At 41.9% G+C, this 144,179-nt stretch overlaps 3 protein-coding genes across 3 annotated transcripts; 2 read left to right on the forward strand and 1 right to left on the reverse strand.

Moving 5' to 3' along the window:
• Positions 1-5,197: 5,197 nt before the first annotated feature.
• nxt2 (nuclear transport factor 2-like export factor 2) lies at positions 5,198-13,184 on the reverse strand. The gene is made up of 4 exons (XM_063061423.1): positions 13,054-13,184; positions 9,661-9,747; positions 7,886-8,030; positions 5,198-5,664 (listed from the first exon to the last, which is right to left on the reverse strand). The coding sequence occupies exons 1-4, from the start codon at positions 13,066-13,068 to the stop codon at positions 5,498-5,500; spliced, it is 414 nt and encodes a 137-aa protein (XP_062917493.1). The 5' UTR covers positions 13,069-13,184; the 3' UTR covers positions 5,198-5,497.
• A 24,807-nt stretch (positions 13,185-37,991) lies between these two features.
• On the forward strand, positions 37,992-77,197 carry LOC134353398 (retinal guanylyl cyclase 2-like). The gene is made up of 18 exons (XM_063061425.1): positions 37,992-38,830; positions 42,397-42,698; positions 45,966-46,320; positions 50,577-50,661; positions 52,867-52,963; positions 53,116-53,244; positions 54,442-54,522; positions 57,694-57,870; positions 60,184-60,340; positions 62,754-62,903; positions 64,290-64,438; positions 64,602-64,765; positions 66,437-66,629; positions 68,574-68,748; positions 73,130-73,228; positions 73,932-74,026; positions 74,132-74,217; positions 76,664-77,197. Exons 1-18 carry the CDS (start codon positions 38,041-38,043, stop codon positions 76,851-76,853), a joined length of 3,474 nt encoding a protein of 1,157 aa, XP_062917495.1. The 5' UTR covers positions 37,992-38,040; the 3' UTR covers positions 76,854-77,197.
• Positions 77,198-108,317: 31,120 nt separating this feature from the next.
• LOC134353399 (transforming growth factor beta activator LRRC32-like) lies at positions 108,318-115,490 on the forward strand. Its single transcript, XM_063061426.1, has 2 exons — positions 108,318-108,429; positions 110,400-115,490. The coding sequence occupies exons 1-2, from the start codon at positions 108,334-108,336 to the stop codon at positions 112,422-112,424; spliced, it is 2,121 nt and encodes a 706-aa protein (XP_062917496.1). The 5' UTR covers positions 108,318-108,333; the 3' UTR covers positions 112,425-115,490.
• Positions 115,491-144,179: the final 28,689 nt, after the last annotated feature.

The raw sequence follows: 144,179 nt of genomic DNA on the forward strand, positions 1-144,179 counted from the left end.
GTTGCAAGCTGCGCGATTTGCTTTGTTTTTTTATGGGAGGGGGTGTTGCTGATTTTCTTTGAACAGGTTCTACAGTTTTCTTTGTTTTGCGGCTGTCTGTGGGGAAGACGAATCTCAGGGTTTCTTTGGTTCTTTGGCTGGTAAATAATGGCTTTGGCTACTTTACTGGGATTCCTGTTACAAAATTCTGTGATGCATAAAACCACGCTTCCCCTCTCCAAATGAAAAGGTTTAATAAAAGGTGTTCTTAAAGAAGTTAAAGGAACATATTCAAAGCCAAAAAAAAAGTACAAGGTTAAGTGTATAGTTGAACAGATATGAATCAGCCCAACATTTATTGCTTTCATATGGTATATTTTCCATTTTCCTCTTAAAGACGTCCAGCCACCCCCATTCTACTGCATAAACTCCTTTCTCTAGCATATGCAACTACCTGATATGACCATGTTTCCTAGGCCACATATATAAACCATGACACATGAAGGAAGTTGCACTACTCTGCCACCATCAGCCTTATTTAGATTACGCTGTATTTCTTTCAACTCAGCCAGATTGGGAGAATTCCCAAATATATCTATTTTTTAAAAAATAACACCTTATGGGTACGGCCTGACACTGGAACTTTTAAATAAAAGAAATCTGCAGCAAATACTTAGCAGATCAGGCAGTTGCGATGCAGAAAGAAGAATGAGACCTAACATTTCAAATAAATTACCGTTCACCTTTACTTTTGTTTAAACATCTAAAGAATCTGAATCAGGTTTAATATCACGGGCATATGTCAAACAATTTGTTGTTTTGCTGCAGCAGTACATTGTAATAAAAACTACGAATTACAAGTATATACAAAAAAATTAAATAAACAGTGCAAAAATAGGGAAAAATACTGAGTAAGTGTTCATGGGTTCAATGTCCATTCAGAATAATGTCTTGCTAAGCTTAGTACACAATGTTTTTAACAGATGAGGGAAGAAAAATATCGGCCTTGATCTTTTGAGCTAAACACGTTGAAAAGGAAGAAAATGCTAAAATAAACGTTACGTATTGTTCAAAGAATGTACAGAAAGGTAAGTTACACTTAAAAGGGTAAGCGGAGAATGTGTTCGGATCTGGGTACTGCTCTTTAGGAAAAATATGAAGGCTTGGGAAAAGATTGCAAAGGTTGTTACAAAAATGATTCTGAAACCCCCCCCCCCACTCTCTAAATGTATGGGCCATCTCTGCCTTGGAGCCATTTCTGATTTGTAAAGTCAAATAGTGAAAATGGCAAAATGCCCTCGACTCAGAATTCACCTGGAAGCTGTTAAGTTTTGTAGATTCCCAGGAAACAATAAGGCTGAGTGGGAGCTCAAAGTAACAGCTGGCCACAGTTCAAACAATGATGCAGGGAATAGGCAGGTTTCGCAAAGAATTTAAAGCCTCCACACCAATGAGCTATGCAGCCACATCATTAGCACATAGCAAGAAAATACAGTAATGTTCTAGCTGTGATAAAATAATGATACGGGAATAAAACAAGGAGCAAGCAGAGTGCAAGAATTTTAATACTTAATAAATACATGGTTATAGTGATTGAAAGTCTACCTTACAGGAAAAGAAACAAGTTTAATGCATCTCATGGATGTGTAACTCTCCGTTTACTCATCACTGGCACATTGCCCATCATCTCTTGAATAAAAAAACTAACTGCTGGAGGAAAGCAATGGGTCAAGCAGCACCTGTGAAGGCAGAGGGATAGCTGTTGCTCTGGGTCTTCCTGATGAGAGACTGAACCAGAAAAGTTGACCATCCTTCTGCCTGCAGTGATGCTAACTAACTCCAGCAGTGTGTTTTTTTTTGGTTCCAGGTGTCAGCATCTGCAATCTTACATGCGTCCATTGTTTATTTCCTTTAATAGTCAGCGGTGAATGCAACCTCAGAGAACTCGAGGCATATCTGCTCCCCAAAGAATAGTTTTTATTGTTAGAAACAACAATATGGTTTCAAGTATTTTGATGAAATTTGGAATTTTGCCAGTCCAAACAGTTTGGCTGCCTTACCAACCTTGTTCTCAATGCTTTTGTATAAACAGTGCCTTTTGACAATGTCACCAATTGTCCTTGGCAGCATCAGTTTACCCTCCTCTCTCCAGCAACCTTCAAATAAAATGATTTTTGAAGTAATCGTTTTAGCAGTCATTACTATAACAGGGCAAACAATTCACACGTCCTATGTAACTACTCAGAATCCATCTGGGTACAGAACTAGTGTATGATCATACATGCTCGCTGGCCACTTTATTAGGTACGACTACTTGTCATTACAAACATCTCATCAGCCAATCGTGTGGCAGCAACTTAATGCATAAAAGCAGGCAGACATCGTCAAAAGGTTCATTGTTGCTCAGATCAAAAAAGGGAAGAAATGTGATCTAAGTGACTATGACTGTGCAATGATTGTTGGTGTCAGATAGGGTGTAATGAGTATTTCAGAAGCTGCTGGTATTCTGGGATTTTCAATCTCAACAGTCTCTAGATTTTATACAGAATGGAGCAAGAAACAAAAAAAAAAATCCAGTGAGCTGCAGTTCTGTGGATAAAAGATGCCTTGTTAATGAGAGTGGGCAGAGGAAAATGGCCAGACTGGTTCAGGCTGACAGGAAGGAGACAGTAACTCAAGTAACCACGTGCTACAACAGTGGTGTGCAGAAGAGCATCTCAATGCACAGCACATCAAACCTTAAAGTGGATGGGCTACAGCAGCAGAAGACCACAAACATACTCCCAGTGGCCACTTTGTTATGTATGGGAGGTTCCTAATAAAGTAGCCACTGCATGTGAAGACAGACTCCGGCGGATTGAGCGGACGAGACCAGCGGAAGGTCCAACGGTCAAGAAGGCGGTCTCTGCAAGCGTTGTGGAACGTGTAGAGCAGGACAAGACACAGAAGACGTCCTGGTCATCCACTGCGCCTAGTCCCATCTCCAGCCTTCTAGACTCTGTCTCGCCACTGGATCCAGATGGGAATTGGGAAGAGAGAGTGAGGCTGACGCTGCGCAACTCTCCCTCGTTTAAATCCAAATCACGCGCTAGTCTCGACACCATCATTATGGTGTCGAGGTCCTCTTCCACGTCAACGATGGACAAACAACAGTCACTGAATGTAGTTGAAGCATATTAGTGCAGCGTTAAGTACCAGGCACAATATAGCTATGCAATAAAACGAGATAACGTTCATGTTCAGGTTTAGTTATCATTCAGCCATACATGAATATAGCTAAATAAACAGTGTTCTTCCAGGGCTAAAGTAAGAAACACATTAACAATAGCACATTGCACATGTGGTTATGATTTCAGAAAATAGTCACAAAGAGAAAAAATAATATTATAGCCAAAGTGGCACAACTGGAAATTTACGGTAAGTTGTCCTGGTCCAGTTTGTTCTTCCACCGAGCAAACACTGGAGGGCAGCACTGATGGGAGGGGCTGGCCTCCAATCCAGTATGGATTCCAGCAGAGGCTCTCCCACACTGCTTCTGTGTTTTCCTCCTCTCCCAGCACGTAGCGAGGGCTTAGTCCTTGCCACGACCAAGGCTATGCAGCTCCCCCAACCCCCATCATCGGTCTCACCAATGAACCAATGAACAGTACATGCAGTATTCTACCTTACCAGTGTCTAACAGGGTCCTGCGATGCCAATAAATACATCCAGCACCATTACTCATACCTTTTATTGGATCGTGCACCATCTCAGCACAACGTTACTCAACGTGTCCAGGCAACAACACAATGGTACTCAATAGGCCAAGCTCCATGGCTATCGAGCACCTCGCTGATGCGATGGTCCTGCAGTATTATGCAGCGACTTGCGACCATGAAAAGAAAAAACAGGATAAAAGAATACTCCTTTGATTGGATCTGGAGTAGCCACTGCATCTGGGCGCGCCATCATCTTACAGGAAGAGATCATTTTGCAGCCACCTAATACAACAAACTGTTCTGTGGTTTCCAGATTAGAGCGAGATCAACAGAATGGTATAACGGAATAAAATGAAACCATCCAAAAATAACTATCACCAAATTAAACCTTGTTTATTTTGTATGTTGTTGTTTTTAAGTGACGAGTTATTTTCCATATTTTCACTTTTGTTATTTGATCATACGTATTTCTCCCATTTCAGAACAATTCCCAAATTCTACCAGTGTTCCTCACCCACTTTCTCCCTTCTCCCATAGAGCAGAATAAAAACTTGAAAGCATGTACCACTAGACTAGACTCAAGGGCAGCTTATATTCAACTGTTATTAAAACTATTGTTTGGTCCCCTAGAATCAGAATCAGGTTTATAATCACTGATATACTGTATGCTGTGTATTTTGTGGTTTTGTGGCACCAGTATAGTGCAATGCTTAAAAATTATTATCAGATAAAATAAGAACTATAATAAAAGTAAGTAGAGCAAAAAGAGAATAGTGAAGTGGTTTGTAGGCTTGCGTTCCTTAATAACTCAGAGGGCTATGTTGGTCAGTCAGGGCTTTATGCTTTGGCTCTTGGTAGGATCACCCATGCCAAACAGATCAACGGGTAGAGGCCGGACAAACAGTGGTCCACTGGTCCAGATTTAGGGGTTCAGCTTAGGGCTAACAACCCAGACTGGTAAAACTACATTGTTACAGAAACACCAATGAAGAATCCTTCTACATCGGAGTGCAATGGTATTCCTGAATCTCTACCTGGAACTTGCATGACTGACAGAAATGAAAACTGACCTACTTACATGATCAAGGAAGCCCAGAACACAGCCAGAGATGGACGACTTTCTTTGCTGCCCTAAACACCAGGGGTGTAATGGGCAGGAGGGAGTTCTGTCATTGACACTATTGGGTTTTTTTTTCTACTGTGAATGCCTGCAAGAAAATTAATCTTAGGGTAGTAAATGGTACTTTCATAATAAATGCACTTTGAACTTCGAAGGTTTGAAGTTTAACTTTGAACTTTAATTCTGTGCTTTGAATTCAAGGGGTATCAACACTCCCTTTCTAAGCAGGCACACGAACACAAAATGTCCATTGAGATTAGGAAATTTAATCATGAAAACAAGGTTCAAGATGCTGAATGTTTTGTTCCTATCTTTCTGTCACAGGAGATGGGGTGGGGGGAGGGGCAAGAGTGGAAATTGCTCTAACTATAAGAAAATGCCATACAGAAACCACACAAAAATGGTTTAACTAAATTGTTTATTGAAATCCATTTATAAAGCACAATATGCAATTGAAAATATGAATACAAAATGACAGATTTCAAATTAAAACCAGACCATACAGACTTCAAAGTATCTATTATAAACCAAACTCAAACCCTGAATATCAGTATAGATGTGGAGGCATTTTGCTTTCCCAAATAAAGGATCTTTGTTTCCCCTCCTATGTTGTTTACTCTTTCAACTTTTCCACTATTTGCTTCCAGAATTAAATCCAAAATAGTGAAATGCAACAGTCTCCTTCCATTAAAGCAGCGAGTTAATTGGCCCAGTCCTGAAAGCGGAAGCAATCACTTGCGATTTTCCACACTGTATCTTGTGCAGTAAGTAAGAAGTTTTGATTGAAGTATCGCTGTTTGTTTCCATCAAATTTCACTGTGCCACAGGTGACTACAAGAACGGTGGTCTGCCCCTGAGTAGCAAGCTCTATTTGGGAATAAAAAGATCAACAACTTCATGAGAAAATGAATAAATCCCAAATTACTTTCAGTAACATATCTAATAATGGAGCAAGCAGAAGCTAACAAGACATAGTGTCCTAACATACAATTTCCCAATACTGTATATGGATGGAATATAAAGTACCAGGTAGAATTCAAAATAACAACGCATAATATAAATAGTGACTAGAGTTGCTACACTTTCCATTTATAGAACATTACAGCACAGTACAGGCTCTTCAGCCCATGATGTTATACCGACCTTAACCTGCTCTAACCCTTCCCTCCTATAAGGCTATTTTTCTATCATCCACGTGTCTATCTAAGAGTTTCTTAAATTACCCTAATTTACTTCCCAGTAAGAAATGTATCTTCTATTTTAATGTGGCATGAACATGATACGAGCAGGAGATCATTTTAGCTTGCTCTGCCACTCAGTATAATCTTGGCTGACCAGAGCCAGGACCTATCACCTCTTTGGCACCGGATCCCATAGTCTTCAATCCCCTGACTTCTCAAAACTCTAACTACTTTCCCTATAAATATCCCCCAATGCTCCAGCCTTCCCCATTCTCAGGGGCAGAGAATTCTTGAGAACCTCCCTTTGAAGACTAGTCAATAAACTCAAGACATCAAAATAGACATGTGAACTTGAACAGAAATGGCTTCAGAACAAATGTGATCATTTCTGTAGCATTAGACGAGCACAGTGCAAAACAAGATGAACAAAATCCATCCGCCATTCCACACCTTACACAGCTCACACCCACTGCTGACCTACGAAAAGGGTTTGGACATTCTGGTGGGAAACTGCTGAGGCCAAGAAAATAGTTGGGGTGGGGAGGGGGTGTACAAGTAGGGTTAAACTCACCTCAACATTTCTTTTACAGTTAGGGTTGCCAACTTTCTCACTCCCAAATAAGGGACAAAAGTAGCGGTCAAATCCCAGGACACTTGTGTTTACCCCAGGAAAGACTACCATGACCACGAAGCCTTGCACCTGTGTGCGCATGCACGTACGTGCCGATCTTTTCCCCCCACAAATCGGTTTTGGCTTAATTTTCCTGACTATACGGTACATATATTATTTCTACTTTATACGGGCTGTGTATTTATCATATCATTCCTGCTTTTACTAATATGTTAGTGTTATTTTAGGTTTTATGTGTTATTTGGTATGATTTGGTAGGTTATTTTTTGGGTCTGGGAACGCTCAAAACTTTTTCCCATATAAATTAATGGTAATTGCTTCTTTGCTTTACGCCATTTCGGCACGAAAGGTTTCATAGAAACGCTCTACCTTAGCAGGGGAAATATAGGACAAGGGCGGTCCCGTATGGGACAAACCAATTTAGCCCAATATACGGGATGTCAATACGGGACAGTTGGCAACCCTATGTTCAAGTTCAACAGTGAGTGACAGGGAATGAGGAAAGATGCAGCTGACTCATATCGTTTCCTTGCGGCCCAGTGGTTGGGGACCACTGCTCTAGATTCCTGGGGGTGTCCAGCATCTAGGTGTATTTGACACATGTCCAGCTTAACACAACTTGTGGCTTTCATGTTCATACCGAAATCTTGAAGTTGCTGTTATTTGTTTAGATAAATGCTGGCAGTTTTGCAAGTATGGAGAAGAAAAATTCAGATAAAGCAGAGCAGGGGTAAATATTCTTTCATTCTTTGTCACCAGCTTAAAATTTAACAAAAAATAAAGCTCTGTCATTTGTAAAATTATAAAAATGAAGGTCCCAGCGAGGACAACTATTGCTCCCTTGCACAAAACATGATAGAATGACTCAGACATTTTAAATTGATTGCAATATTTCTTTAACCAAGTCCATATTTTGCCAACAATATTTTGGAAGACTGCTGCAGTCTGTAATAGTCCTGCTATAGCAAGCAGATGTTTATAAAAGGTAAATCGTAAGCAAGCCTGAAAATAAATTAAGTAATAACAAGATTATTGATAAAATTATTTGTGCCAATGACTTGTTCGATTAAAGGGAGAAATGTTTAACAAGTGGAAACCATCTTGTTTCATAGACAATTCATGGAATCACTTTGATTTGCTCAGATTTTTCTATTTCATCAAGTTCAGATTCCTAACAAACAAGTAATCGAAGTTAGAAAAGTACTCAGACCCACTGAAAGACAAGAAACACACAGACAATTAGAAATATAAAATACCAAGTATGAATGAAGCCTACCGTGAACTGGCTGACAGTCCAGCATGTTTACTTGGAAGTCACTAGAGGGTAACATTTCAAAAAATTCAGTAAGTGCTTGATGGCCTGAAATTGTGTTGCCATTCCACACTAAGGTTGCAGTATCCAGATACAATTTGGTTAACCCCTATGTAAAAGAATAAAATGAGTTTAAAGTAACAAAATGGAAGAGCTGAAAACGTAATGCATAGCCATTTTGCTCAACAATAATACATTAAGGTCAGACACAAGAGGGACTGCAGACACTGGAAATCTAGAGAAATACACACAACGTGCTAAAGAAGCTCAGCAGATCAGGCAGCATCTGTAGATAGGGATAAACAGTCACAGTTTGGGCCGAAGCCCTTCGAGGATCCTGACGAAGGGTCTCAGCCTGCAACACGATTGTTTATTCCCATCCAAAGATGCTGCCTGGCCTGCTGAGCTCCTCCAGCACATTGTGTGCATTGCACATTATTAAAGTGTTGCACTTCAGACTTTTATCTTAAGCAACCCCAGTTTCTCAAACTTTATTAGAAACTGAGAGCTAGTGCAAATGAATTAAAATTAAACTGAACATTTCAGTGATAGGACTCGAAAAGTGTGTAGTGTACCAAATAATAAAAAATGTCCTTTGAAGCCCATTTTCAGCCATTAAAGTATTTGATTTTAATGTACAATATGAACGATGAACACCCTGACCTGGAAGTTCTTTTGCACAATTTAGAACATATAGTTGAAAGCAGGCTTAATCTATAGCAAAGCATTCTAGCACACACTTGTCTTTTAGTACTCTGAATAAAGTGGGGTGGAAATATACATCTACAACAAGAATTTTGTTTGTGCTAGAAACTTTATACTGGCATATATTCCCCAAAATTGCTCAATGTTGAAAATTTGCCTGAGGTAGTAAAATTATTTAATAACAAAGCAAACAGTTTTATTGACAAGTTCCCTTTTAAATGGAAAGGACTACACTCAAAATGTCTTCTTTGCCCTGGCATTGCTGCCCTCCCATAATCAGAGATGCAGTCTCACTTATCTCCCGAACTTCCTTGCCTCATGATAATTTCAGACTTCTGCCACAATTTGGTTTGCTGGCCTTTGCTGCCTTCAAGAGGTCACCCAAGGACCATACTTGAAAGAGAAAAAGGTTTTGTAACACACACAAAACGCTGGAGGAACTCAAGTCAACAGCATCTACGGAGGGGAATAAACAGTTGTCGTTTCGGGCCAAGAGCCCTCACCAGGACAGAAAAGGCTTAATTGTTTTTACTTAAGTTCACAGGTGAATCTCAGGGATTTGCTAATATATTTTATAATCCCAACAACATGTTTTGCTTAAGCATGTTGCTTTGACAAGGTACATATTGTGTATAGACTACTGTCCAAAGGTACATAATGGAATACATTGCTGGTGACTTGACTGGATAACTCAGTGCAAAAGGTTCAGAATATTAAAGTAGCTGACAGCAAAGTACATCTTTGAGATACAGACTAATATTACAGTCCTTACCAATTTAGATCAAATTTGTTATGGAAATTAGAAATTAAAATAACAGAAAATAGCTCATGATGCCAATAATAACTGGGAAAATATTAAAACTACTTATTTAACATAAATGAAGAATTCAAGCAGTGGAGCCATTGGTACCCTTCACATCTATCTTTTTCCACAGGTTTTTTGGTCTCTCTCCCCTTGATCTGGGAGAATTCAACATTGCATAATCAAGAAGTGATAGTGAAGAAAACTATGTGCAGCTATGAATGACACTTACTCTTCTTCTTTTGTCCATTGTTTCATAATAAATGTTGACAAATTTGTCTGCTGCTCTGCATGCCTGGTCTGCAAGAGTCTTGAAATCCTTAAAATTAGAAATTACTGCTTAATATAATTTATAAGGAAGCAGTTGCACATTGATATAAGACTTGTAAAAGTCTCAAATTCACAACTTTACCAGTAAATTCAGTTCTGACAGCGTCTTCAACCTGATATATTGTTATTCCCCGCCCCCGCCCCCCACAGATGTGGTCTGACCTGGTGCGAATTTCCAAAATATTCTGTTTCTATTTTAGCTTGGCAGCATCTGGGAGATTTCCAATATTTAGTTTTCAATAAGTTCAATTTGTTTTTTTGATAAAGCTTTGCCCTCGAGTACCCTTCTGGAGACTTAAACACAAAATCTAGGTGAAAATATCAATGTAAAACTGAGGCAGGGCTGCACTATCAGAGATGATACATTAAATTAATACCTAGGGACCCAAGGAATACTGATGCTGGAATTTGGAGCAAGAACAATCTGCTAGAAAAACTGGTGGCATGCTGGCCTTCATAGGGCAAGGTATTGAGCATAGAAGTGGGTGCGCATGGTGTGGTTGCACAGGATGTGGGTGAGGATAAACAGATGCCCCGTATTTTGCTTGCCCTGCTTATAGGAAAGATGTTATTAAACCAGAGGGAGCATAGGAAAGACTTACAAGGATGTTGCCAGAACTGGAGGGACTAGGTTAAGTGGGAGGCTGGACAGGTCTGTACTTTATTCCTTAGAGCATAGGAGGCTGGAGGTGATCTTATAGAGGTGTATAAAATCATGAGGGACATAGACAGGATGAATGCATTGAGTCTGGCCATGGTATGCATTATCTCCAGCATCCCAGACCGCCTCAACTCACTGCATTTCCCCTACTCCAAAATCAGATACCATTTCCCTGGCTCAACACTCGTCTCTAAAGCATCTACTACCCAGGGGCTCCCAACCTGGGATCCACGTCAGTTAATGGTAGAAATCCATGGCATAAAGAAAAGTTGGGAACCCCTGATCTAGACAGTAAAGCTCCTGGACACCTACGCTGAGACTGTTGCCTATCGGCTACGATTCTGCTTTCAATACCATAATTCAAAGCAAACCATCACTAAACTCTGAGACCTGCGAGTCCACACCTTCCTCTGCAACTAGAATGTTAACTTCCTGACCACAATCAGTAAGGATAGGCAGCAACCACCATGATCATTGTAAACATTGATGCATCGTCAGCCCTCTACTCCACAAATTCTGCTCTAACTCCAACAAGTTTGCAGATGACATCACTGCGACGCAGTGAGCTGCATCTCAAATAACGATGAATCAGAATACGCCAAGGAAGGAGGTTGAGAGCCTAGCAACATGGTGTCATGACAACTCTTTCCTGAAGCTCAGCAAAGCAGGTTGGTCATTGACTTAAGTTATGGGGCAGTGCACGTGGCTCCTGTCTTCATCACTGCTGCTGTGATTGAAAGCTTCAAGTTCCTAGGAGTGAACATCACTAATATCTGTCCTGGTGAAACCACATACACCTGGGCCAAGAAAGCTCACCAACGCCGCTACTTCCTCAGGAGATTAAAGAAATCTGGTATGCTTCCATTGACCCTTATCATTTTTTTAAAATCAATGCACCATAGAAGGCATCCTATCCTGATGTATCATGACTTAGTATGGTAACTGCTCTGCATGTGACCACACAAAAAAAAGTTGTGAACACAGCTCAGCACATCACAGACTCCATCTACACTTCTTGCTGCCTCAATAAAGCAGGTATTCATTCCTCTCCCACCAACGAAAGACAAAAGCCTGAAAGCACATTTCACCAGGCTCAAGAACATCTTTTATCCTGCTGTTATAAGACAATTGAATGATTCCTCAGTACAACGAAAATGCACTCTTGACCTCACAATCTACCTCATTATGATCTTGCACCTTATTGTCTATAATGCACTTTCTCGGTAGCAGTTGCACTTTATACTACCTCCGTGCATTGTATAATGATTTATACATTTCTGCAGCGCAGTATGCAAGACAGGTTTTTCACTATACCTCAGTACATGTGACAGTAATAAACCAATTCCAAATCTATTGCAGTTTGTGGAGTACAGGTTTTACTGTACACATTAAACAAATCAGGGGAGAAAACACACCCTTGTCTAACGCCTCTCTTGATTTTCATAAATGGACTTACTTCTCCATCTATTCAGATATGCAGATGACACTGTGTTAATTGCAAGTATGGAGGAAGAACTACAAAACTTAATTGATATAATTGTTGAAGAAAGTGCAAAAATGGGTCTATCAATTGCAAGAAGCCAGAATGTACGGTGATATCCAACAAGGAGAATCCTATCTGCAGGCTGAGAATAAACAGGGAAGACATAAAACAACTAGAGAACTTTTGCTACTTAGGAAGCTGGGTGACTTCAGAGGGCAGGTGCGACATGGATATCAAAAGAAGAATAGGGATGCCAAAAGACACCTTTACGAGAATGAAGAGTATACTGACCAATACTAAACTAGGGATGACAACCCACCTCAGAGCACTGAAATGTTATGTTTATCCAGTTATGTTATACGGCTCAGAATGTCGGACAATATCTAGTAACATGAGGAAATGAACTGAAGCAGAGATGTGGTTTTTGAGGAGGATGCAAGGAATATCATGGACGAAATGAATATCTAATGTGGATATCATGAACAGTGCAAGCACAAAAAGAGAAATAATGTACAGTATAAGGTCATGAAAATGCAACGCGACTTCACTGGACATGTGATTAGGAAAGAGGAGTTAGAATGCACGGTAATTATGGGAAAGATTGAAGGGAAGAAAGCAAGAGGTAGACAAAGACAAATGATGATGGAGACAGCAGCCAGAGAACTGGAAATGAATACCAATGAATTGATCCACTTGACCCTAAACAGGAGTGTGTGGGCCATGGCAGTCAAAGCTCAAACTGGGCATGATACCTGATGATAATGGTGAAGTACAGGTTGACCAGGTGCACTCTGTATATTAAAATTAAGAAACAATTCCTCATTCGCCAACTAGGTTTCCCTGCCCCACTGTCGCACTTTCTAATCGCTCATTATTTACAGTGGGGATGTGGAAACATGGACCCGGGGGAAGCCAATGTGGTCAAAGAGAGAAAATGCCCGAGGTGGTTGGAGATCGAACCAGATTCTCAGCTTTACTCGCCGCGCCACCTTGCCCACCCTTCTCCGGCCACCTACACGATGAAACACAGCCCCGCTCGTGGGACCGAGGCAAGGGCCTCAGCAAGGCTCGCGGCCCGTCGGCACCGGGTTCACTCCCGGTGTTTAGCCCTCCCCGGGCGGAAGCCCAACCACAGCCCTCTGTGCTCTCACCAGGGAACCGGCCATCAGCCGCTCGCCCCGTCCGCACGACGCTTTACCCCGCCGCCAGCAACAACACCAACACTTCCGCTGTGCAGCGCTGGTAAACCGTTCCGGAAACCCTGGCTTCGAACTCCCGTTCCGACCTGACCAGACGGTGATAGGCAATTACCTTTTGGATTCAGTTTGTGGGAGGGCTCTAACATGCTCATTAACAGCATATGTTGATAAATTCAACATCCACAAATTACAGATTTGCCTTAAGTAATCAAATGAAGGCTTCAAATGCCTGCATACTTATGGTGTTAGTGTGAATACAGATGCAAGATAGGCCATTTGATTCCTCTTGGTTCCTTTTGACATTCATTAAGATCATAGCTGACTTCTTAACCTTATCACCATCCTCTAGCACTAATCCACTTAAAATCCATCAATCTTGATACTGACATTTAAACAAACCCTTGAGCAGGGAGACCCATAGATGCCCTATCTCTCTGCTAAAGAAATGCCGACGGTCCTGACGAAGGGTTCCGGCCCGAAACGTTGATTCATCGTTTCCACGGATGCTGCCTGACCTGCCGAGTTCCTTCAGCGTGTTGTGAGTGTTGCTTTGACTCTAAGCATCTGCAGATTATTTTGTGTTAAAGACATGCTGTCTTGTTTCTGTACTTAATGGCCAACCTTTGACGTCGAGCCAGTGAAATCTCGTTCCAGATACTTGAAAAACTTCTTTCCCATAAGTATGTAAAACTTCATTAAAAAAAAAACAAGGAGAACTTTTCTCACACTTCCAAACTTAAAAGACCCTGCCTATTTAATCATCCTTGTACAACAAACTTGCTATTCAAAGAATCAGTCTGGTGAACACTCACTGCATTCCCTCAAATGCAAGTATATCTTCCTTAGATAAGCAGACCAGATAAGTAACCATATTCCAGATGTGGTCTCACTAACGCCCTATAAAATAGGAGAAAAACATCTATTATAATCAAATCCTTTGCATTTTAATTACTTGCTGCACCTGTGTGTTATCTCTCAGGATTAATGTACAAAGACACAGGGATACTTCTGATTCCCATCCCTTTTCAGTAATTTACCATTTAAACATACACCGCACTTTCATCTTCCAAACAAAAATGAATGATCTCGAATTTTTCCACTTCATATCTTATCTGCCATGTATCTCCTCATCCATTCAGGTGTCTGTAAACCCTTAGGTCAATTTATAGCAATGCTTGCAGCCCATGTTGCCACCCATCCTTTTAATAACAACAAAGTTGGAAATATTATCCTTAATTCTCACATTCAAATCCGAATAATCTGTGGATAGCTGGGACCCACCACAGTAGCCCCGCAATAATAGCAGCCTCCCAATCTAAAATTTACAGTACCTGTCTAATGCTACCCTTTGCTTTCTGTGTGTTAGACAACTCTCAAACTATTTCTCAAATGCCTGCAATTTCATTTTATGATATTTTGTATGTTATCATATCAAAAGCCATCTGAAGATTCAAATGTGCATAAACTTATAACTGTTAGCTTATAGCTCGTTAGGGATGGTGCTACCTGGCTGATGCTCAGTACGAGATACATACCTCTTAAGTTTATTCAGACTTATCCAAAAAGACTACTGACTGTAATAGCTGCGAGAGGTGGTTCAACTAAGAAGTGAGCAAAGGGGGTGAATACTTTTGAACTGCTAACATTTCTGGTTTTGAATTTTTAGTTTGTCATGCTTTACAATTTTCCCTGGTTTTTTTGGGCTCTACTGTGAAAAAAATGGAGCAAGTGTTTCCAAATAAAAGTTCTCAGTTAAATTGATCAATATTCCTGGTTGTAATGCTCATTTATGAAAGCAAAGGGTTGAGGGCTGAATTCTTTTTCAAGGTACAGTATGTCGATGTTGCAAAACATAACAGTGGCAACGGGTAAGTATTAAAACAAACCTGAGCCGATCACCTACCTGTTGAAGTGCAGCAAGGCATCCAAAATTTAAAAAAAGTACAATGCTCCCTCAGCATCAACCCTTCCCTTCCTCCCTCTCCCCACCCCCCTCCAGTTCAACAAGTGGGTGCACAACACGGGCTAGCACTGTCAGCATCCCCTCCTTGGCACATCCACACCTCCACAAACCAACTGCTATCGTCCCGATCTTCACCCCCCGCCCCCCAGACCCCACCTTCCACCAACCCCCCCAGTCAACATGGACTCACCTTCACTACTGAGCAGGCGAGAAGGGCTCTGGGGAAACTCCGACACGGCAAAGCACTGGGGCCGGATGGTATGACCCCCAAAGTCCTGAAGGAGTGTGCTGAACAGCTGTGTGGAGTTCTCTCGCTCTTTTTCAGTCTGAGTCTCAGCCCAGAAAGGGTCCCAACTGGGAAAACATCGTGTGGTCACAGTACCCAAGGAAGGCCAACCAAAGTCTTGAATGACTACCATCCAGTGGCTCTGACCTCACACATCATGAAGACCCTAGAGAGGCTGGTCCTGGCTCACCTCCGACCTCTGGTCAGGTCAGGCCTCGATCCCCCGCAGTTTGCCTACCAGGAGCACACTGGAGTCGCTGATGCTGTCATCTGCCTGCTGAACAGAGCCTACTCCCATTTGGATAAGCAGGATCATGTTTTTTGATTTATCAAGTGCTTTCAATACCATACAGCCCTCATTGCTGAGGGGAAAGCTCCATTCAATGCAGGATGGCACTTCCATTGTATCCTGTGTAATGGAATACCTGACTGGCAGAGCACAGTATGTGCAGCTCCACAGCTGTGTGTCAGACATAACTATGGGCAGCACTGGGACCCCAAAGGGGACTGTATTGGCTCCCTTACTGTTTACCCTGGACACCTCGGACTTTAGGTACAACACTGATGTTACAAGAATCACTCCCTGTAATAATGATCAATGAGTTATAGAGAATCTATATTTACCAACAAGTACCTTTATTGTCTCAACAGAAGAACATGTGAACTGTGTGCTCACCTACTAAGTTTTCCCAGACTTCCATGAACTGTCAAAGAACAGAAAAGATAGCAGTTAAAAAGGAGTTTCTGCTGCTAGCCACATGTTCCTCATCATCCTGTTTCAAATCTCCATGTGTCTGTGGGGCACCTCACATCCAGCAAGTGGCAATCAGTAATTAATGGCTCTTTGTTCTCAGTCAGCTTGAATCACACGGACCAGACATAAACCTGTGTGTTATATCCAACCAAAGAACACCTCACAAATAACTTCTTATTTGGAAATGATCCCTAGTTCAGCAGATTACCCGAGGCATCATTGTGTCTTCTTTAAAACACTGATCGAGTCAAGCAACAAACACACAAAATGGAGGACGCAAAACAGTTCCACAAAGTGGTAGCCTCCATCTCCAAGCACATGGCAGGAACAAAGACAATTGTTTCATCTGCTTCCAATGTCCTTGATTCATTCGAATTCACTGATTTTCAAGCCGTAGTTCCTTCTGGCCAATACTGAGCCATGTCATCTGCAGAAATTTTCTGATGACTCAGCAACAGGTGAGTGTATAAAGGGAGGACAGGAGGATGAATATAGGGCCCTGGTGGAGGACCTTGTCGAATGGCACAAGCTGAATCATCTGCAGCTAGGGTTGCCAACTGTCCCATATTAGCCGGGACATCCCGCATATTGGACTAAATTTGTTTGTCCCATATGGGACTGCCCTTGTCCCGTATTTCCCCCGCTATCCAAAGGTACAGCGTTCCTATGAAACCATTCATAAGCCGAAATGGCGTAAAGCGCAGAAGCAATTACTATTAATTTATATGGGAAAAATTTTTGAGCATTCCCAGACCCAAAAAATAACCTACCAAATCATACCAATAACACATAAAACCTAAAATAACACTAACATATAGTAAAAGCAGGAATGATATGATAAATACACAGCCTATATAAAGTAGAAATAATGTATGCACAGTGTATCAGAATCAGGAAGATTAAGCCAAAACCGATTTATAGAAAAAAAAATCGGCATGTACATGCATGCGCACGTCATGTATGCGCACACAGGTGCCCACGCAAGGCTTCATGGTCATGGTAGTCTTTCTCGGGGTAAACACAAGTGTCCTGTATTTGACTGCTACTTTTGTCCCTTATTTGGGAGTGAGAAAGTTGGCAACCCTATCTGCAGCTCAACATCAGTAAGATAAAGGAGATGGTGATGGACTTTAGGAAGACCAAGCCTGCACTGTGCCCTGTTACTTTTGATGGTGAGGGCATGGATGTGGTGAGGACCTACAAGTACCTGGGGATTCACCTGAATGACAGACTTGAGTGGGACACCAACACAGAGGCTGCGTACAAGAAGGGCCAGAGTTGCTTCTACTTCTTGAAGAGTGAGTTTCTTTGGAGTATGCAGGCCTCTCCTTCACATGTTCCATTAGTCTGTTGTCACCAGTACAAGTTTCCATGTGGTGATGTGCTGGGGCAATGGCATCAACACGGGTGATGCCAACAGGCTCAATAAACTGATTAGAAAGGCTGGCTCTGTTACAGGAGTCAAACTGGACTCACTGGAGTTGGTGGAGGAATAAAGGACCCTCTGGAAAATCCTGGCAATACTGGACAATGTTTCTCACCCTCTGTATGGCATCTTGGCTGAACAGAGGAGCACTTTCAGTTATAGACTAAGACGACTGCACTATATGACATTTTCAGTACTGTATTTCTCACCCTTTTCGATTTTGTCCCCCTTTTACATTGCAAATCATCCTGTTGACTGCTGTTTTGTCCTATCATCAGCCTGTCCTTGCTAGCAGTCTCACTGAACGCTACCTCTGTTTGTAAACCAAATACCCCATTCTCAGCCGAATTAGCTTAAACCCTCCTGAACATCTCCAGCAAACCTGCCCACGAGGATATTGGTCCCGTTGGGTTCGGGTGTAACCCACCCCTTTTGAACAGGTCATACCTTCCTGCAGAAGGGGTCTCAATGATCCAGAAATCTGAACCACTGCCCCTTGCATCAGTTCCATAGCCATGTATTTATCTGCCAAATGCCCCTAATCTTACCCTCACTGTTGCGTGAGACAGTAAGCAATCCAGAGGATACTACCATGGAGGTCCTGGTTTACAGCTTTCTACCTGGCTCCCTAAAATCTCGCTTCAGGACCTCCTCACCTTTCTTACCTACGTCATTGGTGCCAATATAGACCAGGTCTTCTGACTGCTCGCCCTCCCATTTCAGAATGCCATGGACCTGACCTGAGACGACCCTGACCCCGGCACCTGAGAAGCAACATACCATCCGGGTCTCGCTGTTCCTCTAACTATAGAATCTCCTGTCACTGCTGCAGTTCTTCCAACTTCTCTTCTCTTCTGAGCCGCAGCTCCAGACTGGGTGCCAGAGACCCGGTCACTACAGCTCCCCGCGGTAGGTCATCCCTCTCAAGAGTATCCAGAGCATATCTATTATTGAGGGGAGCAGCCACAGGGGTACTCTGTACTGGCTGTGTATTCCCCTTTCTCTCCTGACAGCCACCCTGTTATTTGCCTTCTGAAACTCAGACTACCTCCCTGTAGCTCCTATCTAGCCTCCCATATGAGCCGAAGGTCATCGAGCTGCAGCTCCAGTTCCTCACCACCTCCCTGAGGAGCTGAGTATAGTGAGGTGGTAAAGTGATTTAGGAATGCATAAGATAATGTTTCATCACGCAGGCAGACGATAAGGTTTCAAAGGTGTCAAAGGTACATTTAATGTCAGAGAAATGTATACAATATACATCCTGGAATGGATTTTTCTTCGCAACCATCCACGAAAACAGAGGAGTGCCCCAAAGAATGAATGTAGTTAGATGTTTAAACCCCGAAATCCCCCTCCCTCCCGTGCGTAAACGGCAGCAAGCAACGACCCCCCCTCCCCCCACCGGCAAAAAAAGGTATCAGCACTGCCACTGAGTAGCAAAAGCAACAACAAAGACACAGACTTGCGGTACTCCAAAGGCTACGTGCTCACCCAGTTTTTGACATACCACAGGCTCTCTCTCTCTCCCTATTAAGGGAGAAGGAGGTGTCTCCGTTTCACAGTGAGAGGGGAGACATAACAAACATCTCGCTGGTTTATGCTGTTAAAAGTCCATAGCATCGCTTTTTCTGAACTCTGTGCCCAAAGATCTCGGGTCTCTGGGCACACGGCCAAAGGTCTTTCGGCAAGATGCAAGGTTCTGACAAGGTTAATTGTAAGGTCAAGAATACACTTTATTGTTAAAGGGGTTCGTTTGCTGGTCTTATGACAGTGGGATAGAAGCTGCTACTGACGCAGGCCTCCTGACTTTAGTGTCTTCTGCTCAATAGAAGAGGGAAGAAATGAGAATGTCTAGGGTGGAAGGTGTCTTTGATTATTCTGGCTGCTTAATATATTAAATATTTAAACACATGCCATTTCACAAATCCTGTCGTTATTGACCATTCACCAGAGAATTTCAAAGGCCAAAATAGCCTTTCCCTTCTACCCCACTTGATCATGCCAACCAAGGTGCCTACAAAAGTTAGTCCAATTGGCCCACATTCCTTCTAAACCTTTCGTACCTATCTACCAGCTCAAATGTCTTTTACATGTTGTAAATACGTGCCTCTATCAGTTCTTCTGTCAGCTCATTCCATTGACCCACCAGGCTCTGTGTGAAAAAACCTTCCCTTCAGATCCCTTTAAAAAATTTCCTTCTAATTTGAGCTTTCACTATCCTGGGAAGAAAGACTGTAGCAATGTGCATTGTCTTGACCATTAATGGAGATGTTCAAGTTCTCTAAAGCACAATTTAATTTTGCTGTGGTCTATGGTGCAGTATTATATTTGAGCTTCAATAATTCCCAGCTATTAATATACAGTATATTCATGCTGTTTCCTCTAGATGTGATCCTGGGTCAGTTCTGACAAAAGAGTCTGTGACCTGAAGCGTTAGCACTGTTTACCTTATCACAGACACTTCCATACTTGCCGAGCGTTCCAGCAACTTCTGTTTCAAAATCCAAACAGCGCCGTGACTCATTCCTAGTTATGTTAGCCCGTACTGGTTCTCAGCTCTCCCAATACCGAGAAATTACATAAACTCCAGTCTCTCCGCATCTCTGTGGCTTGCAACCCTCTTATCGTAACTGTTTCCACACTCTAATTCTAGTGTTTGTTCCACGACCAACATCTGCCCCTTCAACAATCAAATGCTACATTCTAGACGTCCATCGCTTGACTCTCTTTTAACTCTCTTTTTGCTAAGCCATTCATCTTGTTTAGGGAACCTCACAGAAACTTGCTGTTTTACCATTTTAGCCAAGCATTTGGTCACAACTGAAATTCCTTTCTTCTTATCTGAGTGTCTATCATTGACTTCAGGAAAGGAGGGGGGCAGCAGTGGTTCACACTGTCCTACTTACACCAGTGTTGCCGACGTTGAGAGAGTTGAGAATTTCAAGTTCCTACGAGTGAACATCATCAATAGCTGTCCTGGTCTGACCACATAGAAGCCGCAGCCAAGAAAGCACAACAGCTCTACTTCCTGAGTGAGCTAAAGAAACTTGGCATATCGCCTTTGACCCTTCACAGTTTTTATAAATGCACCACAGAGAGACTCAGTCTGAATGCTTAACAGCTTGAAATTGCATCACCCGCCCTGCTCATGGACTATTTGTTCCAACCCCATCAGGGAGGAGGCTACATAGCATCCACGCCAGGATCACCAGACTCAAAAACAGTTACTTTCACCAAGCAGTAAGGCTAGTCAACCCCACCACACCCCCCCCCCACCCACCACTACTTTATCATTTTCTGTTAGTGTCACCTTATATACAGACACTACTGTACCTAGAATCTCTTTGGCAGTGGTGAATCTTAGTGACTTCTGGCTAACGGCTAACTAAATAAGGAAAACAACTAAATACTTTGTTAATCACATTTTTTTCTGGCAATCAATCATCACAAGTAACTTTGTAACTTCCCTCTGGACTTCGAGGCAATCCGGCGTGGCAGAACCAACGAAAGGTGAGGCAGCAGGCCCATCGCTGAGAGTGAGGAAGGCCTGAGTTTCAATCGATTTGAGTGCTGTGCCAAATTGGAAAGGTTAGGTGCAGGCCAAATCGAGGCAGTGGGGTCCAGGCCCCAAAGCCAATCGAGGCAACTGAACTCGATGTTTGGGCATTGATTTAGGCGCTGTACCAAATTGGAAAGGTACAGGCCAAACTAAGGTGGCAGGATCCAGACTCCAGCATGTATCCCGGCGACTGAACCTGATGCTTGGGCTTCGATTTAGGTGCCGGGTCAGATAGAAAGGTTCAGGGTGTCAGGGCCCAAGGCCAGGGACAGGCCAGTTCAGCTCGCTGCTCTGCAATGTTTGCTCAGCCCTGCGCTGAACTATGGGTCCCAGACTCTCTTTGTAGACTAAGGTTCAGAAAGCTATTTGCTTGCAGTTATTGTTTGCATATCTGTTTTTTTCTCTCTCTGCACGTTGGGTGCTCGATAGTCTTTTTTTAATGGATTCTTTTGGGCTTCCTTGTTTTGTGGCTGCCTATTAGAAGACAAATCTCAAGGTTGTATAATGTAAACATACTTCAATAATACATGTACTTTGAATTAAGGACATATAATCAACCTATGTATAAAGACTATCTTAATTATTTTTTTTATTTTTGTGTTCTTTATCTTAATTATGTTTTTTGTGCTGCATCAGATCCAGAGTAACAATAATTTTGTTCTCCTTTACACTTGTGTACTGGAAATGACATTAAACAATCTTGAATCTTGGATCTCGAACTGCTCTGTCCAAGACCGTAAGAAGCTGCAGAGGGTTGTGGACACAGCTCCGCGCATCCCAGGAAAGCAGACAACATAATCAAAGACGCCACCTACCCAGACTTCCTCTGTTCTCACCCCTCCCATTGAACAAAAGCCAGAAGTAAAGAAATACAATTGAATTTCCAAAAAAACTACACATAAACAAAGATTGATAACCAATGTGCAAAGGAAGGCAAATTGTGCAAATAAAAAAAAAATTGAGAATATGAGTTGCAGAGCCCTTGAGAGTGAGTCCAGAGGTTGTGGAATCAGTTCAGAGTTGAGGTGAGTGAAGTTATCCACGCTGGTTCAGGAGCCTGATTGTTGTAGGGTGATAACTGTTCCTGAACCTGGTGGTGTGGGACCTGAGGCCTTCCAGCCATTCGTTTCTTGAACCAACTAGCACAACCCTAATTGCTGCAGTTTAACAATACTATGAACACTTCCATCGTCTTGCACTAAAATTGACTTTTTTGTTCCAATTGTGTCTTTTATTTCTCAAATTGTGCATAGTTTATGTTTAGTTTATGTCTTTCATATGAATGCCGCTAATCATAGTCATAATCATTGTCATAGTCATACTTTATTGATCCCAGGGGAAATTAGTTTTCATTACAGTTGCACCATAAATAATTAAATAGTAACAAAACATAGAAACATAGAAACATAGAAAATAGGTGCAGGAGTAGGCCATTCGGCCCTTCGAGCCTGCACCGCCATTTATTATGATCATGGCTGATCATCCAACTCAGAACCCCGCCCCAGCCTTCCCTCCATACCCCCTGACCCCCGTAGCCACAAGGGCCATATCTAACTCCCTCTTAAACATAGCCAATGAACTGGCCTCAACAGTTTCCTGTGGCAGAGAATTCCACAGATTCACCACTCTCTGCGTGAAGAAGTTTTTCCTAATCTCGGTCCTAAAAGGCTTCCCCTCTATCCTCAAACTGTGACCCCTCGTTCTGGACTTCCCCAACATCGGGAACAATCTTCCTGCATCTAGCCTGTCCAATCCCTTTAGGATCTTATACGTTTCAATCAGATCCCCCCTCAATCTTCTAAATTCTAATGAGTACAAGCCCAGTTCATCCAGTCTTTCTTCATATGAAAGTCCTGCCATCCCAGGAATCAATCTGGTGAACCTTCTTTGTACTCCCTCTATGGCAAAGATGTCTTTCCTCAGATTAGGGGACCAAAACTGCACACAATACTCCAGGTGTGGTCTCACCAAGGCCTTGTACAACTGCAGTAGTACCTCCCTGCTCCTGTACTCGAATCCTCTCGCTATAAATGCCAGCATACCATTCGCCTTTTTCACCGCCTCCTGTACCTGCATGCCCACTTTCAATGACTGGTGTATAATGACACCCAGGTCTCGTTGCACCTCCCCTTTTCCTAATCGGCCACCATTCAGATAATAACCTGTTTTCCTATTTTTGCCACCAAAGTGGATAACTTCACATTTATCCACATTAAATTGCATCTGCCATGAGTTTGCCCACTCACCCAACCTATCCAAGTCACCCTGCATCCTCTTAGCATCCTCCTCACTGCTAACACTGCCACCCAGCTTCGTGTCATCCGCAAACTTGGAGATGCTGCATTTAATTCCCTCATCCAAGTCATTAATATATATTGTAAACAACTGGGGTCCCAGCACTGAGCCTTGCGGTACTCCACTAGTCACCGCCTGCCATTCTGAAAAGGTCCCGTTTATTCCCACTCTTTGCTTCCTGTCTGCTAACCAATTCTCCACCCACACCAATACCTTACCCCCAATACCGTGTGCTTTAAGTTTGCACACTAATCTCCTGTGTAGGACCTTGTCAAAAGCCTTCTGAAAATCCAAATATACTACATCCACTGGTTCTCCCCTATCCACTCTACTAGTTACATCCTCAAAAAATTCTATGAGATTCGTCAGACATGATTTTCCTTTCACAAATCCATGCTGACTTTGTCCGATCATTTCACCGCTTTCCAAATGTGCTGTTATCACATCCTTGATAACTGACTCCAGCAGTTTCCCCACCACCGACGTTAGGCTAACCGGTCTATAATTCCCCGGTTTCTCTCTCCCTCCTTTTTTAAAAAGTGGGGTTACATTAGCCACCCTCCAATCCTCAGGAACTAGTCCAGAATCTAACGAGTTTTGAAAAATTATCACTAATGCATCCACTATTTCTTGGGCTACTTCCTTAAGCACTCTAGGATGCAGATCATCTGGCCCTGGGGATTTATCTGCCTTCAATCCCTTCAATTTACCTAACACCACTTCCCTACTAACATGTATTTCACTCAGTTCCTCCATCTCACTGGACCCTCTGTCCCGTACTATTTCTGGAAGATTATTTATGTCCTCCTTAGTGAAGACAGAACCAAAGTAATTATTCAATTGGTCTGCCATGTCCTTGCTCCCCATAATCAATTCACCTGTTTCTGTCATAAATAGTTAAATAGTAATATGTAAATTATGCCAGGAAATAAGTCCAGGACCAGCCTATTCGCTCAGAGTGTCTGACCGCCCAAGGGAGGAGTTGTAAAGTTTGATGGCCACAGGCAGGAATGACTCCCTATGACGCTCTGTGTTGCATCTCGGTGGAATGAGTCTCTGGCTGAATGTACTCCTGTGCCCATCTGGTACATTATGTCGTGGATGGGAGACATTGTCCAAGATGGCATGCGATTTAGACAGCATCCTCTTTTCAGACACCACAGTCAGAGAGTCCAGTTCCATCCCCACAACATCACTGGCCTTATGAATGAGTTTGTTGATTCTGTTGGTGTCTGCTACCCTCAGCCTGCTGCCCCAGCACACAACAGCAAACGTGATAGCGCTGGCCACCACAGACTCGTAGAACATCCTCAGCATCATCTGACAGATGTTAAAGAACCTCAGTCTCCTCAGGAAATAGAGACGGCTCTGACCCTTCTTGTAGACAGCCTTCAGTGTTCTTTGACCAGTCCAGTTTATTGTCAATTCGTATCTCCAGGTATTTGTAATCCTCCACCACGTCCACACTGACCCCCTGGATGGAAACAGCCCAACCCTAGCACAACCCTAATTGCTGCAGTTTAACAATACTATGAACACTTCCATCACCTTGCACTAAAATTGACATTTTTGTTCCAATTGTGTCTTTTATTGCTCAAATTGTGCTTAGTTTATGTTTAGTTTATGTCTTCTGTATGAATGCCGCTAATATGATACTTAAGTGCCTATGATGCTGGTGCAGGTACGTTTTTCATTGCGCCTGGGCAAGTATGAGACGGTGCACATGACAATAAACTTGACTTCGGCTTTCAACTTTGATTATACATAAATAACTTACTCAGTAGTTTAGTTTGCAATAAATCAGCTTAGATGATATGAAATTCATGAGTTTTTTTTATATTTTCAGAATTTACTTTTTATCATAATCTCAGAATCAGAATTAGGCATAATTTGTTGTTTGTACATAATAATAATAAACTATAAGTTACAAAAAGAAAAACAAATACATATATTAAATTAATTTAGTAGAAAAAGAGAGCAAAAATAAAAAAAAAGTTGTGAGGTAGTGCACATGGGTTCCTTGACCATTTGGAAAACTGATGGCAGAGGGGAGGAAGCTGTCCGTAAAATGTAGCGTGTGTGTAGTTAGGCTTCTGTACCTCCTCCTTGATAGTAGCAATGAGAAGAGGGCATGTCCTGGGTGATGGAGATCCTCAATCATGGAGGCCACCTTTTTGAGATATTGCCTTTTGAAGATCTCCTCGATGCTGGGGAGGCTAGTGCCCATGGTGGAGATGGCAGAGTTTGCAACTTCCTGCAGCTTTTGCCAGTCCGGTGCAGTGCCCCCCGCCCCCCGACCCCAGATGAGATGCAACCAGTTAGGATGCTCTCCATGGTATATCTGTAGAAATTTGTGAGCGTCTTTGGTGACAAACCAAGTCTCCTTAAACTCTAATGAATATAGCTGCTGTTGTGCCTTCTTTGTAATTGTATCCATATGTTGGGCCCAGGATGGATCTTCAGAGATGTTGGCACTTAGGAACTTGGAAACTGCTCACTTTTTCCACAGCTGATCTCTCGATGAGGACTGGTGTGTGTTTCCTCAACTTCCCCTTCCTGAATCCCACATTCAGTTCATTGGTCTTCCTGACTTTGAGTGCAAGGTTATCGTCATGTCACCACTCAACAGGAGTTGAGTGTCAACAGCTATCCTGCTCCTGTACATCTCCTCATCGCCAACTGAAATTTTGCCAACAAAAGGTATGTCATCAGCAAATGTATGGACGGTGTATGAGCTGTGCTTAGCCACACTGTTGTGGGTGTAGAGAGAGTAGAGTAGTGGACTAAGAACGCATCCTTGTGGAGCTCCGGTGTTGATTGTCAGTGAGGAGGAGATATTCTTTCCAACTGACACTGACTGTGGTCTCCCGATGAGAAGTCAAGGACCCATTTGCAGAGCGAAGTACGGAGGCCCAGATTTTGGAGCTTGCTGATTTGTATGATGGTGTTGAATGCTGAGCTGTAATCAATAAGCAGCAGTCTGACGTAGGTATTGCTGTTGTCCAGGTGATTCAAGACTAAGTGGAGAGCCAGTGAGTTTACATCTGCTGTAGACTTCATTTGGCAATAGGCAAATTGCAGAGGATTGAGGTCCTTGCTTAGGCACGAGTTGATTCTGTCCATGATCTTAAAGCACTTCATCACAGTAGATGCGAGTACAACTAGGTGATAGTCAATGAGGCAGCTCGCCCCGCTGTTCTTGGGCACTAGTATGATTGTTGCCCTTTTGAAGCAGGTGGGAACTTTTAGTTGCAGCAGTGAAAGATTGAAGATGTCCTTGAACACTTTGGCCAGTTGGTTGGCACAGTGCCCTACCCGGAACACCACCAGGGCCTGATGCTTTGAAAGGGTTTACCCTCTTGAAAGATGCTCTGACTTCGGGCTCTGAGACAGAGATCACAGGGTCACTGGATACTGCAGGGAACTCATTGGCCACTGAATATAAATTTGACTGATTGTACATTAACCCAGTGGGAAAATAGATATATTAGCATTTACTGGCAGACATTGGAACTACAAATCTATGATTCTTGAAGAATACTGTAATATCTTCCATGGAATTGTTTGTTGAATTACCCACTCATATACTATTCTGGGAATTGTATGTTTCATTCACTGCTACATGGCTACACCACAGCTCCTGGCCCTATATTGCACTGCCTGTTCTCGATCTCCATACTATCTAACAGAAAGCCAGTTCTTTTTCCTCCAAGAAGACCCCATGTTTAATTGTTTAAGCCTCCTTTCACCTCAAGGTACAATATTACTCAAATATTACTGGAACATTAAATACACTACATTTTTTAGCTATAAACTCCAACTCAATATAGAATGCAATTCAACTCAAACATGTAATGCGTTGGTCTCTAGTCATCTATATAGATATATATTTTAAAGTATTTTTCTCATCCCTTATGGGTGGTGTGTATGTATATTTTTCCCCTCAATCTCGGGTCCTCTATCAGAGGCCTGGGAGCTCGAGGGGTTCGGCACAGTGTCCTTGCTGTTCCTGGTAGTGCGCTCTTCAGGGCCAAGATCTCAGATGTTGTTCCCAGGATTTGTTGGAGCCACTCTCCCAGTCCAGGTGTCACAGTTCCAAGTGCTCCTATCACCACCAGGGTTACTCTGGCTTTAACCTTCTACATCCTTTCTATCTGCTCTTTCAAACCCTGGTATTTCTCCGGCTTCTCATACTCTTTCTTCCTGATGTTACTGTCACCCGGGATTGCCACATCTATTACTATTGCTTTCTTCTGTTCCTTGTCCAGTAGTACTATTTCTGATTGGTTGGCCAGTACCCGCTTATCAATCTGTATTTGGAAGTCCCACAGGATCTTAGCTCTGTCAATCTCCACTATCTTCTCGGGTGTTTCAACCCATACTCAGCGCAGATGTTCCTGTACACAATTCCTGCAACTTGGTTTTGTCTTTCAGCGTGTGCTGTCCCTGCCTGCATCTTGCAGCCTGCTACTATGTGCTCAATGGATTCAGTGGATTCCTTGCACAGTCTGCACCTTGGGTCTTGTCTGGTGTGACAGACCCCTGCTTTTATTGTTCTTGTGCTGTTACGAGCAGTGCCTCTGTGCTGTCCCTCAGCTCTGCCATTTCCAGCCATTGGTAGGACTTTCTTACGTCAGCCACCTCTGATATCTGGCGATGGTACATCCTGTGCAGTCACTTGGTCTGCCATGGCCTCTGGTCCTCTGGCTCGGCTTCACCTACTTCCATTTCCATGTCCCCTGCCTGCTGTCTGAGGTATTCTCCTAGCAGGTCGTCCTTAGGCCTGTCTTCCTGACATACTCAGGAATGGTCCAGCAAAATCCACATGAATCCTCTGCCAGGCAATGCTGGCCATTCCCAGGGATGGAGAGTCTCTTTTCTTGGCATCTTCTGGATATGTTGGCTTCTCAAACAGTTCATGGCAAGCTGCTCAATCTGCTAATCCATTCCAAGCTTCGAGCCAATGCTTTCATTTTGACCATGCCTGGAGGACTGGCATTTAGCTACTCCAACACTTTAGCTCTCAGCTTGGATGGTACAACATCACGCAATCTGCGTATAAGGCAATCCCCTTCAAGGACAATTTCATCCTGGTGTTGGTAATGATGGGGGAGCTGGAACTTCTGCTTCACATTGCAGCCATTTTGGGTTGCCATATAAACCTAGGACAGTGCAGGGTCTTTTCAGGTTTCCCTGAAGACATGAGAGCAGAATTTGGCCCATCGAGTCTGCTCCAACATTTCAACATGGCTGATCCAAATTTCCTCTCAGCCCCAATCTTTGCAACAAAGCTACCAATTCCATCATCTAAATCATTGACATTTAACTTAACAAGAATTGATCCCAACCTGGACCCCTGTGGAACACCGCTAGTCACCGGCAGCCAACCAGAAAGGGCTCCCTTTATTCCTACCCTTTGCCTCCCGCCAGTCAGTCACTGCTTTATCCATGCTAGAATCTTTCCTGTCATACCATGGGATTGTAGCCTGTAAAGCAGCCTCTTTTGTGGCACCCTGTCAAAAGCCTTCTGAAAATCCAAGTACACAACATCAACTGATTCTCCTTTGTTTAAATTGCTTGTTGTTTCTTCAAAGAATTCTGACAGATTTGTCAGGCAAGATTTTCCCTTGAGGCAAGCACGATGACTGCGGCCTATTTTGTCGTGTGGCTTCAAGTACCCTAAGACCTCATCCTTAACAATCAAGTCCAACATCTTCCCAACTACTGAGGTCAGACTAACTGGCCTATAGTTTCCTTTCTTCCCTCTCTCTCCTTGAAGAGTGGAGTGACATTTGAAATTTCCCAGTTTTCCAGAACCATTCCAGAATCTAGTGATTCTTGAAATATCATTACTAATGCCTCCACAATCTCTTCAGCTACCCCTTTCAGAAACCTGGGGTATAGAGCATCTGGTCCAGGTGACTTATCTACCTTCAGACCTTTCAATTCCTAAGAATCTTCTTTCTAGTAATGGTAGCTTCACACACTTCATGACCCCCGACACCTGGAACTTCCATTATATCGCTCTTGTCTTCCAAAGTGAAGTCTGATGCAGAATACATTCAGTTTGTCCACCATTTCTCTTTCCCCATTACTACCTCTCCAGCATCATTTTCCAGCAGTCTGATATGCACTCTCGCTTCTCTTTTACACTTTATGCCTCTGAAGGAACTTTTGCTATCCTCTTTACTATTACTTGATTTAGCTTAGGGAGAATGAGTCAAGTGGAGTGTTTTTCTGATGGGACAATCCATCAGCATTTCTAAGGGTAGTCGTCCTCTTGGATTCAATCTCGTAATTGTGTCCTCCAAGAAAGAGGGCCCGTCTCTGAATTCCTGCCACTGCTGTTAGCGGAACTCCCTTCAATGGATTGAAAACGGACACCAGTGGTTGATCATCAGTAATGAGGGTAAATTCTGTCCCATACTGACTGAAACATTTTACACCCCAAACCTAACCAGACTCAAGGCCTCTGTCAATTTGTGCCTAATTTTTCTCTGGAGCGGTAAGGGAATGTGATGCACAGGCTATGAGCCATTCATTTCTATCACACGTACCGTGGAACATGACTGCACCTATGCCTTAAGGTGAAACATCACAGACAAGCTTCGCTGGACGCTGTGGATCATAATATATGAGTAGAGTGCTTGGTGTCACCATTTCCCTTGTGTTTTGGAAAGCCACCTCACACTGCTTTGTCCATTGGCATTTCTTCCCGATCTGTTGTAATAAGTTCAAAGGGTGGAGCACAGTAACCAGGTTTGCCAGGCTACTGAACTAAACTGTTCCCAAAATCAATAGGCTCACTTTCAAGGACTCTTCTTCCATGTTCTCGATATTTATTTCTTACTTATTTATTATTATTAATATTATTAAGTATTATTATTATTAAAGGCGTGCGCAGCTCTCCGGTGAAAAATGATATCGTATCTGTTAAATAGGAGCCGTGGACAATTTCTGATTTGATGGGGAATGGACGTGAAAGCACAGAGGAACATCTGGAGAAATTTCAGAAACGCCCGTCCGCTGCTGTCATTACTGTGTGGTCGGGAATCTTCCGGAGGGTAGGCCTCAAAATCCCCGGCCTTGCCTGCTTTTGGCAACAGAGAAAGAGGTCGAATCGCTCGGACAGAGATGGCGCTCAGTACTCGGTGTCGGAGAGCTGATCAGAGCTCGAAGTTTTCGGATGACTCAGAATCGGATTGTGGTCGGCATGGCAGGGAGAGTCTTTCTTCCCTCTCCCGTCTGCGTGAGATGTGGGACATTTGAGAAACTTTGAACTTTACTGTGCTCACGGACTTTCTTCATCAAATTATGGTATTGTGCACTGTTGTAACTATATGTATAATTATGTGGTTTTGTCAGTTTTTTCAGTCTTGGTTTGTCCTGTGTTTTTGTGATATCACACCGGAGGAAATAATGTATCATTTCTTAGTGCATGCATTACTAAATGACAGTAAAAGGGGACTACGTGTCTTCATAATCTAAAGTTTTTCTAGTTTGCATTTGCAGTTTGTTGACTTTTACACATTGGTTGTTTGTCCAGCCGTCTTTCATTAATTCTACTATAGTTCTTGGATTTACTGAGTATGCCTGCAAGAAAATGAATCCCAGGGTTGTATATGATGACATATATGTACATTAATAACAAATTTACTTTTACCTTTCAACCTGTTATAATAATTGGTAAATCATAAAAAGGATGACAACTGTGACACGTCATTTGGCCATGGGGCATCCACACTGCTGAGATTTTCTCTGCACACTTGTGTAAATATTTGTGCATCAATGGTGCGACCACACTAAATGATGTTTGGTTTAAAGAATTCACATTTGTTGCATCGTGCTCTGAACCCATAAATTTCTAACCTTTATAACACTGCCTTGAGATTCTGGAGATGTTCCTTGCCATCCTCATTGGTAACAGTGATGTCATCCAGGTAAACACTGAGTGCCTGGACAGCCTTGCAGGACCTGTTCCATAGTTTTCTGCCAGAGTGCAGGTGCAGATTCTACTAAAAACAAGCCTATTATTGCGATAAATCACGTTGTCAGTGTTTATGGTGAGAAACATGCTGGAATCTTCTTCCTTCTCTGTCTGTAGGTAGGTGTTAGCTAAGCCCACTTTGCTGCATGTTTCCCTCCGAAAAGGTTTGCAAAGGTATCCTCTATCCTGGGCAGAGGGTGTTGATCTAATTTCAGTTCTGGGTTGATGGTAACCTTAACATCACCACAGATCCTGACAGATCCATTCTTCTTGGCTATTGGGACCACTGTCGTTGCCCACGGGTTCCACTCAACCTTGGTAAGAATTCCCTCAGCCTCCATGCGATCCAGCTCATTGACCACGTTATCATGGATGGTATAAGGAACTGAACAGGCTTTGTAAAACTTGGATGTGGCATTTTCATTTAACACTGTTTTACCTTTGATATTTTTGGGTCTTCCAGTGCCATCCTTGAACACTGCTGTGACATTATCCAGTGCCTTTCATAATTCACTTTCAATGGACTCTCTTTCAGGGGATATGACATGCAAAAAATGTGGCTGCATCTCCAATCAAGTTGTAGTTGGCTCAGCCAATCATGGGCCCACAATGCGGGCCCTCCTGTTTCAACCACATACAAGTCCAATGTGGCTTGTTGGTTGTTGTATTTCACCGTTATGAATGTCATTCCCACTGGAGCTTTCTTTTCTCCGGTATGAGTTCTTAGTTGGATATCAGCAGGCTTCAGTTCAGAATCTTTGAAATGCCATTCAAACTCATTTTGTGAAATAACTGAAACAGCTGAGCCAGTGTCCAATTTCATTTTAATTTCTTTACCATTCACTTCTGGTATAAGTCACATTGCTCGTCTCTCATTAGTTTTCTCATGGTATATCTCAAGATTACTCAGTTCTGTGTCACTCTCATCATTATCAGATTTTTCATCGACAGCATGCAGATTTGTGCTCTTTTTGAAACTGCAACTTGACTTCTTATCTTTTTCTCTTCCCTGTGCAGTCCTTTTATTTTTGTCTGTCTAGCATTCTGTTTGTACGTGTCCTACTTTGTTGCATTTTCTGCAGATTTCACCTTTAAAATTGCATTGGTCTGCTGTATGTGAGCCTCTGCCACAGTGGTAACACAATTTGTTCAGCCAGGCAGTTTTCTGTTTAGATGTTGCAATTTTGTCCACGCTCACTTACATTACTGGCAGCAACCTATTTGTGTTTCTGGCTAATGTTTCCATTGATTCAGTAATTTCAACCGCTTTTTTAAAATCTGCTTCATTTAGAAGCCATTTTTGAATGACTTCCTGTAAGATTCCACGAACCAAATGATCTCTCAGTGCATCCTTAAACCCATTACTGAACTGAAAAGGCTCGGGCAATTTCTTCATTTCAGCCATGTAAGCTTATGAAACCTAAAGTATTCTGCAATCAACAATGGTTTTGTTTCTATATATTTCTGCATTACTCTCATGATATTTGCAAAGCTCATTCCAGGTAGTTTAGTTGGAGCAGTCAAATATCTAAGCAAGCTGTATGCTTTTCCATCTATTACTTGCAGAAAAACAGACACTTGCTTTTCATTGGCTACTTCATTTGCTTCAAAATATTGCTCAATTCATTAGTATACATCAACCAGTTACCTGTTCTGCAATCAAATGTATTTATTTTTCCAATGTAGCCAGCTATTTCTGCTTATATTCTTATTATCATTATCATCCTGGACTTATTGCTTATGAGGCTGTGAATTTCATTCACTTTCTGCCCTTTTTTTAACTCATCTTTCTCCCTGGCAAAAAAACACGTACTGTGCTTTTTTTTAAAAAACTCAAATGTCTCTCTCTCTTTCTGTCTGTCTCTCTGTCTCTCTCTCTCTCTCTCTCCCTCTCTCCCTCCCTCTCTCCCTCTCTCCCTCCCTCCCTCTATGCCTCCCTCCCTCTCTCTCTCTCTCTCCCTCCCTCCCTCCCTTCCTCTATGCCTCCCTCCCTCTCTCTCTCTCTCCCTCCCTCCCTCTCTCCCTCGCTCCCTCTCTCTGTCTGTCCCTTCCAAAGAATGAAATGTGCTGCACTTCAACATGTAGGTAGTTGTCTCAGATTCATTTCAAACCTACTTCATCACCACTATTATGTTTTATAATTCAGAAACTAATCAAAAGAAAAAACATGGAAGCCCAGAATACTTGTGTAATTAGTCTTTTCTTTAGTGAGGCACACACATATGACATGGTGGCATAATAATGTATGCCATTCGCATACTTTTACATATAACCCATAATGAATTATGTAAACAAACAAAGAATGTTTAATCAAACAATATATTTACAATATTACTGAAATATTAAATACACTACATTATCAACATACATCTCCGGCCTTATCATGAGTAACAATGTTAACTTTATGGTCATATCAGGCCACAATTCCCTCTGCCTAGAACTTTGGCAACTTTTTCCCACTTGCACTGTATTTGGTTGAGGCTACTTATATTTCTTCAGCTCACCATGTCCATTGCCTGCCATTAGCACGACTCTGTTTAGTGAATTCCTCTCTTGAATTTCCTTTGTACTGAATTACGCCCTGCTACTCGCTCATGTAATAATATTCCATCTTTGTTGTTAAGTGTTGTTGATTGCAAAGTGCAAGGAGCATTGGTAGAGCTATGTACAGAATATCCTTCATTAAAATCAACCAACAGAGGTATCCAGTCCAACAAGGTAACAAGTCATGCCACACAACACTTCTAGCTGCCAAGGGTACATTTGCATACACTAGTGGCACAATGGTGCAATAGTCGGTGTCTCATGGCTCCAACAACTTGGGATATTTTCTGAACTCCAGTGCGTCCTGTGTAGAGCTTGAACTTCTTCCTCCCTGTGATCCCATCCTGTTGCTCTGGTATCTACCCCTATATCTCAAGATACAATGACAAGTTTCATTAGCTTTATTAAATTACTCCTGGTATAGGTAAGGTGGTAGTAGTATCTATTTAATGGGCATGTAGAAGGAGAGTGATTGCTGGAGGAGAAATAAGGACTGATAGGATTGTTCTGCATGGACCTGGCAAGGACCCAATGGTGAATGGCATTTGGTTTTACATTTTTGGTGTCCTTAGCAATTACTCTGCAAGTTGAAAATCTGGATGGCTGTTTTATAAAACAACAGCTGTGGCATTTGACACGGTTAATAGTTATTTGGACACTCAAGATTGAAATAGATTTAGGAAACTTATTTGATAGACCCATCTAGTGGACACAAGCTGCAACTGTGATCTGGGAAACACACATCAAATTTGCTGGTGAACGCAGCAGGCCAGGCAGCATCTCTAGGAAGAGGTACAGTCGAGGTTTCGGGCCGAGACCCTTCGTCAGGACTTTCCATCATCTGAAGAATTCCTCGTGTTTACTGTGATCTAAGAGTTGATGCAGCGCCTTTAATTACCTGGAGTAAATTCACTGATCCATCATGTTTATTAATTATATTTATCCTGTTCTCTTGCTCAGAGACTTAGCATTGCTATGCAACTGAACTTAATCTTAAGGTCATTGACTTACACAGCTTTGGTACACATTCATGTAAAGTATTTGCTAATTTATATTCAGAACAGAGACTGCCATCTGTGATAACTAATGAGGTTTCCTTTTCTCTTTGCAATTGCATTTTATGGATATATGTTTTAGATAGGTATAAGAAAGATAACACGAATGAGGAATCTATTTTAGTATTGTTGAATGGCTGAAGGTGTTAGGAAATCTAATGTAATAGAATTTAATCAGATCATCATCTGAGGTGTTAGACCTTGTTAAACTGAGAATGAGGAGAAACAGCAGACTCACTTCATCGCCTTAGAATAGGTAAGTTTGATTTTATATTCAATATTTTAAAAGCCACTGAAAACAATATTAATAAATAACAAAAAGAAATATGTTGTAGATTATTGAATTGGTTGATTAATCCAGCTTTGTTATTGTTACAAGAGGCTGTGCAGTTAATTGTGGATATGGGTTTTAGTTTATTTGGAATTACAATTAGAATATAAATAAACAGAATGACAATGTTTCAATTTGATATTTAATTTCAGCCTGGCACTTCTAAGTTTCGGCATTTTCATTTTGCTGCAGATCGTTTCCTCTGTGTATTCAGTTATACAGTGTGTAAGGCATCTTCAATATACAGTGTTTTCGCAATGTCAGTTGGACAGCATAATTGGTGTATCCAGCTGCAAAATATGTGGATAATCTGGCACATGGATTTTGCACAGATCTTTACATAGATTTAGTTTTGCCATTTCCTTGTATTGGAGACTATCTTTATAATTTCATCGATTTAACCAAATTTAGGTTTACTAATCCAATTGAATGAATAGAAATGATCAAAGATTGCAAGAGAATCATTTGTGGTACCAATGCAATACTTTGCACTGAGCTTGAGTAATAAATTTTGGAGTGTAATCATGTGCAGGAGACAAGTCAAAAAATGTAGGAAACAGACAGAGATAAATTGAAGAAACGGTCATTGGGTGACGCTTGAATTAGAATTTTAAGAGCCTAAATGGTTAGAAGAGGAACATAAAGAGAAGGAAGTATGGATCATATTAGTTTTGAGATGTTAAAAAATGAATTGAAAAGGTGTTTCAATGAAAGCTGGGTTCCTATTTCTACTTCATTAAAAAGTTTAGGCATATTTATTTAGCTAGGGTGCCTAAGACTTTTGCACAGTACTGCACTTGTCAACGTGGAGTGGACAGTGGGATTGTAAATCCAGTGGGAGCAAAGGATGTTGGGAAAGGTGAGGGTGGAGTGTCACAGGAGGGATGTAGGACAGATGGCAGAGAAGAAGTGCCAGGTGTGGGGGCTGGTGTGGTTGTAGATACACCCAGCCCTAAGATACCAGGAAAGGCCACTTAATTCCAAATAATTGGTTTATCAATCATTACAGAATGTCTCTCTGATGCTTCCCGCTCTAAATAATGATTCCCTTCTCCCTGCCCCCTTCCCACTTTCAGTCCACAATAGAGACCTATTTCAGAATCACGTTTATCATGTCTCAGAAAGGCAGCGTCCATTATTAAGGGCCTCCAGCGCCCAGGGCATGCCCTTTTCTCACTGTTACCATCAGGTAGGAGATACAGAAGCCTGAAGGCACACACTCAGTGATTCAGGTCCAGCTTCTTCTCTGCCATCTGATTCCGAAATGGACATTGAAGCTTTGGACACTACCTCGATTTTTTAATATACAGTATTTCTGTTTTTGCACATTTTTAAAAAATCTATCCAATATACGTAATTGATATACTTGTTTATTTATTATGTTGTATTTTATTTTTTTTTTTCTCTCTCTGCTAGATTATGTATTGCACTGAACTGCTGCTGCTAAGTTAACAAATTTCATGTCACATGCCGGTGATAAAAAATCTGATTCTGATTCGGATTCTGATTCACGTAGGTCATGAAATTTGTCTTCTTTTGCAGCGGCAGTACAGTGCAATACATTAAATTGCTATACTCTTAGGCTCCCTAGCTATATATATGTGCCTAAGACTTTTTGCACAGTGCTGTATAAGCCAAAAATGCAATCACAGTACTTAAACAAAGACATTTTCTTCTTTATAAATGAGCAAAGTTACCACAATGTGCTCCCTCCAGTGTGCCTCTTCATCAGTGATTTAGCTGCCTAGATCAAGTCACTGATCTGAGCAGAGCGAAGAGGTAAGATTTAGTGAAGACATGTTGGGAAGTGTATTTAAACAGAGAAGAGCAATGACATCGTAATGTCAAAATGTACATTCAAGGATAAATGAAAATGAACGAATGTTCATGGGAAGAATAAGCTGCCTCAAGTTGGTAGCCTCCAATCTGATGGCATGAACACTGTTGTGTATTTAATATTTCAGTAATATTTGAATAATCTTGTATGTATATTATTTGATTAAGCATTCTTATGCATTTAAGTAATTCATCGCAGGTTATATGTAAAAATATGTGAATTGCATATGTCATCACACTACCATGTGATTATGCACGCACCTAGCTTAAAGTAAACATGAACCGAGACCCACATTCCCATGTCTTCCTTTGAATTAGTTTAATGTTTTGTAGTTACACCATCGATTTCTCTAACTTTTGGTAACTTCTCTTCCTTCCTCTTCTCCCTTTTAACTTTCTCCATTCTGGCTGCACTCTAACTTCTTTTCTTGTTCTAACCTGTCCATCATCTTCTCTGGTGCTCCTCCTCCTTCCCTTTCGCCCATGGTCCACTGACTTCTCCTATCAGATTTCTTATTCTTCAACCTCTTCCCTTTTTCACCTATCAGCACCCAGCTTTATTTTAGTCCCCCCTCCACCTACCCCCTCACCTGGCTTCACCTATCAACTGCCAGCTCCCCTTCCCCACCTTCTTATTCTGGCTTCCTCCCCCTTTCTCTCCAGTCCTGATGAAGGGTCGTGGCCCAAAATGTTGACTGTGTATTCTTCTCCATAGATGCTGTCTGACCTGCTGAGTTCCTCCAGCATTTTGTGTGTGTTGCTCTAGATTTCCAGCATCTGCAGAATCTCTTGTGTTTAGAATAAAACCTGTGTCTATTTTTCTTTTGCAGGACACTGCAAGTATTTCTAAAAGAATTTGGACTAAGTGCAAGTATTTCTGAAAGAGTTTGGGCTAAGCTTTGAATGCACCTTCCTACTGGTAGTCTGGACTGCTGTAAGATAACCATGTTTCAGTGTTCCTCCTATTTCTATAGTGTCACGTTGAAGTTATCAAGCCACCCCTTTTGGATTAACAAGGAAAAGCTCCAAAAGTTCGCATCCTATACTTTGCCCCCATTTCAATTTTATTGGACCGTTCTGGTTGCACTAACTTTTCCTTGTTCTGTGCACTGTTTGACATACAAGGTGGGGGTCATTGGGCCCTGGGCATGTGACCCTATTTTTGCCAAAGCTCTTCCAGATGTTGCTGCTAAATTGGCTGTTGATCAAATCAACAAGGATTCTTCCTTAAGTCTCGGCAACCACTTAGATTATGTGATATTAAATGAAGACTGTCAAACCTCCAAAGCATTAGTTACTTTTGTTGACTATTCATATATGGCATCTGGATTCATTGGCCCAGTGAATCCAGGCTACTGTGATGCAGCTTCCCTTCTGGGGAAAAACTGGAATAGAATTATATTTTCATGGGCTTGTGTTAATTACGAATTGGATGATGCCATAAATTACCCAACGTTTGTGCGAACTTTGCCATCTCCAGCACACGTTCTCTTCAAGGTGATGAAATACTTCAGGTGGGCACATGTGGCCATCGTCTCATCAGCTGAAGACATCTGGGTGGATACCGCTGTGAACCTGGCTAGTGCTCTCAGGAAACAAGGCTTGCCTGTGCGAATTGTGTTGCCAGTGGCCAAAGAACCGGCAGCGATCAGAAAAGCTCTGGAGAAAATAAAATCTCTTGACAAACTTTGCAGTACGTATGGATTTTTGTCTGGAGTTGAACTAGTCAGTGTAGGTTTACAATGCGTACTCTACTGATTAGGACAGTGCTGATCCCTGACAGCGAAGGATTGTGCAAATTTACAGCACTGCTCAGTTCTTCAATGTACCTTTTCCTGGTTGTTGGATGAGGTGGCACAGGTCAGCGTAGTGCCTTACCGTGCCAGCTGTAAGACTGGGGTTCTCTTTCCACAGCTGTCTATAAAGAGTTTGTATGCTCTCTCCGTGATTGCGAGGTTTCCTCCAGGTGCTCCAGATTCCACCCACATCCCAAAGACACACAGGTTAGGGTTAGTGGCTGGTGGGTATGGTATGTTGGCTCTGGAAGCATGGTGCCCAGCACAACCCACGCTAACTTGATTTGATGCAAATGGCGCACCTCACTCTATGTTCCGATGTACATGCGATAAATAAAGTTAAGCTCTCTCCTTGAAGAATGAAACAATTCGTATCACTTCCATTTTATTGTTCTTCCAAGCTCACATTGTGACGTTCAAAGTCTTGTCAGGGGGAAATGATAGATGGACAATCAATGCAGATCAGCCTGTGTGTGACACACACCATCAATTTAATTAATTCATTAACTAACTTAGCGATACAGTGTGGGGCAGGCCCTTCTGGCCCTTTGAGTGGTGCTGCCCGCCAACCCCGACTTAACCCAAGCCTAATCACGGGACAAATTGCAATGAACAATTAACCCACGAACAGGTACATGTTTGGTCTGTGGAGGAACACCGGAACACCCGGAGGAAACGAGGGAGCCCATGCATTCCATGGGGAGGACGTACAAGCTCCTTACAGAGAATGCTGGGATTGGGCTCAGAACTCTGGCGCCCCAAGCTGTAATAGCATCGCGTTAACCGCTACGCTACCGTGACACCCGTATCCAATATGTAGAATGCACCAGAGTATAGAGAAAGAACTGTATGACTGAATAAGGTGGAAACCACCTCTTTCTCCAGAAAAGGTTAAATCAAGAAATGTAACACAGAATCATGGAAATCAGCTCAAGGAATATATGCTGACAAAAGAAGCGTTAGCCAGTATTAGCCAGAATTCGTTAGTCCTGACGAAGGGTCTCGGCCTGAAACGTCGACTGCACCTCTTCCTACAGATGCTGCTTGGCCTGCTGCGTTCACCAGCAACTTTGATGTGTGTTAGCCAGTATTATCCCACTCCTTAACTCCGTACTACAGCCCCCTGGTTAAGTATTTATCTATTATGTACTTATTGATTTATTGAGGCACAGTATGAAACAGGCCATTCTGTCCCATCGAGACACACCACCCAGCAACCCCCGATATAAGCCTAGCCTAATCACAGGACAATTCACAATGACCACTTAACCTACTGACCAAGACTGTGGGAGGAAACCAGGGCACCAGGAGGAAACCCATGCGGTCACGTGTCGAAAGTACAAACTCCTTACAGACAGCAGCGAGAAATGAACCAGTGTCGCTGATACTGCGAAGTGTTGTTCAAACCACTACGTTACCCTGCCACCCCAATGTGAATAGTTACTTTCTATCCTTTCTTTTAAACTAAATCTCACTATTCAAAGTTCAAAGTAAATTTTTATCAAAGTACATAATGTCACCAGAAGCTACCCTGAGATTCATTTTCTTGCAGGCATTCACAGTAGAACAAAGAATAATGAAAAAATTATATACAAAGACTGACAAGCAATCAATGTGCAAAAGAAGACAAACTGTACCAACACAAAAATAAATAAATAATGATAACATAAGTTGTAGAATCGTTGAGAGTGAGTTCAAAGGTTATCAGTTCAGTGTCAAGGTGAGTGAAGTTACCCATGCTGGTTCAAAGGCCTGATGGTTGAAGGGTAATGACAGTTCCTGAACCTGGTGGTGTGGGACTTTCGTCCCAATGGCAGCAGTGAAAAGAGACCATAGCCAGGATGGAAATCTCCTCTCAGCCTTTAAAAGAAAAAGTGTCCAGTCTGACTAAACTTTCCCCAGACCTAAAATTCTCCAGTTGTGGCATCATCTTCATACAACTTCATAAAACTTCTTTATACTTCCTCTTGGGAATCACATCCTTCCCATATTGTGGTGAACGGAACAGTACACATAACTTCAGCTGATGCTGTTTATTTATTTTTAACTAACAGAAACTCCCTAATCTCATACTTGATACCTCAATCAATGAAAGAAAGTTCCCTCTTTGTGTTCTTAAGTTCCAGATCTTGTTAATGCACAATATCATACACAGTGAAATGAAAGTAGAAATGAAAAAGGAAGTGAGAGATTTTAAGAAGACAGAAAAATAAAATAAAATCAGCCACTTAAAAAATTCAGTAATGATTAATCCCAAAGGTCTGAAACATCATGCCTGTAGAGCTAATTTTTAGTGCTAGGTGGTTGTTTGGTAGTAACAACGATTGTGGCACTGGCCTATTGCAAGGCATCAACAGTTCCCTTGTAATTAAATGAACAAGTCTCATCATTTTCTACCTGAACTGGCCATCACCCAGTTAAGTAGTGATAAAGCTAAAACTTGTTCTCTTTTCTTCCACTTTTTCTCTTTTTGCTTCCTATAAACCCTCCTAGAAGCTCTGATTCTTTGTGCATGTTCACTGAATTATACTTAAAAAATCCCCCCAACTTCTGCTTCAATACATCCTATCGCAGACCCCCAGTGTACTTGGTTTGGTAGCAAGATGCAATAATTCATTCTTTGAAACATCCCTTTTTTATATTCATCCCAACAATGTGGGCTTCGCAGGCTGAGCCAACCTTTAATGCCTATTCCTGGTTGCCCATGAGAAGGTGGTGGTGAGCAGCCTTCTTCAATTTCTGCAGTCCTTGAGGTGTGGGTACACACTGAGGAGAGCTTCCCTAATTCTCCTTTCTCAAGAGGAAATTAAGCATTTCTATTGCCACTTTTCAATGCATCACTTTAGCACAACCAGTGAAAAGGTTATGTATTGTAGGAAATTCAGTTACTGGTTTATGGATGCAAGTAGTGTAAGATAATCACATAAACAGTTCTAGAAAATTTGATTGAGACATAAATATCATTGAGTTATCAAAGAAGCCTTCTCTACTCTTCCATAAATCAGTCCTATGGCATCCTTTGCAGCTACCTGAGAAAGCACATTTAATGGAATGCTGGTCACTTAATAGACAACTCTGCATTAATACTTTACCAGAGTACTTGCCTAGCAATTTATGCACTCATGTCTCTGAGTCAGAATTAAACTGGAACTGTTTTATTTGAAGCAAAGAGTGATCTAACTAAGCCACAGGTGACAACATATTCTTGATAGTTTTAGAAGTGTTTCTACCCTGGACATTCAGCCTTTCACAATACGAGGAAAGTTGGATGCAATTGGCTAACTATATCAGTCTTATATTGAGAGTGAACCAAACATTTCATAGAACTGTATAAGATGATCAAACTTGAGTAATAAATATGTGGTGTTTGAAAGATAAAATACCTTTTGTGACAATAAAATAAATCACAAATCTGTAACCTACGATAATACTTTCATAATACTATTTTTCTGTGTGTTTTCAGTGATCATCATGTGCATGCATTCAGTTCTCATTGGAGGCAGGGTTCAGGAACAGATTTTGGAAGTTGCCCATGACATGCAGATGACCGATGGCAGTTATATCTTTGTACCATACGACACTCTTCTATACAGCCTCCCGTACGAAAGGACTCCCTACCCAGTGCTGGTGAATAACTCCAAGCTGCAGAAGGCTTATGACTCAGTGCTGACCATCACGATGGATTCTACAAGAATGTCATTTCATCAGGCATTTCAGGAACGTGTGAAAAAGCAGGAAATTTCAACTCACTTGAACCCTGAACAGGTACTGTTGAAATTCAAGTTTTATATTTCTTTAAATTTTATAGCCATCTCCCCTGTTTTATTAATGACCATGAAGTGTGATGGGGGTTTAATTAATTCAGGTGCCTTGCCCAAACGTTTTTTCATGGTTTAGTGGAACCACACATTTCAGAAAATTATTTAATCATTCCTACTGATTCAAAACCCTGAAGTCAATCCTGCTTTCTTACTGACAATGAAAATTAAATATTTGGAGGAATTTTCTTTGCTTCCTGAGTTGAAAGTTGAGACATCCTTTAGAACTACATCTGAGATTACTACGTTTCTGGACTCAAAAACCACAATGTCTGCTTCATTTAACTGTTAAATCGTATTTCCTTTGTACAGTCGTATCATTCTGTTTGATCATCTGTGACCTGAACGTTAAAACCAAGAATGTGCAGAGAAAAAGTTATCACATTCTACCACAATTAAAAAATGACACAGTAATAGGTTGGTCAACCCAACATTAATGGTGGGTAAACTAATAGAGAAAAATATCTGAGGGAACTTTTCATTTTGAAAGACAGGGATTCATTAATGATACTATGGGTTTGTTGCAGGAAAGTTATCTTTGTGGTTTTTGAGAACGAAGGCAGTGCATACAACATGGTCAAATTAGTGGAAAATCTAAACTGGGTTTGAAGAGCTGCCATACTGCACACTGACGCATCACACCCATGTTGGGTCTAAATCCGAGTCATTCACAGGAAGCAAAGAGTATTAATGGGCACTGCTTCAAACAACTGAAAGGTTGTTTGCAGAGGGGTCCTGCAGGGCTCAGTGCTAGGTTGTTTGCTTTTTGAAGTATTTGTCAATGATTGTTCAATGTATTTATCGATGATTCTTTAGCCAGAGGGTGGTGAATCTGTAAAATTCATTGCCACAGATGGCTGTGAAGGCCAATTCATTGGGTGTATTGAAAGCATATTAGTAATAGTTTCAAAGGTTATGGGGACAAGGCAGGAGAATGGGGTTGAGGGGGATTGTAAGCCAACAGTGATGAAATGGGGAGCAGGCTGAGTGATGGACTGAATGACCAAATTCTACTTCTGCCTTATGATCTTATTTGGAATCAGTCCTGGACCATGAAATATGCTGATGATAAAAAAATTAAGTTATGTAGCAGATGGTGAGGAAAGGATCCAGAAAAATGGAAAATTAAATCTAGAGCAAAACACACAAAATGCTGGAGGAACTCCTGGAGGAATAAACTCTAAACTAGAGAAGAATGTGGCTATGGAAGCAGCCAAGTCAAAGGAAAAACAAACTTGGAGAATAGATGCACAGATCAGCAAATAAGATGTACTGCAAATTAAGAAGACGTACAGTGTATTTTCTTATATTGGACAAAACATATGTCGTGAGATCAATGAGTACTTATAGATCTACTTAAGTATCTATTTAGCCATTGCTAGTTTGTTTCTACAGTTCTGCTCACCACAGTCCAAGATGTGTTGGCATCAGGATATGGTTTAGAGGAACTATGAAGAAGTTGCTCAGGCTGAAAGCGGTTAACTATGAAGAGTGATTGGCTCAACTGGGTTATTTTCTTCATAACAGAGGATACTAACAGAAGATTTAATAAGGGTGCATAAAATTGGAATGCATGATAAACCAGAAATTTCCCATAGCAGAGAGTTAGGAACTAAAAGTACTAATTTAAAGCAAGTTGCATTCATTCAAGGAGCAGTTTTAGGACCACTTACCTGAAAGTACAGCGGAAATAAAAACCCTGGGCATACTTCTTCTCCAGCCCTTTATCTTTCCAATCAACCTGGCTTCACCTATCACCGTCTAGCTATCTTCCTTCTCCTCCCCTTACCTTTTCATTCTGGTGTCTTCCCCCGTCCTTTCCAGTCCTGCTGAAGGGTCTCAACCCTAAAGGTCGACTGTTTATTAATTTCCATAGAAGCTGCCTAACCTGCTGAGTTCCTCCAGCATTTTGTGTGTGATTCATACTTAAGAGAGCCTGAGTGCATGTTTTATGTGCGGTAGACTGAGAACTGAGAAGAAAGATTAGTCTGAAATTCTGAATAGCTCTTTTTGAGCCTGTGGCCTTCTTCTATGTTATAAATTCCATATTTCTATATTATATAACTGCATCCTGGCATGTACATATAATTCATGAATTATTTTCAAAGTTCAGAGTTCAAAGTAAATTTATTTTCAAAGTATGTAAATGTGTCACTAATATACTACCTTGAGATTCATTTTCTTGAATGCTTTCACAGTAGAACGTAGAAATACAATAGAATTGATGAAACCCTCCACATATACAAAGACTGACATACAGCTGTAATGCTCAGTTATATTGGCTCGTATATGTCTAGGGGAAATCCCACCCAGCACCTGCCTGAATGCTTCCCACTGAGTCGGTTGCCGCCCGAATCAATCCCAAACATCGATCATCAGCCAGCACACCCAGTACGTTTTACCAAGTACACTTTATAGACATTACTAATTCTATGACATTAATATAAATTCGATACAGAAAAGGAAGTAATGAAAAAAAGGCGCCAGACTTATCAAAGTCCAAGTTCTTCGCGCGCAACCGTTGGAGCTCAATCGATTCCTGACGACCACCTGGATCCTGTCGACTCACGGCTCGGGACCACCCGAAGTGATCAACCGGAGCCTCTCCGCACGTCCACCGTCCTCCTCGTCTCTCCTCCGACTCCCCGTCTCTCCTCCGACTCCCTGCCAAAAACCCCCGTCCGCCGTCCTCCTCGTCTCTCCTCCGACTCCTCGTCTCTCCCCCGACTCCCCGTCTCTCCTCTGACTCCCCGTCTCTCCTCTGACTCCCCGCCAAAAACCCCGTCCCCAGTCATATGATACAGCATGGTGTCCGAAAACAAAACGATACATGACCACCCATTGGTTAATAGCACCCTGCTGTCTGTATTAACCCAAGCAACTGTCTAGCTAGAGACTTTCTCAGCACTCCCCAGTATAACATAACAAAGAAGCCATTTAAAATTTAACATAAAAATAAGAAAGACCCCATACACAGCCAAAGTTCAAAAGAAGACAATCTGTGCAAACAGAATAATAAGTAAATAAAAAGAACTCAGAATATGAGTTGTACAATGATGTGTTCAATCCACATTTCTAACCTTTATAAATCCCTGTGGCCACATTCTCAATGGAAATTGGGAATGCAAACTTATCATCATTTAATTGCAACCCACTACTAACAGAGGATTTGAAAATAGGAACGTCTTTCAAGCAGTTTATTCTTGCTCAGCAGGTGTCACCTCTGTTTGGAACAATCTACAATGCAATCTACTTTCTTGCCAAAGCTATGCACAACAATAAAAAGCACGGAGCTTGGATCTCCGGCAGCAACATAGCAAAGTTTTCCAAAAACATCAGGTTTGAAGGCTTTAACCAAAGAATCTGGACCAATGAAAACGGAGAAAGCTTTGCTGATTATGTAATCCTGGACACTGATGGTGAAGGAGATGAACTGCATCACACTTACCTTGTAGATATGGAAACGGATATACTACGGTTAACAGGGAAAGTAATTCACTTTCCCAATGGAGTCCTCCCAAAAACAGATGCGGCATGCTGGTTCACCCATGGGAAAGTCTGTACAGCAGGTGAGAGGACTTATTCATCCGATTCTTTAATTTCAGTTCAGAATTTATCTTCCATCAACAATGACAAATCTAAAATTTCACAGATGTTTTATACATACAATATATTTCAAATTTTAATTCTAAAGCTTCCAGAGTTATCATCTGTTTTAAGGAGCAGACTAGAATTATTATGGTAGGCCTTTATTTTTTTGATGGTGTTATGTACTCCATAACTGGGTTGCCAAACCAGCAGAAATGGAATGCTCGTTGGAGTCTGGATTACTAGGAACTAATAAAGTTTTATTAAAGAAATAAATAATACAGTACACTAATCGTAAGGATATAAATGTAACAGGTTAGCAATGATAATGCACACATATACACAGAACTAAGGTAATAGCAATCAACCAAGCTCTATCGCAGTCTGGGGGTAAAATGATCAGTCTTAAGTGAAGCAGAGTTCAGTTCAGTTTAGTGCAGTTCGCAGTAGTCGCTGTTGTTGTACCGTTGGGGAGAGAGAGAGAGAGAGAGATGCAATTTGGTTTCGGGCAGACCTTTTGGATGTCTTCGCAGTTGGTTTCGGGCAGACCTTTTGATGTCTTCTATCCCGCTGTGGTCACCAACTGTGACCCGTCCGTTCCAGATACGATCATTCTTCCACAGTGAACCCGGCACCCAGGCAAGGGCGGACACACACCCCAGGTTCCCACCGATCGTACCTTTACACCCTGTGAGCTTCTGATCGGTTCCCGTGAACCGCTCCTCCAAACTTCCACCAACTTGTGGGGGCACACTGCTCTTCCCAGGGTCTCGTGGTGTGTCTCGTGCCTTAGCAAACCTGCTCCTTTTATCCCCCCGCTGGGGTATCACCTGTCCATCAAACTTCAAACAGTTCAGGTTCAAAGCAACCGGTCTGTCAATATCTGAATTGTGTTTCTTTCTCGTTAATCTCTTCCTTCTCTCTCATCAGCATTTTGAATGTTTCTCCATTGTCTTCCGTTACCTCTCTCATTAACATCATTGTCCGGTAACTCTGCTTGGCGTCACACATGATAATGGAATGAAAATAATTTTGTTTTTTGCTTATGGTTTTAAAATTCTTATAGTGATTGAGGTCTCCAAATCTCACTCTGCACATCCTTGTAACAGTTTCCAAGTGAAGCAGACTAGTATGATCACATCCCAACTATGTGCCCCTTTATATGAACGTAATACCCATCAACATTTAGATTATGGTTTTGGACAAGCACAAGTGAATGTTAAAACATCAAATACAATTAAGATCTTCCAAAATTCATCTTAAGGTTTGTTGCTTTTAGGTTCTATAAAACCTTGAGACCATAAGAAATAGGAACAAGAGTACACCATTTGGTCCTTCGAACCTGCTCTGTCATTCAGTATCTCGGCTGAACGAACTTTCCTTAATTCACTCTCTGCCTCTCCTTACGATCTTTGATTCCTGATATGCATCTATCTCAGTATTTATCGCTTAAAGTTTCAGCTGCCATGGCTTTTTAGGGTATCCTTGCCCCAGAAAGGGTGGCGAGGTAGTCTAGTGATTAGTGTAACACCTTACTGCAGCAGCTAAGAGATCAGCATTCAATTCCTGCCACTGTCTGGAAAGAGTTTGTTCGTTCTTCTTGTGACCACGTGGGTTCCTCCGGGTGCTCCAGTTTTCCTGCACATTCCAAATATGGATGGGATGGTAAGTGTTAATTAAGTTGTGGGCATGCTACCAATGACGCTTGAAGGCTCAACCCTCGAACTGTGTTGGTTGTTGATGCAAACGATGCATTTCACTGTATGTTTCGATGTTTCAATGTACATGTGACAAATAAGGCTAATCTGAAAAACCTCCAACGACATCCTTGTGACAGGAAGTTCTTCCTCGTCTGAGTATTTATCAATGCGTCCCTATTCTCACATTGTATCTTCTGATCCTAAACTTTCTCATGAGGTAAACATCCTCCAGCATTTACATTTTTAAATCTTCTAAGTATTTTATTTGTTTCAAAAGGTTGCATCTCATTCTTCTAAACTCCAGTAGTACAAATCCAACCTGTTCAACCTTTCTCCATTAAGATATTCCCTCCACACCCAGGATTATCATTGTGAACTTTCTCTGAAGTGCCTCTAAATATACCTTCCTTAAGTAAGGCAACAAAAACCAAAACAGTACATTAAATATGGTCTCAATTGTGCTTATAAATTAATAGTAAGACCGTCCTATCTTTATACACCAGCCTCCTTCAAATGAAAACCAGCCTTTCATTAGTCCTCCTGATTACCTTTAACATCACTATGCTAGCTTTGTGTTTCATGTTTAGAACTCCCAAATCCATTCGTGCTGCAACCCTCCAGTTAAATAATAATCTGTCGCCTTCCAAGGTCAGCAACTTCACATTTTACATTATTCCATTTGTCAAATTTTCATCCACTCACTTAACCTATGAAAACATCTCTGTAAACTGTTCACATCCTCCATATAGCTTGCCTCCCATCTGTTTCTACATACTATGCACTTTTGGTTACAATTCAAAAGAACATAAGAAATAGGACAGGAATATGCCATCTTGCCCATCGAACCTGCTCCGCCATTCGATAAGGTCTTGGTAGATCTGGCCATGGACTAACCGCCATCTCCCTATCCTTTCCCCGTAACCCTTAATTCCCCTGCTATGCAAAAATCTATTTAACTGTGTCTTAAATATATTTAGTGAACTATCCTCTACTACTTCCCTATACAGTAAGTTCCACAAATTCACTATTTTCTGAGAAAAACAGTTCCCCCTCATCTCCATCCTAAATCTACTCCCTGAATCTTGAGGCTATGTCCACTAGTTCTAGTTTCAGCTATCAGTAGGAACAACTTCCCTGTCTATCTTATCTACTTCTTTCATAATCTTACATGTTTCAAAATCTGTTCCCCTTTCATTCTTCTGAATTCCAGTGACTCAGTCTCTCCTCATAGGCTATCGCAGGAATTGGCCTGCCAAATCTCTGCACCATCTCCAAAGCCGGTATATCCTTTCTTAAGTAAGCAGACCAAATGCAGAATTCCAAATGCAGCCTCACAAGTACTCTGTGCAGTTGCAGCATAACCTCCTTGCTCTTAAGTCCTATCCCTCGAACAATGAAGCCCTACATTCCAATTGCCTCATGATAACTTGTTGCTCCTGCAAACCAACTTTTTATGATTTATGCACAAGCACTCCCAAGTCCCTCTGCACAGCGGCATGCTACAATCTTTCTATATTTAAATAATAACGTGACTTTTTAAACTCTAAGTACTGGTCACTGTGGTGCCAACTAGTTACAGATTAGCATCTTGAAAATGTCCCTCTTATAACCCATTATCTTTATCCTTTAGTCATGCAAATATATTATTTCCAACTCTATGAGCTCTTGTGAAATTTTGTGTGACGTGTTGCTTAATTCCTTTTGAAAATCCAAATATTATTTTTGGGGGTTCTCCCCAATCTGTTTTGGCTGACAAAGAACTTGAATAAATTTGCTAGGCATGGTTAGGCTTCCATTGCCTCTGTTGCAATATAAGACCAAGTGCACATATGCATTTCATTAGTGTTTCTGTAGATCAAGAGTTTCCCAACCTTTTTTAAAGCCATGGACCAATACAATTAAGCAAGGGGGTCCATGGACACCAGATTGGGAACCCCTGCTGTAGATGATTAAAACCAAGATGGATTGAAGGCAAACAACAGGAATTCTGCAGATGCTGGAAATTCAAGCAACACACATCAAAGTTGCTGGTGAACGCAGCAGGCCAAGCAGCATCTATAGGAAGAGGCGCAGTCGACGTTTCAGGCCGAGACCCTTCGTCAGGACTAACTGAAGGAAGAGTGCTCACTCTTCCTTCAGTTAGTCCTGACGAAGGGTCTCGGCCTGAAACGTCGACTGCGCCTCTTCCTATGGATTGAAGGGTTGGGGACCAAGCTCATCTCCTGTCAGGGGCTTCTGATCATCTCTGTCCCAAAGTCTACCTATTTGATAAAGACAAATCTGATGGGGAAATAGACAATGATCACCTTTACTTTGGAACTTCGATTCACACAGATTATAATGAATTGAGAAAAGCTATTTTATCCAATCACAGGTTAGAAACAATGTTTTAAGCCATCCACTTGTAGGATAATGGAATAAGATTATGTTAAAATAAATCTCCATATATTTCCAGTATTCATCACCAGAAAACTTTTATATCACTTTAATTTTATTGTTATATCATTTGATTTACATTTCCATATTTTTGTTTTTAGGTATTGATCCATTCTTTGCTATCACGGTGCCACTGTTGATTATGTTCGCCGTGCTTTTCGGTGCAGGTCTTGTTTGTTTTATAAGGTACAGTTATTGGCAAATTATCCTTAATATGAAAGGTTAATGAAAGTTATGGTCCACTGGTTAAAAATTATTCACTAGTCCTCACTCAAATGTGCTGTTGCCATCATATGAATGTAAATTAACAAGATTGAGAGATTTGAACCCTACCTGTCAGGCAGAAACTTGTTAAAATTAGAACATAGAACATTAGAGCATGGTATAGGCCCTTTCAGACCACGATGTTGTGCCAACATTTTAACCTAGTCTAAGATCAATCTAACCCTTCCTTCCCACATGACCTTCATCTATCTAAGAGTTTCTTAACTGTCCTTAATGTATCTGCCTCTAACACCACCTCTGGCAGGCCATTCCATACACTCACCACTCTTGGTGTGTAATAAAAACTTTCTTCTGACATCTCACCTGTATTTTCCTCCAATAACCTTCATATTGGTCAATTAATGGCTCCGTCTGTCTAAGTCGACAATGGATGTGCCCAGACCTGGGCGATGAATATGGAGATCCTGGGCTGCCCAGACATCAAGATCCCCCTCTCGGCCTCGCGGATGTGGTCCAAAGGAATGCAAAGCAGTACATTTGGCATCAGCTTGGCTGCGGGAGCTGCCGGGAGGTGACATGATACGTCATCCAACCACCTTAGGGGCTCCACTCTGGATTTGTGTAGGGTTTACTCCTTAGCCTTCTCTTCTCCTGAAGATACCCACAAGGCAGTGGGATCGGTAACCCTTGATAGGGGCCCATACCAGGTACTGTCAGCCGGAGCCAGCTGAGCCCGGGACTCGTGTAAGGCAGGGTCATCACGCCCTGTTGTAGTGACATATGGAGCGACTACCCATTACCCACTAATATTGGTCAATATTAGCCAATTCTTTCAGCCCTATCAACTGCCGATCCTTCCTCACAGACATGCTATCTACCTGTACACCAACCGCCCCATCCTCTGACCCAACAGAATGAATCCTGGAGTTCCCACTTAAGTAGGTTGTAGTCTGTGTCGATCCCAATACTAATCTGCAGGCATGAGGAGCAGGATGGATCTTTGTAAGCTTATTTGAATTTGTGTCTTTTTAAACCACAGGACTCAGCTGCTGCTTCAGTAAAGAAGGAGACTGCTGCAGCATTCCCATGTGAAGGGCTGACTGCCTATTTGGCTCAGTCTTGGGGGCAAGTTATTTTGTACAGAGGACACAGGACGTAGTCCAAACATTCAAATCAAACTCCAAATCAGCGCCAGCTTTATCTGGATGTAGTGTGCTGCTCCAACAGCACTTTTTGGAAATTGACTTTATAACCCAACCCTGTGCAATGCTGCGCCAACTCTGAAACATGTCCTGACTTCTCTATTCTAATATCTTATGTCCTTACATACTGGTGATGTTGAAAATGCAACAGAATGAAACCAATAATGAAATACAACAATTTTAATGAAATGAAAAAAGTGTCACAAGTTTGGAATTAACAATGAAACATAATTGAAAAATGTAAAATACGTAGAGTTATGACTAACCATTGGTTTTAATGGTGATTGAGAAATAAGTACTGGGCAAATTGCCAGGATACAACTCTTTGTGGAACAAGACCATTGGAATATTCGTATGTACTTGCGAAGACAACCCAGACCTCGGCCCAACGTCCAAATGACAGCACGTCTGATTGTGTAGCACTGTGTCTGCTCTGTGCCAAAACACCAGCCTGAATTGTGTGCTCGTGTCTCTGGACTGGAACTCGATCCAGCAAAATATTGACATAGAGGCAATGTGGGCAGAGTTGGCACCGAGCGATGCTGGCACCATGAGAGCAGGTTACAACAAGAAGCAGAACGCTGGAAGAGCTACATGTGTGAAGCAGTATTTACGGAGGCAAGAAGTTTCAGTCAATGTTGCAGATCAGGACTCTGATTAGGTCTGAGAGGAAACAGGAAAGATAACCAGTGTATAGCAGTACGAAGCAGTAGGATAGATGCTACTATACAGAAGCACTCACTCACACCATAGATGCTGCCTGACCTGCTCAATTCTTCCAGCATTCTGTTGTTTTCTCTATTATTCCAGATTCAGTCTATTTTGTCTTCAGGTTACAACAGGGTTGTGTACAATTAAAAATGAGACAGGGTGGAGGTGTCGGAGCTGAAGAGTATGACTGTTTTGCTGGCTGTAACTTTACACTCATTTTGGATCTGATTTCTGTTTTTCTTTGTATTTTCAGGCGGCATATAATTCAAATAAAATTATTGAAAGGACCCGATAAGATTCTACTGACACTTGATGACGTGACATTTATAAATCCGCAGTTCAGTAAAAAGGTTTGTGGTTGGACTGCCAATCAGTTCGATTACTGATTATATGTCTTTATATTATAGCTTACCAATTTGTAAATTGTATCTCGAATAAAATCAGTATCCTCCCTGATCGTCCATTCTGTCTCATGCCTCATTTTAAGAAAGTCAGCACTGAGGACAGTCAACTCAGCGAAGGAGCACAAAGTTGTTATGAGTCACGGAGCAGAAGATCTCCCATACGATCTTACTCAATCAGAAGCCTGACACCTGCCACCTATGAAAACTCAAATGTAGCAGTTTATGAGGTAATCTGTATATGATTTGTACATGTGTGGCATTCCAATTATAATATACACAGTTTTAATACTCTATAATACAAAATTACTGGTATCTGCAAAATTGCTATTGAAGCTCCAACTCCACAAAATTTCTATAAGAAACTTATAACTATGCATCTGCATCCATTATTGACTTTGGCTATTGAATCGATGTTGGCTCAGCTTGTTTGTTTTTTTTCTCCCTTTTTTTAACCTCTGACCAACTTGGCATGTCCTCCTGCCCTGCATTTCACAACTCCTACGATCTTTTGTCTGGGCTCTTTTTGTCTACATTCACCCTTTCTAACTGTTCCCATTCATTCCTTTGCAAAATAATCTTGTTTACGGCTTCTCCCCGTGGTCAATTGAGTTTTATCCTCTCAGAGACATTCCTTCTCCCCCACTCTCCCTGTAATGTAACAAACTTCTTTGATAAACATGAAAAATTGTGCAGATGCTGGAAATCCAGAACAGCACACGCAAAATGCTGGCGGAACTCAGCAGGTCAGGCAGCATCTGTGGAAATGAATAAGCAGTCGATGTTTTGGGCTGAGACCCTACTTCAGCACTTTGGCTCCTCACAGTTCCGACAAAGGTACTTTGACTTGAAAAATTACTTTGTTTTCTGTTCTCATACTGACTAGCTGAGTACTTCCAGCATTTTCTGTTTTTATGATGATTATTGAGACTGTGGCCCCGTCTCAGAGAGGCACATGGAGAATGCTTTAGGCAGCACTGCTTGAGGTTTAGAAGCAGGAGTGTGCACAGCTATACACTGCACCATTAATCTACAGCAGCAAACATACACACATGACATTAATGTCCACTGAAGAGGGATTGCTGATGAAATTACTAAGCTTTGTAAATGTCAACATGTAAAAGCCATTACGTTCACAATGTAAAAGGTATACAGGAGTTACACAGTTTTAAGTTCCCAAGAAAAAAAACATCAAGTGAGAATCAGCAGGTACATAAATGCAGAAATCTGCCAAGCCCTGTCAGATCTGCCAACATGAAAACAACATATGTCGGGTTATCACATTACAAGTAAATGGACATGAAAGGTTTTCTCAATTATAATATCATTTTAGCGTATCTTTTTTGCTAAATGCAATTATTGTTCTAAATACACCCACCCTGAATGGAAAAGCATGCATCCTAACCCAGGCAGTTTAATCTTTCCAGGGTGACTGGGTTTGGCTGAAGAAGTTCCCTTGCGAAGAATTTGGTGATATAAAATCAAGCACAAAAGCTGTGTTTGAAATGGTAAGTTTAAGACCGGAAGTTATTTTAAGTTGTGCAATTATTTGCAAAGTCAAATCTCAAATTTATTATCAAAATACATATGCAGTACATCACCATATGTTACCCTGAGATTCATTCACTTCCAGGCATTTACGGGAAAATAAAGAAATACAATAGAATTTGAGAAAATCTATACACAAACAAAGACTGTCAAAAGGAAAATAAATTGAGCAAATAAATAAATAGACAGATAATTAGAGAAATAAATAATCCTGAGAATATTAGTTTTATAGTTCTTTGATAGTCCTTTACATTGTCAACAACTCCACTAATCTTGCTGTCTTCTGCAAACCTGTTAATCTACAGTAAATTTTCATTCTAATCATTGACATAAATCATAAGCAACAGCACCAATCCTACAGAATACCACTAGTCACAGACCTCTAGCCAGAATAACAAACTTCCACCCCTATTCTTTATCTTCCATGAGCAAGCCAGTTCCAAACCAAATTTGCAATTCATCCTAGATACCATGCATCTTTATTTTCTGAATCAACCTACCGTAAGAAACCATATTAAACGCCTTGCTAAAGACCATGTAGTTGCCATCCACTGCCTTACTCTCATCAAGCTCCTTTCAAGTTCAAGCTGTTATGTCATCAGCAACAATGAATATAGAATTGAGTCAGGTTTTATAAACAAACATAAACATTTATTAAACTCTGCTCAACACTAGTGAAAAGTAAACAAGCGACTAACTTAACCAGAAGTTAACTGCTATATGGCAATTTAACAAACAGCCAAACTCAGAAACAGTTCTTAAAGTGGTAAATTCGAACACAGTCTTAAAGTGGTAAATTCAAAAGTCCAAGTGATTTACACAGTCAGTAAGGAGAGACTTCCCTGAAAACTGATTTCTTCAAAGATGTGACGTTACTGCTGATCCCAGCCGAGAGATGCCTTGTCCAAAGAATTTATGACAAAGGGAATAAAACGGCTTAAAGGAACTGACCTTTTTCCTGGAGGGTGAACACTGCACAAACCTTCCTGATCTTGCAGGGGTTATCTCTGATGCAGGCCACTATTCCTGAATGAAGATTCAATAAGGTCGATCCTTTATAAAACCGCCGAATGACACCAACTTTTCTCAATCCTTCGGGTTCCCGTACTTTAGTAGCGTGTGCACTCTCCAATACTTGACTGTAAAGGTAAATCAAAGATACAACAAACAAAAACTGGCAATAATTGGCGAAACTGCCTGCACAACATTTTTGTACCTTACAATAGAAAGTAAAAACTCCACTTTAAAACGAAACTGCGTCATGAGACAAATACGCAGCATAACAAAGTAACTAAGGAATTAACTGACGAATTAACTCTGTGACAACAGGGGTTTCCCTTTATATACCTGTTGGGAACATGCCATCACATGACCTCACACTGGTGGGGAAATTACATTATATGACCTCACACTGGCAAGAAAATTAAGTCACCCCACCATCACAAGACAGTTATATCATGCTCACAAGATACTCAATTACATCTTGGTCATAAGACAGTCACAAGATACCCATGAGGTATGTAACAAAGCTCATTGTCATTCAACCATATACATGTATATCGTCAAATGAAACAAAGTCCCTCCAGACCAAGATACAAACACAGTACATGTATCTCACAGACATAATACAGGAAGTAATATCACCACAAAATAAACTAACAACTAATAAAGTGCATTCACAGCACAAGTTTAAAAAAACAGTATAATGCTACTGGTGCTTCATACGTGAGGAGGCCTGGGTGGTGGCAGGGAGATCAGTGGTCAGATGGCCTGAGGAAGAAGCTGTTTTTGTCCTAATGCTATGGTACCTTCTGCCCAATGGTAGAGGATCAGAGAGGTTGTTTGTTTATTTTGTTCAGTGACACAGCTCAGAGGAGGCCCTTCCAGCCATTTGGGCCACAAACCCACCACCCCGATTCACCCTAACCTATTTATGGGACAATTTTAAACGACCAGTACGTCTTTGGACTGTGGGAGGAAACCGGAACACCTGGGGGAAACCCATGGGGAGGATTACAGAGACTCCTTAAAGAGCCGTACCGGAATTGAACTCCAAACTCTGGAATACCCTGAGCTGTAATACTGTCGCACTTACCGCTACATTACCGTGGTGCTGGACGGATGGGAGGGATCTTTTACAATGCTAAAGGTCCCTCCTCAAAAAACCCGATCAAGTTTACAAGGCATGAGCTGCCTCACACAAAGCCATGCTGACTAAACAGGACATGCATTTCCAACTGTATATACAGCAAATCCTACCCTTCCGTTTTCTCTCCAGTACCACTGAGGTGGGGCTCACTGGTCTATGGTTACCCAGATTATCCCTTTTGGCCTTCTTAACCACCTGCTCGGGCACTTTCCTGCCAAGAGCCACAAGGAGCCAGTCTGAGTATAACTTCCTTATTCCATTTGTTTCCTTTTTCTTCCTGACTAAATTTAGGAGTCCTGTTATTGAAAAATATTTGGCATACTTTGTTTAAATAGAAATGAAATCCCATTCATAGCAGGACAATTTATGTCACTCGGTCAAGAGGTTCTAAATGACAGACTTGACAAATGTTTACAGGAAGATAGTTGAGAACTCATTATGATACCTTAACTAAATTACTTGACTCAAATTAATAGCAAAGTTAAGTAGACAACATCGAATGCAATCAACAAAAAACACTTTGACCTATATGACATATGCCAGTCCAGCAATTTCCAGAACTGATAATTCCCCACCTTGTTTCAGCTCACTGATGTGGAAGTGAGATCCATCCATACACGGAAGAAAGACAACACGAAAGTCAGCTGATGAGACCATTGTACAATAGAAAATCCTTAGAAAGCACTGTCAATAGCTGCATTACATTTCAATCTGTTGAGAGTTGATGGGCAGATCAGGAGTAGGGTTTCAATAAGCACAGCCAACAACGATGGACTAAAGAATATGCTTGTTTCTCCTTTTTTTTGTGGTGAAACTAGTTTTCATGAGCTACAGCGACGATTCATACATATCCAGACAGCATTCTCATTTGGCAAGTTTATGTTTAACAGCATACACTGCAAAGACTATTTCATTTTAATTTTATTTCTTGTAATCTATCTTTGCTGTTGATATACTGACAGAGAGATTTTTATTGCCTTAGATGAAAGATTTACGACATGAAAACATAAACCTTTTCCTTGGCTTCTTCCATGACTGCGGGTTGCTTGCTATCGTGACAGAGTTCTGCACTCGTGGGAGCCTGCTCGACCTACTGAGAAACGAAGATGTCAAATTGGACTGGATGTTCAAATCGTCACTCCTGCTGGATCTGATCAAGGTGGATGATAAATGAATAGTCTCTTTCTTCTTGGTGTAGAGGAGATACAGAGCCAGTAATAACAGCTGGACTTTGAAAGAGATTTATCGTCAATAAAATATTGTAATGTAAGAAGTATTGTTACCAATTTGCATACAGCAAGCTCCCCGCAAACTAATTTATACATTATAATGACAAGATAAACAATTTTTGTAATATTGACTGATGGATAAATAAATGTTAGATTAAATTAGGAACAAGAGAAAATCTTCAGATTTTGGAAATCCAAGCAACACACACAAATTATACTGGAGGAACTCAGCAGACCGGGCAGCATCTATGGAAGAAAGTACAGTTGATGTATCGGGCTGGGTCCCTTCAGCAGGACTGGAGAAAAAAAAGATGAGGAGTAGATTTAAAAGGTGGGGGAGGGGAGAGAGAAACACAAGGTGATAGGTGAAATCTGGAGGGGGAGGAATGAAGTAAAGAGCTGGGAAGTTGGTTAATGGCTGGAGAAAGGGGAGTCTGAAAGGTGAGGATAGAAGGCCATGACAGAAAAGGGGGCAGAATCACCAGAGAGAGGCTATGAGCAGGCAAGGATTTCAGGTGAGAGAGGGAAAAGGGATGGGGACTGGTGAAGGAGAGAGTGGGGGTTTACCAGAAGTTGGAGAAATTGATGTTCATACCATCAGGTTGGAGCTACCCAGATGGAATATAAGGTGTTGTTCCTCCAGCCTGAGTGTGGCCTCATCATGACAGTAGGGGAGGCCATGGATAGACATATCGGAATGGGAATGGGAATGGGAAGTGGAATTAAAATGTGTGGCGGCAAGGAGATCCCACTTCTGGTGTTCAGCATTCAACTTCCCAGCTCTTTACCTCATACCTCCTCCTTCCGGTTTCACCTGTCATGTTGTGTTTCTCTTTCCCCTATCCCCACCTTTTACATCTACTCCTCTTCTTCTTTTTCTCCAATCCTGCCAAAGGGTCTCGGCCCGAAATATCAACTATACTTTTTTCCATAGATGCTGCCTGGCCTGCTGAGTTCCTCCAGCATATTTTGTGTGTGTTGCTTGGATTAAATTGGATTAGCTTCATACAAGGACATCCCTTTAGAACAGAGATGAGGACAAATTTCTTTTGCCAGAGGGTGGTAAATCTGTGGAATTAATTGCCACAGACAACTTTGGAGGCCAAGTTGTTGGGTATGTTTAAAGTGGAGATTGATAGGTTCTTGATTAGTCAGGGTGTCGGAGGTTAAAGGGAGAAGGGAGGAGAATGGGGTTGAGAGGGAAAATAGTCAGTCATAATGGAATGGCAAAGCAGACTCAATGGGTCAAATGGTCTAATTCTGCTCATATGTCTTATGGTCTAAATGCTTCGCTGGTGTCAATGACCAACACAGCCTGAAGATGTGCTAAGGGCAGCCCGCAAGTGGTGCCATGCATCAACATAGTATGTCCTCAACTTACTAACACTAACCCATGTCTTTTAGAATTTGGGAGAAAACCGGGGCATGCATAGGAGAACAATATGGTCGCAGGGAGATCATTCAAACTCCTTACTACAGTGCTGGACTTTGAGCCCTGATCTCCCGATCACTGGTGCTGTAAAGTACTGCACTAACTGCTACATCATCGTGCCACACTAAATGCATATTAAATGTAAAAATTACTCATGGAAAGTGATAATTCTTACTTTGTCCAAGAGTATTATGACATTACCACATATGAAAACTAAAATAATTCAGTATAATTCATGAATTCTCTTTGAAATTTCCCAATGTCCACCTTCAATTTTACATGGTCAGAAATCTACCACACAACTTCAATATAAACTGTACAAATGTGAGATGTGTAGGTTGGGAATTTAAAATTTCCCTTCTGTTTTGAGATGAGTGTGCTGCCAACCATATTAGTTAAAATGAAAGTTGTTGAATAGTCAGCATGAAGTAAACTTGAGGGAAGAGAGAAGAGGAGTTAGGACTAATAGTAGAGATGAGCTCAGAGGTCACGAGGGGGGGGATAGGAGACAAACTAGAGATCAGTGCAAGTTGGTATTTGTGGTTTGTAAAATGACTTTATATACACGATACAAATTAGTACCAAAACAAAGTTTTTAGAAGTTGAATGTCTTGGGCAATGCCATCACATTCAGATACAGTTCAACATAACAACCATTGCCCACCAAACAAACTTAACGAAGCACTCATTTGTATGATGTCATGCACTTTAGAACACAACATGCTGAGGAGCAAGAAGGCTCTAATTCTTACTCAGTTTGCAAAATGGTTAAACTTGCAGTTAAACAGTGTTATCATTTTTCATACCATAGGGTATGAGGTACTTGCACCATCGAGATTACATACATGGAAACTTAAAGTCACGCAACTGTGTGGTGGATGGCCGTTTTGTGCTTAAAGTGACGGACTATGGCTATGTTGAGGTGGCAGTAACCCAGAACATTCCATTGATGGAGCCTCCAGCAGAAGGTAAAGCAAGCAAACATTTCTCACAGCATGCTTCCCAGTTTTTCACCTTGGTAGGCTTTCCTCCATAAGCAACCTATCCAATGAGTTATGCCTCTAGGAATTTGGATGTGTAGTGTTTCTGTGCTATATCCACCAATGACTCCATGTTATACACATTCTATCTTTCACTATTTTAGCACTCATCTTAAATAGGTTAATACCTCTGTTGAATAAATACCGTTGGGCAAATGCACTGGACTGGATTGTGCTAACTAATGGTTGGCAGTTTTGAAGACAACCACTGCCCTTCTCATTCTCATGGGTAAGCCAAGGTTTGGCATTGGTGAAACTGGCCTCCTACCTTACCTGTAGATTTGTAACTAGCATACTAGGCTGAATGGTTGGCTGCTTTTCAAACGCAGCTCATCAACTTTGTACCAACCATGAATGGGTCACTGACCTTGAGCATGAAGGTCACTGCAGAATAGTGTTGTATTTTTCTGTTTTCGATTTGACATGCATAATTATGTAATCAATTGACTTCCTTCGATTTGATTTCTGAAATAACTGTAAAGATGCTTTGTATATCCTGGGAATGATTCAATGGCTTACCCAAGGAGCTATTATTCATATATGAGAATCCCTATTTTAGGAAGTCAAGATGATGAGAGAATCGCCATCACTATTCTTGTCCAAATTCTGTACGCTCCCACATTGCTCCATTTACCACAACTGTTGCTCTCTCCAATGTGCCTCTTACAACAGTATTGTCTTCATTTTAAACTTGTACTGTTGGTAAAATCATTGATTTCACTCTAATAAAGCTCAAAGTAAATTTATTATGAATGTACATATGTCAACATGTACAACCATGAGATTCGTTTTCTTGCAGGCATACTCAATAAATCCAATAACCATAACATGAAAAACTGCACCAACAGGGTGGGCAACCAGTGTACAAAAGTCAAGAAACTGTAAATACAAAAGAATTAATAATAAATAAATAAATAAATATTGAGAATATGAGATAAAGAATCCTTGAAAGTGAGTCCATAACGCTCTGGGAACAGTTCAGTGATGGGGCGAGTGAAGCTGAGTGAAGTTATCCCCTCTGGTTCAGGGGCCTGATGGCTGAGGGGTAACAACTATCACTGAACCTGAGGTCCTGAGGCTCCCGTATCTTCTTCCTGATGGCAGCAGTAAGAAGGGAGCATGTCCTGGATGGTGGGGGTCCCTGATGATGGATTCTGCTTTTCTGTAACAACGCTCCATGTATATGTGCTCAGTGATGGGTAGGGCTTTACTCGTGATGGACTGGGCTGTATCCACTACTTTTTCAAAGGTTTAAAGGTTCAAAGGTACACTTTTTATCAAAGTATGAATGTAGTATACAACTCTGAGATTCGTCTTCTCCAGACATCCATGAAACAAAGAAAAACCATGAAAGCTGCTCAAAGAAAAACATCAAACCACCACCCCCCACCACGCACAATAAAATCACGCGAATGACAAAACAAAGATCAACCGTTCCCACACGAAAAGAAAACAAGTTGAGCAAACGGCAACAAAAGAGAATGGGCGAAAACACAGAATATAAAAACATAAAACCTGACAGACTCCAATTTGTCCACAGTCCGCTGTTCGATCCATAAATCACAGAACTTCGGTAACATCCTCCAACAGCATTGAGGGGGAGAGAGACCGTATGAATACAGAGGCCTTCCCAGAGACTGACACACACAGACACCTTCTCCGGCAGAAGTGAGCGAGATGCAAGCAGTCAGCGCTGAACAGTTGCTCGCCTTCCGCATTCGCCTTGATGTTTCAATCTTCATCGACGCTTTCATCGTTGAGAAATGGAGTCGATCATGGGCTCACACCCCATCTCTAAGCTTCATCTCCTCTAGGATGCTCACCTCCTGGAATTTTCTCAGTGACAACAAAGCACCTGATCACTCAATCGATCTTCAATCTGTAAATTGCAAAACTCTAACAGTACCTGAAACATATTTAAAATAAAATAAAGACGTAGAAGAATTGAAATAAACAGTGCTGTGGACCATCTGGAAGATTTCGCCCGAGGAAGTGTTATTTGTTGGCACCATCTTGACCAGAAATAGGATAAATTGAAGAAGATAAGTAACACTGCAAAATATGAACTCGGTGAAAGAAATGAATGATAGCATAATCATAAATAATAATAGACTGTACCTAATTCTTCTTCACAATGTTATTTGGTTTCACCTAGTTCTCCTGCCTTTATATTTTCAGTAGAAATCACAGTCTTCTTTTATCCAAGAAGAAAAAGCCTTGTAACTTAGATGATCAGAGCAGTATCAACTAACATTTAAGCCTCTTTTGATTTGTTTAAATCTACAGTACACTTGATGTCTTGATTGTACTTCCCGAATAATAGACTTTTGTCTTGTTTCAGAATATTTTTGGACTGCTCCTGAGATATTACGAAAACCCAACCCTTTAATGAATGGCACCTTTAAAGGTGATATTTATAGTTTCTCTATAATAATGCAGGAGGTGGTTGTACGAGGTCCACCATTTTGCATGTTTGAAATGTCTGCAGAGGGTAAGTATTTCCTATGTGTGATTTGATGCAAAGATCACCACCTGCAAACCCAACCCCCAGGGCTTAAATATTAAGTGCATTGTCTAGAATAGAAATGTGATTTGCAAGGGCTTGTCTCACTCCTTGGTCCCTTTTGAGTTACATGCTCGTAATCTGTTATCAGTTATATTTAACAGGCCTTGATATCTTTGGGTAAGGGAGGATTAAAACAGAAAATGCTGGAAATACGCAACTGGTCAGGCAGCATCTGCAGACAGAGAGGTGACACTTCAGACCTTCAGGGAAATGGACCTGAGGGACCTGAATGCTAGGCAAATTTATCTTTGGTTGAATCATAAAATCAGAATCAATACCATAAGATATAAAATACAACACAGAAGGTGACCTTTCAGCCCATCATGACTCTGATGGCTCTTGGAAGACCATCATTCCTACTGCCCCAATCTTTCACCATAGCCCTCCAAGATGATTTCTCTCAATGAGTTATTCATTTCCCATTTTTGTTACTGATCGTTTTCACAAACTCAATGAAGCATTGGACTGCTCCTTAAAATGATTTTCCTCATTTGTTCCCTAATCCATGAACAGATGTAAAATATTACAAGAATATTGAGAATACTGAGAATATTTTCACTGACTACACTCCAGTAATGGTATGTAGGAGAAAAGCACAAAGAGTCTGTGAATTCCCCACCACAGTCAGTGGGGGGAGTATTTAAACAATCCCCACTCCCCGCTCAGACTACCAGTCATCTCTGGTCCCTATCTCATCATTCACCACCTCTCCTCTTCATCCTGGCTGTCTCCCCAGCCCCCACCCTGATGTTGGCTTTTGACTCAAAAGGTTATCAATTCCTTTCCCTCCACGGATGCTCCTCAACCCATCGTGTTCCACCAGCAGAATGTCTGTTGCTCCAGATTTCAGCATCTCCTGTGACTTTAAACAGGGGCTGTGAGTAATTGCATTGCTAGTATTTTTGTAATTTAAAATTTTATCATTGTCATCTTTGTAGCTTCCTACAATATTTGAAAAGGGGCTTAATTAACTGCACATTGGACAATTTGGAAATCTGCAATGTGTTATTTAAAAATGTACAATTTGGAATTACCCAATTAACATTTTAGACCAAGAAGAAGCTATATTTCCTATTTTCCAAATTACCTTATTATCTTGCAGTTCTGACTGAAATATACTTGAATTTTAACCTGGTCTTTTCCCTTTGTAGATGTTAAAGGATCTGTTTGGGGTCTCCTGTTCTTTTAACATGGTCCCAATATTTGTATTTTTTTGCTTTTCTTTGTCTGGCAGTCAACGACTTGAGAAGAAAACACAAACAAAAAAAAATCAATAAAACTTAGTTAAATTACATTAATTCCATTCTACAGAAATTATCCAGAATATAAAAAAGCCTCCTCCTCTGCTCAGGCCCATTATTACCTCGGATCAGGCTCCCATGGAATGCATTGAGCTAATGAAACAGTGTTGGAATGAATTACCGGAAAAAAGACCATCCTTTGATGAAATCTTTGATATCGTAAGATTGTAATAATTTCCCTTGCTGCGAGATCTGGCTTAGACTGCCTTCAGTTGCAGAAACCCTGTCCCCTTCTCTTCCTCTGCTTTTAGATGCTGATCTCTTTGGGTGACTTCTGAGTGAATAATCTATCGGTATGCATCTCATTCTTTTGCTTCTGCAGTTCAATAACATTAACAAAGGTAGAAAGACCAACATCATTGACTCTATGCTGAGAATGCTTGAACAGTATTCCAGTAATTTGGAAGATTTGATAAGAGAGCGAACTGAGGAACTAGAAATAGAGAAGCAGAAGACAGAGAAGCTTCTGACGCAGATGTTGCCTCCGTGAGTATCGCCTTTCGCCATGCTTCCTTTCAAACCGCTAAGCGTTCGTTGAAAATATTGATGGAACTTATTTCATCCTTCCCATTTTCTTTTTAAAACTTCTAGAAATAGTTCAGGATTTCACTACAGAAAATGATGCCCGATTTTCATTTACCAAACCCGCCTTAGATTGGGCGCCATACATCATTTTTAGTATATCTAAGTTAGGTGGTGGGGTGGGGGGGAGAAAATTATCCAAGGTTCTCGCTTTGTTAATCCTGCTGAAGGTTGCTGGCTAAGTCCCAGAATAGTAGTGGGTGCTTTGCCTGTCATGTTTGATTAACTGGGTTAATTTTCACTGCCGTGACACCCACAAACCCACACAGCAGGTAGGACATACCAGGATACACACTGGAGTAGTGCAGGATGCCTCTGACTGTGGAACTTATGGGCACAGCTGGGAGAAAATTCCTGGGATGTCCGGACTGTCTTACGCAGAGAGGTTAGAGAGACTGGGCTTGTACACGCTGGAATTAAGGAGATTGAGGGGGGATCTGATTGAGACATATAAGATTATTAAGGGATTGGACAAGATAGAGACAGGAAATATGTTCCAGATGCTGGGAGAGTCCAGTACCAGAGGGCATGGTTTAAGAATAAGGGGTAGGTCATTTAGGACAGAGTTGAGGAGGAACTTCTTCTCCCAGAGAGCTGTGGAGGTGTGGAACGCGCTGCCTCAGAAGGCAGTGGAGACCAATTCTCTGGATGCCTTCAAGAAGGAGCTAGATAGGTATCTTATGGATAGGGGAATCAAGGGTTATGGGGACAAGGCAGGAACCGGGTATTGATAGTAGATGATCAGCCGTGATCTCAGAATGGTGGTGCAGGCTCGAAGGGCCGAATGATCTACTTCTGCACCTATTGTCTATTGTCTATTGTCTATAAAATATAGGAAGTGTCACTCTGCAGATCACTATATCCTGGGGAAGGTTGGTACTATTATTTGGTGCCTAAATTTGGGTCATATTGCATTGGTGAACATCAAAGTTCACCCAGATAAGCATAAGTTAGTATACAAACTCCTGCTTTTGTATTCACCTTTTCTATTTAAAAGCCCATCAATATAATGCTGTATCCGCTGACATAAGGTTATTTATGGTGCTACAGGGAGCCAAGACGTGTTTTGTTTTATTCCCCCACTGGGGCCTTGTTGTTTGCTTATAATGCTGTCATGAAATTTGTCAGAGGAAGCCAATAATCTTCAAATGCACTATCTTAAATTATTAAGGGTTTTTTTTTGCAAGCATAAGAAATCCATCGCATGACCAATCCTAGTAAATCCAGAGTAACACAAACAAAATGCTGGAGGAACTGAGCAGTCAGGCAGCATCTGTGGAAAGGAACAGAAAGTGGATGCTTTGGGCTGAGACACTTCATGGAGACTGGTGACTATTGAATCCTCAGCCGAAAACATCCACTCTTTACTTCTCTCCATGGATGCTGCTTTACCTGCCCAGTTCCTTCAGCATTTTTTGTATGCCGCTGTTGATTTCCAGTAGAACCTCTTGTGTTTCTCACATCCGGGTTCCCAGTGTGGTAGGTCAGTAACATACCAACGATCAAGAGTGTTCAAAATTTGTCACTGCTTTGTATTTTTGGAAGATTTATGACAAGATGGTACTTCAATTTTAGGTCAGTTTCGGAGTCCCTGAAGACTGGCTGTACTGTTGAGCCTGAGTACTTTGACCAGGTGACCCTCTATTTCAGCGACATCGTAGGTTTTACTACAATATCAGCGATGAGTGAGCCCATCGAAGTGGTCGACCTATTAAATGACCTCTATACCCTTTTTGATGCAGTGTTAGAAAATCACGACGTCTACAAGGCAAGTAAATGGGAACAGCCATTATCAATTAATATGATTGTTCTGTTGGCAGTGGACAAGCCTTCAATGGTTGCATTCATACTGTCAATTTCTCTGTCAGGAATGGAGGGGTTCTCAAGATTATGAATTTATAAATTAATGGGAGGAAAAGTTTTATGAATCTCTAACAAGAATACAATAGGGTCTTTTAAGAGACTGTGAGATGGGTACATGGAGCTTAGTAAAATAGAGGGCTATGCGGTAGGGAAATTCTAGGCAATTTCTAGAGTAGGTTACATGGTTGGCACAACATTGTGGGCCGAAGGGCCTGTAATGTGCTGTAGATTTCTATGTTTCTATGTTTCTAATGGATGTTGTCACACCAGAAGTGAAGACTCCCTAATGTAGATTTGCTTAGAGCCATGAACTGTAAAGGTTTACTTAATTTACCAGTTTTCTCTGCCTGACTATGAAAGTACATCTTGGATTGATTCATGTCTGCCACCTTCCTTAAGGATGGTGTGTTACAGATGCCCATGACAAAGCTATGTCATATTTAATATTCTAACCTGTGTACTAAATCTTAATAAAAAACAGACTATGCTCAATTCTATTGCATAAATCTAGTCCTCTGCAAGGAGGTCAGGCAAATTTAATGTGTTGTGCACACATAAATAAGAGAAATATAAAGTAAGAAGATATTGAGAGTGTGATGCACACTTATTGTTACATACCATCATAAAGGCACAACAATGAAGTGAACTCATTGCCAAAAGATATAGTATTAGTGTTCAGCTGAAAGACACAACTGCCTCTGATTTTATCTCTTTTACCAAAATATACCTTGATCTCTACTGTTAACGGCCATAACAATACAATTAACAACCATAAACTTGAACTACTCTGTTCCAATCTGCTCCTAACCTTAATGTACAAACGTTTGTAGATGAAAAGACCCTTCAATTCTGTGACATTTCCTTAAACTAATACTCCAAATTCTTGGTTTATCTTAGGGAGTCTACGTAATGAATCAATTTTACATTCTCCCTTTGCCCTTGACACTTACAACGATCAAAGCAATAGTGATCTTTTGCCTTCTTTCAATGTATCACCATTGTGTTTAGCAAACCCACAACAAAGGGTTAAGTTCCAGTGTATTCACTGGAGCACTACAGTTAACATTCCTCTGTCAGAGAGGTTTTTTACATAAACACATTTAAACCAGTTTCCATTGCTACCAAAGGGTTTGCTTTAATATTATAATGTATGGCTCTCCACTTTATAAATGATGAAGTGCGACCCTTCTCTATTTGAAATCTGGCTATTTCAGATTAATATACAATAGAAGTAAATTCCTATTTTCTCTGAACACATCTCTCCCAATCAAAGGAAGTTATATAAGATAGAAAGTATTAACAATTTTTAAAGAAAGGTGAATAACTCCAGATAACATTGGTTACATCACAAATAGAGAGTTTAAACTTATGTGTAATCTCATCTCTCTGCATTATTAAGTTTTATTTTTTTTCCTATGCTTCATCTAATCAATAATAGAATAACTCCTCCCAGGTAGAAGGGATAAAGGTAACCCCATTCTCAGAAGCAGATGAATTCAAAGAGCGGATTTTCTATCCAAGACATTTATTGCCCTCTTCCAAAGAGCCAACAGTGGTAGAGTGAATTTTTTATTATATATTGGCCAGGCATCAACCAAAATATTCCAAAGGGAAGGAAAATCACCCATGCTTTCACTGACGGCCTTTTTTGGAGAAGTTTCAGCAAAGTTAAGGATCAGGAAGCAGGCTTCCATCAACATGGGAAATTAAGCGAAGTTGGATGAAGGTGTTGGGAGACTAACCAAACACCTGTTCAATGTTGATAATGCTTCCAGATTGTAAAGGACAAGTTAGGAAGATTTCAGTGACGAATATGGAAAATGCTAAAATCTTTGTGTTTTCTCCGCAGGTGGAAACAATTGGGGATGCTTACATGGTTGCCTCTGGCCTTCCAAAGCGGAACGGGAACAGACATGCAGCTGAAATTGCAAATATGTCTCTGGATATCCTGAGCTCAGTGGGCACCTTTAAAATGAGGCATATGCCAGATGTGCCAGTCAGAATAAGGATAGGGCTGCACTCCGGTAAGCCGCCACTGTAGGGTCACATCGTGACTGGGGAAGGACCTGATGCAAATACTGCATAGTGTTAATGTAGATGCTACACATCCATTTTTGCATGCAGTGGGAATCAGTTCATGTCAGTTGGAAGATCAAGATTGCTTATTATCATTCCTCAGGGCACAAGTGTAAAGGAGAAGAAAGTGATTGTTACTCTGGATCTGATGCAGTGTAACAAAAACAAAGTATAAAGAACACAGTAATATAAATATAAAAGCATTTCTGTAAACCTCAATGTACAATAAACCAGTTGGCTGTATATATGTAAGATTAACTTAGATACATAGACCAACTGTATGTACATAAAGTCAGAATCAGGTTTATTATCACTGGCATATGTCACAAAATTTGTTGTTTTGCAGCAGCAGTCCATTGCCATACATAATATAAACTGTAAATTACAATACGAAGTATATATAAAAAAGAAAATTAAATTAAATAAGTGGTGCAAAAAGATAGAAATAAAATACTCAGGTAGCGTTAGTGGGTTCATTGTTCATTCAGAGACCTGATGGCAGAGGGAAAGAAGCTGTTCCTGAGACATTGAGTGTGTGTCTTCAGGATCCTGTACCTCCTCCTCGATGGTAGCAATGAGAAGAGGGCATGTCCTGGGTGATGGGGCTCCTTAATGATGGATGCTGCCTTTTTGAGGCATTGGCTTTTGAAGGTGTCCTGGATGCTCAGGAGGCTGGTGCCCATGATGGAGCTGGCAGGCTTTCAACTTCCTGCAGCTTTTTCCGATACCAGATGGTGATGCAACCAGTCGGAACACTCTCCACGGTATGTCTGCAGAAATCTGTGTGTCTTTGGTGACATAGCAGTTCTCCTCAAAATCCTAATGAAATATAGCTGCTGTCATGTCTTCGTTGTAATTGCATCGATATGTTGGGCCCAGGATAGATCCCTAAAGATGCTGACTCCCAGGAACTTGAAACTGCTCACCCTTTCTACTGCTGATCCCTCGATGAGGACTGATGTGTGTTACCTCCACGTCCCCTTCCTGAAGTCCACAATCAATTTGTTGGTCTTACTGACATTGAGTGCAAGGTTGCTGCTACGACACCACTGAACCAACTGATCTATCTCACTTCTGTATGCCCCCTTGTCACCATTTGCAATTCTGCCAACAATGGTTGTGTCATCGGCAAATGTATAGATGCCGTTCGGGTTGTGACTAGCCACGTAATCATGGGTGCAGAGAGAGTAGAGCAGTGGACTAAATAAACATCCTTAATGTGCACCAGTGCTGATTGTCAGTAAGGTTATTTCCGATCTGCACAGACAGTGTTTTCTGGGTGAGGAAGTCACGGATCTAGTTGCCGAGGGTGGTACAGAGACCCAGGTTTTGGAGCTTGCTGGTTATAACTGAGAGTATGATTGTGCTGAACGCTGAGCTACAGTCAATGAACAGCAGTCTGATATAGGTATTACTGCTGTCCAGGTGAGGCAAGGCCAAGTGAAAAGCCACTGAGATTGCATTTGCTGTAGGCCGATTGTGGCGATAGGCAAATTGCAGAGGGTTCAGTTCCTTGCTTAGGCAGCTGTTGATTCTGGTCATGACCAATCTCACAAAGCACTTCATCACATTAGATCTGAGTGCCACTGGGTGATAGTTGTTGAGGCAGCTCACCCTTTTCTTCCTGGGCTCTAGCACAGGAGTATCTAAACATAAAGTGACTAGCAGGAAACGACGAAGTGACAGACTGACTCTTGGCAAGGGGAATTCTTTTAGGTAGCTGCAGGGCAAATGAAAACAGGGTAGGTCAGTGACTGTGTCAGTGTAGGTATAGTAGTCATAGTAGTCATAGTCATACTTTATTGATCCCGGGGGAAATTGGTTTTCGTTACAGTTGCACCATAAATAATAAATCCATAAATAGTTAAATAGTAATATGTAAATTATGCCAGTAAATTATGAAATAAGTCCTGGACCAGCCTATTGGCTCAGGGTGTCTGACCCTCCAAGGGAGGAATTGTAAAGTTTGATGGCCACAGGCAGGAATGACTTTCTATGACGCTCTGTGTTGCATCTCGGTGGAATGAGTCTCTGGCTGAATGTACTCCTGTGCCCAACCAGTACATTATGTAGTGGATGGGAGACATTGACCAAGATGGCATGCAACTTAGACAGTATCCTCTTTTCAGACACCACCGTGAGAGAGTCCAGTTCCATCCCCACAACATCACTGGCCTTACGAATGAGTTTGTTGATTCTGTTGGTGTCTGCTACCCTCAGCCTGCTGCCCCAGCACACAACAGCAAACATGATCGCACTGGCCACCACAGACTCGTAGAACATCCTCAGCATCGTCCGGCAGATGTTAAAGGACCTCAGTCTCCTCAGGAAATAGAGACGGCTCTGACCCTTCTTGTAGACAGCCTCAGTGTTCTTTGACCAGTCCAGTTTATTGTCAATTCGTATCCCCAGGTATTTGTAATCCTCCACCATGTCCACCCTGACCCCCTGGATGGAAACAGGGGTCGCCGGTACCTTAGCTCTCCTCAGGTCTACCACCAGCTCCTTAGTCTTTTTCACATTAAGCTGCAGATAATTCTGCTCACACCATGTGACAAAGTTTCCGATCATAGCCCTGTACTCAGCCTCATGTAGGTAAAGCAGTAGTGCATGGGGGGAGATGAAGGGTGCTGAGGGAGGAGAGGAGAGGAGTGGCTGATGTATATATAGTGGTGGTGGGGTGGGTTCATAGGTGGAGGTGTTTGATCAGCCCGATGTCTTGCGGGAAGTAACTATTTTTGAATCTAGTGATTTTGGTGTGGATGCTGCATAGTCTCTTCCCTGATGAGAATGGGACAAACAGCAAAATAGCAAAAAAATATTAAAAATATGGCAAGAATGACTGGTCAAGAGGAAGGCTTATAGTTTTGGGATGAAATGCTGGGGATAACCTTGCCAGACTCGAGACATACAGATGGAGATACAGAACCCTAATATCATTGCTCTGATGTCCCAGCCTATGTCGTCTGCTAGTGAGGCCCTACGCCTTGTCAAATTGTCCCTGATATGCAGCATAATCAAAAGTGACAACGTAAAATTGAAATTTTTTTTAAACTACCTCGTAATTTTATATCAGGCTTCATGTCCCTTATATGGTGAATAAATCCAGCAGCCAGTCTGGGAACAGTTAACTGGCAAATGTGACAGTGACCAGATGGGTAATGAAGGGTAAACATCGGTCAGGACACCAACAATAAATTCCCTGCATGACGAGCATGTGATAGCATTTTGCATGTGAGTGAGTGACAGAGAATGGGTTACAGGAAAATGAGTGGAGAATGGGCTTATTTTCCACCACCACTGACATTGCCCTTACTCTCATCTCCTCCATATCCTGGACATCCGTATTTACCCCAGGGACAGAGTTCCTCTTGTCCTCACCTACCATTCCACAGAGATTGCTCCCCCTGTGATTCCTTTGTCCATTCGTCTCTCCCCACCAATCTCCCTCCTAGCACATATACCCCTGCAAGCGACTGAAATACTATACCTGCCCAGTCACCTCCTCCCTCGCCTCCATTCAGAACCCCAAACAGTCCTTCTAGATTAGGTAACACTTCACCTGTGAATCTGTTGGGGCCATCTATTGTATCCGGTGCTCCCAACACCGCCTGTTCCACATTGGTGAGACTTGATGTAAATTGGGTGACCGCTTTGCCGGGCACCGCCACTCCATCCGCCAGAAGCGGAGTTTCCCGGAGGCCAACCATTTTAATTTCTATCCCATTCCCATTCTGGTGTATCACTCCATGGCCTATTCTTCTGCATTGATGAGGCCACTCTCAGGATAAACTTCTCATATTGTGTCTAGATAGCCTCCAACCTAATGGCATGACCATCGATTTTTCCTTCTTTTTGGTTCTTCCCTCTTCTTCCATTCTCATCTTTAGCCTCTCACCTCCTCACCTGCCTATCACCTCCCCCTGGAGCCCCTCCTTCTTCCCTTTCTCCAATGATCCACTCTGCTTTTCTATCAAATTCCTTCTTCTCCATCCCTTTACCTTTCCCACCCACCTGGCTTCACCTATCACATTTTTTTTTGATATAGGAGCAGAATTAGGCCATTTGGCCCATCACGTCTGCTCCACCATTTCATCATGGCTGATCCAATTTTCCTCTCCACCCCAATCTCCTATCTTCTCCATGTAATCCTTCCTGACCTGCTCAATCAAGAATCTACCAACCTCTGTCTTAAATATACCAGATACAGAACATCGGGAGAAGTCGCAGTGTAGTCTCAAGATCTTGCTATTGCCTATTCACTTTCAAAGAAGAAATTTCACCTTCACTGTTTTTGCTGTAGATTTGAAAATATGTTGACTTTTGTAGGACCATCAGTTGCCGGAGTTGTGGGTCTGACTATGCCACGCTATTGTCTTTTCGGAGATACTGTCACTACAGCCTCTCGTATGGAATCTACAGGGCAACGTGAGTGACCCACTTCAGTTGACTAATTAGCATGACAAGAAGTCTCTGATTTCCTGTGTAGTTTATATCATATCACTTGTTTGAGAATGGGCATTTATAGAATACTAGAATGTAGAACCTGCTTTGACTTCTAGGTTGGCAATTACTTTTCAGGTTTCAGAAAGTGCAGATGAAGGGAGAATCTTGAGATTGTCAGAAGGTCACTTCTGCCTTCAGTAATGATAACTTGTTTGAACAGCATGTAGACTCATCTTTGACTCAGTGAGAGCCAGTACATGACTAAGCTGTAAGAACCTTCTAGGCTCACACTCCAGTACACCCTGTTTCAGTGGTCAATCTTTCGATTCTGTCATGCGGTTTAATTCAGTTAATGTTGGGAATTATCATCAACTGTTATCCAATGCCTTCTGCTGGAGAGAGGGTACTTGGTGAGGATTGCTGGTGATGCCTTAGCTATTTGTCTACCCTTATAGTAGTAAATAGTTCACCCATGAACAACAGAAAACAAGCCATCAGGCACAATACAGTCTTCATGAGAGAGAAAATTAAAAAATTAAAAAAGACACGGTCTTGCTTTCTGTTTGCTGATTGAATGTAGTTCCACTAGAGGGGTACTGAGGGGAATGGGGTGGTCATGGTGATGTAAGTTAATTGAAATGAAGTAACATCAAAAAAGGTCACACACCTTTCAATTATTTTGTAGCCTATCGCATACATGTCAATCACACGACTGTTAAAATTCTTATAAGCCTGGATGAAGGTTATAACGTGGAGCCAAGAGAGAAGGCTGAACTGAAGGTATGCACCAGCTCATTTCCGCTGTTTCCTGATAAGATTCCCTCACTTTGGATTCAATGGTGCTGAAAATGTAACTGATACTGTATCACTGTCCTTTGCTGAAAGGGTACAGACTTTGATGAGACCTACTGGCTGGTGGGGAAAGTTGGTTTTACCAAGCCTTTGCCAAAGCCTCCAGAACTGAAGCCCGGGTAAGTAAAGTAACAATGTCAAGTCTACATGGCGGTACCTTAACAAGAGTAATGTAAGGAATATTGTAGGTTCCGATCACCATTTTTTAGCTCCTCTTTAAATACCATCATGTTGTCAAAGGACAGGAAGGTTAATGATGTGGCCCCATTATTTAAAAAGTGAAAAGGGAATAGACTGATTAATTAAAGATCTAGTAGCAGGTGAATAACTGGAAAAAATCTGAAATGCCCTTTAAGTGATTGTTTAAAGATGCATGGTCAAGGACTTATATAGGAAAATTGTGTCTGGGCAACAACGAGAGTTGATGAAGGTAGCCTATTTGATATTTTAGGATCAGTTTCTTCTCCTCCGCCATACGATTTCTGAATGGACAATAAACCCATGTATGCTACCTCACTATTTTTTTTCCAGGAACAAGAGAAAATCTGCAGATGCTGGAAATCCAAGCAATACCCACAAAATGCTGGAGGAACGCAGCAGGCCAGGCAGCATCTATTGAGAAGAGTAAACAGTCAACATTTTGGAATGGGACCCTGCATCATGAAGGGTTTCAGCCCGAAACGTCAACTGTTTACTCTTTTCCATAGATGCTGCCTGGCCTGCTGAGTTCCTCCAGCTTTTTGTGCGTGTCACTATTTTCTCTTTTCTTTGCCCTCTTTTTGCACTACATATTTAATTTATAGTTTTTTTATTATGTACTGTAACGTACTGCTGCCACAAAACAACATATTTCACAACATATCGCAGTGATTTTAAACCTGATTCTGATGCACTTTATAAATATTTTAACAAAGTCATATGTGACAGGCTAATTAAGGAAATAAAATCATAAAATTATAGTCAGCATGGCTTTGTCAAAGGCAGGTCATGCGTTATGAGCCTGATTGAATTTTTTGAGGATGTGACTAAAGACATTGATGAAGATAGAGCAGTAGATGTAGTGTATATGGATTTCAGCAAGGCATTTGATAAGGTACCCCATGCAAGGCTTATTGAGAAAGTAAGGAGGCATGGGATCCAAGGGAACATTGCTTTGTGGATCCAGAACTGGCTTGCCCACAGAAGGTAAAGAGTGGTTGTAGATAAGTCATATTCTGCATGGAGGTCGGTGACCAGTGGTGTGCCTCAGGGATCTGTTCTGGGACCCCTACTCTTTGTGATTTTTATAAATGACCTGGATGAGGAAGTGGAGGGTTAGTAAATTTGCTGATGACACAATGGTTGGGGGTGTTGTGGATAGTCTGGAGGGCTGTCAGAGGTTACAGTGGGACATTGATAGGATGCAAAACTGGGCTGAGAAGTGGCAGGTGGAGTTCAACCTGGATAAGTGTAAGATGGTTCATTTTGGTAGGTCAAATATGATGGCATAATATACTATTGATGGTGGTGTGGAGGATCAGAGGGATCTTGGGGTCCGAGTCCATAGGACGCTCAAAGCTGCTGCGCAGGTTGACTCTATGGTTAAGAAGGCATGTGGTGCATTGGCCTTCATCAACCATGGGATTGAGTTTAGGAGCTGAGAGGTAATGTTACAGCCATACAGGACCCTGGTCAGACCCCAATTGGAGTACTGTGCTCAGTTCTGGTCAACTCACTACAGGAAGGATGTGGAAACTATATAAAGGGTGCAGAGGAGATTTACAAGGATGTTGCCTGGATTGGGGAGCATGCCTTATGAGAATAGGTTGAGTGAACTCGGCCTTTTCTTCTTGGAGCAATAGAGGATGAGAGGTGGCCTAATAGAGATGTACAAACGTATAAGACGAGGTGAGGCATTGATTGTGTGGATAGTCAGAGGCTTTTTCCCAGGGCTGAAATGGCTAACACGAGAGGGCACAGTTCCAAGGTGCTGGGGAGTAGGTATAGAGGAGATGTCAGGGGCAAGTTTTTTGCTCAGAGAGTGGTGAGCATGTGGAATGGGCTGCTGGCGAGGTGGTGGAGGCGGATACGATAAGGTTTTTTTAAGAGACTCCCAGATAGGTGCATGGAGCTTAGAAAAATAGAGGGCTATGGGTAACCCTAGGTAATTTCTAAAGTAAGTACATGTTCGGTACAGCATTGTGGACTGAAGGGCCTGTATTGTGCTTCTATAGTTTTTCTGTGTATCTATGATGCAAAGAAGAGTAGTGAGTTGAATCCCTAGTTGACTCCGAGTTGGTGTTTCTGTGGACTGGTAGGCTGTTTGAATGGGGGTTCCTCAGAATTCATGCTGTCCCACTTGCGTTTTGTGATGTATATCAAAGATTTGAACTTAATTATGTGAACATTACAGAGTTACTTTCAGATGATATTAAGATATAACTGAGTGGATGACAGTGAAGAAGGAAGGAACTGTTCTGTTCCAAGTGGACATGGTGGGCCACTTGGCGTCCACCTGTACTAGAAATTGCACAATAACTCCAGGACCAGCAACAACTCATCTCAACTAAACATGCTTTTATTTAGGCAAAGTACTCACGGTCTGCAGATGGAAGAAATGGCAAGATACAAAAAAATGAAAGCATTAAAACTGCAAAAAAAGACTGCCCAGGTAATTTATTTCTACAAATGCATAAGCTTCTACATTTTGTGTATTTTCCCATATAAATCTTCTGACAGAAGAGCTATCCCAACCATTTTCATTGCTTACATTTAGGTACATTGCTTACATTTAGGTACATTGTTAGGTGGATTTAAACAGGTAAATTGTTTTAGGGTTGAAGAGTTCGGATTCCCTTATCAATGGCTTATGTTCGTATGCAGTTTTGGAATGCTGAAATCAGAGCCAATTATAGCATTTATTATCCATCCCTATTTGAGCTTAGTCAGGATCAATTCAAGAATCCTGAGCAGAGAAACCCAGCCTTGGCTCTATTATAACAATGTCTGTATGACAGAGGGCGAAGCAGGCGTTGTGTGTAAAGGAAATTATAAAATCTGTGGATGTTAGAAAACTGAAGCAAAATCGGAAAATATTGGAAACATTCAGCAGGTCAGACAGCATCTGTGAGGAAGGAGAAACAGAGTTAACTTAGCAGGATGAAGGCACTGATAAAATCTGTCAACCAGATAACTACGTCTATGCCTTACCTCCCTTGCAACCCTGGCTTCACAATATCAACGATCTTCCCCGTACCTTATCTATCCCTCTCTCTCACTCTCTCTCCAATTTGCTTTCTTCTTGTCCTGTTCTGCTGAAGGGCCTTTGATGTAAAATGGTAAATCTCATTCTCTTTCCTTAGATACTGCCTGAGTATGCCAAAAAAATTCTGGTTTTATTATGTGTGAGGGGTCCAGTGACAACTTCAGGGAAGATTCAGGTTCAATGGAACATTTATTTTTAGATCAGACAGATTCATTGGTTGTATAATATCTGTCCACAAAGCTAATCCTCAATATTAGACATAAGACCATAAGACACAGGAGCAGAATTAGGCTATTCAGCCCATTGAGTCTGCCCTGCCATTTATTATGCGTCTCATGATGATTTATTATGCTTCTCAACCCCATTGTAATGCCATCTCCCCATAAAACAGAAAGGTCCATTTTCAATCTCAATACTTGCTTATCCTTTGGTTCCACTAAGTTTTGCTTTGGTTATGAATGTTTCAGACCCCACTTGAAAACATAATCCCAGCTGGTGCTGTGGAGCAGTGCAGGGGAGTGTTGCCTAGTCACTAGTATCATCTTCCCGATCAAATATTCACTCGATTTGTTTGGATCTTTCCCAGGTGGATGTAAGTGATCCGTTGAATCATTCCAAGAATATTGTCTTGCCCAGTATTTAACCTCTCTCCAAAATGCTTGAACAGATGTCCTTGTTAATAATGTTACCGTTAATCTTGCTGTACTCAACTCTCTTACTGTGTTCTCCATATGATGACAGTGAATGTTGACAGCGATTTAGAGCCTCCTGTGGTTATTTTAAAAAAACTGTCATCTATTTTCTCCTATTGCTATTAATTATGTGAATGCTGGCAAACTGGAAGACAGTAATCAATCTGGATGATATTCTGAGGATGAAAACTTAGAACATGACAGATTCAGGAGGAACTCCACAGGCCTTTATGGAGGGAGGCAGACAGTTGATGTTTCTGGTTGAGACCCTTCAACTAAACGTCCAGGTGAAGGATCTGGAGCTGAAACTTTGCCGGTCTGTTTCCTTGCATTGATGTTGCTGCACCCACTGAGTTCCTCTAGCATCTCGTATGTTGTTCCAGATTCCAGAACCTACAAGCTCTTATAATGCTTAAAATTAAGCGCTTGATTGAACTAATGGTAATAGACTATAGTTTAACTCTTCTTGTCCTTTCTTGCAGTTATGAAAAAGATAAACACACCAACGTAGAGCAGCACCGCTCCCAAAGGAGAACAGAGAAAGCTTCACAGATGCTAACCCTAATCCTCATCCTCTTACTGTGAGCCCATCAGCTGATTAAAAAGGACATTGGAGAAGGTTATTCTTAATTGTGTTAGGGTCATTGCTGTGGATAAACCATTAAGGACTAGATCATTAAAGTAATCTTGGAGGAAAGTTAAAAACACATTTCCATAGAAACAATAACTATAAAAAATTACCTGCTACATATTGCTAGAATAATACGTTTGATCTCACTGATTAAGGAAAGGCATCCAGTATTATAAGAGAGACATCTTCGGTCTGAATATGTAATCTTCAGAAGACCTAAGGCTTCCAACAGTCTGCAGGACCAAGTTTTACTTGTTAGAAAGTTTTCTAAACATCAACTAGTATGACTCAAATGGTGTGTTGTTTTACTAAGACCTTTGCATTGTACCCTGAGCTGTCAGTAACACTGGAAAATAGAATTATAATCCTTGTTGAGCACCGGTCTCTAAAGTACATTGAATGATACACACACGATGGAAAATTGTTTAAGTTTGCCTGTAATCTTCTTTTATACTGAAGGTCAACTTCCTCCGATTGCTATTGTTGTGTGTTATTAAGAGGAAAGCTAACTGTTATTTACATTGAAAAGTAGTTGTAGGTAGCATTGTAGGTTATACCCAGTAAGACTTAATATTAAATGTTGTAAAGTATATTACTCAGGCATCTAAAACCAGATAATTGTACAGGAGTAATGAAGATGCTTAATGTAGTACCAAGCAGTTCTCCTTGCTTTATCCAGCAAAGTATAAGGGAAAGGATCACAGTCAAGCAGCAAAGATCATTCCCAAAACTTTAGTTCTTCAACACGTTTTGACGTTAACTGCATAGAATTTCCGGAAGTAATATTTCTTAAATGTGAATTATAAATAACATGAATTAATTTTAAAAATCACTTCCTAACTTCCTAAAATTACTTCCAATCATGAGGAAATTTGCAAAGTCACGTAGTGACTGTTTGACTTAAGCAAAAAGTAATATATATCGTTGAGGCATCATTTAAGGGGGTAGAATATAATATGGTTGGAATGTAGTTCAAAAATCTTGGGAGAGTGGAATTATCAATGTCAGTGATAGAGAAGAGCAAGTTTGATTCAGGATTGCATGTCAAAGTGATAGAGTGTAGAGTCATTGAGTAATACAGCACGAAATGGGCTCTTGGCTCAATTTATCCATGCTGACCAAGATGTCTATCTAAGCTGGTCCCATTTTCCCGCATTTGACCCAGTTCCTCTAAACTAGGGGTTCCCAACCTGGAGTCCTCAGACCCCTTGATTAATGGTATTGGTCCATGGCATAAAAAAAGTCTGGGAACCCCTGCTCTAAACTTTTCCCAATCATGTTCCAATGAAATTAATCACACTACTTTTAGGAGCTAAAGTTCGAAAATAATTTCATTCTCTTTTCGGAATGTTTCTTTTCCTTTCCTGTCAAATGTATATTGAACAATGTACTGTCACATCCTGTGTGTCTGCACTGAAAATGTTGTAAGAAAATGTGAATAATAATATTGTAAATTAATGTGTGAACTTCTTAAACTTCATCTCACTGATTTTAAACAATGTATTCCAATAAAGTTTAAAACCAAAGTTTTTTTTCTGACTGCTAACTTCATGCTCTTCATATCACTTATGTGAGAAATGTTCTTGAATTGTTCTGTTCAAGAATTGCCAGCAGCAGTAAAACTACTTTAATACAAATAGGAGGCAGTTGTATTATTTAAGAAATTTGTCATTTTGCTTTTTCAATGATAGTTGTTAGTTTTTTCAGTCTTAGTCTGTCCTGTGTTTTCCGATATCACACCGGAGGAAATATTGTATCATTTCTTAATGCATGCATTACTAAATGACAATAAAAGAGGACTGCGTGTCTTTATAATCTAGATAAATAGCAATGGTTATTCCTCTCCTAAATTTCTTTTGAAGATTTGCTGATAGTTTTAGTTATGTTTGTGATACTGCTAACTTGGTTTATTGTTGTCATGTGTACCAAGGTACAATTAAAAACTTGTCTTGCATACTGTTCATATACATCAATTCAGCACTTTATTGAAGTAGTACAAAAGTAACAGAGCGCAGAGTTAAGTGTTAAGAGTTACAAAGAAAATGCACTGCAGATTGTCAATAAGGTGCAAAGTCCTAGTCAGGTAAACTGACTTCAAGAGACCATCTTAGTGTACGAGGGTATCATTCAATAGTCTTATAACAGTAGGACAGAAGCTGTTCTTGAGCCTGGTGATACATGCTTTCAGACTTTTGTATCTTCTTCTCCATGGGAGGAGGGAGAGCAGAGCACGACCAGGGTGGGTGGGGTCTCTGATTATGCTCTCTGCTTTACTGGGGTGGCAAGAGCTGTACATAGAGCACATGGAGAAGAGGCTGGTCTCCGTGATATGCTGAACTGTGCCCACAACTCTCTGCAGATCCTTGTGATTATGGGCAGAGTAGCTGCCATAACAATCCGTGATGCATCCAGATAGGATGCTTCCTATGGTGCATCAATAAAAATGGAAAGGGTCAAAGAGGACTTGCCAAATTTCTTTAGCTTCCTGAGGAATAGGAGGCACTTAGCCGTCTATACAGTTGGACTAAGACAAGCTATCGGTGATCTTCACCCCTAGGAAGTTGAAGCTCTCAACCTTCTCAACATCCGCACCTTTGATATAATCAAGAGCTGTAGGGCCCATCCAATGAATTGAGGAGCCTTCAGGTTGTATGACGCAGTCGGGTGGAGTGAGTGTGAGCCACGTTTCGACAAGACTTAGCACTCAGCAGTCCCTCAGTTCTCTTTGGTAGATCAGTCTCGCTCTTAGTACGTCAACGTTGTTCCCCACGCCCAGGATGTTAGTTGATAGTATGCTGGGGATGAGGGACTTGAACTCACACTGTTTCAGCCTTACCATGCTTCTGACAGAAGTATCCACATCTAGTTGGTTCGGTGTGGTGTCACCTGGACTGGAAGATAAGTGGGTGCTGAAGGACCAACATAAAAGACCTGGGGTGTCATAGAACACCACAGACAGGAACAGGCCCTTCAGCCCATCTAGTCCATGCCAGACTATTAATCTGCTTAGTTCCATCAACCTGCAACTGGACTATAGCCCTCCATACTGCTCCCATCCACGTCCCTATCCAACTTCTCTTAAATATTGAAATGGAACCCGAATACAAAAATTCGGCTGGCAGCTCGTTCCACATTCTCACCATCCTCTGATTGAAGAAGATTCCCCCCCCACCATGCTCCCCTTAAACATTTCACCTTTGACGCTTAATCAATGACCTCTAATTCTGGTCTTACCCAACATCAGTGGTAAAAGCCTGCTTGCATTTATTGTATCTATACCCCTCATAATTTTGGATATCTCAATCAAATCTCCCCTCATTCTCCTACACTCTAGAGAAAAAGGTCTTAACCAATTCAACCTTTCACTATAACTCAGGTCCTCTAGTGTTGGTAAAATCCTTGTAAGTTTTCTCTGCATTCTTTCAATCTTATTGATATCTTTCCTGTAGGTAGATGACCAGAACTGCACATAATACTCCAAATTACAGGACCTTGTCAAATACCTTGCTAAGGTCCATGAAGACAACATCCACTGCCTGGCCTTCATCAACTTTCCTGATAAATTTCTCGAAAAACTCTGTAAGATTGGTTTGACATGATCTAGCAAGCAAAACGCCATGTTGACTATCTCTAATCAGTCCTTGTCTATACAAATACTTATATATTCAGTCCCTTGGAACACTTTCCAATAATTTATCCATTACTAAAATCAGGGTCACCAGCCTATAATTTCCTGGCTTATTTTTAGAGCTTTTCTGAAAACAACAGAATAACATTAGCTTTTTTCCAATCCTCTGACACCTCACCTGTTGCTAAGGACGTTTTAAATATTTCTGCTAGGGCCCCTGCAATTTCTGCACTAGCCTCTCACAGCGTCCAAGAGGACACCTTGCCAGGCCCTGGGGATTTCTCCAGCCTAGCTTACCTGAGGACAGCAAACACCTCTGTAATCTGTATACTGTCCATGACCTCACCGCTGTGTGGAGTCACCTGGACTAGAAAGTAAGGGATTTGGTTTTTTTTCTGGCCAGGTCTGCCCAGTGTTTAAATAGATGTGACAACACTGCCTAGTACTGGATATTTGATCACGTGTGTACAATGGTGCACAGGTGCACAGTCTGAGTAGGACCAGATGGTACTTTCGTAGATCTCTCTGTCTTTCCTGCTTACTGTTCTGCATCTTAGTTCACTGTAGACCAAGGACACATTGGGGAAGATTGAGCAAGCTCTGATTATCACAGTTACCTGCCTCAGCATACTGACTCCAACTTCCAATATCCAGCAGCTCCTCTGTGTGCTTTGTTTATGTGACACCTTCTCTTGGAGGGCAGTTGAGAGGTTGGTGAAGCAGTCCGTGAGCCAGGACCCCAGATTTGGACCACCGGTACCATCTGGGGGGACTAATTCTTATAGTGATTTTTGGCAAGGTATACACCCCTAGTGCTAGAAAATATGTGATAGCATTGCAGTGGTGGTAGCTCTGACATGTGGTCAACATAAATCACCAAAGCACTTTCTACTTCCTTATGCAGTAAAAACACAGACGGGTAACACTGAGCTCATCCAAACACTGAACAGGCTTGGGCATGGGGTGTCTTACTCCCAACTTGAAGAGAATGACACTGCTCTGTGTCTCCAAAAGCTAGCAACAGCCTCCAAACAGAGAGCTGTACTTCCAGCCTCCATCAAGCCTCATGTCTTCCCCAATCTTGCATGGGACAATATCAACAGACTTGAGGAAACTCCCACTGGAAAGGGTACATCACATAGAGTCAATGGCATAGTGGTATAGGCCAATGTCTATGGACCACGTCTGCCAAGAGCTGAGCTTCCACACATTGAGAAACTGAAGCAGGGATCAGTCACCATTGAGGACCAAGAACTGGAAGTATATGTAGCAGGTGTACGTGTGGGCCCGCAGCCTCTCCCAACCAGGGAACTCAGCTGACTGGGACATTGCGCGACAATGGAGCCAGACCCATCCTTTGCAACACTGGGGATAAATAGAACCTTGGCACTTGGTGCACACGTATTTGAGCATAGAACATAGAATAGTACAGCACAGTACAGGCCCTTCGGCCCCCAATGTTGTGCCGTCCCTTAAACCCTGCCTCCCATATAACCCCCCCACCTTAGATTCCTCCATATACCTGTCTAGTAGTCTCTTAAACTTCACTAGTATATCTGCCTCCACCACTGACTCAGGCAGTGCATTCCACGCACCAACCACTCTGAGTAAAAAACCTTCCTCTAATATCTCCCTTGAACTTCCCACCCCTTACCTTAAAGCCATGTCCTCTTGTATTGAGCAGTGGTGCCCTGGGGAAGAGGTGCTGTCTATTCCTATCTACTCCTCTTAATATCTTGTGTAGCCCCCGGTAAGCCTCAGGCTTGCTCAGCTCGCTTTCGTCTAGGGCGAGCAGCCTTTGGCCCCGCCAGACAATACACCATATGCAATTAAATGATTACACTTTATAGATCTTACTGGAACTATGTAATTAATAGAGATAAAATATAAAAGGCGCCAAACTTATCAAAGTTCAACCACTTCGTGCACAACCGTTGGAGCTCAATTAATGGAGTCTTCTTTCCACCATTCGATCCCCTCCGACCCCCTCGACCCACCGCCTGGGACCAACCACGGTGGTCGACCAGATGCTCCACATGAGTTTGTATTCGTCTCCTCTCCTCACCGAAGACCCTGGGCCTCGGACTCCCACTCAGGGTCACAGCATCACGTCTCCTCTCTCTGTCCCCATTACGCCTTCTGCGCCAAAGCCCGCGAAACACAATAGCTTACAGACACACAAGAAAGAATAACATCTATCCCAATTGGTTCGTTCCCTCCCTTATCAATAATATAACCCAAACAAGCAGACAGAGAGAGAGAGAACTCCTTACATTGCAGTTATTATTACAGAAAAGCCATTTTAGTTGTAACATAACAAAGAAGCCATTTTGTTAGCCTTCGCAGTAACATAAAAGAAGAAACCCCTTACACTTGTACACCTCTGTCATGTCTCCTCTCATCCTCCTTCTCTCCAGGGAGTAAAGCCCTAGCTCCCTTAATCTCTGATGATAATGCATACTCTCTAAACCAGGCAGCATCCTGGTAAATCTCCTCTGTACCCTTTCCAATGCTTCCACATCCTTCCTATAGTGAGGCAACCAGAACTGGGCACAGTACTCCAAGTGTGGCCTAACCAGAGTTTTACAGAGCTGCATCATTACCCCTCGACTCTTAAACTCTATCCCTCGACTTATGAAAGCTAACACTCCACAAGCTTTCTTAACTACCCTATCTGCCTGTGAGGCAACTTTCAGGGATCTGTGGACATGTACCCCCAGATCCTTCTGCTCCTCCACACTACCAAGTATCCTGCCATTTACTTTGTACTATGCCTTGGAGTTTGTCATTCCAAAGTGTACCACCTCACACTTCTCCGGGTTGAACTCCATCTGCCACTTCTCAGCCCACTTCTGCATCCTATCAATGTCTCTCTGCAATCTTTGACAATCCTCTACACTATCCACAACACCACCAACCTTTGGGTCATCTGAAAACTTGCCAACCCACTCTTCTATCCCGCCATCCAGATCGTTAATAAAAATCACGAAAAGTGGAGGTCCCAGACCCGATCCTTGTGGGACACCACTAGTCACAACCCTCCAATCCGAATGTACTCCCTCCACCACGACCCTCTGCTTTTTGCAGGCAAGCCAATTCTGAATCCACCTGGCCAAACTTCCCTGGATCCCATGCCTTCTGACTCTCTGAATAAGCCTACCGTGTGGAACCTTGTCAAATATCTTACTAAAATCCATGTAGATCACATCCACTGCACGACCCTCATCTATATGCCTGGTCACCTCCTCAAGGAACTCTATCAGGCTTGTTAGACACGACCTGCCCTTCACAAAGCCATGCTGACTGTCCCTGATCAGACCATGATTCTCTAAATGGCCACAGATCCTATCTCTAAGAATCTTTTCCAACAGCTTTCCCACCACAGTCGTAAGGCTCGCTGATCTATAATTACCCAGACTATTCCTACTACGTTTTTTGAACAAGGGGACAACATTCGCCTCCCTCCAATCCTCCAGTACCATTCCCGTGGACAACGAGGACATAAAGATCCTAGCCAGAGGCTCAGCAATCTCTTCCCTTGTCTCATGGAGCAGCCTGGGGAATATTCCGTCAGGCCCCGGGGACTTATCAGTCCTAATATATTTTAACAACTCCAGCACCTCCTCTCCCTTAATATCAACATGCTCCAGAACATCAACCTGACTCATGTTGTCCTCATCATCATCAAGTTCCCTCCCATTGGTGAATACCGAAGAGAAGTATTCATTGAGGACCTCGCTCACTTCCACAGCCTCCAGGCACACCTTCCCACCTTTATCTCTAGTCGGTCCTATCTTCACTCCTGTCATCCTTTTGTTCTTCACATAATTGAAGAATGCCTTGGGGTTTTCCTTTACCCTACTCGCCAAGGCCTTCTCATGCCCCCTTCTTGCTCTCCTCAGCCCCTTCTTAAGCTCCCTTCTTGCTACCCTATATTCCTCAATAGACCCATCTGATCCTTGCTTCCTAAACCTCATGTATGCTGCCTTCTTCCAACTGACTAGATTTTCCACCTCACTTGTCAGCCATGGTTCCTTCACCCTACCATTTTTTATCTTCTTCACCGGGACAAATTTATCCCTAGCATCCTGCAAGAGATCTCTAAACATCGACCACATGTCCATAGTACATTTCCCTGCAAAAACATCATCCCAATTCATACCCGCAAGTTCTAGCCTTATAGCCTCATAATTTGCCCTTCCCCAATGAAAAATTTTCCTGTCCTCTCTGATTCTAACCTTTTCTATGATAATGTTAAAGGCCAGGGAGCAGTGGTCACTGTCCCCCAGATGCTCACCCACTGAGAGATCTGTGACCTGACCCGGTTCATTACCTAATACTAGATCTAGTATGGCATTCCCCTAGTCAACATACTGTGACAGGAGTCCGTCCTGGACACACTTAACAAACTCTGTCCCGTCTAAACCATCGGAACTAATCAGGTGCCAATCAATATTAGGGAAGTTAAAGTCACCCATGATAACAACCCTGTTATTTTTGCACCTTTCCAAAATCTGCCTCCCAATCTGCTCCTCAGTATCTCTGCTGCTACCAGGGGGCCTATAGAATACACCCAATAGAGTAACTGCTCCCTTCCTCTTCCTGACTTCTACCCATACTGACTCAAAAGAGGATCCTGCTACATTACCCACCCTTTCTGTAGCTGTAATAGTATCCCTGACCAGTAATGCCACCCCTCCTCCCCTCTCCCCCCCATTCCATTTAAAGCACTGAAATCCAGGAATATTGAGAATCCATTCCTGCCCTGGTGCCAGCCAAGTCTCTTTGGGTTCCACACAGTGCCTGGTGCAGCCACACATGAAGGTGGTCATCTGGGGGAGGGTGACATTGGGTATGTTTTTGCCCTTGTTGTCCAGGGATTTGTGTATTGCGATCTACTGAAGAAAGAGAAAAAGAAAGCTTATTACCTGGAGCCTTATCAAATCATGGTTTGAGCAATTAGTAAATCACCCTATTTCACTCATGACTACTTTGCAATCAAGTTTTAAATTAATTTAAACTCTGGAATTTACAGGAAAATTTACATTAGTTTCTAAATAGATTGAATGTGATGTATTCTAAATAAAACTAATATAAACATTGATTTTGGAACAAATTCTCAATTTAAGGATTTTGTTTGGATTAACCAATCTTTAACACCATGTAGAATTTATGCTACTTATCACAACCACTTTGAAATCTTATGCAGACATCCCAGCCTGCAAAAACTCATTTCAGGGAGGTAGCATCATCAATTTGCGAGAGACACCCGGACCTTCCGGGAGAGGTGGGATGTCTGCAATAGAGTAGCTCCTTAGCAGCTAGCCAGCTAGTTTAAATAACATTAGCTATGCTAATGAATGAATGGCACCTGTTAAACTCACTTCAACACATCTTTTACGGTCTTAACCCAACATGGGCAATAGAAAAGTCGCTGTTGCAAACAGTGCAGCCAGCAACACTGTCATTATTTTTGACCCCTATTAGGCAGGGGTACACTTCAGTGTAGTCTCAGGTGACGTACGTTTTATATTTTCCTTTTTTTGGAACACTCTGCCATGGCATGCTCTCGCGCTCTCTCTCTCTCTCTCTCTCTCTCTCATGGTTGCTCTCTCTCTCGTTCTTGCACTCTCTCGCTTGCTTGCTCTCAAAAAAATTGATTTCCGGGACATTGTATATAATTTGCGGGCATGAGGGAGCCACTATTAATATGCGGGAGACTCCCGGAACTTCCGGGAGAGGTGGGATGGCTACTTACGTTACATTGGGCCAGAACTCACTCTCTCTGCTGCTTATGGCTCCAAAGCGAGCTGCTGGCATTTAGTTGTTTAAATGAAAATGAGTCCCAAATGTCCATTTACGTTGCCAATTACAGAAGGCCTGTCTGTATCTGTCACCGTATTCTGCCACTGGACTCCCCATTGAATCTAGCAGAAAAGCCCAGTCTCCGGAGGATTCCCGAGCATTAAACTGGGATTCCTTTTCTCTCAGATCCCTGTAGGCCTGATCTCACAATCAGCAACAGTTGTAAGTTATTAGGTAGAATGAAAAATTATTTAAGTGGTTTTAGGTGATTAAGGTTAGCTTTATTTTTGTTATTTTTGTCCACTACCTATTAACTTTAACTAGCTCAATTTTAGTAATTTAAGTGTCAAAGACATCTAAAACCTATTAACAGTTCACCTACAACTTTCATAACCTGTGGAGCTGATGGCATTGCTTAGCTGGACCTTAAAGTGTGCCAGGGATATTTTAACAACAGGGCTTCCTCAGTGTCCTGCTAGAAGCCCTGGGTACCAATGACCAGTGAGATTGGCACTCTGGAGCAGCTATATATGAACATGAAGGACTGGGTCAGGCAAACTTCATAAAGCATTTTATTTATTAAATCCAGTGCAGAATAGGCCCATCTGGCCCTTCGAGCCCAGCAATACCCCACTTTAATCCTGGCCTAGTCATGGGACCAACTAACAGTAGGGCTTTGGGCTGTGTGGGAAAACTGGAGCACCTGGAGGAAGCTCACACAGTCACGGCAAGAGCGGCGGGAATTGAACCTGGGTCGCCTGTACCGTAAAGTGTTGTGCTAACCACTTTGCTACCGTGCCGCCTCTGTAACAATTTGTGACAATCTTGTGACAAAACCTGACATTAAAAAAAGCTTCACTCTTGAACTTGACTATGCAGAGAAGAATCCATCTGTATTACTCATTAATGGCCTTATCGAGGCTCACATAAGGAGCAAACTTATTTACTTATTCCAGAGCTCATTCATTCCATTTCTGAAGGAAAAGGTTGTTGGAGCAGGATCAATCACAGTCGACTCAGCTGCTATTATTTTTCTATTCTCATTTACTTGGTATTTACCTACTTAATTTTTACATTAGTGAGGAGTTGAATTCTATTTGTTTTTGCACTCTCCTAATTATAGACTCGTGTCATACCTGAATCTTAGACCATGAGACCAAAAGGTATAGGAGCAGAATTAGGCCATTTGGCCCATCAAGTCTACTCCACCAATTCATCATGGCTGATCCAATTTTCCTCTCAGCTCCAATCTCCTGCCTTCTCCCTGTATCCTTTCATGCACTGACCAATCAAGAATCTATCAACCTCTGCTTTAAATATGCATAAAGACTTGGTCTTCACAGCCGCCTGTAGCAATGAATTCCACAGACTGGCTCACTGGCTAAAGAAATTCCTCCTCATTTCTGTACCAAAAAGACGTCCCTCTATTCTGAGGCTGCGTCCTCTGGTCCGAGACTAGCCCACCATAGGAAACATCCTCTCCACATCCACACTATCGAGGCCTTTCATGAGCAGATAGGTTTCAATGAGATCACCCCTCATTATTCTGAATTCCAGTAAACAGAGGCACAGAGCCAGCAGACATTCTTCATACAACAAGCCATTCAATCCTGAAATCATTTCCAGTGTCAGCACATCTTTTCTAAGATAAGGGGCATCAAACTGTCACAACACTCCAAGAGAGGCCTCACCAGTGCTTGATAGTCTCAATATTACATCCTTGCTTATATTTTGCCTGCCACTTTTGACCCTAAATTTTGTGACAAGGAATTCCCTCAATAGACTTTTCTGTTACCTTACCTATTTTTCTCTTATAAGGTATTACTCTTTAACCACACATTTGGTCCTTTGTCCTTATAACTTTGTAGCGGACTTGTGGCGAAGTTTTGCTTCATTATGTCAAGTATTTTAGGATGTTATGTAACTTAAACTGCTGCAGCTATCATTGGTGGCAGGTCTGTATCATCGATAGGACAGAGCATAGGCATTAAGATGTTTGTGACTGGGATACTGGTTGAAAGATTATGGCTGTTGTTCATTTCGCCACCTTTGCTAACAGTCTCCACCTAGTGGTGTGAATAAAGATGACGAGTCAGACTGCAGTAAGCCTCAACATTGTAGGGCAAAGTCACTGACCCTGCACTCCCATTAACGAGCGCTGCTCAAAGGGTCAGGCGAGCAACAATTCTCCTACCTCCTCTCCTCCATCACCAGGACGTACCAGATCCAGACAGAATTCCGCAGGGTACAAGTGGGTAAAGGATTAGCACAGTTCGAAGTAACATTGATTCTAAATACTGAATCAGAATCAGAATCAGGTTTACTGTCACCGGCATATGTCATGAAATTTGTTAATTTAGCAGCAGTTCAACGCAATACATAATATAGAAGAAAATAAATAAATAAATCTTATACAGTATATGTATATTGAATAGATTAAAAATTGTGCAAAACCAGAAATATTATATATTTAAAAAGTGAGGTAGTGTTCACGGGTTCAATGTTCATTTAGGAATTGGATGGCAGAAGGGAAGAAGCTGTTCCTGAATTGCTGAGTGTGTGCCTTCAGGCTTCTGTACCTCCTACCTGGTGGTAAGAGTGAGAAAAGGGCATGCCCTGGGTGCCGGAGGTCCTTAATAATGGACACTGCCTTTCTGAGACACTGCTCCTTGAAGATGTCCTGGGTACTTTGTACGCTAGTACCCAAGATGAAGCCAACTAAATTTATGACCCTCTGCTTGTAAAATGTAACTTTGTTCAATGTGATGCAGGGGTAAAGAGAATGTAAGTTTAAGAGGGGCACTCGATGTTCAAGCTGCCATGTTAAATTGAAATAGCTAAGCTAACTCTCCCAAGGTTATCAATTAATTTAGATTTGGATCAGTTCTTGCTATATCTACCATGATGCAATGAAATTCCTTACTCATGTGAAGCTCACGTAGCAAGTGGTGTTCATAAACACAAAAATAAATATAGTGATGTGTGCAAAGCAACAGAATGGTGGAAGGTTTAGGAGTTCAAATTACAGTCGTCTCACAAAGAAATGCTAAAGTGCCAATAGCAGAAGGGGTAGAATTAAGGGTGCGAGAAGGAGGCAGTACCACCAGGAAGGGAATGTCAAAGAGCAGGCAGGCTCGGAAGTCTGACTGCTGTGGGTTCTTCAGTCTGGTTGTCAGGTTTTCAATCTTCTGTATCTTCTCCTAGAAGGTAGAAGAGAGAAAAGGGAATGGCCAGGATTGCAGGCATCCTTGTTAGCCTTCCTGAAGCTACATACTGTAAAGGTGGTTTGGATGGAAGGAAGTGATGAGCCTGCGATGGTCTGGGCAGTGTTTAACACTCTCATAAAGATGCTGGAGGAAAACAGGTCAGGCAACACCTATGGTGAGGAGTAAGCAGTCGATGTTTCGGGCTGAGACCCTTCATGAGCCTTGATGAAGGGTCACAGCCTGAAATGCCGACTGTTTATTCCTCTCCAAAGTCTACCACTATCTGCAGGTTCTGTCGGTCCAGAGCACAAAAGTTGCCATGCCAGGCTGAGTTACATTAATTAATACATTAATGAATAGCAAGAAATGTTATAACCCCAATTCCTGGCTCACATAACTGCAAGTGTTTAGGCTGATAAATGTTCACTTCGATATTTTAATTAATGGAATATACATCAGCCTCAATATTTTTTGCAGAATATTAGAGTTTCGCAGCCGTGAAGAAACTCAGTCACTTCTGGACAACGAAATTACTCTATGTACCGTGAACCTTCATCGCCTCCCTCTTTCTGATCCTATCCATATATAAAGAAACAACTGATTATCATCAGGAGAGAAGTGACGACCTCCTCTACCACTGGAAAATCAAAACCACCCACGCAAGAGAAAGTGGACGAGAAAACCAGACGCGGAACCACACTGCAAACCATTGCTCACCACTGCAAACTATTTGCCAAAAGTTTCCTAAACATCTCCGGGCCTCACGTGAAACAATATCTTGGCTTCAAAGCATGAGATTACTACTTTAATTCTGAGAATCTAATTACCAAAGGACAGGGAGAAATGGAAAAAAAATGCTAGCCAAGTCTCTAGGCAGAATTTTACGCTTCTGTATAACAAAGCTGTGAACAGAATTGCTCAGTGCTGGAATTTTTTCTTAAAAGGCCTTTTTACAGATACTGCCCGACTCAATGGACATTGCTCCCATCTTCTGATCTTATTCGAGATGGCAGGGAGGATGACGGTGGCTCTGCTGAGGGGAGTAGAAATCATGTGGGTTAGTAACCCTTGAAATCAGCAGAGATCTCTCATCGAGGATCCCCACCACATAGGACATGCCCCCTTCTCATTGTTACCGCCTGAAGGCACACACTCAGCAGTTCAGGAACAGCTTCTTTCCCTCTGTTATCCGACTCCTGAATGGACATTGAACCCATGAACACTACCACACTATTTTTTTTATTTCTGTTTTGTTTTTGCATTACTTATTTTAATTTAACCATTATATATAAGTTATATTTAATATAACTCAGTTTTTTCTCTATGTTTATTTATCATGTATTTCATTGTACTGCTGCTGTAAAGTTAACACATTTCACGACATGTGCCGGTGATATTAAACCTGACTGTGATTCTGAAATGTGGTCTAGAACAGCAGCCTAAGGTTTAAAAGGACAGAAAGGATGTTGGTCTCTGAGGAGATACAAGGGCATAAAGACATAGGGGGCAGAATTAGGCCATTTGGCCCATCGAGTCTGCTCCACCTTTCAATCATGGCTGATTTATTTTCCTTCTCAACTCCATTCTACTGCCCTCTCCGTTACCTTTGACACCCTTGCTTATCAACCTATCAATGTCTTTAAAAAAACGCAATATGGAAGATTTGGGAATGGGGAATAATCGGGATGGGTCAATTTAAATGCAATGTGATATGCACAAGTACGGTGAGGTGCTGGAAAAATCTGATAGCAGCATGGCCACAGATACTTAGATTTGGACCACACATATAAAAGACAATAAATGCAAAACAAATTATATCACTCAGTGAAGAAGTAACCCTGCAAGACAAAATCTTAGTGCGGAAAAAAAACTCACCAAGGGAGAAGTATTTTCTCTTTGGAGTGAAGGAGGATGGGACGTGACTTGACAGAAGTGTAAAAGATGATAGGAGACATTGGAAGAGTAGACAGCCAACACCTTTTCCCCTGCCCATCTGGTGGGGGGGGGGGTTAGTCATGTGGCGATGCATGTGACAGTCCCAGAGGAAAGGGAAAATTAGTGGAATGTCCCAGAAGTTGGTCTGGGTAAGAAAATATATAGAAAGCTTAAGAAAGAAATGTGGCTGCAGCAAAGTCTTCCCGCCAAGAAAATGTTCTATGTATGTTAAATTTCCAGCACTATGACTCACACGTAGTGTAAACATTGAACAAGTTCTAATATTGTGGCTCACCAACAAGTGGAGGGAAAAGGAGAAACCTTCCCTAATCTACCCCATAAGGAACTGAAGGAAGAAGTAGGATATTTCTGTATCAGTAAGTTACAACTTATTTATGTTCTTTTTCCAGGGCCACAATAAAAGTCAAGAGTCAAACATGTGAACCCATGCAGTGACAATGATTAATAATAATCTGTTTTAGATCTAGAATCTCCCCCTTCAGTTTTCAGTTCATACAATGAGCAAATATAGGGGAAACTGGACACCCACGTACTGTTGGCTGCACTGCAAACTATTGATTGACACTCTGTGGCCACTTTATTAGGTACACCTGATTGTTTATGCAAGTATCTAATCAGCTAATCGGAAGCAAAAGAAAAAGCAACATCAGAAGATGGAGTCAGCTCTCTCAAACGGGAATAACAACTTCCCACCCCTCTCACCCTAGAAGGGATGAAGTATCACAGCTAAAATCCAACAAAGCTGCAGGCATAGATAGGATTCTTAATAAATTCCTTAAACATCTTGGACCTAAAGCACTCCGCTGGCTTCTGTCCCTTTTTAACTGTTGCCTAAGATCATTAAAAATACCTAAAAAGTGGAGAAGAGCCAAAGTTTTTGCTCTCCTAAAACCCAATAAAGACCCCATTCCTAAAAATTACAGACCGATTTCCTTGCTCTGCGCCCTCTATAAACTCTACGAGAGACTCATACTGAAAAGAATATCCCCCTTAGTCGAAGATCTTCTAACACCAGACCAAACCGGGTTCAGGCCAGGCCGCTCTTGCTGTGGTCAAGTCCTGAACTTAACCCAGTATATTGAGAATGGCTTTGAAATGCGACAAATTACTGGGGCAGTATTTGTTGACTTAACAGCAGCGTATGACACGATGAATCACAGAGGCCTTCTACTGAAATGATCTAAAATGTTAAAAAATGAAACCACAGTCAAAGTAATAAGAAGCCTCCTAGAAAATCGCAGATTTTATGTAGAAATGAATGGAATTAAGGTAGGTGACGTCCACAAAAGAACGAACTACCACAGGGATCAGTCCTGGTACCTCTACTATTTAATGTCTACACAAACGACCAACCAGCATTTCCTAATACACAGGTTTATCTATGCAGACCATCTATGCATAGCAACACAAGCTAACTCCTTCCAAGAAGTTGAAGTATGATTTACAGCAGTCCTCGAAGCAATCAAGCAGTATTATGAAAAATGGTCTCTGAACCCAAATCCATCAAAAACTCAATTGTGTGCATTCCACCTGAGGAATTGAGAAGCAGCTCGGAAACTCAAGATCTTCTGGTGTGGGAAGGAGCTCGAACACCATCCGACTCCACTTTACCTGGGCATGACACTGGATAGGACGCTCTCATTTGCCACCCACTTCCAAACACTCCGAGGGAAAGTTGGCTCTCGCAATTCTCTCTTGAAAAAATTAGCAGGCACGAAATGGGGAGCTAATGCTCACACACTTAGATCAACTGCCCCAGTACACTGCTATGCACCTGCAGAATACTGTGCGTCTGTGTGGGGCAGATCAGCCCATGCGAAGAAAATAGACCCGTTGCTTAACGAAACCTGCCGAATAATCACAGGCACACTGCGCCCCACACCCACTAACATCATTTACAGACTTGCAGGCATTGCTCCCCCAGAGATCCGAAGACACAATACAACAAAAATTGCAAAAGGTAAACAGAACTCGGATCCACAGCACCCACTACATCATCATGTGCCAGTTTCCAACCGCCTAAAATTGAGGAAAAGCTTTGCTACAGTGGAGGAACTACCGCACAGAACATCCCTCTGGCAACAAACAGAAGCCAGAACCCCACCAAACAATACAGAGCAAGACCCCACAGAAATGTTGCCAGACAGGGTACTGCTTGACAGACGGAAGTGGTGCACTCTCAACAGAGCGAGAGCGGGAGTTTGTAGGACGGGAGACAATATGGTGAAGTGGGGTTTAAAGACCAGAGAATCCTGTGAGTGTGGCAAAAGGGTGCAGAACATTGAACACGTTCCGCAGAACTGCCCACTCTCACCTGATTTAGCTGACAATGACCTGCTCAACATCAACCAAACAACACTAGAGTGGCTGGCTGTCTGATGTGACAAGCTATGATGATGATCACGTGGCAGCAACTCAATGCATAAAAGCATGCAGGCATGGTCAAGAGGTTCAGTTGTTGTTCAGACCCAACATTAGAATGGGGAAGAAATGTGAACTAAGTGAATCCAGACAGGAAGTATGTGTGTGAGGCTGGTGTTCTGTACTGGGTATCAGATGTGGCATGTCCAGGAGTCTCCAAGCCTTCCAGATGGCCACATCTGTGCCAGGTGCGTCGAGCTGCAGCTTCTTAGGGACCGGGTTAGGGAACTGGAGATGCAGCTCTATGACCTTCGTCTGGTCAGGGAGAATGACGAGGTGATAGAGAGGAACTATAGGCAAGTAGTCACACCGGAGACTCAGGAGACGGTTAAGTGGGTAACAGTCAGGAGAGGAAAGGGCAAGAGTCAGATACTAGAGAGTACTGTGGCTGTCCCCCTTAACAATAAGTACTCCTGTTTGAGTACTGTTGGGGGGGGATGGCCCATCTGGGGGAAGCAACAGTGGCCGTGCCTCTGGCACAGAGTCCGGCCCTGTGGCTCAGAAGGGTAGGGAAAGGCAGAGGAAGGCAGTAGTGATAGGGGACTCTATAGTTAGGGGTCAGACAGGCGATTCTATTGATGCAGGAAAGAAACACGGATGGTAGTTTGCCTCCCCGGTGCCAGGGGTCTGGGATATTCCTGACTGAGTCCATGATATCCTGAAGTGGGAAGGTGAACAGCCAGAGGTCGTGGTATATATTGGTACCAATGATATAGGTAGGAAAAGGGAGGAGGTCCTGAAAACAGACTACAGGGAGTTAGGAAGGAAGTTGAGAAGCAGGACCTCAAAGATAGTAATCTCGGGATTACTGCCAGTGCCATGCGACAGTGAGTATAGAAATAGAGTGAGGTGGAGGATAAATGCGTGGCTGACGTATTGGAGCAGGGGGCAGGTATTCAGATTTCTGGATCATTGGGACCTCTTTTGGGGCAGGCGTGACCTGTACAAAAAGAACAGGTTGCACTTGAATCCCGGGGGACTAGTATCCTGGCAGGGAGGTTTGCTAAGGATATTGCAGAGAGTTTCAACTAGAACTGCTGGGGGGTGGGAACTGAACTGCAGAGATGGAGGAAGGGGCTGCTGGCTCACAAATATAGAAAGTTTGGAGACAGTGCGAGAGGGAGGATAGGCAGGTGATAGAGAAGGGATATGCTCAGACCAATGGTTTCAGATGTGTCTATTTTAATGCAAGAAGCATCATGAGCAAAGCAGATAAGCTTAGAGCGTGGAACAGCACTTGGAGCTATGATGTTGTGGCCATTACAGAGACTTGGATGGCTCAGGTGCAGGAATAGTTACTTAGAGTGCCAGGCTTTAGATGTTTCAGAAAGGTCAGGGAGGGAGGCAAAAGAGGTGGGGGCATGGCACTGCTGATCAGAGATAGTGTCACAGCTGCAGAAAATGAGGAAGTCATAGAGGGGTTGTTTACCGAGTTTCTGTGGGTGAAAGTTAGAAACAGGAAGGGGTCAATAACTCTACTGGGTTTATTTTATAGACCACCCAATAGTAAAAGGACATCGAGGAGCAGATAGGGAGACAGATTCTAGAAAGGTGTAATAATAACAGGGTTGTCTTGGTGGGAGGTTTTAATTTCCCAAATATTAATTGGCATCTCCCTAGAGCAAGGGGTTTAGATGGGGTGGAGTTTGTTAGGTGTGTTCAGGAAGGTTTCCTGACACAATATGTGAGTAAGACTGCAAGAGGAGAAGCTGTACTTGATCTGGTATTGGGAAATGAACCCGGTCAGGAGTCAGATCTCTCAGTGGGAGAGCATTTTGGAGATAGTGATCATAATTCTATCTCTTTTACAATAGCATTAGAGAGAGATAGGAACAGACAAGTTAGAAAAGCATTTAATTGGAATAAGCGGAAATATGAAGCTATCAGGCAGGAACTTGGAGGCATAAATTGGGAACAGGTGTTCTCAGGGAAATGTACAGCAGAAATGTGGCAAATGTTCAGGGGATATTTGCATGGTGTTCTGAAGAGGAACGTTCCAATGACACAGTGAAAGGATGGTAGGGTACAGGAACCGTGGTGTACAAAGGCTGTTGTAAATCTAGACAAGAAGAAAAGCTTATAAAAGGTTCAAAAAACTAGGTAATGATAGAGATCTAGAAGATTATAAGGCTAGCAGGAAGGTGCTTAAGAATGAAATTAGGAGCGCCAGAACGGGCCAGGAGATGGCCTTGGTGAGCAGGATTAAAGACAACCCCAAGGCATTCTACAAGTATGTGAAGGGCAAGAGAATAAGATGTGAGAGAATAGGACCAATCAAGTGTGACAGTGGAAAAGTGTGTATGGAACTGGAGGAGATAGCAGAGGTACTTAATGAATACTTTGCTACTGTATTCACTACGGAAAAGGATCTTGGCTGTTGTAGGGATGGTTTACAGTGGATTGAAAAGCTTGAGCATATAGGCATTAAGAGGATGTGCTGGAGCTTTTGGAAAGCATCAAGTTGGATAAGACTCCGGGACTGGACAAGATGTACCCCAGACTACTGTGGGAGGCGAGGGAGGAGATTGCTGAGCCATTATTCAAGAAAGGGAGTAGAGATAGCCCAGGAAGTTATAGATCAGTGAGTCTTACTTCAGTGGTTGGTAAGTTGATGGAAAAGCTCCTGAGGGGCAGGATTATTGAACATTTTGAGAGGCATAATATGATTAGGAACAGTCAGCAGGTCAAAGGAAGGTCGTGCCTTATGAGCTTGATTGAGTTATTTGAGGACGTGACTAAACACATTGATGAAGGTAGAGCAGTAGATGTAGTGTATATGAATTTCAGCAAGGCTTTGATAAGGTACCCCATGCAAGGATTATTGAGAAAGTAAGGAGGCATGGGATCCAAGGGGACCTTGCTTTGTGGATCCAGAACTGGCTTGCTCACTGAAGGCAAAGAGTGGTTGTAGATGGGTCATATTCTGCTAGAGGTCAGTGACCAGTGGTGTGCCTCAGGGATCTGTTCTGGGACCCCTTCTCTTTGTGATTTCTATAAAAGACCTGGATGAAGAAGTGGAGAGATGGGTTAGTAAGTTTGCTGATGACACAAAGGTTGGGGGTGTTGTGGATAGTGTGGAGGGCTGTCAGAGTTTACAGCGGGACATTGATAGGATGCAAAACTGGACTGAGAAGTGGCAGATGGAGTTCAACCCAGATAAGTGTGAGGTCAAATATAAAGGCAGAATATCGTATTAATGGTGTGACTCTTGGCAGTGTGGAGGATCAGAGGGATCTTGGGGTCCGAGTCCATAGGACACTCTAAGCTGCTGCGCAAGTTGACTCTGTGGTTAAGAAGGCATAGGATGCATTGGCCTTCATCGATCGTGGGATTGAGTTTAAGAGCTGAGAGGTAATGTTACAGCCATACAGGACCCTAGTCAGACCCCACTTGGAGTACTGTGCTCAGTTCTGTTCACCTCATTACATGAAAGATGTGGAAACTATGGAAAGGGTGCAAAGGAGATTTACAAGGATGTTGCCTGGATTGGGAAGCATGCCTTATGAAAATAGGTTGAGTGAACTCGGCCTTTTCTCCTTGGAGTGACGGAGGTAAGAGGTGACCTGATAGAGGTGTATAAGATGATGAGAGGCATTGATTGTGTGGATAGTCAGAGGCTTTTTCCCATAGCTGAAATGACTAACACGAGAGGGCACAGTTTTAAGGTGCTTGGAAGTAGATACAGAGGAGATGTCAGGAGTAAATTTTTTATGCAGAGAGTGGTGAGTGCTGCAATGGGCTGCCAGTGACGGTGGTGGAGGCGGATACGATAGGGTCTTTTAAGAGACTCATGGAGCTTAGAAAAATAGAGGTCTATGGGTAACCCTAGGTAATTTCTAAAATAAGTACATGTTTGGCACAGCATTGTGGGCCAAAGGGCCTGTATTGTGCTGTAGGCTTTCTATGTGTTTCTATGATTTTGACTGTGGACTGATTGGTGCCAGACGAGGAGATTTGGATCTCAGAAACTGCTGATTTCCTGGGATTTTCGCACACAATAATCTCTAGAGTTTACAGAGAATGGTGCGAATAACAACAAAAAGAAACATCCAGTAGGTGGCAGTTCTGTGGGCAAGAATGCCTTGTTAAGGAGAGAGGTCAGAGGAGAATTGCCAGACTGGTGTAAGCTGAGAGGAAGGCAACTCAAAAAACCATGCATTACAACAGTTCAAAATACACTTCAAACCTTGAAGTGGATGGGCTACAGCAGCAGAAGACCACAAACATACACCTTATTAAGTAAAGGAGGTACCTAATAAAGTGGCCACTGAGCGTACACTCACAGTGTTCATTAAGTCCATTGAAGAAAACACTGGCCAAGGTGCATTTTGGAACTTAGACAGTTTTGTAGCGAGGTAATTCAAAAGCATGAAATCGGAGTTACAAACAAACCTTTGTTATATTACCCTTTGAAAGTCTTGGTTAGAGTGGATGTGGAGAGGATATTTCCAATAGTGGGAGAGCATTGAAACAGAGGGCACAGCCTCAGAATACAAGGACGTCCCTTTAGAATAGAAATGAGGAGGAACTTCTTTAGCCAGAGGTTGATGAAGCTGAGAAAGTCATTGTGACAGATGGCTGTGGAGGCCAAGTCATTGGGTATATTTAAAGCAGAAGGTGATAGCTTTTTGATTAGGAAGGGAGTCAAAAGTTACAGGGAGAAAGCAGGAGAATGGGCTTTAGGGATAAAATAAATCAACCATGATCAAATAGCAGAACAGATTCAATGGGCTGAATGGCCTAATTCTGCTCCTATGTCTTATGGGCTTATAATTTTCTGGATGGTTGCACCCATCATATAATGAAGATTGGTTTTGACAGCGTCTCTAGCCTAGCCCAGTCATATAGTCATTGAGCACTACAGCACAGAAGCAGACCCTTCAGCCCATCTAGTCTGTACTGACTGGTTTTCAGCCGAGTCCCATCTACGTGTACTCCGACTCCCAAGTCCTTTTGCACCTTCAACTCCTGAATCTGCTCTCCTTTTAGAACGTGGTCTACGCCTTTATTCTTTCCACCCAAGTACACTTCCTTACGCTGCTGTGGCCGGACAGAACCTGCAAGGAGAAGGAACCATTGCCCAACTTCTCACAGGATCGTCACTTCCTTCCATCCAGTCCATCGTCATGGAACATTGTGTCAGGAAGGCTAATAGTGTTGTCAACGATGTTCCCCCCCCCCCCACCCCACACACCCCTGTCATTCCCTTTGCTCTTATTTACCTTCTGGGAGAAGATGTAGAATGAGAATGAGAATCAGGTTTAATATCACTGGCATATATCCTGAAACTTCTTGTCTGGCAGCAGTAGTATATTGCAGTACATAAATAACAAAAACTATAAATTACAGTAAGAACTATACACACACACACACACACACACACACACACACAAAATTGTATATCTTTAAAAATCTTGGAACCAGACTCGAGAACAGCTTCTTCCCACTGCTCACAACCTATCGACGCGACCACCTCTTTCACCTACCCTTCCCGGTGGTGCTGCTACGTTCTCAGACTCAGACTCTTAATTCAACCTCTCTTGGTTATTCCTGCTATTGTCACTTTAACATTTCTTTTTGCACCACTGTCTTTGCACCCTTTTGTTGTTTTGTATTTTTTCCCTGTGTTTATTGTTGTTTTTATTACTGCCCAGTATACAATTTACTTTGTGATCTTCATGTGTCCTGGTGCAAATGACAAGAAACTAATATGAATACGAGAACATGGAACCTAAGAAGATTTTTGGAGAACAGCAGAAACCAAAGGACCTTCTGAAGTGAATCTGAAAGGCAAGGAATTTCCTGTTTTACACTGAAATCAGTTAGGAAACAGTTTGATATTATATTAAAGATCACATTTTTTCCCTCTCATTTAACTGGGAAGGTTGACCAAATTTTCCTTGAGTTTGGTCTAAACTACTTTGAATAATTTTCTCACATCAAAGCATATGTAATGTTTTTTTTGATAGTACTGATACTACTGGTGTATGTCGCAAATGAATAATTGTCTCACATAGAAGCATATGCAGTGTTTTTGATAGCATTGATATTGTCTGATGGTGTTTTTCCCCATTTTACCAATTAAGCTTTAATTTCATACCCTATTTAATATGCAAATAAATTATTGGAATTATTTTGGTGAGCAGAAAATATCTCCATACATTAAACCAGATGCTTGATGAGCAATTCAGCATTTGCTGATCCTTCAAGAATTAAAGATTAATCTCCCAGATTTTTCTGCAGCAAATTTAAAAGAAAAATCTGGGAAAATTCCAAAATATTTCTGCCTTTCATTTTATTGGTTGCAAAAACATTGAAAATTGGGGAAAAGAACATTGATTGTCTGGAGATGGAGATGGGAGCTCATATAGTGGGACTTTCAGAAAGATATTCCACCAATGTTGGCTACTTGGATTGTGTTGCACATTGAATGATCTAAAACAAATTTTTTAAAGATTAATAAATATAAACTATTTACAAACCACTGCTGGGTTAAGAAGCACAGTTTATGAACATTTATGGACATTCTCCTTTGCTCCAAAAAGAATGGATTTGTCTCTGGTTGTGCTTTTATTTGCACTAATATTCATATGCTCATTCAAACTTTCAAGCCAAGTTAGCATTCATTTTGAGAGAGCTAGAATATAAAAGCAAAAGATAATGTACTGAGGTTTATAAGGCATTGGTCAGATCACACTTGGAGTACTGTGAGCAGTTTTGGACCTCTTACCTGAGAAAGAATGTGTTAGCATTGGAGAGGGTCTAGAGGAGGTTTATGAGAATGACCCTGGGAATGAAAGAGTTAATGTATGAGGAGGGTTTGATGGCTCTGGGCTTGTAGTTGCTGGATGAATGTAGTTGCAGTTTAGAAGAATGAGGGGAATCTAAATGAAACCTATCAAATGTTGAAAGGCCTTGATAGAGCAGACATGAAGATAGAGGTTCCAATAGTGGGAGAGCCTAGGACCAGAGTGCACTGCCTCAGAATACAAGGACATGATTTTGAACATGATTTGGTCTCATGCTTCAGCAATAGCTTTTGCTTGCATTTCACAACTCTAAAATGTTCACTTGTTTGTTTTCTCTCTCTCCAGCTGTCCTTGACAATCTAGTAACAAATACTGAGATCATCTGGGGAAGCTTGACCTCAGTCATGTCTCTTTTGTATTTACATCCTAACCCCACTTCTCTGAACCTAAAACTAATGAATTTTCTCATCTTCCCAGGTCTGATGAAGAGTTTTCAACTGGATGTATTGAATGTTTTTATTTCACAAGTGCTACCTAACTAAGTGGTTTTGTTTTTACCAGTGCCTGATACTTGTCATGGCGTGAGGAAGGTAAACATTCCTGTAGTCTTTCTCTGAAATAGTGCCAATGCCATTTACTGTTATGCTTATTTAAGATTTATGATCAACTTTATTTGCTATATACATTTACTTGTATTACGAATTTGCTGTGCTGTTGGTCAGGTGTGACATGCAACCAAAAACAACAACATTCAACAAAGATAAAGAATAAAGAATTATATCCAGTACAGTGCAAAAGTCTTGGACACATATATATAGCTAGGGTGCCTAAGACTTTGGTACAGTACTGTAGTAATTTTATATATTGCACTGTACTGCTGCTGCAAAAACAAAAACAAATTTCATGACAAATGTGAGTGACGATAAACCTGATTCTGATATTGGTCTCTATTGTGGACTGAGATTAGGAAAGGGCCAGGAAGAGGGAAATCATGGTTGGGAAATGGGGAAGAGAGAGGAGAGGGAATGGGAAGCACCAGAGAGACCTCCTGTAATGATCAATAAACCAACTGTTTGGAATCAAATGACCTTGCCTGGTGTCTCAGGGCTGGGTGTGTCTGCACCTGCACCACAGCTGCCCCATTACTCATTTTCCGCTACCTGTCTCACACCCCTCCCGCGGCACTGCACCCTCGCCATTCCCACCATCCTGTGCTCCTGCCAGATTTACAAACTCGCTCTCCGCTTCCCATAAATTAGAGGTTAAAGGATGGATATGGAATAATATGTGAATAATTGATTACAAGTACCTGGGGGAGCATCTGGATGACAGACTTGAGTGGAGCACCAACACAGAAGCGTCAGAAGTGTACAAGAAGGGTCAGAGTCACATCTGCTTCCTGAGGAGACTCAGGTCCTTTGGAGTATGCAGACCTCACCTTCACATGTTCTATCAATTTGTTGTCGCCAGTACAATCTTCTATGCAGTGGTGAGCTGGGGCAACGGCATCAACATGGGTGATGCCAACAGGTTCAATAAACCAATTAGAAAGGCTGGCTCTGTTGTTGGAATCAAACTGGACACACTGGAGGCTGTGGTAGAACAAAGGACCCTACAGAAAATCGTGGCAAATCTGGACAATGTTTCTCACCCTCTGCATGCCATCTTGGCTGAACAGGGGAGCACTTTCAGTAATAGACTAAGACAACTGTGCTGCTCCAAAGAGTGCTATATGAGGTCATTCTTACCCTCAGCCATTAGGTGCTATAGCCAAGAAACTGATGACCCCCCTCCCTTTAGAATGTTTGAGGTAACTTATTTTTTATTCTTACTTCTCTTCTAATATTTGTATATTTGTGTATCTGTGCACTTGTAATGCTACTGTGACACTGTAATTTCCTTTGGGATCAACATCTATCCATCTAAATAAACACCAGCATGCATTCACAACGTAATCAGCATTATAAGAAGTGGGTGAGAGTGGCTAATGTGGAATGCAGTGTTGGGGACAATAGTTAGGTTGTGGGCGGGGGGGGGGACTAGAATGGTAGATCAGATTAACAGCCTGGAGGAAGAAAGTTTAAGCAGATGTAAAGTTTTTTTTGACTATAGTGAATTCGAAACGGGAGATTTTGGAAAACGCAGTTTGTGCAAGTTGGATAATGGCCCATACCACTGATCTCGCTCCCAATGAAGCAAAATATTGGTTACAACAGGTGTCACCCATCTGTTTATCAGAGAAATTCACATGTTGTCAGTGGATTGCATCTTTTCTAATCAATTGAAGTCATCCATGAGGGTTCCCAAGGTCAGATTAGAGGTCTGCAATGGTAACATCTTTAGTTTTCAGGGTTAGGACATATGTGCTGGGATTCTATACCCACAGGAGAGTTGCAGAAATTTGTGTGCTCATCCTTGCTGGCAAAACATTCCTCAGAATGGTACTCCAGTTGTTGCTTCTGAAGGAGATGTACTTGTTCTCTGAGTTGGCCATCTCCTGCTCATTGGGTCACACAGGAGATGTTAGTGTTAGAGGGCCACACCTTTCGGGTTGGTGAGTCCTTGTGATAGATGGAGGTGAATTCATCTTCACTAGATAACTGCTTCACTTGTAAAGTCAATAGTACCTCCACAGTCCTTCCAGGTAAAGCAAAACTTCACTTGCGTGTCTGTCGTGGTTGTCTGCGGTATCTGGTGCAGCCTCCGATGCGTCAGTGAGACTCGACAGAGTTGAGCACCTTCGCCCCATTCACCACAGAAGGCAGGGTTTCCCGGTGACCACATATTTTAATTCCACTTCCCATTCCCATTCTGATGTGACAGTCCATGGCCTCCCCTACTTCCATGATGAGGCCACTCTCAGGTTGGAGGTGCAACACCTCAAATTCTGTCTGGGTATAGCTTCCAATCTGATGATATGAGCATCAATTTTTCTACCTTCTGGTAGTTTCTCCTCCTCCCCCCCCCCCCACTTCTCCCACTTGGTTCTATTCCTCCCTCCCTTTCTCCCATGGTCCACCTTCCTCTCCTATCAGATCCCTTCTTCTTCAGCTGTTTTCATCTTCCATCTATCACCTCACTTGATCGCTTCTCACTTCATCCCCTACACCACCTTCTTCTTCCGGCTTTCGCCCCTTCCTTTCCAGTCCCGATGACAGGAATCCGCCGGAAACTCCTCTCCATAATTAGGGGTCCACGGACACCTTGTCCATAGTCCATGTCATAATAAAAAGTCGGGAACCCCTACTCTAGACGCTGCCTGACCTGCTGCGTTCTTCCAACAGTTTATGCCGGTAGCTGCACAATTCTTTTGCGGCAAGCCTACAGTTCCACATAAACCCGACAGATGGCTCTCACTTCGTAAACCATATATAGTGTTTAAAAAACTGGCGTACTCACTAAAATCCTTTGGAAAAATCCATAAAAATAGGCAAAAACCAATTAGAGACCGTATTGTGATTATTTGTCCTCAAGGTGCAGTTCAGTTCACATTGGCAGCTCCACGAAAAGAGCTCCTTCACAAGGAACGCCCTCCCCACCACTGAGTGCATCTGAGGAGCGCCGCCGCAGGGAAGCTCCCTCCCACCATCTAGGCCACGCTCTCCTCTCGCTGCTGCCATCAGGAAGGAGGCTCACCAGGTTCAGGGGCAGTTATTACTCCTCAAGCATCAGGTTCTTGAACCAGAGGGGAAAACTCCACTCACCCCAACACTGGACCGATTTCACATCCTATGGACTCACTTTCAAGAACACGACAATTCGTGGACTCAGTAGTTATTTATTTAAATTTGTATTCACACAATTTGTTGTCTTTTGCACATTGGTTCTCCGTTCACTGATTCGATGGTGTCTCTTTGCGTTGACTGTGAGCGCCTGCTGACGAATCTCAGGGGAGTATACAATGACATACTCCGAGCTTGTGACGAGCTCTGTCACTATCACGTTGATCCTTACCATGACAACATGATAGCAACCACAGGCCAGCAGGAAGTGATGCACGGATAGCGGCAGGGGTGACGGATTATGCCAGGGCGGGGGAATGTCCCCAGGTTATCAGCCTGAACCTGAGCGGCTTCCAGCCGCCTGGAGGCGGGAGCTGATCGAGGGGCCAGTAAACTCATAAAACATGCGCAAGTAGATCCGATTCCAAGCCACACTTCCTGAAGTAAAACAAGATATGTTGGTGAGGTGAAGAAGAGGAAGTAAATAGCTGTGAAACAATTCGTCACTAACTGCTTCTCTGTGAGTGGGCGGTGTATTAGCTCATGTAGCGCCACCGGGTCAATGAAACGTGGTCGGTCAGCTTGAATAACACTCATTTCCTCTTACTCCAAAGATTCTCTATGACTTAAATTTTATGTGATGGAAAAATTAATCAGTCACGGAAAAAAAACTGCAATTTCCAACGGCCCAGACTGAGCTGAATTGAACATAAATTGGATTTTTGTGTAATATCATCAGGACTCAGTCCGAAACGCCGACTCCATAAATGCTGGCTGACCTGGTGGGTTCGACCAGCTCTTTTTGTGTTTATCTGGATTTCCAGCATCTGCAGAATCTCTTGTTAATATGAACGCCTCTGAGGGGCAAACAGACAATCTTACTGAAATGCATGCACGCGAAACATTTAATTGTACACAGCACACACTCAACATGCACACATAGATATGAACTATTGTAAACCCACATGCAAAACTTAAAACACCCAGATGTGAATACACACACACTCAGAGAACCAAGTGACAGATTCGGATAGCACGTACAAACAATAATACAAATATGCACACTAGTATGCAAATAAAAGACGTATTCATCCTGCACAGAAACGCATGTGCATTCATACAAAAACACAGAAAGATGTGCACGGAAATGCATTAGACACAGAGATGTACAACTAAAAAAAAGTCTTGTATACGATGAACAAAATATACAGCAGCAAATGGCCAAGTTTCCTGCAAGGCACCCTCTAAACGCCCGACTATCGCCACCAAGCAGATTGTACATGGAAACACTACCCTTTCTGATTTCCACGCCGTCCTCACTTACATGTTGTTGCATCAATAGTATTGGGTCGCAATCCTCGAACCCCTTCTTCAACAGCGCTGCAGATAAACTCCGCGGTTCAAAACAATCGGCCGGCACCGCACCTCAAAGCCAATTAAGGGTTATCGGATCTTGACTACAATACCCACCGTTTAGAAACATAAGCACACTAATAGAACACGTATAAAAACGCACAGACATATGTACAAACGTATCAACACACAAACACGCCGACACACACTTGCGCACGCACACACATACAAGAGCGCGTACATTAAGAGGTCTCAAACATGCAGACAAAAGCATAGATTATTATTCAGGTGCCATCCGTTGGTGACAATACTGGTGAATACAGGCACACACATACACAACATGCACAATTATCAACTGCAAGACCATACATACGCACTAATGCAAAACAGCCACACGATCTTGTATACTCACGCTCAAACGTGTAAATATAGGTAAAAATCAATATATATCCAAAAATAATGGGTTACATGCTTCGAATAATAGATAGGAATTTGAATACTAGACTTTCCAACGATCGCCCATAATTTCCTGTTGATATTTAGTGGATTAGTTTCTTCTGGGTTCAAAATCGTCCCTTTGATCTGTTCTGTGTCTTGCAGTTGCTTTAATTGTTTGGAAATTAACATCCAAATTAGGTCTGTGATCTGTGAAGGCTTGTTGGAATCATTCTATTCTGAGATACTTTCGCTCACGTTTGGTCAGGCGTTAACGTTGTACGTCAACAACTTCCATCAGACAAGTTTCCGCGATTACGATACACTTGGATCTAGGGATAAGTTGAACTCACTGTGCAGATATGTCATTCTTTTGTTGTCCGGGGCGGAGACATGAACCTTTGGCTGTTCCTGTGGTTTATGGCAGCGTCCTGCCTTCTAACAAGTGGCATCAATGAGACCTACGCCGTGTCCAGCGTCTGTCCGATGGTATGGCTCGAAGTCACCTTTTCTCTTTGTCAAATGTATTTTGCTTTCGTAATTTTAATGGGCTATAATAAGGGGAAAATAATTTCCAAAATTCAAATGCTTAATTAAAACAAATTTTCCATAATCTAAACTGGGTGTTTTAATGTATTGTGAATATATTTCATTACCTCCTTTTTTGATGGAATTATTCACTGAATCAATAGTGGGAGGAATGCAAATTTGCTAATTATTAGTACATTATCCAGAAAATTTGGTCATTTTATGGCATGTCATATAGTCAGTGATGCAAAATGCCTTAGGAGATTAATATTTCTGAGGCTTTGGTTTTGTGGCAGAAATTTCTGTTTTAGCAGGTGTAACTTCTGATCTGCCTTCTCTGTGTAGATAAAAGATGTTGGGAAGAGTTAACTCATAAAAGTACCTTCCTGCATGAAAACTGCAGGTAGACATCCAGTTTGGGTAAACTATAATAGCCACCATTTATTGCATAGATTCTTGGGTTAGTAGTATTATTAATATTTTACTTCTATCTTGAGTAATTGTTTTCTGTTCATAACCTGCCTAATTTCCATAAAATGGAATTCAATTTGAAATTTCACGGCATGAAAACATTCACTTCAACAAAGTGACCTGTCTAAGATACAGATCTTTCTATTTCATAGTTTTTTATTGCAGAATGGTATGAAAAGGCAGATTTGTTTGTAGTTTAAAAGACCACAGTACAATCATATCTTTTATGGCCATAAGCACCTTCATACCAACTAACAGAACATGGCATAGCATAGCACAGGAATGATGACTGTGTCAACCATTGTCACGATGTGCGCTGGCAATATCAGAACCCTAGTGCGGAGGAGAGACAGACTCTGATGTAGAGAAGGTGACGAGGGTTTATTCATAATAATTCCAAAAGAACATTGGTGGCTTGCCTGAGCGACACCACGAGAAGTAACATTCTCAAAACTAGGACCCCGCAATTAGCACAAATTGGGCATCCGCTTAAATAATACAAGTAACACAAAATCCCCGAGCCTATCAAAACAAACTTAACAAGCTTAAGCAGAAAGCACCAAGACAGCACATTACTAAGAGTGAGTCGCTAGAGAAAACCACAAGGAGCACTAAACAATTAACGACTCTCATTAAACAACAATTATCTAATTCAGGTGCTGTAAAATCCTCAGAGCCCAACGCTCACAGGGCTGAAGAGCTCATTAAAACCATGATGCCAAATTAAACTAATCCCATCTGCCTGAGCATAGCTGGCAGTATATCTTCCATTCCCTGCCACTTTGTGCGGTTGTCTAAATGACTCTCAATACAGGGTAAAACTTAACAGTTTCTCACAACCCATACAATAAGTAGGAATACCTTGATCATAGACATAAGAATTTATTGTGGCTCTGGAATCTATCAGTTGGTGACCAAGAGCTTTGCTCTCCTTTCCCTGGGATGGTCTGGTTTGAAGTTTAATGGCACATAACTCAAGGATCTTAAAGCCTATACCTGATATCCTCTCCAAAAAAAGATGGTTCATGGCATTGACACAATAGTAGAGAAAATAATTCTGTATTCATGATCTCTGTGTTTAATTTTGAACTGCCTTTCCTTTTCTATATTGGCAAACCCTTTAAGGAGTAATAAAAACTTTTGTTCTAATCACTTAAGCATTTTGTTTCTGAAGAAGGATAGCACTTGAATTTCAAAATTTTAATTAAAGAAATTATTGCTGTTCAATTCCTGTGGGGTGAAATTAAAGCTTGGGGAAAAGATGACTGTAACTCATTCATTCCCTCTTTAAAATTTATGAAGCAGCAGAACATGTATTAACTTCCATCAATTAGCATAACCTCTGAAGAATATCAGCTGCTTTCATTATGTCAGAGTGTTAAATAAAAACTGTTGTCTTAATCAGCAGTTTCAAAAAAGCATAGAAGAAATTATTTATTACTTAAAATCTTATTTGGCAGAAAAACCATGATGTGTCCTGTCAATATCGAAACCTGACCAAAGTGCCTGATCTCTCACTGCTGACAATTAAAAAGCTCGATTTATCTTACAACTCAATCACAGCATTGACAGAGGAATCACTGCTAAACCTCAGTTCATTGCAATACCTGGATGTCTGTTGTAACCAGCTGAAAACCATTGCATCAGGTTCTTTGGGACATTTACATAAACTGAGAGTACTTATTTTGTCAAATAACCTGCTGAACAGAAACTTTTCATCAAGGAATGGAGCATTCCGCCTGTTAAAGAAACTAAAAGTGTTACATCTATCAAACAATTATTGGGACAGTGACACCGTTGCTGAACAGCTGAAAAACCTATCTTCACTGGAAGAATTAAATTTGTCTGGTAATGTACTGGTGAAGCTGACAGCTGATATGCTTTGTGGGATGCAGTCTTTAAAATATATCTCTCTTGAAGGAAATTATATTACAGAAATATCAGCAGGGACCTTTGAATGTTTAGCAGACTTGGTTGAACTGAATTTAGCCATGAATTCTCTTGCCTGCATTTCTGATTTTCATCTTTCTAAACTTAAAGTGTTGAACATGAGCAGAAATGGTATTGAGTTCTTCATAACAAATAGAACTGATGAAGAATATCAGATTCAAGTGCTCGATCTGAGTCACAACAGGTTGTTTCATTTTCCACTTCTTCCAAAATTTCATCAGATTAAATATCTGAACTTGTCTGGCAATTTATTGATCAGTGTAACACCCAAATCATTGAATGACTCAATTGAATGGGATATAAAAAACAGATATGAAGAAATTAATGGAATAAGTAAACTACTCAACAACAATGCAAACTCAACTTTGTCTGAAGTAAGATTTTTGGATTTAAGCAACAATGCATTAATAGATATATCACATGGCTTTCTGAATAAATTCAGCTCTCTTCAACAACTGAATCTAAGTGGGAACTGTCTTCAGAATTTTAATATTGAAGATGGAGATGAATTAAACTTGCTGTTATCTCTGGATCTGAGTGACAATGAACTTACGAATATATCGCTCAAAGTGGATAGCCTCAACCTTCTCCAGTCCTTAAAGTACTTGTACCTTCAAAACAATTCCATTCAGTTATTACCCTCCCAACTTTTTAAAGTCTTGCCAAGAATAGAAAAAATAAATCTTGCCAACAACAATCTAAGAATTTGTAATTTGAAGAATATAACCACGGGGACACACAGGATCAAAACCAGCTGCGTGTCTTTTTCTGAAATCCCTTCCCTTAAGTACCTCAAGCTGGACGGAAATAACATTACCCACCTGGCACCGTACACATTCTATAAAACTCCTTTGGTATACCTGGACCTTTCAAGAAATGAAAACCTTGAAGTGCCTGATCAGGCTCTGATAGGTTTAGAACACTCTTTGAAATATCTTTCTTTAAGGTGGAATTTGATCCAAACCTCCAAGGTAACTTTGACATGTTTGAATCACCTCAGAGATCTGGATCTGTCAAATAATCAGTTAGACATTTTACCTTATGGTACTGGATGCGCCCCATTGAAAAGCCTCGATATTCGAGGGAACAATTTTCAGCTTCTTCAGGATAAGGTCATTAGAAATCTGTCTCAAACTCTTGAAACTCTGTACTTGAGTGGAAATGATTTCGACTGTTGTGCATTGACTTGGTTGGAGTTACTGAATGGTACTAAGGTTGAAATACCTGATGTGGCAAATACTCATTGCTTTTACCCAAGTGGCAATGATTCTTCAATGGTCATTTCACTTCGCAATCGCAAAGGGGAATGTCCGATTAATAGCATCAAGAAACCCAGTCCATTTCTAGTTATAATATCTGCACTGGCTTGCCTACTACTGATTGGATCGGTGATATCATTAATAATGGGAGAATGCTGCCGGCTATGTCTGCCTGCTAAGGGGGAGAGTTCTGAGGCAGATACAGCTCCGGTAAAAATCGACAGTGAATGCCAGAAAGAAGGGCTAACTCTAAGTGTCATTAAAATAGAAACTTGAAATGGAGCGATGGACCGTTGAACCAGGCTAAGAACAGTACATAAAATCCAACAGCACCTCTAATGAAGACTTCATCTTTAACTGGGAAGTAAACCAACTGGAGGATACAATGTCAAATAAAGATTAGTTGTGGGTCTTGCCGCAGAACTGTATTCAGTGTCAAAAAACATGATGCTTTGATAATGTTAAGACTTTATTCCCAACCACTCTGCATTGGTTTCCTCGACCTTTTAGAATTGATTTTAAAGTTCTCTTACTTGTTTCTAAGCTCCCAATGGTCTGGGACCAGAGTACTTCACAGAATTGCTTTGGTTTTATAATCCTGCTCGAGCTTTCAGGTCTTCCCTGCTGATCTCTTAAATTTGAACAATGGCCCTCAAAAGATTATTGTCAGGTCAGCTTTTTTGAGCTACACTCCTAAACTGTGGAATTGAATACTTACAATTATAGGGGATGCAGGCTCAGTTAACACTTTTAAGCACCAGCTCAAAACTTGCTTTTAACTAACATCTTTTTGTCTTTTCACGTATGCACTTTACCTCATTGTAAAGCACTTCGAACTACATCATCTGTATGAAAAGTGCTCAAAAATAAGTTATTATTATTATTATTATCTATTATTTATTACTGGGAGTTGCACCAGGCCTTCAGTTTTATTTCTGGGAACTCCATCCATCTGTCACCTCGACAACTGGAGATGTTTTGATTTGATGTGTACAAGGACATCCCATCTGTAGCCCATTCAGGCAGAAATAGTCTTTTAATGCTTGTGAGGTCTTCTTTGTGACTATGTTAAAGAGACCTGCCTAGGCAGTGTACACTGGAAACTGATCTCAGGTGGGTCCCTTAAGTAACCTGACAACCTTCTTTCATAAGTACTTCACTGTCCTGTTGTCAGTAGTGATCCCACTACTCCCCCACTACCCGATCAGATGCTACTCACTAATCCGAAGAACAGACTGCTGACCTGTCCTCATAGATCAAACACCATCCCCAGCAGACAACTCTAACTTCAAAACTCCTCCTTATCTTCATTCTGACCCAGCTACCTCCTGATTGGGATTGCTCCTCTACCTACAGATCTGGCACTAATTCCTCTAAGAACTGATACCAGTGTAGTGCTCTCATCTTCAGGTCTTTGTATTACTAAATGCTTCCTGATTCTCCTTCTATAGACTGAGTTCCAATGCTAACATGGTTGAGGTAAGCTCTCTGAGAGAAGTACTTAAGTACTTTCATATAACAAAATCAAACATACCCTGATGAACAGGGGGCACAAGGAAATATTTGGTGCAAGTTTAAATGGAATATTCAAAGTGTTCATGTTAATGTTTAAGTAACTATTGTTAATGCCTGGATTATTATTAACTTGGGACTCTTGAAGTTCACTATTAAATTCTCACTAATGGTTTTTCAGCATTTCCTATTGAGTTTCCTTTGCCACAATGGAAACCTCAGGAAAAACTCAACTATATTTTTATCTGAAAGGGAAACACTATCCACAGCACTACTGAATGAAATAATATGTGTTTATTCATGCAAATAATTGTGCAGAAATATTAACTTTCAGGAGTCTACATTTTCACAGATTAACAGAATTAAATTATTGCAAAATATTTTTCCACTTAAAATATATTTTCTTAACATAATGAGAAAAAGCAAATGGTTCAAGTGGAAGTGACTTGGAACCATTTCTTATCCAGTGCTTTAAGGATTTATATACTTGTGTATATAAGATTTCAAGGAACCTTAATGGTTTTCAATATTTGAAAGCTCTTTAAATGTATTGTTTAGGAGATGAATATGTCATATGTTGTTCAGTACTATTCGATTTTAAAGTTGGAAACTTGCTTCATATTTCCAAAATATTTCCAGAACTACTTTGTTTCATTGCTTGAAAAATGAGGAATTGTGATATTTTATAGTATTTGCACACTCTTAAGGTTGATAATCTGCCTCAGCCTCTAAATAGGTTATATAGACTATCTAAATCTAGCAGTTTTATATGCAGATTCTTAACAATGAAGAAGTAGAAAGCCTGCTTATTTTAAGTTTTGGAAAACAATTAGCTTCACTGTTGTATTAATACTTGGCAATTCCTTTTGGATGTAACCAACATAAACATAAAACAAAGCAAATTCACTAATCACAAAGTATTGGTTTATTCAGAAATTTTCAGGAATTCAATGGTTGTGACACATCATATTATGACTTTCTGATAAAAATAATTAGCGTGCTTACTACTTATGGATAGGGAAAGCATACATATTGAGATTTCCACAATAAAAGATCATTTGGCACAATATCACAAAGGTAATTTTGGCCCTCTGTCATTCGAATTTGCTTCAGAATTGTAAAAGTGTTAAAATGAGCATTTCTTTAATCCAATTGCCCATCAGTAGGTACTTCTCGAAAGTAGACAGTTATGAACCTTGGGTGAAATCAGGATTGGCTTCCACAATAACTACATGTGCTGATGAATTGGCTTCTTAACAAGCTGCAGATATAAATTAATGGTGTACCAAAGTACCATGCCAGCAATGAACTAAAACTTGGTCTAGTGCCATCTTCAGAGAAGAAGGAAATAAATATATAAAAATTGTTGGCATGAAATTTAAGGATGTAGCATCAGTCTTTAAGAATCCTTCTAACAAATTATTTTAACAGCCATTTAAAAATAAATTCCACCCGCATCAACTGCTTTTATTTACCATTTTATGCACTGTATTTGAATTATTTGTACTCTTAATTTATTTGATAAGGAAATAGCATATTACTGTGATAAATTCAAACAAAATATCATAGTGTTGATAGTAAATGTTGTATTTCAGGTTTTGTGTCTCTTATCACATAGCTTGAAATGGGTTAAAAATGACAACCATATCTTTCATTGAGAGTCCTATTTTTATGTGTATATATCAAAATGTTTGTATATAAATTAATAAAAATTTTATTAGGTATTTTGATAGAAAATGCAATTATATTTAACTGAACAACTTAGTTTGAGCCACACAGGTGGTTAATAAGCACATTTATATTCTATTTGTTCTTTCTACAAAAATAAAAATTAATGATGGATCATTATTGGCTTATCACTGTTTTCATTGGTCAAAATTATTTCTTATGAACTTGCATTGCTGTTATCACCAACAATACAAATAAAAGTTAAAACATTAGTGCTCTGGACACCAGGAGAAGCTCACAACTAGAGGAGTCATTCTACCAATGAAGACAATGAGAAATATTCCACTTTTTCAAAGGACAAATTAAATAACAGGAGGAAGAAAGAGCACATTCTTTCTTGCTCCTTTTTCCAATTCTCATACAGTACTGGTGCAAAGGTCTTAGGCAGCCTAGATATATAGTAGAGTAATGTAATCGGTGAAAATGTACATAATTCACAACCACCGACAATGAGTTGGGGTTTCACTTTAAGAGGCTGGTCTGACACGATGAGGTAGCTACATAAAGGATTTTTAGCACACTTTGGTGTTCAGGTTTTGGAATTCAATAAAATGTGTTATGGCTTTTCTTAAATATAAAACGCTTCACTTTGTTTTGTTTGTGAAAACTTACAATATATATGTGCCTAAGACTTTTGCTCAGTACTCGCCCATAATCTATGTAGTTTATGGCCACTGGTGTAATTGATAGTAGCTTGTGATGACACAATCTCCAGAAGGCAATATTCAATGAAACGTGGAACTGAGCTGGACAAACCAGGTTTAATAAGTTTGTCACAGTAGAGCATACATGGTCAATTAGCCTACTGAGATTCACTGCTTGTGTATGGACATGCTCATCTGGGTGCACTGACAGACTTTGAACATAGACTAGTCTATGCTTTCTTCATTCCCGTGTATATTATAATGTAAGGCATGTTCTCCTGGTGGCTCTGTTTCCCATGAGTGCAAGAGCTTATTTCCACATACCAAAGACATGTGAATTGGTAGGTTAATTGGCTAATTATGTAGATAAATGGTAGATTCTGGAAATGAAGTTGGCGATAAGGGGGAGATAATGGAAAGGGGAAGGTGGGAAGAAAAAAGGAGTTAAGGTAGGAGTAAGTGTTTGATGGTTATCATGGACTTGGTGAGCCAAAGGACCTATTTCCATGAGGTTATGACCACATTATATTCTGTTGTGGTATATTATCAGCATCATATCTGACCCTACTCACCCTACACTCTCCCACATCTAACAGCATGCTTCATAGCAGAAATCAGGAACTCCGTTAATGTTATCTCAAGTAGTAGGACTATTTGCATGCTAAAAACCAAGACTACAGCATTCCAGAGTAAATGTCTTTTGACTACGTTGACAAAACTCGGTTCACTGGGTCACCTCTGCACTCGAAATTCTTAATACAGTTCACTTAATTTGAAGTCACTTCATTTTTAATCCAGCATTTACCAAAAATTATCTTGAGGTTATGCTATTTTCTGAATTCCTCACCAGGCCCACCATGTCAGTATGCTTCTGCATGGCAGCTGCCATTTTGTCATCAATACTCAGTTCACAGCACTCTCCACTCCCATTACAGAGCCAAGTTACACATCTGAAGCAAATAAAGGTCATCTTATTGAAAAGATCCTGACCTAAATCAAAGCGTGAACTTCAGAAAAAAATTGTGACTAATCTGCAGGCACAATAAACAAAATTGCAGAAAGGTATCATTCACTTTTGTCGACTCTGATCTGTCAAGGACCGTTTAGAAAGTATACTACTATCTGCAGGAAAGAACAACTGGAATTACTATACATTAGCACTTACATCTAGAAAAAAAAATTTAAATCATGACACTAAATTACGTCTGTAGACTGTTTTACCTCTGTTTTATTTCTCAAAGTATAAATAAAAATGACTAATGTACTGCAGGTAACAACAGGAATTCTGCAGATGCTGGAAATTCAAGCAACACACATCAAAGTTGCTGGTAAACGCAGCAGGCCAGGCAGCATCTATTGGAAGAGTTTCAGTCAACTAACTCTTCCTTCAGTTAGTCCTGACGAAGGGTCTCGGCCTGATACGTCGACTGAAACTCTTCCAGTAGATGCTGCCTGGCCCGCTGCATTTACTAGCAACTTTGATGTGTGTTGAATGTACTGCAGGTCATTGCTTCAATACAGGACTGTGAATGGTTTGGTTTGCAGGGTACGCTGTAGAGAGGGAGATCAGCCACTAATGGAGCAGGAACAGGTCAGAACAATCTGCTCCACTGTATTGGAGGACTGATATCATGGCACCTACCACTTTTGGAGTAGCACAATTTACCGAAGGCCTTGCTGATACTCGGGTGTTTGGGATGCAAGTAGGTTGGTAAGTTTTTACACCCCATCCCAGCATACATTACAGCAACGTGCTTCACTCTTCTCTCCCTCTTTTGTCCCTTGCACACATCACTACTGCCCTATTTCTTGAACCCAATGATTAATTGCTATTTTGTGTGTGTGTGTGTGTGTGTGTGTGTAAGCTCTGACATAAATTAGCTTTCTTTCTTGTCTCAGACCACATGCAAACCACAGTTAGCACTGTGCCTCAAAGCACTTCAGCCATTTGATAAGATTTTGCCTGTTTTTAATGTAACCTGAATTCGATGCTCTAATTTGCATGTGGTAACCTTTCATCAACTTGCTTACCTGTGGTAACCTTTCTTCCACTTGATTATCAAAAGTCCATTTACTCTGTCTTTAAAATTTTGTAGGTTTTGTACCAACACCACCCTTTGAGAAAAATAAGTCTCAGTCCTGTTTTGAATGTCCAATGTGTTAAATTTAAGGATTGACCCCTGTTCTAGGTTCTCTTAGGAGGAAACTCTTCATATCCATCGAGTGAAGATCGTATGTGTCTCACTCTACAAAACACTACCATGTGCAATTCTAATCTATCCAACCATTCTTCATGAGAATAATCTCATTATGGTTATTCTTCATAATAACCAGCCCCATTCCAGCTATCAGTGTGGTAAGCCTTCACGGAACTGCTCTGACACATTAACAACCTTTGTTAAATAAGGTGACCAATATACTCCAAATATGGGCTCACCAGTGCCTTCAAGATCTGTCACATTGGATGTGGAGAGGATATTTCCTATAGTGGGGGAGTCTAGGACCTGACAGGACAGTCTCAGAATAGAAAGATGTCCCTTTAGAACATAGATGAGGAGGAACTTCTTTAGGTGAATCCGTGGAATTGTGGTGATGGCCATGGAGGCCAATATTGGGTATAGTTAAAATGCAGGTTGATAGGTTCTTGATTAGTAAGGGCATCAAAGGTTATGGGGAGAAGGCAGGAGAATGGAATAGTGGAGCAGACTCAATGGGATGAATGGTCTAATTTTGATCCTATGACTTATAGTCTTATGGTCTGATTTGACATTCGGTCTAATATACACCAACAGTCTGTTAACTTTCCTAGTTATGTGCAGAAGCTTCCTTTCAGATGTACCGGCTTATGCATGCTGCCTTTCCCAGAAGATTTTGAAGATCCTGTAGCCACAATCAATTCCTTGGTCTTGCTGATGCTGAGTGTTATTGTGATACTACTCAACCAGCCCATCCGCCTTACTCGTGCACGCTTTTTCATCGCCACCTGAGATTCCACCAACAACAGGGGTGGTCATCTGTGAATTTATAAGTAGCACTTGAGCTGTGCTTAGCCACATGGTCATGAGTGTAGAGAGAGTAGAGTAGTGGGCTAAGCACTTGCCCTTGAAGTGCGGCAGTGTTGACAATCAGCGAGGAGGAAATGTTATCACCAATCCGCACTGCTTATGGTCTGCTGGTGAGGAACTCAATGATCCAGTTGCAGAGCGAGATACAGAGACCCAGAATTAGTAGCTTGGTGATTAACACCAAGAGGATGATGATATTGAATCCTGCTGTAATTGATAAACAGCAGCCTGATGTATATTTTGCTGTTGTCTAGGTGCTCTAAAGCAGAATGAAAAGCCAGTGAGGTTGCATCTGCTTCAACCACGTGAAGCACTTCATCACAGTAGACATAGTTGCCGCTGAGCGATAGGCACTGAGGCAGTTCACTCTGCTCCTCCTGGGTACCGGTATGATTGCTGCCCCTTTGCAGCACATGGGGACCGCACTCTAACCAGTTGGCCAACACAGGTTTTCAGCACCTGGCGAGGTACATAGTTGGGGCTGATGCCTTGCGTAGGTTCGCCCGTTTGACATTGGCCTCCGAGATAGAGATCAGAGGGTTGCCAGACGCTGCGGAGTTTCGTGTAGGTGCAGCATCAATCTCCATTTCAAAGCGTGCATAAAAAGCATTGAGCGGACTGAGGAGAGAAGCACCCCTGCCATTTACGCCGTTAGGTTTCACCTTGTAGGAAACCCTACCAAAGCTGTCGCGCATCCAATTGTATCTTTAACTTCATACAGAAGTGCCATTTCACGCTCCAGTGACCGTCTATAAGTTGTACTTCTGGTTTGCTGGTCTCAGCATAGATCTCAGTCGACTGTAAATCTGCTGGTTCATCTAGTCCTTCTGGTGTGGGAAAACTTGGTATCTTCTCAAAGGCGCACACTCATCCATGCAAGTTTGATCAAGTCATTGACAGCTGTAGCATATTCATTCCGATCTGAAGATGAATCCCTGAATATAGTCCAGTCTGCCAAGTCAAAGCTGTGTTGTAACCACCCCTTTGCCATCGACTGCACTGAAGTAGAATCAAAATCAGATTCAGTTTTATTATAAGACCATAAGACCATAATTCATAGGAGCAGAATTAGGCCATTCAGTCCATCAAATCCTCTCTGCCATTTCATCATGACTGATCCTGGATCCCACTCAACCCCACACATCTGCCTTCTCACCATATCCTTTGGTGCCCTGACTGATCAGGAAACGATCAACTTTGGCTTTGACTATACCCATGGACTTGGCCTCCCCCACAGTCTGTGACAGATTCACCACTCTTTGGCTAAAAAAATTCCTCCTTACTTCTGTTCTAAAAGGTCACCCCTCAATTTTGAGGTTGTATCCTCTAGTTCTGGATACCCCCACCAGAGGAAACATCCTCTCCACATCCACTCCATCTATTCCTTTCAATATTCGGTAGGTTTCAATGAGATCCCCACGGATTCTTCTAAATTCCAGTGAGTACAGGCCTAAAGCTACCAAATGCTCCTCATATGTTAACCCCATAATTCCCAGAATCATCCTTGTGAACCTCCTGTGGACACTCTCCAATGACAATACATCCTTTCTGAGATGAAGGGCCAAAACTGTTCACAGTACTCCAAGTGTGATCTGATTAGTGTTTTATAAAGCTTTAGCATTATCTCTTTGTTTTTATATTCTATTCCCCTTGAAATAAATGCCAACAGGGCATTTGCCTTCTTTACCACAGACTCAACCTGTGAATAAACCTTCTGGGAGTCATGCACGAGGACTCTTAAACCCCTTTGCACCTGATCATGTGATCATTACTGGCAAATATCGTGAAAATTGTTGTTTTGTGGCAGTGGTGCAGTGCAATACAAAATATATACTGTAAATTATCTCTGCCCCTATGCCCGGAGTAAAGGTACAGCAGGATGACTGGACTCACCAAAGTGTGGGCGCATTCTTGATGGTGGTGTGACAGTGATCGAGTGTGCTATCTCAGATGACATGTTGTGGATAATTTGTTGAAGGTTTCTTCCAGCTAACCTGGTTGAAATCCCCTCTAATGATCGGGAAGGCATTAGGGTGTGTGGCTTGTGACTGTTGATCATTGTGTTCAGTTCGATGATAAGCAAAAAAAAATCCATAAGGCCATATAATCCGACTCAGCTTTATTTATCACATGATCATCAAAACACACAGTGAAATGTGTCACTGGTGTTAACACACCGAGGATGTGCTGTAGGCAGCTCACAAGTGTTGCCACACATTGCAGTGAACACAGTGCTTAGCAGAACAACACAGAACCTACCAAAACAGAACGCAGAACAACAACAAAGCAAGCCCTGTTCCTCCCTCCCACCCATTCACCCACACACATACAGAGTCCTCCAACCCCAGGACAGGCTGCCTTTGACCTCCAGCCTCCACTGGAACCAGACTTGCGGAACCTTGGCCATTCGACTTCCCCTGTGGAATCAGAGAGATTTTGCAGGGTCAGGGCTCCCACCATCAGGCACTGACTTCTGGACTTTCAGTTGACCTTTGGGCTTCGATTTTCAGTATCGACCCCAGGACTTGCAGCTGATGATGAATGAGGTCCCTGAACACTAGGCCTTGAAGTCCAGAATCACCGATGACAGGACCCTGAACACTAGGCCTCGAGCACCGGACTCACCGATGACAGAACCCCGAAAACTAGGCCTCGAGCACCGGACTCACCGATGACAGGACCCTGAAAACTAGGCCTCGAGCACCAGACTCACCGATGACAGAACCCCAAAAACTAGGCCTCGAGCACCAGACTCACCGATGACAGGACCCTGAACACTAGGCCTCAGACACCAGACTCACCGATGACAGGACCCTGAACATTAGGGCTCGAACTCTAGACTCACTGAGGACAGGACCCCGAACGCTAGGCATTGAACCCCGGCTCACCGATGACAGGACCCTGAACACTACATCTCAAACTCCGGACTCACCGATGACAGGACCCTGGCACCAGGCCCCGAACTCCAGTTTTGCCGATTCATGCACTTAGAGAGTCATTGGCCCTTGTTTCTCCTGCCCACACAGAAAGCTAATCTCAGAACCTGCCAACAGCTGGCTGACCACTTGGAGGGGGAAGGGTGGGGACAGGAGCATCAGCCCTCATCCTTGCTGCTCTGCCAGCCCCGACACCTGACAAGAACTTACCACATCTGTGCTACTGGCTTTCAGAGCAGATGATTAGATTTCGACCTGACCTCTAACTCTCCCACATCCCTGTTCCTAACCTGACCCATAACTTTCCTCTCTGTCCCTAAAACCATACCCACCAACCTAAAAAATAACCAGGTCTGAGCCTCGACCTTGACAGAGACTGCATTTCGGCTCCATCTTGCTTGGACTGGATCATAAGACTAAAAGCAGAGTTAGGGCATTCAGCTTATCAAGTCTGCTGTGCCATTTGACCATGGCTGACCTATTTTCCCTCTCAACCCCATTCTCTTGCCTTCACGCCATAACCTTTAACACCCTTACTAATCAAGAACATATCAAACTCCGTTTTAAATAGAATGAATGACTTGGCCTCCACAGCAGTGGCAATGGATTCCACTGTTTCACCAACCTCTGGCGAAAGAGTTTCCTCCTCATCTCATTTCTGAGGGGTCATCCTGTTCTGAGGCTGTGCTCTCCAGTCCTAAACTCTCCCACTATTGAAAACATCCTCCCTATGTCTATGCCCAGGCCTTTCAGTATTCAGTAGGTTTCAGTGAGAACACTCTCTCTTCATTCTTCTAATCTCTGGTGAGTACAGGCCCAGGACTATCAAACTCTCCTCATACGTTAACTCTTTCATTCTCGGGATTCCCAGTTAGTGCCCATGATTGATGTTCCATCTAATTTATGATGACCAATGTGCTTCAAAGTCTTGGGCTATTTTGCCCAGTGACAACATGTGTGCACCGAATAATTCCTTCAATAAAAAAACAGTATAAAATAAGCTAGTTCCAAAACCTGCAGGCAAATCATCACAAACTCCACGTTGTCAGCGCCGTCCGCATCAGAATTTGGAAAAGGAAATGTGATTGTGTAGGATCGTGAAATGTACTTAATATGCCGACGAGGTAGAGGGTGACAACCTTTTGTGCGCAGTTTAAATTCCTTTGGGTGCTAGTAGAAAAAGATGTGTGCGCACACACACACAAGCCTTAGAGGGAGCATTGCCCACGATGCAGGTGGCTGAGTTTGCAACCCCCTGAAACCTTTTCCGATCTTGTGCGTTGGCCCTTTCGTAGCAGACGGTGAGGCAACCAGATAGAATGCTCTCCACAGTACATCCACAGGATTTGCTGCAGTCTGTGGTGGCATACCAAATGTTTTCAGGCTCTTAATGAAAGCTGCTGGCATGCCTTCTTTGTCAGTGCATCAATATATTGGGGCTAGGATCGATCTTGAGAGATGTTGATATGCAGGAAATTGAAACTAGCCACCCTTTCAAGTTCAAGTTGAAGTTTAATTGTCATTCAACCATACATGAATACAGCCAAATGAAACAGTGTTACTCTGGGACCAAAGTCCAACAGTCACACATAGCACATATAAGTTTTCTGATGACTCTGCCATAGTTGGATGCATCAGCAAGGGAGATGAGGCTGAGTACAAGGCTACGGTAGGAAACTTTGTCACATGGTGTGAGCAGAATTATCTGCAGCTTAATGTGAAAAAGGCTAAGGAGCTGGTGGTAGACCTGAGGAGAGCTAAGGTACTGGTGACCCCCGTTTCCATCCAGGGGGTCAGTGTGGACATGGTGGAGGATTACAAATACCTGGGGATACGAATTGACAATAAACTGGACTGGTCAAAGAACACTGAGGCTGTCTACAAGAAGGGTCAGAGCTGTCTCTATTTGCTGAGGAGACTGAGGTCCTTTAACATCTGCCGGACGATGCTGAGGATGTTCTATGAGTCTGTGGTGGCCAGTGCGATCATGTTTGCTGTTGTGTGCTGGGGCAGCAGGCTGAGGGTAGCAGACACCAACAGAATCAACAAACTCATTCGTAAAGCCAGTGATGTTGTGGAGATGGAACTGGACTCTCTGACGGTGGTGTCTGAAAAGAGGATGCTGTCCAAGTTGCATGCCATCTTGGACAATGTCTCCCATCCACTACATAATGTACTGGTTGGGCACAGGAGTACATTCAGCCAGAGACTCATTCCACCGAGATGCAGCACAGAGCGTCATAGGAAGTCATTCCTGCCTGTGGCCATCAAACTTTACAACTCCTCCCTTGGAGGGTCAGACACCCTGAGCCAGTAGGCTGGTCCTGGACTTACTTCCTGGCATAATTTAAATATTACTATTTAATTATTTATGGTTTTATTACTATTTATTATTTATGGTGCAACTGTAATGAAAACCAATTTCCCCCGTGATCAATAAAGTATGATTATGACTATGACTATGACTATAAGACAGCAAGCACATACAAGATGTGTATCAGTAAAATACTGTCACACAAATAACTCTGACTCCATGACCGTTGCAGTGTCTTCTGCTGAGTGAACACTGAGGGAGCAGAACCAGCTTCAGCACGGATGTCACACCACACCATCCCCAGCACTCCACTCCAGTCACTCCCTCCTGGATGGCTGTGAACAGATGGCACCATGACTTGAGACCTACCCCTTGCTACGACCAAGGACACGCAACTCCCCCTCCCTCCACTCCTGCTGTTCGCCAATGTCAGTGAATTGGACTTGCAGCATTCCACGTTAACAATTTCCAACATGGCCTTGCGACCACAAGGAAAGCAACTAAGATGATCACTTGCTGCTGAACTGCTCCAATGTCTCTATGCCACAGGTGGCAGCAGCACATCTGCACCAAGTGCAGCTCCTTCAGTTTCCACCAACGAGCAACTCGCTGATGGGGTAGACTGGCAGTACTTTAAGTTCTTAATGTCCAGTAGGGTCCAGCCATCTGAAAAAATTGTATTTAAAACAGACACAATACCTTTTAGTTGACCCTGTAGAGGCTGTTGCAACCAAACGTGCCGATGTCTTTCCACTGCTGGCCCAAAACTGCAAAGGTGGTCTGGCCAACACCTTATAACAATGTGGTCTGACCAACACCTTAACATGAGAAAGCAACTTTTTAAGCAGCAAGTCTTTCTTATCTGGAATTTACTACCTAAAAAGGTGGGGAACAAATATGGTCATTGATTTGAAACAGAACGAGGGGGACAGAATTGTGGCTCACTTGCTGTTTCTGGCCATGCTTTCTTCTCACTACAACCATTGGGCAGAAGGAACAGGCGCCTTAGGTCCTACACCACCAGGTTCAGGAACAGCTATAATCCAACAACCATCAGGTTCCTAAATACAGCGTGGATAACTTCACTCACCTCAACTCTAAACTGATTCCACAACCTACTATTTCACTTTCAAGGGCTCTACAACTCATGTTCTCAATATTATTTACATATTTATTTGCACAATTTGTTTTCTTTTGCACATTAGTTGTTTGTCAGTCTTTGTTTATGTCTCATTTTAAATAAATGCTTTATTTTCCTGTAAATGCCTAGAAGAAAATGAATCTCAAGGTTGTATATGGTGACATATATGTATTCTGATAATAAATTTACTTGGACTTTGACTTGATTTTGACCTTGTTGCATCAAGTCAGTGCTGCAATGATTCTATTGTTTAATATGTATAATGACTTGGTTCTTTAGATGGATAGATACTTCAAGCATCATTCGACATAACAGCATACAAGTTGATATTTTCACATGTTCTTCAACATTTCTCTAGATAGAACAGAGTGGCCATCAGAGTCCAAAAATTCTAAAAGAAGATTTTTTCACCTAAATTTAACTGACTTAACCAATGTTAAATGACAGTTTACTTGCAAAAGTAAAATCTAGGGGAAACAGTGAAGCACTCCCATTTCCTCTTGCTTTTTGACCAGCGTTGTGAAGTGCATTGCGTTGGTGGGGTCATTTTGCCACAGTTTGTTATCATTTGTCCACATGTCGCAATGAGTCAAAAAAAATTCCTCTTGGTAATTTTAAACAACAACAGTAAGGAAATTGTGGTTATCTATTTCCTCCAGTGTACGTACTTCCAAACATTATATAACAATATCTTACAAAGAGTGATGCGGCACATCCATAATCTTGAAAAGAAGATATGTTCTAATTCTAGAAAGTAAGAAGAAGTATGTTTTGGTGATTGGCAGTAATCGTTTCCTAAATTGGTAGTAGCGACTTGCTCTTCAGCCAAGAGGGAATGAAATATGTCATAAGCTCCCCATGACTAATGATGGAGTATCACTGTGACTCAGGAGGAAACATGCAAATTATCAGATTCGGATTAGTTTATTGTTATATATACTAGGTAGCAAAGAAATTTCTTGATCACATGAAGCTAACAGGGTACATAGAGAATCTTGAGCAAATCACACAAAATGCTGGATGAACTCAATAAGTCAGAATTGGAGGGGAATAAACAGTTGATATTCCAGACCAAGACCCTTCATCGGGACTGGGTAAGCGCCATGTTGTATGGCGTAGGTGATCATGGTTTTTGGAAGACCATAATTGTTCGTGGTAAGCCTTTTCTACAGAAGTGGTTTGCCATACCCTCTTCTGGGCAGTGTCTTTACAAGACGGGTGACTCCAGCCATTATCAATACTCTTCAGAGGTTGTCTGCCTGGCATCAGTGCTCAAATAACCAGGACTTGTGATATGCACCAGATGCTCAAACAACCATCCGCCACCTGCTCCCATGGCTTCATGTGACCCTGATCGGGGGTGGGGGGTGCTACACCTTGCCTAAGGGTTACCTGCTGGCTAGTGGAGGGGAGGAACGCCATACACCTCCATCGGTAGAGACGAGGGTAAAGAGTATACATGGCAAATAATAATGCAGCTACAGATACAGTGACAATTACTAAACAGCAAGTAATTTACAAAACAGACAGTAAAACCATCTGAAATGGAGCAAAAAGAAATGCTAAAGTGATGATAACAGGAATAACCAAGAGAGAGTTTCAATTAAGAGTCTGAGAATGTGGCAGCACCACTGGGAAGAGTATGTGAAAGAGGTGGTTGCTTCGATAGTCTGAAAGCAGTGGAGAAGAAGCTCTTCTTGAATCAGGTCATCCAGGCTTTCAAGTTCTTTTATCTTCTCCCAGGAGGTAGAAGAGATGAAAGGGAATGGCCAGAGTTGCAGGCATCCCTGATGATACTATTAAACTTGCTGAAGCAACACACCATGAAGGTGGACTGGATGGAACACAGTGATGAACCTGTGATGGACTGGGTAGTTCCTGTTGGTCCAGAGCACTACAGTTGCTGTACCAATCTGAGGTGAGTTTCTATCAGTCGCAGGACTCTGCAGAGAGTGGTGCGGACAGCCCAGCGCATCTGTAGATGTGAACTTCCCACTATTCAGGACATTTACAGAGACAGGTGCGTAAAAAGGGCCTGAAGGATCTTTGTGGTTCCGAATCACCCCGACCACAAACCGTTCCAGCTGCTACCATCTGGGAAATGATACCACAGCATAAAAGACAGGACCAACAGGCTCTGGAACAGCTTCTTCCACCAGGCCAACAGATTGATTAATTCATACAAATACAGTTGAATTTCTATGTTATATTGACTGTCCTGTTGTACATACTATTTATTACAAATTGCTATAAATTGCACATTACACATTTAGACAGAGATGTAACATAAAGATGTTTACTCCTCATGTATGTGAAGGATGTAAGAAATAAAGTCAATTCAATTCAATACAGCACTCTAGATTTTTGAGAGAATCCTCACAGACAGCCAAATCTTCTCAAGACACTTAAGGAAGTACGTTCACTAATGCACACAAAAAGCTGGGGGAACTCAGCAGGTCAGGCAGCATCTGTAGAAAGGAATAAAAAGTCGACTCTTCAGGCTGAGACCCTTCATCAGAGCCCTGACCTACTGAATTCCTCCAGCATTTTACTCTGGATTTCTGCAGGATCTCTTGTGTTTAACATGTTCTAATGCACTTTCTGGATTACTGCTTCAGTATGGTGGGACCAGATGAGGTTGTTTGTGATATGGATGGAGAAGGACTTAAAGCTGTTGACCATCTCTAAGCAGTTCCATTAATGAGGTCAGTCTTATGTTCACCACACTCACCCCCTCCCCCGCCCTCAAGTTTCTTTGTTTAATAACCAGCTCGTTTGTCTTGGTGACGTTATGGCTAGGTTGTAGTTGTGACACCTTGACATGAAGTTTGTGATCTCTTTCCTTCTCTCCAATCTCATCATTGTTGATGAATAAGAGTTAGAAAAGCACATTTGTTATTTTCCACATAAAGCAACTTTAGTGCATCTGTCAATGGGAGTCTGTGACTAAAAAGAAAACTACAACTATGAGGAAGAATTAGAAGAGTGGAATTTATGTCAAGGTTAGCTGAGTCATAGGAAGATGAAGCATTTGATTGTCATTTGGCTTGCCCTTGCTCCTTTTTCTTATGAAAGCATATCGTCATATTTGCCTCAGGAGATACATTTATTTCAGTATCAATTGATCCAATTGGCAATGACCTTTTGAATTTTAGGTATTCCTGCCTGGTAATTAGTTTCATTTTTACAGACCATTTCACAGGCTTTGTACAGGTACTTATGTGTCCAAAATTTCAGGTAACATATTTACATCATTTCTAGTTTGGAAAGGCAACACATGCCATTATGTGTCAATAATTGCAAAACAAGCAAAACTCATTAGTATTGGTAAAACGTTGTCCTAATATTGTTCTGCTGTAATGATAGACCTGTAGGATACTGAAACAGGACTTTCAGCCCATCAAGTTTGTGTTAACCACCAAGCATCAATTACAGTCATCCTACTTTATTCTCATCAATTTGCCCCAGATTCCAACACACTAGAAGCAATTTACAATAGTCGATTAAACGATGAACCTGCACATCTTTGAGATGTGGGAGAATGATAATGTCAAGGAATTTAACGTTATTGACCCTCTCTCCACATCCAACCCCCTAATGTGGACAGGCTTATGACTTCTTCAAGATTTATTTGGAGCAGCTATTTACTGTTAATTACCTTATTTATATTTTAAGATTGATTTTATTCAATACGCTATAATGGGAAGAAATTGATCCCTATCTAAACATGTTAACTGCTTTTGAAATTGACAATTCTCAATCAGATTGCTCCTTTACTTGGATAACATGAGTGACATGTCGACAAGTTCCACGTAATAGAATATTTCAGTCAATGTACAATATCTTGAAAATATATTCAGCCCCCACAACTATTTTCACATTTTGCTGTCTCATTTTCTAATTTTCTGGCAATACCAGTAACCCAGGTTCGATTGGGCACGTGGCCAAGTGGTTAAAGCGTTCATCTAGTGATCTGAAGGTCGCTAGTTCGAGCCTCAGCGGTGGCAGATTGTTTGTGTCCTTGAGGAAGGCACTTAACCACACATTGCTCTAGTGTCTGTACAAGGAGGGCGCACCACACAGACTTCCAATCTGCGCCTTGTAAGGCATGAAAATGCCCGATGCAGGCCTCTCATGGTCTGGGTCGACGTTCCCCCCCTCCCCTCCCCTCAGGTTCGATTCCGCCAATGCCTTTAAGGAGTTTGTATATTCTCCCCCGTGACTGCGCGGCAGTGCCCCGGTTTCCTCCCACAGTCCAAAGATATACTAGTCAGTAGGTTAATTGGCCATTGTAAATTGTCCCACGATTAGACTAGGATTAAATCAGAGGATTGCTAGGCAGCATGGCTCAAAGGGCCAGAAGGGCCTATTCTGTGCTGTATTTCAATAAATAAATAATAATTTAAAAAATTTGTGCATCATGTTAAATCAGAAGAAAAATTCCAAACCCCCTGCCAACGAGTTACTAAACATTAAATCGAAAATTGCGAGGCAGAAAAAGTATTCGCCCCCTTTGTAATCACCACACTAACTTTCCTTAGGTGAAATACTGTGTAACACCTTACCAATTCACCCAATTTGTTTACGTAGAAAACTGGAGGATCACCTGAATGAATACTCTTTTTCATGTGAAGTCAAACAGCTATAGTAGATTAACAGACCAAACCAAAATGAAGAGTAAAGAGCACTCAAGGCAAGTCAGGGGAATGATAATAGAGGAGCACAGATCTGGGGATGGGTACAAGACCATCTCAAAGGCACCGAACATGCCTTGGAGATAAGCGAATGGTGAGAAAAGATATGAAACCACTGCCGCACTGCCTAGGTCAAGCTGTCCCTCTAAACCTAGTCACTTATAAGAGAATCTACTGCGATGCCAGTAATCATTCTGAGTGAGCTGCAGAAGTCAGTGACTGCAACTGGAGATGATGTTCATGGCTCCACAATCTCTGAGGCCTTGCACAAAAAGAGATTTTATGAAAGAGTGGCAAGGAAGAAGCCCCAGATAAAAAAGCAAGCAAGCCCATCAAGACTTTGCAAAGCGTCATGTACTGTAGAAGATACTGTAAGGATGTGGAAAATGGTTTTGTGGACAGATGAGACTAAAGTGGAACTTTTTGGCCTCAATACTAAGCCATATGTGTGGTGTAAATCTAATATTGAACATCAGCCATGTAACACCATCTCTACTGTAAAGTATGGTGGAGGGAGCATCGTGCTATGGGGATGCTTTTCAGCAGCAGGAACTGGAAATCTGGTCAGGATTGATGGGAAGATGAATACTGCTAAATACAGAGAGATCCTGGGGGAAAAATCCTTGCCAGCCTCTGCCAGAAAACTTAAACTAGGAAGAAAGTTTAAGCTGTTTAGGAAACAAAAAGAAGGTGCATAGCAGGTATACGGAGGTAGGAACAAAAAAGGTGGTTATGGGGTATAAGGAAATCTGGAGGGCTAAAGGAAGGCATGAGGTTGCCCAAACAGACAAGGTGAAGGAGAATCCTAAGGGATTCTACAGATACATTAAAAACAAAAGGAATGCAGGGGACAAAATTGCTGCACTGGAATATCAGAAGAGATGAGGGAGATCTTAACTGAATTTTTTGCATCTGCATTTACTCAGTAGAGAGACACAGAATCTATAGAAGTGAGACAAAGCAGTAGTGAGGTCATGGACCCTGTACACTATAGAGGAGGATATCTACTGTTCCGCTGTTTAAGAAAGGCTCTAAAAATAGACCAGGAAATTACAGGCCGGTGAGCATGACATCAGTAGTGGTGAAGTTATTGCAAGGTATTCTAAGGGGCTGGATATATGAGTATTCGGATAGGCAGGGAATGATTACGGATAGTCAGCATGGCTTTGTGCATGATAGGTCATGTCTAACCAATCTTAAAAACTTTTTCGAGGAAGTTCCCAGGAAGGTAGATGAAGGCAAGGCAGTGGATGTTGTCTAGATGGATTTTAGCAAGGCATTTGACAAAGTCCCGCACAGGAGGTTGGTCAAGAAAGTTCAGTCACTTGGTGTTCAAGATGAGGTAGTAAATTGGATTAGACATTGGCTTTGTGGGAGAAAGCCAGAGAGTGGTAGTAGATGGTTGAGATCCCTGGTTGTAATACTCATTTATGTGAACAAAGGGTTCAGAGCTGAGTATTTTTCCTACAAGAATATTTTAAGCTGAGCCTCTTTGTGTAAAAGTATTCAGGAAGTAAAATCTTTGTTGTCCAGTGTAACAAGTTATTTGGTAACACTGGACAACAAAGGTTTTGCTTCCTGAATACTTTTAGGTGTATCTTATGGATTATGGGCTGCTGATTATGAAAATCACCATGAAATTTCCCTTTCAAGCAGCATGTTTTTGAAATCACCTATATTTGTTATTGCAATTCATAATTCAAGTCAATTTAAATGTTGCCCATAATGTTATCTGAAACGACTTCTGTCTTGTCCAGGCATGCCAAATTTTAGAAAAGTCTATAAAAGCATCACTCACACAATGTTCTATGCATTGCGTTTACATGTGTATCGGTTTATGATCACATTGATGTGCATGCTCTATGTGCTCATTATAATAAAGTCATCGTATTTTCATGAGTATTTGTGATAGCAAAATGTCTCGTCAATGTTGCAACAGCCATGATACTTTCTGTTATATTTGTGGCGAGGATACGTTTAAATCCCCTAGACAGAGCATGACTCCTCTTATTAAGAAAGCCTAAGAACTCTACTTTGGATGTAAAATTGGCGACCAAGATAAATCCCGGGCTCCTCACATTTGTTGCGCAACATGCACCATCCATCTTAGAGCTTGGCTCAGAGGTACTTGGAAGTCGATGCTGTTCGCTGTCCCGATGATCTGGCAAGAGCAGAAGGATCATGTGACAGACTGCTAATTCTCTCTGTCCGGTGTGTCTGGTTTCTCTGCTAAAAACAAGAAATCCATTGAATACCCCAAGCTCCCTTCAACCATGAGACCTTTGCCACATAACGATAGTCTTCCAGTACCAAAGCCAGCAGAGACACGGAGTCTAGAGGAGGCAGACAAAGGTGCCATGAAGCACGAGCCGGAAATGGAAAATGACATTGATACTGATACAGATTTTGACCCCTTTATGTCGAGTGAGCTTCATTCTGAGGTAAATGGACTGGTCAGAGGTTTGGGTTTGTCAAAGGCAAAAGCAAAATTACTGGGTTCAAGACTGTAAGAATGGAATCTGTTGTCACCAGGCACAAAATTTTCCGTGAAGGATTTCGATATTTGAAACAGATGGTTCCCAGAATAACTGATGCCAAGATTTAGAAAGGTATTTTTGTTGGCCCACAAATCAAACAGGTAATCAGTGATGGGCAATTCAAAGAACCTCTAGTGGGACTGGAGAAAATCACATGGAAGGCATTCAAGGATGTTGTTGAAATTTTTTTGGCAACTATAGAGCACAAAACTACGTACAGCTGGTTGACGACATGCTTCAAGCATACAAAACCATGAAGTACAACACGTCACTAAAGATTCAATTTCTGCATTCCCATTTAAACTTCTTTCCTGCAAATCCTGGTGCTGTCAGTGATGCGCATGGTGAAAGGTTTCACCAGGACATTGCGGTCATGGAGAAATGGTATCAGGGCAACAGGAATCCATCAATGCTGGCTGATTATTGTTGGATACTTAAGTGAAAAGGCCTCAGACACTAAGTACAAATGAAAACCGTCAACAAAACATTTTTAGCTTAGTTGAACTATTGCAAAGCATCAGCACTGTTATGCAATTAAATGCATTATATTCAATATAATTTTTTGTTATTTCAAATTCCGACGTTAAACAAGTAGACTGAAATTATACTTGTGTTCAGCTTCAACTGGCTATTATAGACCAAAAAAAATTCTGACGAAGCAACACTTCTGGAAAAATTTGCGCTCTCGTGTAATTGCTTCTTGCTTAGTGAAGCATGACGATACAGCCCAGTCCATCACAGGTAAATTCCTCATCACCATCGAACACAATTACAAGGAACTCTGTCACTAAAAAGCAATATCCTTCATCAAGGACCCCCACCATCCAGGTGATGCTCTCTTCTCACTACTACCATTGGGAGGAGGAGACAGGAGCCTTAGGACCAACAACACTGGTTTCAGGAACATTTATTACCCTACAACCATCAGGCTTCTGAACCAGCATGGATAACATCACTCACCTCAACTCAGAACTGATTCCTCAACCTACACGTTCACTTTCAAGGACTCTACAAACTCATGTTCTCAGTATTATTTATTTTTCTGTTTGCACAATTTGTCTTCTTTTGCACATTGTTCTTTTTTTGTCAGTCTTTACGTATGGCTTTCATGGATCCTATTGTGTTTCTTTGTTTTCCTGTGATGCCTGCAAAAAAAGAATCTCAAGATAGTACATGGTGATAAATACACTCAGTGGTCACATTATTTAGTACACCTTAGGAACGCGGTGTGGTCTTCTGCCTCTGTAGCCCATCCATTTCAAGGTTCAACATATACGTTCAGAGAAGATCTTCTGCACACCATTGTTTGAGTTACTGTCACCTTCCTGCCAGCTTACACCAGTCTGGTCATCCTCCTTCGACCTCTGTCATTAACAAGGTGCTTTCAGCCACAGAACTGTCACTCACAGGGGGTCTCTTGTTTATCACACCATTCTCAGGAAATCAGCAGTTTCTGAGATACGCATTTCATGGTCAAAGTTAATTTCCTGTTCTTCCCTATTCTGATAATTTGGCTGAACAGCAACTGAACCTCTTGACCATGTCGACATGCTTTTATGCGCTGAATTGCTGCCACTTGATTGGCTGATTGGATATTTGCATTAACGAGCAGGTGTACAGTTGTACCTGATAAAGTGGTCATAGAGTGTACGCACTTTGAAAATAAGCTTACTTTGACTTTGACAGTACAGTTTGTATGACCTCAGCAAAGCAAATCCTTTATCAGTTCAAGCATGGTGATGGCCGCATGTGCCAGTCCAATCAACCTCCACTTCCTGTCCATTGCCATGTCATGAGGGATGCAAACCGAGGTGACCCAGGGAAAATCCAATCAAGTTTCCTTCTCCTTCAAGGGTATTTTTCCCAGAACCCCTGATGCGATTGCAGTTTTTCTCTATTCCTATGTTGTAGTCTGCCTTCTCATTTTTCTCTTTTTGTACATTTGTCCTTCTACTTTGATTTTACAACATGTACATTCACCCCCTAAGTTTCTATTATTAATCCTCCCATTGGCTTTCTGTAGGGAGCATTGGATAACCATTGGAGGAGGTTAGTGTTGCTTTTCTTTCTCTGCTCCTCATTCCCCCATTCTCACCGCCAGCTTAAAGCGAATACTGTAACTCATGGAGTTGTATAGCACAGAGAAAGGCCATTTGGTCCATCATACTGGCTCTCTGTAGAGCAAGCTTTATGGCAGGTCTACAAAAAAGCTGGGACCGGTGCTCATAACTTGTAGATTTCGTGGCTCCAGACAGAATAGAGTGACAATCGATGGTTTGTTTAAAAGGTGTTGAGCACACTTGGAAATGTCCTTGAGGCAAGACATATGATCAAGGGAGATTTACTGGGTTCCTCTTTCTGAAGAATGCTCCCCAGTTGCGGTGCATTACCTTACACTGTGGTAATCTGTCACAGCGGTTAGTGCTGCTGCCTCCTACCTCCAGGGACCAAAGATCCTGGCTTTGTACTGTGTGCTTGGAGATTGTACGTTCACCCTCTGACTGCAAGGCTTTCTGTCAGATGCCTTAGTTTCCTGCCACCTCCCAAAGAATATATTGGTTGGTTAATTAGCTACCCCTTAGTGTAGATAATGGGGAAAAGAAATTAAAGATGGACTTGATTGGCAAGAAAAAGAATTTGTTAAAAGACCACAGATAAATAAGGGGAGGGGGATTGACTTAAGGAATGCTCTGCTGAAAATGGCCATGAACTCAATTAACTAAATAACATCCCACTTTGAGTGTGTTGATATAATTAATTAACCGTAATATTATTCACCTGCTTCATTTATGTTGCATGAATTAGAATGGATTTTTATCCAATAACTTACAAGATCTTCTACATCATTCATGAAGCTTGCACAGGATCAGTCCTGATGCAGGGTTTCAACCTGGAATTTTGACAGTTCCTTTCCCCTTGATAATTGCTGCTTGACCTGCTGAATTCAGCAGCATATTGTTTGTTGATCTCTTGAATGTTGTTAATGTACCTATGGCAGCCACTTCCCCTGGAAGTTCATTTGATATACATATGAAGAATTTACCCCTCAGGTTCCTTTTAAATCATTCCTCTCCCACCTTAACCCTATGCTCTCTTTCGATTCCCTTTCTCTGGGAAAAAGACTGTGACTATTTACTCTATGTACGCCCCTGAAGATTTCATACACCTCTATAAGGTCATACCTCAGTCTCCTATGCTCAAAGGAATAAAATCCTAGCCTGTCCAACATCTCACTACAACTCGGGCCCTAATGCGCTGGCAACATTCGCAACGATCTTCTTTGTTCCCTTTCCAGTTTAAAGACATCTTTCCTGTAACTGGGTCATCAAAACTGTGCATAATACTTCAGGTCTAGCCTCACCAACGTCTTGTTCAATTGTATAAGACCCCAACTCCTATAATCAATATCCTGACTGATGAAGACCAGTGTGCCGAATGCATTCTTCACCATCCTCTCTACTTGAGGCCCCACTTTCAGAGAACTACGTTCTTGCACTCTTGGGTTCCTTTGTTCCATGACACTCCTCAGAGCCCTACCGTTCACTGTGAAAGTCTTATCCTAGTTTGTTTTCCCAAAATGCAATACCCTGGACTTAACTGAATTGAACATCATTTGTCATTCCTTTGCCTGCTTACCTATCAACCTAAAATATCTCCCTGTAATTTTTTTGATAACCTTCTTCTCTCACTACAATGCCGCCTATCTTAGTAAACTTACTAACCATGCCGTGTACATTCTCATCCAAGTTATTTAGTAAATAAAGAACAACAATGGACGGAGCACCAGTCCCTGTGACACACCAGTAGCCGTGGTCCTGCAGTGAGAAAAACAACCATCACACTCTGCTTCCTACACCAAGCTAATTGTGTATCCACGTAGTTAACCCTCGCTAGGTCCCAAGCAATTTAGCCACAGCATTCCCAGCTTCTGAATTGCTTGTCTTGTGGTTGTCTCGTAGATATCACTGGTCCAGCTGAATTTTTGGTCAGTGAAGATCTCTAGGTGTTGAAGACTCAACAATGGTAAATCCCTTAACTGTCGAGGGCAGTTAGACTCTCTTTATTTGGAGATGTTTGCTTGCCACAAATGTTCCCTCTTACTTTAAGCCATGTCTGGATGTTGTCTACATTAAGCTATATGCTAATATGGACTGCCTAATTTCCTAGGAAGTTGCATATGGAATTGGAGCAACCAGCAGCAAAATGCCTACTTTTGACATTCACATGTTCATCTATCATTATAAGTCCATTCAGCCCATTATGTCTCTGCTGGATCTTAGAATGTTGCCATTAGTCCTATTGCCCCCAATTACTTTCCTGCAGTCTATTCTCTCTCATCTGGACCAATAATTACCTCCAATTCTCCAGCCACCCACCTACATAAGAGCTATCTTACTATCCCAGTTAAACTTATTGTCATTTCATTGGGTTGTGGGAGGAGACAGGAGCACTGGGGGGGGGGGGGCATGTTGTCACCCCAAGAATATGGCATTTCCAAAGAGGCAGCACCTAAGATCAGGATTGGAATGGAGTCACTGGATCTGTGCTGGAGAACATGATGAAAGAGTTAAAGTTAGTGCACAGCCCTGAGGAACTGCCAGAGCAATGTTCTGCATTTGAGATGACATCATAACCACAGCCACCTTCCTTGGTGCAGGTTATGACTCTAGTCACTGGGAGCTCAAATTTCAAGGGCAGTGAAAGTTCTCGCCTTACCTCCTTCGTCCGCATTCAGATCAAGTTTCTTATAGAGTCATAGAGTCATGGAGGACTGCAGCAGAGAAAAATGCCCTTCAGCCCATCTAGTGCATGCAGAACTATTATGCTGTCTTGACCCGCACCTGGACCACAGCTCTCCATAACCCTCCCATCCAAACTTCTTTAAATGCTGCAATCAAACCCACATTCACCACTTCCATTGACAGGTCATGTCCACGCTCATACCACTCACCTAATGAAGAAGTTCTCCCTCACGTTGTCCTTAAATATTTCACCTTTCTCCCTTAACCTATGACCTCTAGTTCTAGTCTCACCCAACCTCAGTGGAAAAACCTGCTTGTACTTACCCTATCTATACCCCTCATAGTTTTGCATACCTCTATCAAATCTGACCTCAGTCTCCTATGCTCCAGGTAAAAAAGCCCTTGCCTATTCAACCTTTCCTTATAACTCATGTCCTCAAGTCCCAGTGACATCCCAGTTAAGAAATGAGGGGCTGAGTGTTCCTGGGAAAAGACACATCACTGGGCATTTACTGCTTAACGTTACCATGGATAAGTCTCTCATCATTTTACTGATAATTGCGATTAGACTGCCTGAGTATTAATTAGCTGGATTGCATGTATCCTGCTTTTAAGGGCAGGACATGCCTGGACGGTTTTCCATATTGTGGGCTACATGCTGGTATTGTAAGTGTATTGAAGTGGCTTAGCTAGAGGCATCATACGCGGAATGCTGGAGGAACTCAGCAGGTCAGGCAGCGCCTGCAGAGGGGAATAAACTGTCAACGTTTCAGTCCTAAAACATCGACTGTTTATTCCTCTCCCTAGGTGCTGCCTGATATGCTGAGTTCCTCCAGTATTTTGTGTGTGTTGCTCTAGATTTCCAGCATTTGCAGAATCTCCTGTGTTTATGATTTGCTGCAATAGAAACTTTCAGTCCAACTGAATATCTTGTTAGGCCCCTTCAGACACACTGAAGGGATGTCACCAAGGACTCTGGTAAATTTCTGCAGATGTACAGTGGAGAGTGTTCTGTCTGGTTGCATCACAGCCTGGTGTGGAGGTTCCAGTGCACAGGGTCACAAAAACTGCAGAGAGTTATAGACGTAACCATCACAAACACACGCCTCTCCACCACTGAGGACATCTTCAAAAGATGATGTCTTAAGAAGGAGGCATCCATCCATAAAGACTCTCACCATCTGGGACGTGCCCTCTTCTCATTACTGCCATCAGGGAGGAGATACAGGAGCCTGCAGACACACATTCAAAGTTTTAGCAACTTCCTCCCCCCTGCCATCAGCTTTCCAAACAGCCCATGAAACATGAACACTATCTTCACTATTTTTCTCTCTATTTGCACTATTTGTTTATTTTTTATGGATTTTTTTTATTGTAACCTATTGTAATTTTTATGTATTGTACTGTGCTACAGCTGCAAAGCAACTATTTTTATAATGGGTTTGTGATAACGATTATGATTCTGACATTAAGAATTAATAACAGTCCAATCTGTTTGGAGTCATATATTGGTTTCAAAGATTTCAAAGGTACGTTTAATGTCAGATAAATGTATACAATATACATCCTGAAATTCTTTTTCTTTGCAACCATCCAGAAAACAGAAAAGTGCCCCAAAGAATGAATCAGAGTTAAATGTTAGAACCTGAAAGCCCCCACCCCCCAGCTTTCCCCACCCAAGCATAAGCAGCAGCAAAGGAGAGGGAAGATCTCCTTACCTGGAAGTTATTTGTGACCAGGTGTATTTTTCATTAGTTACTATTATTGAGATTGTTTTTTTAATCTAGATTATTTAGCTAGACTAATTAATTTAAAACCATAGCTGGTGTTTAATTCATGCCTCATGATTATTAGCCTTGCAATTTAAGCAATCATCATTGTTCGCTTCGATGCAAGAGGCTGGGGGAGAACCGCCAAAACTCGTTTTAACAATAGTTGGGGATTCTTTTGAAACTGAATTGCAATGTAGTAATGTGGAGGGTGAGAGAAAGGGAATTCCTGGCAGTCAGCACAACTAATGAAAGCTCCACCAGTGTGGAGCTCGAGAAGGAAGTTAGTTACCATCAGCCACAGAGAGGTCACAAGCAGGAGAAAGCCACAGAGATTTGATAGGTAAAGAACATAGAACACAGAACAGTACAACACAGGAACAGGCCCTTCGGCCCACAGCGCTGTGCCAAACCAAATAAATTAGGTATCAAATGGCCAACTAATCTAATTCCTTCTGCCTTACAATGTCCATATCCTTCCATTTTCCTCACATTCCAGTGCCTATCTGAACATCCCTTAAAGGTTCCTAATGGATGTCCCCTACCAGCACCCCAGGCAGTCCATTTCAGGCACCCGCAACTCTCTTTGTAAAAAACTTACCCCTCACATCTCCTTTGAACTTATTCCCTCTCACCTTCAATGCTTGTCCCTTGCTATTAGACATTTCAACCCTGAGAAAAAAATACTGTCTGTCCACACTATCTATGCCTTTCATAGTCTTATAAACCTCTATCAGATCTCCCCTCAGCTTCTGCCACTCTGGAGAAAAACAAACAAGGTTGTCCAATCTCCTGTTGTAGCACATGCCCTTTAATCCGGGCAGCATCCTAGTAAACCTTTTCCACGTCCTCCCCAAAGCTCCAAAAGCCTTCAATTGATGGGGTGGCCAGACTGCGTGCAGCACTCCAGATGCGGCCTAACGAGAGTTTTATAAAGCTCAGAATCAGAATCAGAACTAGAGTCAGGTTTAATATCACTGGCATATGTCGTGAAATGCGCTGTTTGGCGGAAGCAGAACAGTGCAATACATAATAATCAAAAAGCTATAAATTACAATAAGTTATATTAAAAATTTAATTCAATAAGTGGTGCAAAAAGAGAGCAATAAAAAGTGAGGTAGTGTAAATGGGTCCATTGCCCATTCAGAAATCTGATGGTCGAGAGGAAGAAGCTATTCCTGAAGCTTTGAGTGTGTGTCTTCGGGCTGCTATACCTCCTCCTGAATGGGAGCGATGAGAAGGAGGTATGTCCTGGGTTGTGGGGGTCCTTAATGTTGGATGCAGCCTTTTTAAGGTATTGCCTTTTGAAGAAATCCTCAATGCTGGGGAGGCTAGTGCCCATGGTGAAGATGCGGAGTCTACAGCCCTTTGAGGTCTTGTTTGATCCCGTATATTGAAGTCTCCTTACCAGACAGTGAAGCAACCAGTCAGAGTGCTCTCTATGGTACATCTGGAGAAATTCTCTAGACTCTTGATGACATTCCAATTCTCCTCAAACTCCTAATGAAATATATCTGCTGTCGTGCCTTCTTTGTTATTGCATCCCATATGTTGGGCCCAGGATAGATCCTCAGAGATGTTGACACGCAGGAATGTGAAACTGTTCACCTTTTCCACTGCTGATCCCTCGATGAGAGGTCGTGTGTGTTAGCTCAACTTCCCCTTCATGAAATCCATAATCAATTCCTTGGTGTTACTGATGTTGAGGGCGAGATTTAAGTGCAGGCTGCAACATAACATCCTGACTTTTGAACTCAGTGCTTTGACTAACAAAGGCAAGTATGCCATATGCCTTATTAGTCACCCTATCGACCAGTGTAGCCAGCTTCCGGGAGCTACGAACTTGGACCCAAGATTCCTCCAATCATCAACACTGTTAAGCGTCCTGTTCTGAACAGTGTACTGTCGCTTTACATTTGGCCAACCAAGGTGCAACGCTTAACATTGGGCTGGGTTTATCCCCATCTGCCATTTCTTCACCCCTACCTGCAGCTGATCTGTATCCCACTGAATTCTTGGCCAATTGTCTATGCTGTCCACAACACCACCAATTTTCATATCATCTGCAAACTCACTGACTCACCCAACTTCATTCTCATCCAGGTTATTTATATACATCACAAACATCAGAGGTCCCAGTACAAATCCCTGTGGAATCACAGACTTCCAGATAGAATAAGTCCCCTCAACCACTACCCTTTGTCTTCTACGGGCAAGCCACTGAATGCAAATGGCCAATTCACCATAGATCCCATGCATCTTGAATTGAGTTGACTTTATTTACTTACATCCTTCAAATATATGAGGAATAAAAATCTTTATGTTGCATCTCCTTTCAGATGTGCAATGTGCAATTATAGTAATGTATAATAACTATTATGTACAACAGGATAGTCAATATAACATAGAAATACAATTGCATCAGCATGAATTAATCAGTCTGATGCCCTGGTGGAAGAAGCTGTCCCGGAGCCTGTTGGTCCTGGCTTTTATGCTGCGATACCATTTCCCGGATGGTAGCAGCTGGAACAGTTTGTGGTTGGGGTGACTCGGGTCTCTAGTAATCCTCCGGGCCATTTTTACACACCTATCTTTGTAAATGTCCTGAATAGTGGGAAGTTCAAATCGTACAGATGCACTGGGCTGTCCGCACCTGTTACACAGAGCGGCTGAGGAGAACCCAAGTGCAGTTCACAGGCACAGAGAGCCGGTTAGGATTCCTACACTGACTTGAATGTTGACTTGGACTTGGAGCCTGGACTTGGGCGTGACCGGAACACGAAGTTTGGACTTGGAATTGGACGCCGAGCGACAAAACCAAACAACGACAGACAATTCGTATCGCGGCTCGGAGCAGCGGCAAACGGCCAGCAATACTCAGCCGGACACAAGATGACAAAAACAAACAACGGTCCATTTGTATCTCGACTCCGGGTAGCACGTGAAGCAGCAAATGACCGGCAAAACTCAGCTGGATGGCAGGCTTTCAACTCGACCCAGGAACTGCAGACAACAGGCTCTCAACTCGACCCAGGAACTGCGAACGACAGGCTCTCGACTCGACCCAGGATCTGCGAATGACAGACTCTCAACTCGACCCAGGAACTGTGAACGACAGGCTCTCGACTCGACCCAGGAACTGCGAACGACAGACTCTCAACTCGACCCAGGAACTGTGAACGACAGGCTCTCGACTCGACCCAGGAACTGCGAACGACAGACTCTCAACTCGACCCAGGAACTGTGAACGACAGGCTCTCAACTCAACTCATTCTTGGCGCCCCGAAACGAGCACAGCCGCACTGCTGAGGTGATGAACTAGCACTGAGTAGATGAAAACCAGAGTTTTTATGCTGCCGGATCAAATGAGGATCAGGTGTCCTAATCAAGGAGCCCAGTGGAACACGGGGAAAAGGAAATTAACTGAAATGAGGAGTCAATGGACCGGACCGTGACAGTATCCCTCCCACCCCGCCCCCCCATGGGAGCTTCCAGGCGATCTAACAGGCTTGCCCGGATTATTGACAGCCCGGATGGGTGGGAAGGGTTTGGCAGGAGAGGACTCTGGTTATCAAGAGTTTGTAAGACAGTGTCTGTCCGCTGGGTCCGTGTTTGGCTGGTCCATTCTGTTACAGTGGAGCACTGGGGAGCGGACCCAAGTGCAGGACACAGGCACAGAGAGCGAGTTAGGATTCCTACATGGACTTGAACGTTGACTTGGACTTTATTGGAACACAGAACCTGGACTTGGACTTGACCGGAACGCAGAACCTGGACTTGGACTTGGACACCGAGCGACAAAACCAAATAACGACAGACAATTCGTATCGCGGCTCGGAGCAGCAGCAAACGGCCAGCAATACTCAGCCGGACACAAGACAACAAAAACAAACAACAATGCATTTGTATCTTGACTCTGGGTAGCACGTGAAGCGGCAAACGGCCGGCAAAACTCAGCTGGACGACAGGCTCTCAACTCAACCCAGGAACAGTGGATGACAGGCTCTCGACTCGACTCATTCTTGTTGGCCCGAAATGAGCATAACTGCACTGCTGAGGTGATGAATCAGCACCGAGTAGATGTAAGCTGGAGGTTTTATGCTGCTGGCTCGAATGAGGATCAGGTGCCCTAATCAAGGAGCCCAGTGGAGCACGGGGAAAAGGAAATTAACTGAAATGAGGAGTCAACGGACCGGACCGTGACAGCACCACTCTCTGCAGAGTCCTGCAATTGAGGGAAGTACAGTTCCCATACCAGGCAGTGATGCAGCCAGTAGCCAGTCAGGATGCTCTCAGGTGTGTCTCTATAGAAGGAATTTGGGTGCCCATACCAAACTTCTTCAACTGTCTGTGAAAAAGGTGCTGTTGTGCCTTTTTCACCACGTAGCCGGTAGGTACAGACCACGTGAAATCCTCAGTGATGTTTATACCGAGGAACTTAAAGCTGCTCACCTTCTCAAACCCAGATCCATTTATGTCTATGGGGGTTGGCCTGTCTCCATTCCTCCTGTAGTCCACAACCAGCTCCTTTGTTTTTACAACCTTGAGAGAATGCCTGTTTTCTTGTCACCACTGTGTCAGGGTGTTGACTTACTCTCTGTAGGCTGCCTCATTATTATTTGCGATTAGGCCAATCAGTGTAGTGTCGTCAGCAAATTTAATTAGCAGGTTGGAGCAGTGGGTGGTGACACAGTCGTGGATATACAGAGAATAAAGAAGGGGGCTTAGTACACAGCCCTGAGTGGCACCTTACTGTTCTGGATGAGCATCCTATGAGTGACCATGTCAAATGCCTTACTAAAATCCATGTGGACAACATCCACAGCTTTACCTCCATCAATCACCCTCATCACCTTGTCAAAACACTTTATTCAAGTTAGTGAGACATGATCTGCACTGCACAAACCAATGCCGACTCTCCCTAATTAGGCCATAGTTTCCAAAATGCT

The sequence above is a fragment of the Mobula hypostoma genome, chromosome 10, assembly GCF_963921235.1.
Source record: "Mobula hypostoma chromosome 10, sMobHyp1.1, whole genome shotgun sequence".
NCBI lineage: Eukaryota > Metazoa > Chordata > Chondrichthyes > Myliobatiformes > Myliobatidae > Mobula > Mobula hypostoma.

Excerpts from the sequence above, each read along its gene's own strand:
- LOC134353399 (XM_063061426.1), top strand. The coding sequence starts at position 108,334 with ATGAACCTTTGGCTGTTCCTGTGGTTTATGGCAGCGTCCTGCCTTCTA. Across the intron at positions 108,430-110,399 it reads TGTCCAGCGTCTGTCCGATG|AAAAACCATGATGTGTCCTG; the intron begins GTATGGCTCGAA and ends CTTATTTGGCAG.
- LOC134353398 (XM_063061425.1), top strand. The coding sequence starts at position 38,041 with ATGCACCTTCCTACTGGTAGTCTGGACTGCTGTAAGATAACCATGTTT. Across the intron at positions 54,523-57,693 it reads CAAAAGCTGTGTTTGAAATG|ATGAAAGATTTACGACATGA; the intron begins GTAAGTTTAAGA and ends TTATTGCCTTAG. Across the intron at positions 62,904-64,289 it reads GTTTGAAATGTCTGCAGAGG|AAATTATCCAGAATATAAAA; the intron begins GTAAGTATTTCC and ends TCCATTCTACAG.
- nxt2 (XM_063061423.1), bottom strand. Across the intron at positions 8,031-9,660 it reads CAATGGACAAAAGAAGAAGA|GGGTTAACCAAATTGTATCT; the intron begins GTAAGTGTCATT and ends TCTTTTACATAG. Across the intron at positions 5,665-7,885 it reads GGACTGTCAGCCAGTTCACG|AGCTTGCTACTCAGGGGCAG; the intron begins GTAGGCTTCATT and ends ATTCCCAAATAG.